The sequence below is a fragment of the Mercenaria mercenaria genome, chromosome 5, assembly GCF_021730395.1.
Source record: "Mercenaria mercenaria strain notata chromosome 5, MADL_Memer_1, whole genome shotgun sequence".
Classification (NCBI taxonomy): Eukaryota; Metazoa; Mollusca; class Bivalvia; order Venerida; family Veneridae; genus Mercenaria; species Mercenaria mercenaria.
In genome coordinates, this window is record NC_069365.1 from 24,148,799 (window position 1) to 24,263,122 (window position 114,324).

General features: G+C 35.0%; 1 protein-coding gene across 4 annotated transcripts; it reads left to right on the forward strand.

Annotated features, from left to right (window-relative positions):
- The first annotated feature begins 235 nt into the window (after positions 1 to 235).
- LOC123556674 (SCO-spondin-like) lies at positions 236 to 104,182 on the forward strand. 4 transcript variants are annotated; one of them, XM_053542934.1, is made up of 22 exons: positions 236 to 412; positions 36,633 to 37,318; positions 43,195 to 43,752; positions 60,259 to 60,441; positions 62,348 to 62,521; positions 63,179 to 63,304; positions 66,108 to 70,838; positions 71,608 to 71,781; positions 73,702 to 76,399; positions 77,065 to 77,233; positions 78,295 to 78,460; positions 79,360 to 79,497; positions 80,701 to 80,862; positions 84,536 to 84,727; positions 86,712 to 86,912; positions 96,166 to 96,189; positions 96,932 to 97,087; positions 98,043 to 98,066; positions 100,602 to 100,987; positions 101,921 to 102,014; positions 102,507 to 102,607; positions 103,760 to 104,182. In XM_053542934.1, the coding sequence occupies exons 2-22, from the start codon at positions 36,640 to 36,642 to the stop codon at positions 103,796 to 103,798; spliced, it is 11,175 nt and encodes a 3,724-aa protein (XP_053398909.1). In that variant the 5' UTR covers positions 236 to 412; positions 36,633 to 36,639; the 3' UTR covers positions 103,799 to 104,182. The 4 variants fall into 4 exon arrangements, with proteins under 4 accessions (XP_053398909.1, XP_053398908.1, XP_053398910.1 ...); XM_053542933.1 differs by lacking the exon at positions 236 to 412 and adding an exon at positions 27,076 to 27,223; XM_053542935.1 differs by lacking the exons at positions 236 to 412; positions 98,043 to 98,066 and adding an exon at positions 27,076 to 27,223.
- The last annotated feature ends 10,142 nt before the right edge of the window (positions 104,183 to 114,324 follow it).

Consider the following 114,324-nt stretch of genomic DNA (forward strand, 5'->3'; position numbering starts at 1 on the left):
GTATATTTTTGGGAAATGAATGAAGAAGTTACATGTACGACAGTTAATGAGTCAAAACTAATGAATCGTTACAAATCGGTTTCTTTTATCTTGTATGGATAATGTGTAATATTCAGTCCAAACAATTCACTGTAATAGATTTTATTGTGCAACTCCTCAGGGCAAATTTTCATTTTCGACAAAGAAGAGTTATTATCATTGTTTAAGTACAATTTTAGTATAACATGTTTCATCTGTCTTACAAGTAAATTGTGCTGTCTTTAACACATAGGTGCGGGCAACATGCGGATTACATAATAAGACATTAATTAATTTAACAGGACCCTTCATTTTTTATATTATTATTATTATAAAACCTTGTGGATATAATTTTCTCGTTTAACTGACGAGGTAGAACGAAGGAATACGCTTGGTATGTACATGTTAACTGTAATTTCTAGTCTCACATAATTTCAAAACAAATTATTTTTTAGACATTTTTAAATGTTTTTTCTTTTTTTAAATGATTTTAACTTTTCCTATTTTCCTAAGGATGTAGGAACGATTTTTTTCTAACATTAAGATTTTTTTCATACCCTGTGAGCTTAGAGAACATTAGTTTCCAAGACAAACAAGAGAAGAAGAAAACACAGGTCATCGAACTCGTTTTAATTTTATAGGGCATTTTCTTCACCTACTGTTTAAGCATTTCTGAAATTTTGTAAAATTGAAAAAATGGTGGTACTTTATAACTTTATATAACATATAATAGCACACTTAATGTTATAGGGATTTCAGGTCTTACAGGCTAATATGAATACGAAGTGATGTCAGTATTATATAAGTATAAATGTCACTAACAAATCTCTTTTATTTTTACATGTTGACATAATTACCCCATCCACTTTATTTTCAAAGGAAAAAACGTATTTAGATCTACGGAACAAATTCTGACGTTAAGATTTTCAAAATATTTTGCAGCTTTAATAACACACAAAAATGCTTCAAAATGGAAAGAAAAAAAAGTTGGGTTCACGGTGCATCTAAGAGATTTATTACGAAACAACTGTAAAAACTGGTGAATTTTGATATATATATTTTTTTAATTTATATTTTCTAGATAATATAACGTGCTATCTTGAAAACTATTATTGCAATTATAGCTTATCATTATATGTATCAGTCAGGAAAACCAACCCTCATCTACTTTAATAGATATTTGAAATTACCTACCACTATCCCTTTGTAAATCTTACGTCAATTTTAGGCAAATGCTAGCCAAAAATAAAGATGAAAAAAAAATCCGCAAAAGTAGAATCTGTTTGGTCAAATGGTACATTACTAGCCATATTTAAATTATTTAGCATTAATTTTTGGCAAAACTTTTGTTAGAAGAAAAAAAATCAAAATGGCGGATATCCTGGGAAAAAAACGCTCGTACATCCTTAAATCCATTAATATCTTTGTGAAGATCAAAAAGATGAATTGGCTCTTGATATGTTTTTATCGTTTTGTCTTGAAAGGTTTTGTCATCTAAACGCAAGGGCTAAAACCCAGTGATAAAGTTTTTAATTCAATTTCTAATGACTTCATTAGTCGGCAAAATCAGTTCTAATTATATGCTGTTCCGTCTCGTAAAGTACGGTCTACGTGGCAAAGATATTTCCATATCGTTATTTTGAATTCTAACACGATCCGATTCATTTTCCTATTAAACAAAGAAGGCAGAAAACAGTGAATTATTATACAACAAATCACTGTTCTGACGTCACAATTATTACGTCATGGCGTCGAACGGCATAGCGGCGCGCTGGAAAAGAAACAGATTGAAAACGGGAAAATGCTTAATGAATGTCGTCAAGGATGCACTTAAAAATCCTTGGTAACGTGTAACGCTGCGCCCTCGTGATATAATTCCTTCGCATCTGAACTCCAAACAATGATTTATTCAACGACAAATCACTGGATGAGATATATTATTTCTTAATTATATAGGTTCTTCTGACGTTAATTGTTAAAGTTGTTTAAGAAAGTATTTAAGAACAATATAAGATTCTTTCATTAGTTGTAGGTGCAGATGGGAATATCTGGCTCGAGGGTAACTGTTTAGACGGTAACGAGGCTCCTCCGGGTTACCGCGTAAACAGTTTCCCGAGAGCCAGATTATAAGATTCTTTCACTAGTTGTAGATGCATATGGGAATTTCCGGTCTCGAGGGTAACTGTTAGGACGGTAACGAGGCTCCTGCCTCTTGCATACCATATTCAAGAAATAATAATAAAAATAAAATCAATCGAATGGCTTTCTTTTTAGATCTATTTCTTATAGCAGCGTATTTAAACAAAACGCGAGAAACCAACGTTCGTAAACAGGAAAGACGTCATGACGTTTCAAAGACAAATAACCGTGTTTAGTTCCAGTTTTGTTTTATCAGCTGCAGCGTAACCTAATGAAATTTTGATAAGATAACGTTTTTTGAATCGAGAAATATATTATCAGGAACAAAGAGGAACTGTCAAGGTATTGGATGTTTATTCCGTTTAATGAAATAAAATGAAATTATTACATAAATCTTCTACATATATGAAGTTCGTAATACATTATTTACAGCACGAGTGTCATCTTACACCCCCGGGATGTAAGATGGATATTTCCAGCACCGGTAAAAACACCGGAAATACCCCTCTGGTATGCAAGAAATTCCCATCTGCACCTACAGCCAGTGATCGAATCTTTTTCTTGCATTCCACATTCAAGAAATTATTGTAAAAGTAGAATCAATCCAGAGACTTTCTTTTTAGAACTATTTCTCATAGTAGCGTATTTAAACAAAGCGCGGGAAACCAACGTCCGTTAACAGGAAAGACGTCATGACGTTTCAAAGACAAATGATAAAGCTTAGTTCCGGTTTTGTTTATCAGCTGCAGAGTAACGTTATGATTTTTGGATAAAATAATGTTGTTGTTTTTTTAATCGAGAAATATACTATCAGGAAGAAAGAGGAACTGTCATGGTATTGGATTTTTATGAAATAAAATATAAATTACTACATAAATCTTCTACAAGTATGTAGTTCGTAATACGCCATTTACAGCTTGAGAGTCATTTACACCCCGAGGTGTAAGATGGATTTTTCCAGCACCGGTAAAATTACCAGAAATCTCCGTCTGTTATGCAAGAAGGTAGTATATAACCCAAATAAAACGATGTGTGCATTTGTAAATGTATGTGAATCTATCCGTGAATACAGGAGAAATATCATAAGTTGCATAGTTTGTCGCTTTTTAGCAAACCTATATCAGACAAAGGCATGGAAGAGGAATCCCCTCCTCCGGGCGGGGTCCAGGGAACCTCCCCTGTGGAATTTTTAGAGCAAACAAATAGAAGGGTGGCGTCTGGTGACTTTTCTAACCTAAATTATGCTTCTTCAGTTTAGAACGAAATATTCACAAACAGATCGGAGTGTTAAGAAAGGTCTATATAAAGTGATGAACGTTACAAATATGGGTCGGGGAGCGTGGTGGGGCTGGCATTTTGGAAGGACTTAGACTAGGCTGTCTATTTATTCAGGACGAAATTTGTTATTCACAAATTAAGCAAAATGAGTTCTTCTTCCAAACTTATTTGTTGTATACAAAATTTGCATTCACTATACATTTTATATGAAAAGACAAAAGCGTTAATTTTCATATAAACAACGTTGCAGTAATAATATTGATTAACGACGACCCTTTCCACGAGATTGCACGCGTAATCTGACGTCCTTCACCAAAAACATCAACAAAATGGAATTTTCAAATTGAAGATCTAGCGCGAATGTATCCATCACTTAAATACATGAACTGTACGTATCAGCCTGGGAAAGTCCATCCAGTACTACGTGTTCCATTGCATCAACGTTTAAAACATCCGGGATGTCTTCTAGGTTGAAACTACTGACAGGAACATATGTCCTTCAAACAAACCGAGCAAGATTTAATCAGAATGTCAACTGTGCTATAATGCTGAAGAAACCGTGGAACATTTTATCTTTCACTGTCAAGCATTGCAACATGTTCGTGGTCCGATTATCGATTCCATCATTAACAATCTACAAGAGAATGGTGTACAAAGCTCTATATCACCAAGTGACTTTTTGAATTTGATTATTGACTATTCGAGTGTACTCCCCTCTTACATGCAGGGGACAGATCTTGGTGATAAAATCGAACTTGACTCTCGAATGCTTATATACAAACTACATAAAACAAGGGAGATTATCTATAAAAGTTCTCTTCCTGGTTAACGGTCTATATACTCAGTAGACAGGTTTTAATTTTATAAACTGTGAATAGTGCTCAGGTGTATGTAAATATTGTGTGGTGAAGGACGTTTTAATATTTGCATTGTATTATTGTGTTCATTCCGGTGGTGGATATCCTTACCTGGGGTCACCAGGGTTGCCCATTGTTGGCGTGAAAGAGAATAATAATAAGAAGAAGAATGGCCTCGTTCCAAAAAGTCTTTCAAAATTGGATGCAAAAACTTTCAGAAAGAACATTTTCCTGACATCAAAGATCACAATTGAATCGACACGACTGTATAAATTTTCACTGGAGTTGAAAATATTTTAAATAAAAACCAGGAACTGTATTTTTATCGGAAGGCGAATTATAGTTGAACGTGGGCAGGTCTTTTTGACTTTTCTCTTGACATTTATTTTGATAAGCAAATCAGTTATTTTTGTAGCAAGCTGTCGCAAAATGTAAATATAAGAATTGGATGTTATTTTTTGTGCGTTTATATGGGTATGAACTACACTGGAAGGCTTTGTAGTCTTCCAAGAATCGCTACCGCGATTCATGAATTTGCAAGAAGTCCCAATGTTGTTTATACCCGTATAAATGCACAAAAATAGCATTGTTACAACGTAATATAATATGCAAATCACCTTGCAGTAAATACTCGAAACTGCCTAGGAATTGATCAGACAGCTGATTTTGTTTGTTTGTTTTGGGTTTAACGCCGTTTTGCAACAGTATTTCAGTCATGTAACGGCGGGCAGTTAATCTAACCGGTGTTCCTGGATTCTGTACCAGTACAAACCTGTTCTCCGCAAGTAACTGTCAACTTCCCCACTGTCAACTTCCCCACATGAATTATCAGAGGTGGAGGACGAATGATTTCAGACACAATGTCTTTTATCAAATCGTCAGGGAGAACATACATCCCGCCCGGGGATCGAACTCACGACCCCGCGATCCTACTGAGCTAAGCGGGCGGGCTGATCAGACTGCTGAGGATAAACTTTGACTTATGCACAATTTCAAAACTGACAAAATGATGAAGCCTTATTTCATTCTTCAAGTACATTTACTGTAAATTCTCTTTATAGGAAAATGTTGTAAGCATTATATTGGTTTCTAGACCAATGTAATTGCTAAATGTTATTGTTTGCCATCTGTTGCATGTTTGGATGTTGCATTTTAACATTACAATCGTTCTTGCCATGAACAATGATTTTCAAAACTTGCAATTTTCGTGAAATGTACCTCTACATCTTGGACATGAAGTAAATAATGATACAGAGACAAAAGTCTTGTGACAGATGTTTAGGCTGAAATATAAATTCTAAAGTCACGAAACGATAATGACGACATTAGTAATTAAATATTTGCTGGTTATGAGTATTTATTACATATGTGTACCCTAGGTTTAAAGAAATTGCTGTATTACACTATTTCAAAGGTATTGAGGTGTAGGATGTATAATTATTTCGTGCGTTAAATAATTTTGACTGATGTATTTTTTCGGCAATAATTTTTTTGGAAATTTGGTTTCTTTATACTACCCCCTCCCACGACGGTGTGAAGTAGGGTTGAGTAGGTGCCTCGCAGCATAATGACCCGGAAAGTATATTCATAACCGTATGTTTTCAATGTAGAAATCAATGAATTGATAGTTTATATGACTGAAGTTGAGTGTTATACTATGGCAATGCGGATAACAAAGCCTAAATGTTAATTTATGAATCTTTTCCTTTTGCTCCCATTGATTCTCTTTGATTATGGGATAGATAGTTTATTTTTGTTTGAGCGTAGCGATTTAGGAAATAATGCTTGGGAATTCATAGTTGTTACAGACACAGTTGTTTATCCTTCTAAATTTTACTAGTGATGGACATTGCCATTAAGAAGACTGTTCTTATGGTCAATAGCAAGCAAATGAAATCATATATGTATCTAGAATTTGAAATGTATATAGATTTAAATATGCATTTTTACAAAAACAAGTGCAAGTGGAGCAAGAAGAAAAACAAAATTTTGATAGAAATGTTGATAAAAGAGCAACAGCAGTACTAGTCTGCCGTCACAAAAATTATAACAAAGTCAGTGACCAAGACAACAGCATACCCATATGCTATGACATTGTCCCTAACTCCATGCCCTCTCCTGAGCAGTTTTTATTGCTTCTGTGGACTTTTTTGCCTTTTTTATTTTTCGTTTTTGGACTTTAAATGTTACTCGGCTGAGTAACCGAGTGAGCCACGCTACGCGCATAATATTTCTGCATGTAATTCCGATCTAAATACGTGAATTGCACTTGCGATTTTTGGTTGATTTGCAAGATCTAATGTGGTTTATGCCTGTCTAAACGCATAAGAATTGCCTTCAATCCTACTTACATTTTGCAGTAGATTGCTATAAAGATAAGTAGTTGACTTTCAATGAGTATCAGAAAATCATGCTAAATATCAATATATCAATCTTTCCAACGTCAAAATAGAGCAGTCAGAAAGATAAAAATAAAGTTCCTGCTTCCTATTTTAAATCCAAGAAAAAAACACATAACCGTCACGATTCGAGTTTTACCTTTAGCATCAGAAAAGTGGGTTTTTGCTATATTTATCTTTTTTTTAATTTTTGTGTCCGATTTTGAAAGACTTTTTTTCGAACGACGGCATTTTTTCATGTTTTTTTCTGTGAATTACGTCAGGCCGCGCGTGTAATCTCGCAGAAATGATTGTCCTTGATGTTATAACACCAATGTTGTTTATATGAAAATAAACGCTTATTTTCTGTACAAAACTAGGAGACGAAATGATATAACCTGTCATATTTCCAAAAACTTCGAAGCAACGGCACCGTCAGGTCCTGTTTAACTCAGTTTAATATATCAAAATCTACTTAAATCGTTCCTCACCGATAGCAAATTAATCATCAGTGATACAGTAGAAAACGTTTTGAATAATTGCTATTTACTGTATATGAAATTATTAGGCATACGATTAATTATTAAAATCAACTAAGAGTTTGCAAAATATAGTTCATTTGATGAAAACAGCAAACATTTACATTCAAGACACATGCTTACACTTTATCTTTTTTACCTTTTTGTAGAATGCAAAAACGAGTTATTGACTGATTGTTTTCACAAGACTCGATTCGTCTTTTGCAACTTTTAAACGACCAAACGTTAAAATGAACAGATATCAAAAACATCATATAATCTATCCAGAAACATACGTCAGCAAATGAAAAAAATACCAAATTTAATTGTTATTCATTCAACATCTTGGTATTTTTATAACAATATGATAGATGATGAGTCAGTGCCGTGTACACACTCATTTTCTGACTGAAATTACAGTTTTAGGTGAACCATTTGAATATATTAAGTTACTCAGAGTGTGGCAATAAGTGTCTTACATTAAGAAATAAGAAACACCCATGTTGAATATTTTAAATGACTATAAAATATTGATTTTGTTTACCATTTCAATAGTCTATCGGCCATTGTCTTGGATAATCATTTTGTAATGTGAATGGTATCAAGCCAAACATCAAACGTCAGTTATTTTTATCTAATAACGATTTTATAGAATATCAGTTTAAGAGGTAATTCCAGAGGATTTCAAACCAAAATATGATTAAACGGGTTTAATACTTAGTATCATTCTTCGTTGTTTAACTTTGATGTCTTTTTTGTGTGAAACGTCAGTTCATATATTACCAAAGGGATAACGCATGTATTTTCTTGTTATATTATATACAGAATCTGTAGATGTTATAGCATGAAATAAGCATGCGCTAACGCTTTTCAAGCATTAAATGTGTAAAAAGATAAAATTGAATATATTGTGACTGTCTATCAACGTTATTAAATGTCCACAAAATGCATGGAGATGTTAGCGTTGTTTGATCACGTTGACATCATTTTCTGTCGAATTCTTTGTTATTTTGGTCGTTATAAAAAATTATGTTTACACTTTACCAAGAAATGCGCATATGTAGAAAGATATGTTAACAGCACGTGAACGCGTTGGCACATGATCGTGTCAGTTGCACTATTCGAACTTGGCTATTGTGGTAGAGATCTTTGTCCTGGCTTTGTTGCTTCATTTATTCATAAAGTGAATAAATTTATGAAATCTTTATCAAGCTCATTTAGAAGCAGAGAATGCAATAACAGAATCTGTTTGATCCAGCCTGTTCATAAGGAGGCTCTAGTTCAAACTGCATATTTTACGAGGTGTTTATTGTGTTTTGTGTTCTATATGATGTCCGTATACACTGAAACACATTACAAACACATACTTGCATAACTCTGAATAACGCCAGTTTGAAGGTTGTATGTTTAGATTGAATTATTTTTGTGGATATAAGATAGTAGTCGGTCTTTAATCGCTTAAATGAGAAAACGCCTAAAACAGAGAACGAAACAGATTTCGTTAAAATGACTTTCGCCTGATACGCTAAACAGCTCAGCAAAAGATGACAGTCGAAAGTCTTTTCTTGTATAAATGTATTCCCAGTTATTTTTTTTTAAAGATTTACACCACCTGTAATCGTGCGTATTAACTTTGAATTTTAGGTGTTAAGCAAAGAGCTTTTCTCCAAGCTTGCTTTTTTTGTTATCCGTCCTTGAGAATAAGGCTTTAATGAAAATTTAAAAATAGAAATTGTTCGAAGTCGACCGTTTTGAATTAAATCTATGACATTTCTCATGATATTGTAAAATTATCTTTCACTTGCATTTGCGATGGGCGATGGTAAGATATGAACAAAAAAGTATTCCGTGGTAGTGTTTGTATAAATATGTTGTACACATTTGTTAATAATCGTATTACATATGTGAAGACAATTCTGTTTGTTCAGTCGAAAAGCACTGGCCTTGTATATATCGGATGTGTCTATTGATACTATTTCCATTTCTTTGTCAGAGAAAGACATGAAAGTATAATACGTCCAGTCCCATTCCAAATAATGACAGAAATGCAAATTATTAATACATGTATCAATATTCAAATTTTATTTTATTACATTCATATATTAATCTGTATGTAACAATACCGCGATTGTTTAAGAAGGAAGACTGAACAGATGAAGTGTTTTATTAATTTAGTTCATGTGCAGTTTCATCATTGCCTTTGAATAATGCTGATTTCGTATTTTCAGTGACAATTCTCTACAATCATCTAATTCATGATGCTTTATCTATGATACTGAATAATAAAGTATTTCATGTATCGTATGATATTATGGTGAAAAGAATATTAAAATAAGGATAGCTTTTCGAGCCATACATAAACATTTATATTATTTGTGAACCAGACGCTTCATCTTTTTAAACATATTTCGTAAATTTGTTTGTCTCCCAGACAAAATAATTCATTTTGTAGACGTACTTTATGCATCCGTGTCAACAACTAATATTCCTGGAGGTCAGCCTGCACTACAGTTTAGCAATCTACCTTTTCATTTATCTTAGCTTCTGTTACAAACTTCGAACTGAATTTGCCCAAAGACCTGGCATTTAACATATAAAATATTTAAAATAAATATACAATGAACATTCAACCTGAGGTGATGTGAAAATCCTGGTGTCAGTTACCTCAGACCCGAACTTGAACATATAAGAATATCTTTGGAGGAAAAGACTGCATGTACCTACATTTTTATATACAATAGTAGAAAAGAGGTTGATTTGTTTAAACGATATTTTATTCAACAAATAGCATGTGATTACAATATATGTTACCAAAGAAAGGGATCGAGTAGTAAGCTAATAAGCTTTTTTAGATACTCTTTCCAGGAAACAGGTACATACTTAATTAGTGACAACAATAAATTGGCTTGCAATCAATTCTCTATAAAACGTCCAAGTTTGAAATATTTTTAAAAGTTGGAGTTGACAGTACACTAGTAAATTATGGACATGAAATAGAAATGTGATATTTAATACGTTTTGGACTCATTACTGATGGAGAGAGGGCGGAGAGTGTAGTGAGTGAGTGGTAGTGTGTGTGTGAAAGTGGTGTGTGGGGGGGGCTTATATTATTGAGGACTTTGCATCGCCAAATAGAGAGTGGTATTTAGGTTGTGATAGGCTGATTTTATCTCTAACTGCGTTCGCTGCCTCCAGTATTGAGGACACTTGAGAAAGTAGTGGTGCGTCGTTTCTATCTCCCCACATAGACAAGGAAGGCAGTTAATAATGTATTTGAATAGAGGTGCTCATTTAATGAGCTTCAGTGTGTTCTTAATTTGGTATGGAGAATTTGGGACTTTCGATCACCAAAGCAATAATGACATGGTACCTTATTGACATCCGTGTTAAGTGTACCTTCAAGGGTATTGAGACTGGGAGCTTGTCTATGCTCATTGGGTAGTTGGTTGCAATCAGATATTGTTTGAGTCAGAAATGAATTAGAATAGAGTTATGTGTTACAATGTATAGGTCTGAGGCCTTGAGCATTTCTTAGGTTGTAAGCAGTAGTGTTCCCAACGAGATTAGGTACTAATGACGATAAATAAGATGAGGCGAGATTGTTCGACATCTTATAGAAAATAGTAAAATAAAATTCACCGAACTGTGTGTTTTAGGTGAGAAATGTGCGATTGAAATGGGTTTGTACATTTTCCCGTTCAAGATTTTTATTGTAAACCTAGGAGTAGCGTGTAACATGTACAGTGATATTTTAATTCTGGTTTCACTAATAAACTGGTTTAAACTCCTCACTGAACGCTCAAAAGCGGTGCCATGTAGTCTTTATGTAACATCCGTCTTTTTTTACCTTTGACCCTTTACTTGTGCATACAGACGATGCCTACGTGTATAAAATTCCATGCGAAGTGCTGCATGGGTTGCTTATCTTTTTTATATGATTTCCCGTTCTTGTTTTTCCCACCCTCTCCTCCACAAAAAAAGTACATTTGAGCCGTGCCATGAGAAAACCAACATAGTGGGTTTGCGACCAGCATGGATCCAGACCAGCCTGCGCATCCGCGCAGTCTGGTCAGGATCCATGCTGTTCGCTAACAGTTTCTCCAATTCCAATAGGCTTTAAAAGCGAACAGCATGGATCCTGACCAGACTGCGCGGATGCGCAGGCTGGTCTGGATCAATGCTGGTCGCAAACCCACTATGTTGGTTTTCTCATGGCACGGCCCATTTCTGGAAAAGGAAAGTAGATTACATATGACAGACGGGCATAACCAGTACAATGTTTTCATTTACTCGCACTACAATAATCCTGCCTGGCATCGTGCGCACGCTTACATCACTGGTTCAAAGCAGTAATGATTTATCTGTGTGGTTGTATAATAAGTGATACGTGTTAAAATCAACGTAATCATTAAACACACAACCGTTTTCTTTTGTGATTTCATTTATCTTATGTGATATTTCGCACTTAACATTTATTCTAAACTGGATATATGCACTTATTTGACTCTGATAAATCAGACAGTATTTATACTTTAATGAGATAAATCAACAATTATAACTCGTCTGCTAATTTTAATTTGTTTGTACTATGTCTGCACCAGTGTCCATCAAGTAAATCACCACATGTCATTGATTAAAATAAACTGCTAAACGCCCACAGTCCATTCACTAAATGTTTTAATATATATCTGAATATATTACATATGAACCGCAAACTATTACGTTTTTTAAACAGATGTCATTGTCAAACACGATGCTAAGAAACACTTGACAATTTCCGTGTCGTAAATTATCTTTTATTTACAGAACACACAACAATAATTTTGTCCAGTATCGCTTTCTCTATACATTTCAGTTGTAATGTTAGCGGTGATATATCAACGTTAACAATGGTGTTATGACACTTTGCATCGCAACTTTTTTTACATGACTAAATACGTCAGTAATTTACATTATCATGTAAATAATTTATAGAACTTCTGAAATTTTAGAAGTAAACATGTGCTAAACGTTCCTGTTTTTTCTTGCATCAACGAGTATTTTAAATTATGATATGTTTCTTACCAGCTGACTGTGATAAATCAAAACCTAATTATACAAAAGTTTGTTTATTTTCAGTTGATGTCAGTTTCAGTGACTATTAGCGCCACGTAGGTGAACATCTTTAAAACAGTGCATGTTTGCAATTATACATACATTATTCCCTATGTGTGGAATACAAATATGTAGTTTATAAAGCCAGAAAAAATGGGGCATTTTATGAATACTCGAGTTAACTGATAAAATTCGATTGTAAAGAAAGTTTGCAGAGTAAAACTTTTAAGCCTTTTTTCTTAGAATATGGGATGAATGTGACGGGTACATTGCCCCTAAAACATTAACCACGATCTACTAGCGGAAACTGGGACTCTAATTATAAATTTTATCCGTTTCTTGTTGGCTTTGATTTTTATATGTTTCATCTATTTCATAAGTGTAATACAAATTTATAGTTAAGTGTTATTTCTTTTTCATTTACCTAAATAAATTTTGGTTGGTCATCTCTGTCAGGGCAGTAACCAAACCTGTCGAATAATATATTTTACCGAAATATGCGCAATATTAATTGCTTGCATAAGATTAATATACGGATTATACACAAGTTTCTCATAAAACAAGGAATACATTATAATATATCATAATTTAATTCACATTTTATGACAACAAGTTTGTCTAAGTTAACAAAGATAATAATAGCTTGATTAATTTGAGTATAACAAGAACAATCCAATGTTTTTGTAAGAATTTCCATTGGTGCACAGCAAACTTGCAACAAGCTGGGTGTCTACGGTATAGACACTGACACATCTGCGGAGACTGTTTTAGTGACAGTCACTGCCATGAATAATAGTTTTATACTTGTACATTTAGAACAAGCCTCTTATTGCTTAGGAGAAATTTGTCATTAAATCTCTCATATATATGAACTGAATTGAATAATTATGCAAACTTGTAAATCAAATATATATTATCTGCTTAAAGTAACTTTCGGATTATCTGTAATGCTCTTATGATGTGGTTTACTGTAATATATCTAGCTGTGCACTCCAAAATACACACTTTCTTGAAGTCATGATTAAGGTTTATATTGGAGAATTAATAACATATTCGCAAAAATAGTTTGACTGTTTTTTTGTTTGTTTGTTTTTTGTTTTTTTTGCGTTGTTTTTTTGTTTGTTTGTTTTTTGTTTTTTTTTTTTTTTGTTTTTTGGTACAGATGTATCACTCATGCACTCCTGAAACATTCGTGTCCATTTTTAGGCGGATAAAGGACCATTTTCTTGTGCAGTTTATGATCAGAAATCTACAAAGTAATGAAAAACCAATCCAGTCTACATATCACATAAGTGTTAAATCAGAAACAAATAAAAGAAATTCAAAAATGTTTTTTGTAAAATTTTGTTAAAAGTACATAGTTTGAATGGTCTTAATTTATCAAATACATCATTTAACTTTGCATTTAGTTTCAGAACTTGTATTAAACAGCCAAACATATTTTCGGTGTATTTGAGTCAAAGTGATCACAACCCTAAATCAACGTTAAATCTTCGGCAACTTTTATTAGTCTGATGTCTTATGTAGGGGTTACATGTCTTTTTAAGTCGCCCAAACAATCTCTAAATGTATACGAATATTATTTTTGACACTAAACATCACCAAAATCTGAAAATTAGCTCCTTTTGCATGTTTTGACGTTTCCTTATCTGTACGGTGTTCTGTTTGAACCATCGTTGTTTGCCCGTCCGCCCTGTAGATTATTAACGGTGACAAAGTCATGCGAAGACACAACAATACTATGCGATACTATGCGATGGATCGCAATAATACGATACGAAAACGCGAAACACGGTGCATAAGGACAATGTTAATATCGCACTTTAGCATCATGACTTTCCATTTTCTCATTTTATTACCACAATACCATCCCTTTGACAAAAGAGCAATATTACGAAAACAATGCAATACGATGTTAAGGATAACATGGTGTAATAGCCATATTTCATATCTTGTAACTGGATGGTTATATTTAAATGGAATTTGGTCACTTTAAAAACATTCAAAATTAAAAACTTTTCACCGAGAGATTTTTCAAATTTTATCATTTTTTTGGGAGATAATCGGTATTGAAGTTAACATTGATGCCTATGGGAAATATATAATTTCTTGGATTATGAGAATCTGAACTTGAGTTTCGAGAAAGGTTTGCGGTAGAAAGCTGCATTATATGATTCTGATACAAATATCAAAAAGAAATCTAAAATTCCCCGTAGGAAAAAGGAGAAATTCATTTTTTTCTAGTTTTCAGGGGACATAACTCATGAAAAACCAAAATTATCAGGGGAGGTAATCTACAGGAACTTTTGGAGAACTTCTGTCACTATATAACTTGTCAATATGGACCTTAGTTCTATCGTTTGACATTTTTAAAGCCTAAATTATCAAGTTGTGTGTACGCTTTTGGTGAAATTGAGGCCTATTACACCATGTTATCCTTAATATCGAACTTTCGAATCGTGTTGGAGCATCGTATTCGTATTATCGCATTATTGTCCCTTCGACCTAAGGGCGAGGTAATGAAGGTATGATAGTTTGATGTTGATTAATATCGTTTTTAGCATCGTAATACACATCGTAATTTTTGCCTTGGAGGTGAAAGGCGATATTGCGGTAATACGATGCAAAACACTATCCGAAAGCGCGATGGCCCTAATAGTATACCGTATATAAAAGTGAATGTCGGTAATTTTTAGTTTTGAATTAATTATCCCCCGCCGATGAAATCGGGAGGGGGTATTGAAATGGCGTTGTCCGTCCGTCAGTCCGTCAGTCCTTCCGTGCGTCCGTTCGTCCGTCCGTCCGCAGCCATTTCTCAGTAACTAGCAGGTAGAATTTCATGAATCTTGAAATAAACATGAACCAACATACTGCGATGATGGCTGTCTAGTTTTTTTTTTTTGTTTTGTTTTGTTTTTTTTTTTATTGGTCAATTTCCCTTAGAGTTATTGCCTTTGATTTAATGAAACATGCCCAAAAATGTCCGTTCGCAGCCATTTCTCAGTAACTATCAGGTAGAATTTCATAAAACTTGACATAAACATGCACCAGCATACTGCGATGATGCCCATCAAATTGTTTATCGGATTGGTCAATTTCCCTTAGAGTTATTGCCCTTGATTTAATGAAAAATCTACATCTGCAGCCATTTCTCTGTAACAAGCTGGTAGAATTTCATGAAACTTGAAATAAATATGAACCAACATACTTCGATGATGCCGGTCATTTTTTTTTCAATAGATCAATTTTCCTTAGAGTTATTGCCCTTTAATTGTTTAAAAATCTACAGATTTGTACATAACAAACCAACCCATTGGTAGAATTTCATTAAACTTCTTTCATTCTTTTCCATGAACATTTAGTATAAACATGTGAAGTTTTGTACCCACACTGGGTCCCCACCTTGCCTTGGTCACACACCCTCCACCTCTCACCCCTCCCCCACACACCAAAAAAAATATATCATTCCTTTTTATTTTTTTTTCAAACCTTCCAAGAATATTTATCAGCATGCAGAGGTGTACCATTCCCCCACCTCACTCTCCACTCGGTCTTGTCCACCACCCCGATCATGCGTCCCCATCCCCAACCCAGTTTTTTTTTCATTTTTAATTTTCCATCAATATTTATAATCAGCAGGTGAAATTTTGTATCCTCACCCGGTCACACCCACTGCCCCACCTCTCCGTTGCCCCCCCCCCCCCCTCCCAACACACCCAAAAAAGCCTTCATTTTCTGTTAAAATGATTTTGACTAATGAAATTATTTGCTTCTTAATAACATCCTTAACTTTTTGCCAGAAATATTTTTTTACCATTCCTCACCTCAAGCCCTTTCGGCGGGGGATACCAATTCATCGAATTTGCTTGTTTCAAATGTATTTGCGACTCTTTTGATATTTTGAGGTGAGAATATCCGTTAAATGTTTGCTCCTAACTACAAGAAATGGCCATAAACTGCGCACATTTTTCTTTCACAAAATGGATATGTTTTTATTTCAAATGAGGTGATAACCGTTCTGTCTTATTATTCAAATGAGTATTTACTTTTTTCGATGTTTTATTTCATAACGAAGGCATTTCACCAGAGGTATGGTTTGTAGTTTGTACACTTTAAAGATAGCTTCTAGGTCCATATACTTACCTATAAATTCAAAATTTTTACTTAGAATGAGCTTGCAATTTAGATTGCTTTGACGTAAATGAATAAATAATTCAGAAAATGTTTTGTTTTATAGCCACGTTTTTTGTAACACTACTTGATATTTCTAACCTTGTTCAGCAATTGTCGTGACAGAGCTTTAAGATATCTGGCTGCCTTCATGAAGTTAATTAATTTATTTATAATTTATTAATATGATGTCAACGCTGTGAAACAATAGCGCTCAATAACAATTTTGATATCACTCAATAACAAGTCGAGGGTTGACAGAAGACTGTTCTTAGTGCTTAGTTATTTATGTACATTTGAACCACTTTTGGCTCTAAACCTTCGAAGTGTGCTTGCATTGGCTTTAACATGACCTGATAAAGTAATAAACGGAGTTGCATCTGTTGATCATGTCTTCTACATCAAGTTATTCGAAAAATTTCTATTTTAATGGTCATGATTTCAAAATTCTACATCAGTAGTTCTGATTTATCAACATAGACAGAAACCTACTACCGTATAGCGAGTTAATTCTGCGGGCAAATAATTCTACGGTTTCGTCCTAAAATGGGCCTAGTTTATTTCTGCGCTTTTTATTTCTGCGACCTTCGAGAAAAGCATGAATTAGTTTTTGCGGTTTGAATAAACCGGAAATAAATTCTGCGCATGGGAAATATTTACCGCATTTACTACGTCATAATTAACGTCTCAAATGCATATCGTTCTCGTCAGTTATGTCTTGGTGGCATTATCTATTTATATAACGTTTGTCAAACTTTTCATAAACCTAGCGTGTTTTGTGATATACACTTGTAAAGATTACACGCCCGAAACGGTAACCATTAATTCGTAGAATAATGTTTTTGTGTTTCTAAACTGCTCAAATATTTTTGCTAAGTTGTTTTTGTACATGTCACCTATAAAATGACATGCAAACACTGCATACAAAAGCATCTTTCTGGCAGAGATTGTAGACCAAAGTAAGCTACCCAGAGTTGTTACAGGGTATTTTTGCCAATTTCGGACCCTAATACGTACCATAATATTACAAAATTACCATTGTCAGTGGCCAAAAATTTTTTAAATGTAGATAATGACTATAGCCTTTAATCAAGGCAAACGTGTTATACCATCTACTCTTTAATATGGAAGAATATGCTTGAAACGGCAGTTTTGCGTTATTGTCCACTTTTCCGGCTTTTTAATGCAGAAATTTCTGATCCATTTCGAGTCAATAATTTTCAAATTTGAATTCATGTTTGAACAATTTATAAATCTTCAGTTACTAGAATATTCAATTTAAAGTACCAGTAATTCAGAAACAAATTTGTCGATCGTTGCTTTACGGTACTAAATAACCATATTCATTCATGCTATTACCATATGTCAAGCATACCACATTCTATAGAAATATGCCTTGTATATGTCTCAACCATTTCAACAATGATACGTTTGAAAGAAAGTTAAATTTTCAATCAAAATACTGTAGTTATCAGAGGATTGTTACCTACGCTCTGACTTTTCAAGTTAAGACCAAAAGAATATGGTCATTCCTTTGATGTCAATGTTACTTGGCACCGTTCTAGTGTCACCATAAACAGAAAGATGTGGTGTTGAGCTTTGCAAAATTTGCTTCAAACATTGGAGCTGAACTAGTTCAATAACCTCGAAATTTCCAAAGCCTCAAATTTTACAGCCATACAAAAGAATAGATTTGAAAATCATCGAAAACAATTTTTTTTTCAAATACATAGTAAGACATAAATCCTGTGACTTTACTTCATAAAACGAACCATTTCTATTAAAAGAACACCTAAGTAGTTTATATACTGAACATGTTTGATACGGATCACAGGCCTTTGGTCTACCTTTACGAAAAAATGTATATTTTCTTTGAGACATTTAGCTGGAGTTTCCATTCACCACAGTATGGTGCATATATATTTATTGATGATTCGAGACCTCTACAAATAATTCACAACAACATTTTCTACAGTTGCATAATTACACGTGACTCCTATCAAATTTACCTTATATGTAAAATAATTATTCAGGTCAAATATGTATACTGAGAATAGCAAAGGTGATATGTTCACTTTGTATAACACCTACATTACTACTGATGACATCAAAAAAGTTTCCATTCGAAAAATACATGACTCAGCACGATGATACATATTTTGGACGGTTTGCAAACATTTGTCATTTGTATTTCTCTTATTAGTTTGTATCATAGGCCATTTCTCAATCTTGGACATTGTGGTTTTAGTCAATACATTCACAAATAATAGTGTTCTTGCTATTGTGAAAAATCTCAGTAAGAGGCGATAGAGCAAACCTGACATCTGTTGTTGTATAACCTTTTCGAAAGCGTGCTTGATATTTAATGATGATATAATAATCAGTTGTGCATTCCTGTAGTCTTTTATTTAGAATTCCAGAATATGTTTAATTTGCTTAAAAGTAACGAGAGTTTACGAGATCACAAGTGTTACCTTTATTTCCATCGATAATTTTCCCAAAAGTTCACATTTCAGAAATTACAACAACAGTCACAAAGTTTGTATAGTTTTTTGGTAATACATTTTTATGTACTCATTTACATTTTCATCAATCACACTAGCTTTAATATTCTTTACGCATTTGCCATTTTAACAGTTTTATCTATTCATTAATATGTCTTAATTATCATGATTTATCGTCACATTTTCAACATCAACTGCAATTTTCATTTATATTTCGAATGTGGTCAATAAGATCTTTTATCGTGGCGTATTGTCTAGTTTTTATTTTCCCGTGCAAAATCTTCCAGAAATTGTTTTGATGTTTTGGTTTGCTCGTCTCATAGATTTGATTGGGTTTTTTTGCAATGTCTGTCTTACAATAATTATCGATAAAAGTTTTATATATAACTGTCTTATACCCTTCTAACCTGTAAGTTTTGTTTTTTGTTTTTTTGTTGTTTTTTTTTTTTTTTGTATTTTTGCACTACACTTAAATGTTTACTTGCTTTCTACAATCATTATTAAACCACTTGTCATTATTAGTCCTATATGCGCATATGTATCTTGTCCCTTGTATTCCTTGTGATATCCAAACGTTTCTTATTACCATTTCATAAATAAGTTTGAAATATCGTTTGCAATTATATAACTAACAGTTTACTGCGATAGTTTATCATTGTTCTAAGCAACACATTATTTTATCTAGATCTAAAGCATATCGTGTCTGAATATCATACTTAATTGGCACGATATTTGCGCAATTACTTAATTAGCATAGTCTAAATAGAATGGATATTTCCCTTGCACAATTCACGTTAACTTAATTATTTGCTGCATTTTAGAGCTTAATATCTGATTTATCATGATAAGATATATAATCATATTTCGAGAACACAATTAAACCGGAATAAATTAAATTCGGTAATGCATACCTTTCATATTACCTAATTAAAAAGATTTGGCATAATAATAACCATAATTAGAATATTTATTTTCATTGAATTCTTATTATAATTGTAGCAAATGTAGTGCCGGAAGCGGATTTCTTGCATACCAGACGGGGATTTCCGGTATTTTTAGCGGTGCTGGAAAAATCGTAAGATAACTCTCGTGCTGTAAATGACGTATTACGAACTACATATATGTAGAAGATTTATGTAGTAAGTTATATTTTATTTAAAAATCGGAATAGAAATTCAATACATTGACAGTTCCTAGTCGTTCCTGATAGTATATTTCTCGATCCAAACCACGTTATTTTATCAAAAATTCATAACGTTCCGCTGCAATTGATAAAACAAAACCGGAACTAAACGTTGTTATTTGTTTTGAAACGTCATGACGTCTTTCCTGTTTACGGACGTTGGTTTCCCGCGCTTTGTTTAAATACACTGCTATAAGAAATAGTTCCAAAAAGAAAGCCGTTCGATTGATCTTATTTTTATTATTATTTCTTGAAATCGGTATGCAAAAAAAAAGATTCAGTCACTGGTTATAGGTGCAGATGGAAATATCCGGCTCTCGGGTAACTGTTTAGGCGGTAACTCGGCAGGGAGCCTCGTTACCGCCTAAACAGTTACCATCGAGGTAGGATATTCCCATCTGCACCTACAACCAGTAAAATTACTTATGATACCAGTAGTATAGCGGGTAAGATAGGGAACAAAAAATGGCAAAGATGTTCCCATTTGTGAAGAAATAACGAAATTTTGCAGAAATTACTTTGAGGTACCCCAAATCCTACAAGAGGAGAAATGCTCTATCTGCCATGGAACATGTTTTTAAAACAATTTAAAAAGGGGGGGGGGTGGCGAGTAAAAATGTCTTGAAAAAAAGTTTTTCCTTTAAATTGAATTTTATCTTTATAGTAATGTTTTTATGATCTAAACATGGATAACATATCACTGACATGGACCAACAACCATTTGATATTGACAAATATACAAATTTACCCAAACATACACCTATTTCTCAAGATACGTACTAAAAGGGACGTAATCAGATATTTACTGTTTATTGAAGTTTAAAACAGAGTGAGAAATAATGTGTGAAAAGATGAAGATAGCATGCAGATTTGTATTTAACTATTATAAACTGATTACTTGTTTATGTTGCTATGGTTATAACTAGGACGGCCTGCAATAGTCATTTTGCCCGTGTTGAATGATCTCCATCGGCTATACAGAGATGCAGAGGTGTGTTTTTTAAACTCTAACCTACACAGGCCGATTTGGAACCTTAGATAAAAACACTTGTTCAAAAGGCTTATGTAGGATAACTGTATCTCAGTTATTTTAAAGGGGCCTCCGTGGCCGAGTGATTAAGGTCGCTGACTTCAAATCACTTGCCCCTCATCGATGTGGGTTCGAGCCTCACTCGGGGCGTTGAATTCTTCATGTGAGAAAGCCATCCAGCTGGCTTACGGAAGGTCGGTGGTTCTACCCAGGTGCCCGCTCGTAATGAAATAATGTGTCGGTGAGACGTTAAATCCAACAACAGTTATTTTAAGGAGACATCAGTTACTTTAAAGAGACATTGTTTATAAATTTACTTTCAAAGATTTACATCTAAATCTATTGGTATGACTTCCTTTTATGTCTGCATTATATATTCCTCTGTAGCAAATTTGTGTATAAATGACTATTTGCATTTTTCGGGTATTTGCAGTAAATCACTGCGCTTTAGAAACGTGTGTGATTATAAACGTAAGCCAGGGCTCTGTGGAGGGGTTCAGAGAGAGAGAGAGGCAGTCAAGTGGTAAAGGTGTTGCCAGAACAATACGAAGGTTGTTGGTTCAAACTTTACAAAGTTCAATCTATCATACGATACTAGTGCTCTTTTCAAGAAAGTGGAATTTATATAATGGCTGTCTAACGATTTACGAGAAAACGGAAACTATGCCAGCTATGACAATTAGCTCAAGAGATGAACAAGTCTGATAACTTTCCTTTGTCTTGTTTCTCATGCCATTATTGGTGTTTCTGTTGGTTTTCTGGTTTGTGCATAGCCAGTGAGAACAAACGTTTCTGGTTCCATAGCGATTGGACTTTTACAGCTTAACATGCTTTTAGTGTCTTAACATACGCCAGTTTTCATGGAATTGCACTCGGTTCAATGTGTATCACCGTATGAATGCAGCTACGGTTGTCTCTAAATTTTATTCTGGTACTTATAACATGTGTAAATTCCGAGTTCTGCTCAACCCCGGGCTAAATAGACGATAGCTTGCATTTTCACCATGGACAAGCTCAAACAAACCGAGCTTTTTTCGTATTTTTTTTCGTTTATGTCGTGTGTGGCGACCTGTGGTTTTCCACTTTTTCTACTTAATAATGTGTTTATGTGATCTCTGTTAGAGGTTTGTTTATTATAATGATCTTACATGCCTGCCTGTGTAAGACGGGGTTTTCCCTACCCGAGGGACAGTGTGGAATGGAAAACCGAGCGTTAGCGAGGTTTTTTATCCATGCTGTCCCGAGGGTTAGGAAAACAGCTGTCTTACACAGGCAGACATGTTAGATCGTTTTTCTTGCCTATCACGTTCAAAATAGATCATGGAGACAAATAGATTTGGGTATTTCCTGACATTATTTATAAAGTTTATGATGTCAGAACAGTACCAGTACTATGTGACGTCACCTTAGTGCACGCTATTTTAGACAAGGTTTTTCCCTCGGGAAAGACAGGAATATCTATCCCCGGCGCGTGCTCGGATAAATGTATACTTTCACCACTAGGTAGGCAAGAATATATTATCTTGTAATTTCGGAATATGTTGGGCGGGTAAAGAAACACTTCAGTGGTGGTTTTGCAGTGGTGGAGTTCCGAGCCAATTTTGTGCTGTTCCTATTTCTATTATGTATGTTGTGTCTGTATTCTATTTCTATGGTCGCAGTCAGGTCAGGATCCATGTTGTTCGCCAAATGTTTCTCTAATTCAAATAGGCTTTGAAAGCGAACAGCATGGATGCGCGGATGTTGGTTTTCTCATGGTGCGTCTCATATAATCTTGCAAATCGAATAAAAGCATGTGTTGATTCAAATCGTGAAGCACGTAATGTCTTGAGGTTTTATAATTTTCATCTCTTAATAACCACTGAAAAAAATATCTGTTTAAGCGTTACTTAGAAAAGTGGACGTTGCAGTTGATGAATATGCATGTCAAGATATTTCCGGTTGCCAACATCATTGTAAAAGCAACCAATCCTATTTAAAAAGTGTCACGTCTATAGTGTGTTTGCTCTTACATTTTGAAGGTCCTTTATCATAAGATATGTTCATTCAGATCGTTGTTAGTAATTGAATGTATGGTAAAATGTCTTAACCTATGTCTGTAATTGTTTTATTATGGTTGATACTCGTCACTGAGTAAATTAATTTTAATTAATTGATTTGTGAGTTATTGCTGTGGTGTCAGTAGGATGACCTAATATCGCTTAATAACAACTAAGTTGTAACATAATTTACGTAGGGTTACAAATGCGGAATTGAATATTGAATATGGTGTTGCACTTCCTTAATGCATCTTCATAGCAAGCCTATCACGTACACTCAGTCTAGATATTCACTTCTCAATGCAACGCTCATTTAAAAAAATGAAATTACTTTTTTCGGTGTTCATGTGAAATGAACAACAGAATATGAACGGTAAATCTATGAATGGTGCTAATGATGAATGGTAAATATCCTGTCGCCCATTTCGCATGAACTCGTAAATATTCCTGTTTGATATTTATATTATATTTCCTTTCTATACTTTATAAATTGCACACATATTGTTGTATTTATCGATTTATTTTACCACCGGTCATTCAGCTCACCAGATAGAACAAATGCAACGTCATTTAAGGAACGTTTTCCCTGAATACACGCGGGCGTCATCAAAACAGCGGCACGTTATCATTGTCAGGATACGTGTTGTATGACCCAGGGAAGTGCCTACGCCTTTAGTATCTTGAACAATGAAATGGGTCCAATCGCTAAGGTGACTATGTCTTAGACTTGCTGACAAACGGAATAGAATGTCCTTTGTTAAAACGTATAGCTGATAAGACCAAATATCTCTTATATAGAATTTTCCTCTGGCTACCTTGCCTAAATGATTTCTTATTAGGAGCTAAATAATTTCAAGGATCAGGCAAATCACTAAATATTTCAAACTAACAATCTTCAATTAATAACCATATGCTCAAACTCCTATAGGCTGGAGACTCTATACTTAACTGGTCTTTTTGTTGAAGTTCCCGTCAGACAATGTCTTTGAATCAACAGCATACGAGTCCTATCGCATAGATGCTCGGCCTCTGTACTCTTAATTAAAGTTACAATTCTATATGAATGCCCTGACTCCTGGAATGCTCAGCGCCTATATGCTATCGTATGTAGCTTTCAAGTACCATATAGGTATATCCCCGATGCCTTGGCTGTACTTCGCCAATAACGCTGAAGCCTTTATAAGCAGAAACTCTCCTACTATTTCAGTAGATTACCAAACTCTGGGTCTCTGTCTCAGCTTTCCGATGCTTAACCTATATTTGCTATCGTCTATAGCATTCAACTACCCTTAACGTAAAACTTCTGTGCACTGGCCCTATAGCTCGAAACCTTCTTGAAATTCTGCAACTCTTCTTTAGTTTATGAACTTCAAACGTCTTCTTTTTAATAATGTATTCGCTCTGACATAGTAGTTGGAATAACTTCCTTATCAAGGTACTGGGATAAATTATTAGCTGAATCCCCGATGTGTCTTCTTCTATCGCTGGATACCGAATGCTCTCTCTCTGTCTGTCTGTCTTATTAAGTTTAATTAGGGTCCATCCGCCCTTTCAGGCACAGTATAGCATTAAGCTATGTAAGAGTACGGACCCCCGGCATGTCACCAGGCATGCCGTTAAAGATGGTTTTTGATGCCAAAGTGGTGAAAATTTACCTCTACACAATTTCCGTAGAGTATATGCCAAAGATAAATAATTTTGATGCCAAAAGTGAATCACTGTCACGGCCATTGAGACCTTAACGACACAGACCCGTAAATAGACGTGGTTGCTCGAAGGCGCCCTTAAAAGGGCGGTAAGTGCTGCAAGCTGCTGTTGTCGTCGCTGGTATCCGCCGCCGCTCCTCCGCTGCGGGTGTTGTGCCCCTCCCCGCTCCCCCCCCCCCCCCCCTCGCACGTTGAGCGTGGATTTTGAGCTCGGGGGCTTCTCTGCATGCCGTCTGTATTCTGCAGGCCGTCTGAACAGCAAGCCGTCAGCCTACATAGCTCCTTGTCACAAATAGTCCCTTTTAGGGCCACTCCCGCCAGCTTCAGTCAGGACATTGAGAGAAAAATGCCAATGACCTAGTTCTGTCAATGCCCTGTGCTTTCTCGAGACGTGCACTCACTGGCGGGTTAGAGAAGAAAATACTCTCTCTGTAATCCATCACCAGAATGCTCTCTCTGTCATCCATCTACTTATTTATACCTCAACAGACGTGCTATTTATAGAACTTGTCTCTGATTGGTCCAAATTTATACATAGTATTTTACAACGAGTAGCTCTAACAAATATCTGGTTCCATTTAACTGTTGTATATGACATAGTGTGTGCTGGGATCCAGCTATCAACATAATGACCCCAAATTAGCCAGAAATGACTCAAACCCTATTATAAACAGCAATTCAACAATAATTATAGCAATGACACCATGAAAAGGGGGTCAAATACTATCCGTGCTTATATGTTACGTTATCAATATATCAGATATACAAATTATTCCGACAGTCACATATGTAATATGGTTGATACAGTTTTCAATGGAACGAATATGGAGAATGTAAATATGTCATAATGATTTTCTTTCACATGAAGTCTCTTTGAGAAATGCGCAAGTTTGAGATGTTGGTGGAACAGTGTTTGAGGACAGAAACAAATTCTGTAATCAATGATATTCAATCGAACATTTGATAAACGCTTATAATGCGTGATGCCTGGACGATAAAAATGACCGCATTTTACTGAACACATAAAACAGTAAGCTCAACGAACATGAAATACATACAGAATACTATTCAACACCTTCAAACATTAGTTTATTGATACCTTAACACCTAAAAATATAATAAGTACGAAATATGTATTTTGCGTTTAAAGTTTTGAAACGTTAGGACTTTTCTATGTGAGTGAATGTATAGTATATCTGACATTTCATGCTTGTTTAACACAAAGGTGTCTCTTTTAAGATGCATAACAAAAATATCGAATATGTATTATAATATTTCACTTTTTTATTAACACGTCTTTTGCTCTCAGTTTTGCTTTAATTGTTAATTCTGTCTTTTATACAATGTTAAACTAAAGCTACCCGCACACAGATTGAAGAAAGTTTTCAACATATTCATTTCCACCAAGTCCAAAAAACGTATATATAACACTGAAAAATGATGAAGTATGTGAAAATAACTCTTAGATATTTGTAAAAGAAAACGAGAAGAAATTTGATGTTTTCAATTATGTCAAAAGCGTTGCAACGGTTAACTCACTTCTGTGCAATATTCTTGGTTGTTTATAAGAATAGCTTGCACAATTCAAACGACAATACGTTAGTACCACTGATCACTTCTTTCAATATTTAATAGCTTTTAAGTGAAAGACTATTTTTGTCTAAAAATGTATGAACGAGACGCTTTAAGCATTTGAAATTGTCGGTTGCTTTCACTTGAGCATTCTGTATCCACCAATCCTACCAGTTTCATGAGCAGCGTTTGGTTTTCGTGACTAATTGATCGTCACGATTCATCACACATTTTTTGCCTTAAATTACACATTTATTTTATTCATTTGCCAAAGGTAAATGTTAATTAATACGCCGATTACAAAAAGACATAAACGATGTGACGTGATATTTGAATTATGTAAAATGCGACCTTGCAGTAAACGCAAGTTGTTGTCCGGAACAATATCTTTATACAGTGATGTCAAAAATAACATTGACCTTTAACAACAATTATTGATACTTTGCAAAACAACTCAGTTCTATTTTTACAAGATGAGATGCAAGTATTTCTTTTATATAAAATTAAGATGACGGACGACCTGTGAGGCTTGGTTTTGATAAAGAACAACCTTCGCTCACCAGACCGGACGAAAATGATCCATCATTTGAATAATTACGTTACATCTATATGATTATTATAAATTTAAAAGGCAGTTACAATTGTTGAGAAGCCGTGAGTGGTTAATTGTGTAACATTCAATTCCATGGAGTGATTTAGTTGGTGAATTTTGATAAACTGAAATAAAGTTACACTAGGTACGTAAACTGTATAAAGTTCATCTGTAATTCTGTAGAGCTTTCATTTCTTGCTTTTAATATTTTTTTTTTCCAAAATCTGTATCTTTCGTTTTTTTTTTTCTAAAATTAAAAAAATCTAATTCACAGTTAGTTTAATTGTATAATTAACATAAAAGGAATGTGTAAAAACTACACAGAGATAATTTTGCAGAGCTAAAAAATAAGAGAGAAAACTCACGCTCTGAGAAAAAAAAAACAGAATATAAAGAAAGAGCTGAATTTGATTTTACCAACAAGTTATGTTAATATTTTGTATGTTACTCTCAGCTTCCTTATATAACTTCCTGTGACTTCGGAACACGATCGAGGATTAGGGATTAGGAGGGGCGGGTATTTGGGTTAAGAGTGAGGTTTGATGCGCACCATAAACCGTTTTAACCCACATGTAGTCCTTCTATGTGTTGATTTATTTGTCTTTTTCCTTATTGATTAATTCTTTTACCTGGTCTTGTTTGTTTATTTTTAATTGTAAATCATGTGCACATCAGTACATATATATCTGCACGATTTCTCTCCTGGTAGGCTGCGTTTGTCCTGCTGTTGGATTCATGCCCTTGCTTTCAAAAGTATTTGCACTCAGTTTTGCATACATTATTCTATGCATTCAATAAATCTTCAACTTTTGCAACAGCTGGGGCTATAATGTCATCAAATGATATCGCACAGACAGTGCGATGCTGAAACGACACAATCGCTGTTTCTTTAAATGGCACTACTTGCACATAAAATTGATTTATTGTTATAGATACTAAATATAGAATTTTAACAAGTGAACTTAAATAGTAGAAGTATGTTTCAATTTCAATTCTGAAAATGCTGCGTATGCATACATTATTTTGTGACATAATTGTTTGACGCAATACAGTCGCTCTCTATTTAAATATAATATTTCCAACATTCAGGCTATGAAATGAAATACAAAAATAAAAACAAGCTTTAGAAATCGTGAGTGAAAGTGAGAACGACTACTAGGAAACTATAATGCATATCACTTACCTATTGTATGGTGAATAGAATAAGTCAGCTGTCTTTTTCTCTGTGATATGGCAAGTTTTGTCGTACTTCAGTTCTATAAAATACATAGCCTTTAAAAGGTGTATCTGTCATAAAATTTAAAAAATAAAAATAAACGAGCGGGAGAATATATACAGCAACATTTTTATTGCATGACTTTGTTGGTACAGTAATAATGATCAATTATTACATGTAACTGTTCATCATTTTTCAACAAATGCACTCATAATTTATGAAAGGTAACGACAGTTGAGCACTATAATTTTGTATTGAAAATGTCAAATATTACCACTGAACTATAACATATCAATTATGACACATCGTTCACTCTGGCATGAAGCTTTCCAACTTAAAAACTTGATCGAAACCTATGTTTATTTTAGTGTATATACTTTTTTGTATCTAAACGTTTTTATCGGTCTCGAGCAAATTTGTGGGAAAAAATAGAATTTTAGCCAACAACAGCTGACAGGGATAAATTTGCGAGTTATTTTTATTTTTAATTTTTGAAAGTCAACCATTTGAACTTCAAGCAGTGGGGTTGGGTTTGGATGGGGGACTTTTCTTGTCCTTTCTTTGAAAGTCGGGGCACTTTTTAGACCTTGAAGGCCAAAGTGCGTTTTTTTTTTTTCCAGAGTAAACAAAAGGTAATTTCTTTTATTATCCAAAATATTTTTGCTATACTTTCGTTATTCAAAAACTAATAATCACAATAAATATTCGGTAATTTGCTTATATGCGTGAAACAGCTAAATATAAGTCTCAAGTATGGGATTAAAAGTAAAAGTCAGTTTTCATAATTGTCACCACAATCGTATATTTCTGTTAGCAAATGGTTCAATTTTTCTACCAGCCAGAAACATACTTGTATGATTTATCTATTAAACTTATACGTTTGTTTGGCTTTATTACTTTTTTTAATTAGACTTGGAGCCAGATTTTTTCAGTGATTTTGAAGCCAGACTTTGCTTTCAAGCAAATCCAAAAATAAAAAACAGACAAAAAAATCTCAACCCGACTCTCCCACTCGCAAGAATATCAAATGATTGGCCCCTTAATATCTAAATTCTTTTGTTTATCTGTATTGTTTCTATTACTTGCAGATTTTAGCATTTTAATGTCTGTTGCAAAACAATTACTAATTGATTGCTCACTACATGGAGGAATTTATAGATGAATAATAGCAAAAGTATGCAAGTTTTTTGCTGCGAGTTAGCCAGAGAATGCAAGTTGTCCAGCACGAAATTAGCCACAATAACGCAGAATGTCATTGTCACTGTTCATCATTTTTCAACAAATGGTTCAATTTTTCTACCAGCCAGAAACATACTTGTATGATTTATCTATTAAACTTATACGTTTGTTTGTCTTTATTACTTTTTTTAATTAGACTTGGAGCCAGATTTTTTTCAGTGGTTTTGAAGCCAGACTTTGCTTTCAAGCAAATCCAAAAAAATCAGACAAAAACTCCCAACCCGACTCTCCCACTCACAAGAATATCAAATGATTGGCCCCTTAATATCTAAATTCTTTTGTTTATCTGTATTGTTTCTATTACTTGCAGATTTTAGCATTTTAATGTCTGTTGCAAAGCAATTACTAATTGATTGCTCACTACATGGAGGAATTTATAGATGAATAATAACAAAAGTATGCAAGTTCTTCTTGCTGCGAGTTAGCCAGAGAATGCAAGTTGTCCAGCACGAAATTAGCCACAATAACGCAGAATGTCATGCTCAGATTTAGCCACATCATTTATGAATGTTTTCTTTCAAAGTGCAAGTCTTCACAAAACAGGTAATTTATGCACGTTTTATTTACATTAATAATGGACGATATTATGTCTTGCCGGTACAATACATTTATGGATCTAGAATTTGTAAATTGTCAGTAGGTGACATAACAAAGCACACATCTGCTTACACATAAGTGGTAAATTAATCAACTTAAATATAAAGCCGTGCCATGAGAAAACCAACATAGCGGGTTTGCGACCAGCATGGATCCAGACCAGCCTGCGCATTCGCGCAGTCTGGTCAGGATCCATGCTGGTCGCTTTCAAAGCCTATGGCAATAATACCGTGTTCAGACTACGTTTTTAATCCTACATTAACTTGGGTTTATTTTTTAAACTCGTTTGCATCCACACTATATGTGGTGTAAAACATGAATTTTTTAAAGGTCAAGTGATTTCTGTAATGTAGCATTAAAACTACCTCGCGAGGTGGTTTTAATACTACATTAAAAAGTAATGCTACATTATTTTACAAATGTGAACGCAAATGCGGGTTATAACTGGTTTTACAATCCCAAATCCACAGATCTTACCTCTTGGAGGAAGAATACCATGTGTTTCTCTTTTGTATCAAACACTTGATGCTGTGGCTGGCAAAAGTAATTGGACTGTTGTTGAAATAAAAACATTAAATTGCGATATGGCTGACGCTCAAAATGGACAATCAATGGAATGAACAGAAATTCTTAGATGAACACAGATGTTTAAATATTGATGACCCCTTCTTGTTTCTGTTAGCCTCAATTCTTTGTAACCTTTTTGCTTATTGCGATATATTTGTTAACTTCCAACATTACATGTATATATTTAAACCACATTTCTTTGCCAAGTGTGGACGCAAACTAGATTATATTTTGATGGGTTTTGAATGTCAAATACCAATTAGAGCCAATTAGTGCCTAATAAAATTAAAACCGTTCTGCTAGTGTGAACACGGTATTATAGAAACTGTTAGCGACAGCATGGATCCTGACCAGACTGCGCGGATGCGTAGGCTGGTCTGGATCCATGCTGGTCGCAAAGGCACTATGCTGGATTTCTCATGGCGTGGCTCATATTAGCTTTTGCTTTCGTGGCTAGATTTAATGTATTTTCCTAAAATAGGAGTCATTAATGCACTTGGTACCGTGACATTTACAGTTATAAATTCATTGAAAAATATCATTCTAAAGTTGATAAATGACAAACCTTTAATATTTCGTAGGACGTTCAAGGAATTTTAATGCACAATTTTATTTATTCAAGAAGGAACAATCATTCCAGTGTATCCTGCAATACCGCTCATATCAAACTGGACGTTTTAATTTGCTTCATTAATTCTAAAAATGTTTAAACAACATAACATTTCAATTATGAAGTCCAGATATAAAAATAAATGCAAATGGTGTTGTGAAAAAGTAGTATAAATGTTAAACATAGGTCTAAATACTAGCAGTACTGACTGTTGATACATGTAAGTGTAATTATCCTGTCACTAATATAATAAAGTTAGCACATATGCATTTATTAACATTAACATGATTTTTATTTCACCTTTGCACTGAACGCTTTGTACTGATTTGGGGAAAGAAGCACAAGATTTTTGGGTGCATGTGATTCATAGGAGAACCCACCATTTTACTCCTGATATTTGTTTTACCGATTCGATAGTGAGCGTTAACATTTTAGGTCTATACAATAGTTAGCAAACGTTAAAGAAAACTCAGTCTTCTTGAAGTGGAGATTCACATGGCTTTTTAAGTGTTTTTCCCTCTTAACGTTAATCATGACAAGAATGTTAACAAATTATTGTGCAGTTTATGCTTGATTCGGAATCTTGTATGTAATTCGTATACGCTGCATCCAGACGTATGTACTTCCTTCTCTAACACACCAGCACTATTATCTCAAAACCGTTCCTCACTGACCACAGTAACTGTTATATAAGGATTTAGTACGTTCATACTCATAGTGGGTTTCTTTATTGCAAACGCCTTCTTCTTCATTCAAACTGAAATACAAAGGAATAATCGCAACAGTATATTTTAACGTACAGCGGCCTACACAGTCGAGCCTCATAACGTTTTGATGTAATCTTAAACACATAGAATAGCTTGGCACAGAATAATTAAAGAACAACAAGCTTATCATCTTATTAACATTACTATAGCAAAAACATTTGGTTTGATTATTGAATGTCACAGCTTCCAATTCAAACATACTGATAAAGTATATGGTTAAAGCAATAGCCGACGGTCCTTAACATATGAACACATCTTATACACTCGTAAGATACGGTCCACTGACTCCGTAGACTGTTAAAGATTTGATACTCGTAAAACTCTGATTCCTCAGTGCAAGGATTTGTCCTTTCTTTTCTGATAGTTTTTATTTCAATCATCATTCATAGCATTGTTATTTGATATATAAATAGTTATGGTTTGTAATTATATTACTTTGTGCAGGTTTTACTCGCATTTAATGTTTTATACGTAACACCTGATTCACGAAAATATTTCCTTTATGCGTGAATAAGGCAATTCAAACAAACAAAAACTAGAAGACCTTTATTTGTAATTGATGGATTTTTCAACGATGACAAAAAAAGGATGGGAAAAATCGACCTGCAATATTGACCTTTTTATGGGTTTGTGTAAAACGTATAGCTCTTTTTGCTTTTGGTGTTTGTTTTAGATGAATGTTGCAAGACCGAGGAAATCTTTTCTCTAAATTCGCCGTGCTTATATTCCTTGAGTATTATTCCTTTTTATGGAACTTCGCCGTGTTAAAAGAAGGGATCAAAACCAATATTTATTTCATATAAGCAGTTACGTTCATGCATCACCATGACTGTCGAGCGCTCTCTCGTCAGTTACTGAATTAATTTTATTGGGAGCACATTCCTTGATCTTCTGTAACTGTTACGCCTATTTGTTTACATCGCGTTTGTATAAAAAGGTACACATATAAATCATTCACTTTTACGATCAGTCCTATTTTCTCTTTTCTTGAGCGATTAACATGGTATTCTTGCAAATGTAAAAACGCTACGAACATAACATACCAAAATGACTAAAGTCTGAACATGTCTACATATCTGTTGAAAACGTTTGTATTCTCCTACATGCGGACACATTATCAGGAGCACTGTGACAAATGAAAGCTTAATTTAGATATTTCGAAAATCTAAAGTAAAGTTTAATCTTTCACCATGGAGCATTTAGAAGAAGTAATAGAATTCAGATATTTACATGTCTTACTCATTTGTAAATCTAAGCAGCGTCTTGACCCAAAGCACAAAGAACGTCATTTTTGTTTACCGCGTAAAGCATAAAATGTATGAAGCTATAAAACCAATATTTATGTACGGTGCTGAAGTTTAGGGGTTTAGGGTTTAGTAAATTCGATGTTCTTGCAAGACATCAACTAAACAATGTAAAATACGTACTACAGATTACAAGGTTTATTCTTAATTTCATGGTGTATGGAGAAACGATTTATCCCGCTTTGGGTAGATATACAAACTAGAACTGTATCTTTTGTACAACTATATGCACTCTTTAAAGCAATAGTGTTGAACAACCTGAAGTGAACATTTCGTGGCTATATGTTTACTGAGTGAGTTTTACAGGTATCTCGGATATTCCGAAACAATAAATAGAAAACAAAGATCTGTAAAACCCGAACTGAATGATTAGTTTTCAACTGTTTAGAATTCCAGTACAGAATATTTTGAATCAATTCGGCTTTGAAAATTATCTTGCAAACACGAACATAATTCTCTTGAATGTTGCATAAGAAATCGTCATATCCTTAGAAGTATGATACTGGACAAAATACCGCTGTATTTTTAAAACACCCTTTCATTGATGTAGCGAAGAAATTTGAGGTAAGTATCACTGTCTATTAGTGTGCACACATTTTAAAACATACCAAAAGAAATTTCTTGTCGTACTAAAAAAAAAACATAGATAAAATAGATAAAAATAAAATAAAGTGACTTGTTTTAAAAAGTTTTTGTAGTTTTGAGTACTTTTAATACTTATATGTCGTACTATAACAGATTCCTGCTTCAAATATTTACATTCTCACAATTCGTTCTGTTGACAATTATTATGACGTTCATTCTGTACGAACTGCAAAAGGAAAGGCGCCAAAGTTACGATAACGCTGCTTAATGATAATATGACGCTGTTTTGACGACGTCAATGTGCAGGAGTGTGATCCATGGATTTGTCGATTCTATTCTGCCTTTTCATTTTGCATGAGAACAAAAGAAACAACATTTCTTGATTACTACCAGACATTTCAGCATTGTTTACATTATAAAGAGTATGCTTTAGTCTATAATATAGGTTAAATGTGATAAAACTACCAAAGATAATAGGTAAGGGTAGATTTCTCGGAAGCACAGAGCACCTAAAACACAGCCTCAGAGCCACGCATTTGCAAAGTAGGCCCACAACAAAAAGAAGCTGTAATGGAAAAAATATTACAGACGGGTTGCTTCAAACATCTAACAAGTACATATTAATGTATATGAAATATAGATAGAGGGACAGGAAGTGGTAAAATGGTTGGGGGAGAAATTTGAAGGGGAAAAAGATGAACAAGGATGAATATACAAAGGGAATGCTACGTTACTTAATAACAGTCACACTACAACGTAAACCACAAAAGCGCAGACACTCATGTACCAAAATCAAACACACAACCACATACAACTAAATAACATAGAAAACAGTAGGGCACCGTCTTAGACACACAGTCACACAAACGCACCCATATAAGCAGGAAAAAAACAATTGTGTACCGCCTTAGGATTCCGTCAGCCTGAATAAAGGGGAGCCACGAAAACTAACTCAAAGTAAAGGGGGAGGGATGCATAAAGTAGCGCAAATGCAGGGGGAAAGGAGGGGGGGGGGCAATAGGGGGAGTAAGGAGGAGGGAAAAAAACGCATACAACAAACAAGAAAACATACGCAACATACAATACAAGACAGACAGAAAACCAGTTGAAAATAGGGGCACCGCCTTGGAACGGTCCGTAACCTATATAAAGGAAACTGGGGGTTTAGACGCGTTTAGGGCATGCCAACCTCGCACTTACCCTATTTTCAACAAGTTAGACAACACAATGTAAATAAAATCCCCGCTGAGAAAGGCCCTAACATCAGCGCAAAACTAACAGATTAATAAAGTAAAACATGAAATTAAGGTAAATCTAAGGTATAATTACACCAATGTACTAAACAACTTGTCTGAAGTCAGAGTACCAAGAGCCTAACTTTTAAGGGCACGACTAAGAAAACTTCAAGACAAAAATCAACTCCCTCCGTCCATTGGTTCTTCCTATGTCATACAACACTACATCTCAAGGACCACAATAGAAATAAGAGTTTATTTTAACTTTTTTTTGTGTTATCCTTGACATATAATGTGGATTGACATGGCTATATTTATTCATACATTGTTTATTGTTTGCTGTATGTATTGATGTCAAACTTCCCATGTAATTGGACATTTTATGTTGAAACCTACCTACCTATAAACAAGGGGGTATAGAAAACTGTAAATTTCTTAATTGTGTTTACGTCTTCATGTTATGTACAAAACAAGTGAAATAAAATGATTCCGATTTCTTGCATTTAAGCATCATACTGGAAATATCTGATATAGACACTAAAGTTATCAGATATTTCCAGTATGATGAATATGATTGTCTCAACACTCACTTTCCGAAAGCTTGGTACTCTGACACAGATGCAGTACATTCTGTTATTTACTTAATATAAAAACTATTAACCTATTAACTATGATTAAGGAAATGCAGGATATATATTATTCTCATCATACAAACCGCTAACATTTTTATGACATTTTCAGCCAATGAAGCCTCATTTAAACAATATTCTCTTTATCAGGTTAATTAGGTTATCACTTCCGTTTATGAGATATACCATTTGATTAATTCATAAAAAACAATTTCGTGGTAAAAAAAAATATTTTATTATCAAATAAAAACGTCGATTTGTAGAATAGTTAAGTAATAAAAAATGCATTGATTATTGCGATGAAAAGTGTCCAATGAAATATATTCAAAGCAATACATAGGTTTTAATATAGTTAAGAAGTAAGTACTAGTACTCCACCCTTTGCTTATGAAAGACATTACAAATGGGAAAAATATTGAGATGACCTTTTCGAATCTCACTATACTCAAACAGGTCATGATCGAGTAATGCCATATTTTAAGTGTCTATTTTGTTTGTGAAACAAACTTTAAAATACATTTTATTTGTTTCTATATTACATTTTAAGCAAATTCTGGCATTAACTAATCTGTGATGCACTACAACAAAGAATTTTTAAACAAGATATTTTATCAAGATCAAAGTACACGGCTACTAAACCCTAGTGCCATTGACAAGGGTTTAGTAGCCGCGAAGTAGAATAATAAAAATCAAGATTGCCACAAACAATTTAATTCTGAAGAAAACTTTGTGCAGAGAATCATTTGATAGATAACAAATCATGAAAACTTATATTTAAGTCGTAATGTATTTCTGTTTATTTCAGCTAAATCATGACGTGGTACCAGACATGGTGTCATCTTCTGACATTGGTACTGTCTGTTGTGCAAGTCCACTCTGACGCAATGCTTTCTAACCTTAACCTAGCCGCTCTAGTTGACACCGTTAACGACGTCCCGTTACCCGGGCTGCACGGCACAGTGCCAAACATGCAAGAGACACAGATGCCAACATTTTTTAAACAAAAAATGACAAAAATACAAGGAAATATTCCAAAATTAAATGGTCCTAATGGACCACTTGATATTATGATTTCTAGTGAAAGAACTAATATGTCACCACCGGTTGCTCCAAGCAAATTTTTAACTTTACCCCAGTTTCCGGTTGGGTTTGTTGATTTTCAAGTGAATCAGTCCAAGCATAGATTTGTCTCTTCGAAGCAACAGACGAATTATATTTCTGTACCACCAGGAGCGCCTGTGGACTTCTTGAAAGTGCCAAGTTGGAAAACATATGTACAGGCGCACGCCGGTTCTCAATCGGGCGGCAAAAACACAGCAAGTCCTCATCAGCACGCACTTGGCTTAGTTGTACAAGGGCCGGTAATAGAAGGCAAGCCACCAGCAGTACAGGTTGACCCTGTGCACCATTTACCTATGAACCATCTGTTTGTGCCTGTACCAGTTACCCATTTAAGCTCTGAATTTGCACAGACTGGCAAAATACAACCAGGTAGGATATTGTTTTGGAATTTTGAAAACTTGTAATAGAAGCTCCAAAAAGGAGAGACAAATGTCAGAAGGCAAACACACAAAAAATCAGACACAGGCTCATGACATTTGTTATGTTATGTTCAGCAAGCTTAAACTCTTGTTTAAAGTATAGTCTAAAACATTTTGTAGTGATACTTACCACAGGCTCTTTATTCTAAATATTTTGTTGTCGTTTGTTTGAGTCGTTTTAAAGTTATATTATACAGTTTTATCACAAGTTTATTCCATTGCCCATTGACTTTTCCGCTTTCTGTCATTTTGTTTAATTCGATGACAATTATATTTTAAGAAAAGTTCTCTATTTGCATATATTTCTTATTTTGTTCAAATGATTGTCATTGTTAAGCCATTATAGCACTTTAAGAGCAAACAGCATGATAACATTAATGACAATTTTCCGTTTCTTCATTTCCTCCACCATTCTGAAACAGAATGCAGTCTGTTGCAACATGTGGCTGGTTATAACACGGGTTTTATAGCTTAACAAATGCAGAGGTTACTTGTTTTGGCTGAACAAGAACAAACAAAATAGGAACCACTCTTGTCACATTGGAAAATATTCAAGTCTTACAAACCTTTTATTATCAAAAATAAAACAGACAGAAGAATCAGTTATAGACGAATTATAGGACATTGATGCTGTAGATACAGACATATGAGGGTTGTCTCAAAACATCGTAGACAAAATGATTTTAACTGACGTCCGATTACAATTATTTGACACCATATATTTAGTCTATTTACAAGAAACTATCAATGATATAATGACAATAACTTGATAAAACAATGTTAATGAGAGATCCGATACGTGCGAGTGGCGCAAGCCATAAGGCACAACAAAACACATATTGTCATTACTTCTGCTAAATGTTCATATCTGCGTCAGCCTAAAGCATTCTGACGTCACACTGTCAAATGTAAAAAAAGTGACATCATTAGTTGCTGAACAGTATTCGTTTCAAGTATGCAAGTAATCAAACGCATGCATCATGTTAAATGGCGGCGTCGGACGATTCCGCGGCTCAACGTATAGTCATCATATTCTGAATGTTTCGCGGACACTAGTTTATAATAGACATCGCAGACTTTCTATCGGACACTCAGAAGTCGCACCCTGAGGACGACCAAAAAGCTGCGAGGGTAGCAATATGCGACAGATACAAGACGTTGTAAATGCCGACAAAAAGTATCTGAAATTACTGGGTGCTACAACTGTACAAATATGTCTTAGTGTCGCGCGCTTTGTCTGATGCGTTCATATGCCATTGAAAGTGTATTGAAGAAGATGGGGAGTATTTTTGGAAAAGATGACTATTGCGCTACATGTGGTCTATGATAATGACGTGAAGACGTGCGCCGTTCCACTTAAGATCTATAATTTTAAAACACATTTCATTGTTATTTTCAGAGTGTATTCCTAAATGCCGCATTAAACGACTGTGAAAAATTTCTTTTTTCACAATGTCTACAGTTTAATGGAACAGCCCTCATAGAACGGAAAAATATATAAACTGTTAAAAAGCCTTCAATCATATTGAAAGGGCAACAGTATAGAAACGTTTTTACTTTTTCGGAGAGGACTTTTAACATTGAAACTGTTTCATGGTTTTGACTAAATAATTAGAAATATTGTTCCTCGTTGGATGCACACATTGTGAAAGCGTCATAGTTTTATAACCGTAACTACAGTTGATAACTAGATGCCCACGGGCAACATGTCGAGCCCGCTCTAACTGTGACCTTGACCTATGCGATAAGAACCTGGGGTTGGCACGTGACACTGCGTCTCATTTAGTTAAACATTCATGCCGAATATAAATAAGATTCCTCAATGCATGTAAAAGTTATGGGCCGGATAAATCTGGCATGACCCTTGACCTCCAATTGGGACCTTGACCTTTTAGATTTGAACCTGGAATTTACGCATGACATTCCGTCTTACTGAGGTTAACAATTGGTGGACGGATAGCTCAGTGGTTTGCACACTGGCCTTCCAATCCTGAGGTCGGGGATTCGATCCCCGGCAGCTGCTCGGGAATTTTCAGAAACGCTTTTCAGTGTTTCCCACCCAACTAGAGGTGTACTGGTCAGGAACCCAGGCAATCCTTGCGTGTATCAGTGGTATACACTGGGCACGTTAAAGAACCAGGCTGTCTATTCGCAACGAGCTAGGCTAAGTTAGCCGGACAAGCCTGTATCTGATTTCTGATCTCTCTGTCGTGGGGGCTTTGTCTCACTCTGTCCCTCTGGTCAGATCGCTCTGTGTCTGTACTAGTAGAGGATGAATTTATGCGCCCTGTGTGGCTGCATTTGAACTATGTAAAGCGCCTTTAAGTGAAATTGATCATGAAAAGGGCGCTATATAAATCTGGTATTTATTAATAATAATAATACCATTCATGCCAAATATAAATAAGATTGCTCCATGCATCACAAAGTTATGGTCCGGACTAACAAATCCGTACGGACGGACGCACGTACGTACATACACCGAACAGCCATTTGGACGACTATGTTTTCGCTTCCGTAAGCGCGTTCGACATGATGATGTAAAAGAAACCAGTAAGATCGAAAGGTTCGCTGAAGAAGCAAGGTTGGCATTACCTCATACATCAACCGTGATAAATCCACTGGATCAGCATCGACCGAATTTCCACGATTATCACGAAACACATCTACATATAAAAATAAACACTTTAGTGAACGAACATTTCCGCTAAGATCTAAGGAAACAGTAAGGAAAATTAAAAACTTTTTGATTGATGGTATATTGTACACAGTGTACAAAACTTGGCATTTTGTTTAAATTGTGGGCTCATATATTTACGTTTAATGGTACTTTTAACAAGCGTTTTGTCACATAATTTGACAATGCAAAGACACATGTTTTGCTAATGTGAATATTTGTATATTGTGTGTTTAAGCATTTATCTGGTCGATATGAATTGACGTTCTACTGCGTGATTAAAATGTAAATAGTGTTAAGGTCTAATATGAATAGTAAAATAGCATTTATATTGCTGACATACAATATAAAGCTGTCAATATTGACTAGAGTGAACAATGTTTTATTAGAGGTGCCAATTATTTCATATTTTATGCTTTGTTTTGTTCAGTTTTTTATTATTTGCAACGTTTGAACTTTAATGTGCTATTAGAGATTGCCATTTTATTCATACTTTATAGCTTGTTTTGTTCATTTATTTTTTAATTTATATGTTCAAATTTTATTAATAAATGCGGAAAAAAAGACTTTCATAGATATAAGGTAAAGAGGGGGAAATTGACTGTATAAATCATTAGGAAACCTCCCATGTTCCAAATAAAAATCTATTTAATGCACCATACAAACAAAAACAAATTCTTCTGTCAATAATGTAAAAGTTAACTCAGGAAAACGACATAGTTGATCAGAATTTTTTTTAAGAAATTCACCACTCCTCTGGTAAATGTTAATTTCTTCGTCAAAAACATACAATAGCACACGAATATTAATGCATTTGAATTTCCTTACTAACACTGACGGACAGAATTTAAAAAATAAATAAATAAAAGGGCCGAACAGATTGTTTCTAGACGTTTTCACGTTTTGCTGTTTTCGGTTGTTGAAACAATGTTGCATACAAATAAAATGAATGTGCAGAAAGACCATGAAATGATCATCAAGTACTTTTACAAAACAGAAGAAGAATTTATACTATATGAGCCGTGCCATGGGAAAACCAACATAGTGGGTGTGCGACGAGCATGGATCCAGACCAGCCTGCGCATCCGCGCAGTCTGGTCAGGATCCATGCTGTTTGCTAACAGTTTCTCCAATTCCAATAGGCTTTAAAAGCGAACAGCATGGAGCCTGACCAGACTGCGCGGATGCGCAGGCTGGTCTGGATCCATGTTGGTCGCACACCCACTATGTTGGTTTTCCCATGGCACGGCTCATATATTTATCTGTGGTTTTGTTATTGACTGCATAATATACACTTACCAATTCTTTTTATGCGGCAATCAGTATTTGCAAAAATTCTTCGTAATTATTTAAAGTACGTTTTGCAAATTTAGCACACTTCAGATATATATATATATATTACTTCTGTTTCTGTACATATTGTATATTCGCATAGGGCTATTGTATCAGAAAACAGAATTTTCTTCTTCATATCTATTCCAAGTAAATTTCAACAAAATCAGTTTACACGTATGTTCATTCACGTTGGAAAAGAAAAGATAAAATAAAACTTATACAATTTCACACATCACAACTATCATAAGAAACAGAATGATGTCGTTGTCAGGTCACACTTTTCGGGGAAAGTGTTATTTTCCTTTATCTATTCTTATTTTAGTAAACGGTCAATTTATCTTGTCCGATCACATGTTAGAAGTTATTTGACCATATTTTATCAAAACGTTTGAGTCCTTAAAAACGAGTATGCATCAAAATATTTATGTCTCTTTGTATTTTTAATAGGATTAGTGGGGTGTTTTATTTTATAAACTACATCATCAATATTAAAAAAAACTATTTTCTAGGACATTGAGCTGTTTTTTAATAGCTGAGGTGCAAGTGGATTCAATATTGTTATTTAATAAATCACACTTTTCCATAAAGTTTTTACATAATGGGGAATGGGCCCGGAGTATTCTTTATATTTAGAGCTTGATCTGCACAAATAACAGAAAGAAAGAAACAACCAGGCTCTCCTCATAGAACAGAAGCATTGAACGAACCCGTAAAACAGAATCTGATGATTTTTTGTCGATGTCCTGGTAATTTTATATTCCCATAGTTCTGAATCATATAAAATTATTTTACTTATACAAGAAAGTCAACCAAGGACATTTTAGTTTTAATGTCAACCTTAATTCGGCTAAATACAGAAAACAGGTTATTACATACTTTGAGGGCCTGGGGCCGTATTCATAAAGCATCTTAAGTATAAGTTTTGACTTAAGTTTAAGATTTTACTTAAATTTGTGGTGATTTCAACTTAAATCTAAGTAAAAACTTAAGATCTAGTCGTAAAACAGCTAAAACTTAAGATACGTAAGAAATGACTTAAGTCAGAAAATAAAATAGCGTGGTGAGTACGATTAAAGTGTTGTTTTCAGATAAAAGCACTTTAAACATAATTGTGCATGTTGTATCTGTCTGAAATTAATGGGTTTTTTTTTTAATGTTTTCTTCAAAAAAAAGCAAGAATTAATCATTAAGTTGTTTTATGAATAACCAATATACTTAAGGAAAATAAATTTCTAACCTAAGTAATACTTAAGTAAATAATCAATTTCTTATACTTATACTTAAGATGCTTTATGAATACGGCCCCTGGTCATTTACACTTTCCACAGCATTTATCATAGTAACTTTGGAAGTAAATGTCACAATAAGATAGCAAATACTGTCTACAATTTCAACATTTCCCCGTAACTGTGCATAACTCTGTCTAGAATTTCTCTTTTCAAAATATCCAAAATGTTCGTTTAATTTGCATTTATTTTCAATCCCCCTTTATGTAAATATTAAAAAATAACGTTATTGATTTGGAGTTGAAGACTATCAATAATGCAATTTCATCAGCATATCCAAAGAAACAACACATATTATAATACTTATCACGGAGTAAACAATTTAACTGTAGAAAACCTTGGCGTAATCATAACGAGTTGTACTAGGTAAACATTGGTACTTGGTGTTTCATTCCGGTTTGTGGCGTGAAAAACTAAAATTACACTTACCTCATCTTCAGAAATTCTTCATTGCATTGCTATCAATCAGTCTAACCGCAGCATATTATGCCAGTCTCTGAAATTATATCATTGATTTTATGTTTTCAGCTCCTCCTCCGCCAACAGTTGCGGACATTCTTATTGTTATCGACGCTTCAGATAGAATGGGTCACATTGATGCAAATGGCGGAGTTGTCTGGAATCCAAATATTGTTGATTTCCTCAACAAATTTACGAACTTTACTCCGATTGGACCGGATGCAAATCGAATTGGAGTCGTTGTTGTTAGCGTAGGCATTGACGACATGATTCCTCTCACGGATGATAGGCAATTTCTGATAGATTCATTGAACCTTCTTCGCCCCTCATTTCGTGGCGGTTGCACAGAGAAAGGAATAAACACAGCAAGCAGTCTTTTCTATCAATACGGCCGTCAAACTGCAGTCAAACGTATAGTTCTGCTAACAGAAGGGTCTGGTAAATGTTCCTACCGGAATATGGCTGAAATTATCTATGCTAGAAAATGTGGTATAGATATTATACATGTGGGATTCGGGTCAATGACTAATCCAGCGACAGAACAAGGGCTCCAGTCGAGCTGGATAGTGCCCGGCCCAGATATGCTCATTTCCGTTGCAGAACCAGTCGCAAAGAGGGCTTATATTAGTAAGTACCTTTAAGTTAAAGTATTCTTGAATTTCGAAATTATGTGAAACAAAACCATTTTCAATTAAATTTCATTACACAGCTAGAGACTTGCATCGCATGGTGGGTTCGTCCCAAGTAGAAACTGTAGTGGAAATATATAGCAGATGAGTTGCTTCGCAGCAGTAGAGGCACACAAAATCCAAGACCCCAAACCCCACCCAACACACACGCATGCACACGCACGCTCAAAGCAAGTGAAAAAAATGGGGCACCACCTGGGAACAGTTAACTATTATTAAGTAAATCTGGGGTTTAAAAAATAATACTTAAAAGGTGATTATTTTAGACGTCCATCATGGTATAAGTTTATGCAATTTATAAATTCAAATAACATAAGTTAACTTATTCAATTATCTAGATATAAAGAAAAAACTTTTACTATTTTGAATGTAATGATAATATTTTATGTTCATTCTCTACATATGTAATCATATTCAACTTTGTAATACTAATTTTACCATATTCCTTATTTCATGTTTATTGTCACGTTGACGATTCATGTATTGTAGACGATGTGCAAAGTACAAGTCTTGCGATGGTGGCATGGCATAAACTCCTTAAAATAGTAAAAAGTACAGAACATATGAGCCGCGCCATGAGAAAACCAACATAGTGGCTTTGCGACCAGCATGGATCCAGACCAGCCTGCGCATCCGCAGCCTACTGCAATTAGAGAAACCTTTAGTGAACAGCATGGATCCTGACCAGACTGCGCGGATGCGCAGGCTGGTCTGGATCCATGCTGGTCACAAAGTCACTATGTTGGTTTTCTCATGGCGCGGCTCATATGTTCTGTACTTTTTACTATTTTAAGGAGTTTATGCCATGCCACCATCGCACTTTTCCCAATTTTAACAATAAAGTGTAAATAAAAAAAAAATCCGCGTTGAGAAAGGATGTAATATGAGTGACAAAATTCCGAAATTACTTGAAAGTAATCATCATCGAACTATTAATGCCTTTGGTGACAATACAATTGTATTGTACAGTATACATCTATCCTGTAACGACATACGATCGCTAAAACGTTTAGGTCATTACCTACCGACATATATTTTAAGTATATTGCATATTTAGGTATTGTATTTTCGAAAGACTGATCAAATCAATTTTGAATTATAGTAGTGAAGTATGGGGCTTTGTGCAGAGTTATGCTATAGAAAGAGTTCATTTGCAATTTTGCAAACGTATTTTAGAACTTTAAACTACTCTCAAATCGGCTATATATCTGATGAACTTGTTAGAGTTTCTGATCAACCACAGTGTCATTACAATATTTTGAAATATTGGATACAAGTTATGCACGCAAATAGCAACAGATACGTCAATAAAGTTTAAACTCGACAGTAACATGATTTCGAAAACCGACCAAATAAAACATATTGGCGTTCTTTAGTTATATCTTTATTGTGCTCGTTAGACTTCATGATGCCCGACTTATGCAAAATACATGTATAGGAAAAATTGATGTTGTTTTATGTGTTGAAATGGCATGTTGTACAATCTGGTCAAATAGGATGTCGAAACTGGTAGATGAACTAAACCAAGCAGTACACCTAGAAATGAAAGAAAATTTATGCATTTTATCTTAGCGTGCAATTTATGCTGATTTAAGAAAATGCTTCATTCGAGACGACCAAATATGCCAAAGTTTATACAATTGTCAAATGCATATAACGAAAAATGAACACGCAATCTTGCAAACTTTTATATTGTGCATTTCAGCTTGAGAAAGGCAGCGTGTACATAATTCATTCTAAGATTCTAAGTACACATTAAAAGGAATATATATACATATGTAACAAGGTAGAATACATTGCAGTTGCAAGTGCAATTTAACGTTTGAAGGTTAAAAAAAATTACAGTTTTTCATTTCTGACATCCGTCTATTGACCTTGTGTTTCTTTCATTTTCGAGATCAGCATAGCATGAACATCAAAACAACGGTAAATATTCACCATTGCACTATAGGTTTATTAATTATTCTGCCTCACAATCTTCTTGTTGTATTTGTGTTTCAATACGTTTAAAACAAAACTTGCACCTGTAAAATAATATGAAAATATGCAGAAATAATTTGTCATATGTTTATATTATTATTGTTGTTGTTCATGCTGTTGTTATTTTATGTATAGATATTAGCAATAGCAAATTTGCAATTCTAATTTTGTTATGTTAGAATATACTCCTGTTTTTAAACACATCTGTTTAGATGTTTGTTAATCTTATAGGCCAATTGCACAGAGGGAAAATTTGAAGAAAACTTATCAAACTAAATTTTGCCTTTAATTTGAATAAAATATGTAGAACGTGTAGCCGTTTCCTTTGAAGCTTATTCAGATTATTAAAAATAACTGGCAAAATAATTTGAACTTCATCATTATTTATAAAAAACATAAATTCTTGGTTCATGTCATTAAAAACCACATCTATAAATCTTCTACTTAAACTATAAATCCTCTACTTAAACGTATATTTGTGCTATTCAGAAAGTGTATGTAGCTGTTTTCTTTTAATAAAACGTGTATATTCATGAATCATGTAATGAATTAAAGTCAAATGAAGACAAATGTTTCTTTCACGGAAGCCATATATTTATTTGATATGACTTGCATTTTTCTTTCATACCATGACGACATTTGTGCACAGATTTTTATTGTAGTAACAGATTACACTTTCTTACTGCAGATATAACATAACATAACATAACTTTATTGGCATTAAATAACATAATACATTTATAGCCTCATACATTTGTATAATACAATAAACCTGTAGTGAAGACATGAATTTACATAGAAGAACAAAACTTCACATTATAAAGAAACATTGTGAAACGAGATTATTGTCACAGTGGCTTTGATGTCAGTGTGATACATACACTGGTTTTCGTCTTCGAGAATGATTGTATTACATATACTGAAACAAAAAAATCAGCTAGCCCGTTATTTGTTATTTTGCCAATATCTTGAAAATACAGGAAGTATTTTTCTTGAACCATACTTACAGAACAATATGTTTTTGTTGAAATTTAAAGAAAAATCCACATAGTCCAAAAATTACATATAAATTTATTCATGTCGCGACTCCAATACGTACACAAACAGTCTGTAATTTACAAACTAGTGATAAACGTCATGCGGGAAGATAATTACAGAAAAAACCATGAAATAACGTCGTTATCGTACCCTGTTGAAGAAGATCATTTTATCTTTTTCTTTTTCATTTGTATGATATTTAACCATTTTATGGGGGGAAAAAACACACCTTGTAAATTGCAGTCATTCGTTCCTAAAGCACAGCTTTATGTGCATTTTTGTGACTAAAACAGTGACGTGTTAGAAGAATTATTAAAATCATATCCATGCGTGATTCCATATACTTTTTTTGTTTTTGATTTTGATATGTACATGTTGTCTAATTGTATACTTCTTTTAAAAAAGACTGCTTTAAGTATTTTGGTGTTGACTAAACAGAAAAAGACGGGTTTATGTTTTATTCGGTATATATAACTTTATTGTCAGTGCTCGCCCAGAACTGTGAAGTTGTTTTTCCAATACCGAAATTGACACACTCGGGACAGGAAATCGCATTTAAAATGATATATGTAATGTACAGAACCTAAATGATTAAGTAAAAGCAGAGCCGCGGGTATAAGATTGAACCTCCGTGCAAATCTAAATACACTTACTTGACCCTTAATTTTGGAAAGACAGCAAATGAATTACATTAATTTTTAAAAAGTATATTGTAAAAGCTAGTGAATTATTAAAAGTGATTGTGACGGGACCGTCACCTGTATAGTCTCACTTTTCATATTGATCTTCAAATAAAACCCTTTTCCGTTTCTCTCTGTTAAGCCTGTGATTAATTCTGAGCGCTGCGTAATCATACTAGTGAAAAGAACGTCAATATTGATTAAATAAAATGCCGATAAAATGTCACTTACCTTAAGGAAATTATGAGCTTGTGGTGTACAAACATATAAACATGTTTGTCATTTATTATCTCACTAGGTATGTGATCTATACATACAATGATTTTAAAAAATATTTTATTTCCACGTAGAAGGAAATGAACTTTGTGAAATTTAAAATATCCATGTTTTTTTTCTTTATGACATTTGGTTCAATTCAATGTGTCAAAAATCTTACATTTTTACATATGGTATTTGTAGACAGGTTTCTGTTGACGTACTTGGCATGTTTTTGAAAGCAATGGCTTATTTTCGAACTTATAATTTATGATACGATTTTTTTAAATTGATGTGCCATTTTCTTCTAATTCTGTTTTGAATATTATGTTAATTAGCAAGGGGTTCTGTCATTTGTGGCTTTAAATTTTAATATCATGAAATATGCCATTTATGCCATCTGTTACATTAATTTCAAGCCGGGTATTACTGCAAGCATGTGTGTGCCAATATCTTGGGAAAATGTGATTCCTGATGGCATTTTTTGTTAATGCTCGGATATTAGTATAAAAGTGTTCCTTAGGATCCGAACATGAAATTTAAAAGGGGCTGTCGCCTTCTAGGGTTCCTCATTACAGTACAATGGGGTCAAAGGTCAAATAAGTGCATTTATAAATAAAATATGTCGCTGTGCACTGTTCTATTTTCATATACTATCTAAATAGGTTTAAATATTGTGTCTCAACGCCCTTTAGTATTTTGAAAATAAAACTAATGATAATATATAAAATATATATAACATATATAATGTTATATAGAATAATATATATCTGGGGAAAGTGGCATACGATGGCAAAGTGTGTTTTACTTGACATCTTTGCTAATCTTTATATGTGGATGAACTAGATAATCTTTTTTGGAACTGTCGAATCAAAGGGTTATTTTAATGTAATTTCAAGGTCACAGACATGTCAGGGTCAAATCTGATTTTATAAAAATGACTTAAGGTAGCAAAATGGTGCGTATATCAATAATATACTCAACAACGTTTCTAACTCCACACCTGTTTTTTTCCCCTTTATCGCCAAATTTTGACAGATTTGAATGAATGTTTTGCACAATGTTAAATGATTATTATATTGTAATACGTATAACAAAAAAAACGGTCAAAGCCTGATGCAAATTTATTCAACTGTAAGGGTAACAATAAGGTAATCCTTAAATTAAAAGTCACATAATTAGTATTCCAAATCACAGTAGTATTCCAAATCACAGTAGTACACTTTGATCCTATTAATTCAATGAATTTCAAATTATTATATTCTGAATGTTCAACTCTGTTAAGTTGTAATGGAACATCAATGTTTCAATATGAACATGGTAATTTTTATCAGGTTTGTGACGTCATTAATGACACCACATTAATGACCAAATTGATTAATCCCGCAGATGGCAGTACTTGCCGCATACAGACCAGCACCAAGTTGCATTCATTCTGTGACATTTTTGGGGGGAGTGGGTACAACGAATGTACACACAATTGATATCGCGTTTTTAACCGAACTGGTCATTAAACAATGTGTCAAATTTCCATTCAAATCTGTCAAAATTTGGCAGAGATAAAAACAAAAGTCAGGTGTAAAGTTAGAAAAAATGTTGAGCAAATGATTATAAAATGACACTGCAAATGCATTTCTTATATTTCAGGCAGCAATGAAATTTGACTTTAAGCTTTGAACTGAATATAAAAAGAATATTTATATATTGTACACTTTTTGAGAAATGTGTGCGAAAGAGAAAATATGATAGGTTTTGAGGAAGAAGACTACAGCTGAAAATGAATTACATATAAATGTATAAAACTCTCACGTAAATAGTTAAAATCACTTTACTGTCATGTATACAAACAAGTATTTTAGCTCAATCAATAGAGCGCAGATCTAAGGATCGCGGGGTCGTGAGTTCGGTCCCTGGGAGAGGTGAATGTTCTCCATGACGATTTGTCAGGAGTAATTTCGTCCTCCGCTTCTGAATCATTTATAGAAGTTGGCAGTTACTTGCGGGGAAAAGGCTACTACTTGTAGCGACTCCAGAACACCGATTAGATTAATTGACCGCCGATAAATGACTGAAATACTGTTGAAAGTAACAGATATAATATTATATTGAATCCTTCTCCAGCCCCTCAAGAAATGATTATAAATCTGGTGATGATTCATTATATGATATACTCGTATATTTATGTTAATTTGTCGATATCTCTTGATTTTTATACATAGGTATTTCTAAACGCCCACACATTCATGAAATTGCTACATCACATGGGTAAACCACTGGAATAGAGTTTTGATTGACAGCATAGACCATTTTAGATAATGGTTGAGAGACTTTGCACATTTCATACTATCACACAAACATACCTAATCAAACCGAGTTTGCTTTTTTTTTACGCGCTTGAGTTCTATGCTTCCGAAGGAATCTTTAGATCTGTCAACAGTTAGTACTGTCAAACTATGTTCGCAAGGCTGTCAAGGCTCTATAAAGGCCACGAGTGTGATCGGGGTTCGAAGGGAAGGTTGTCCCTCGTGGGAGGTCTGGAGGGCGATGATCTCTTGAAGCCAGAGACGCCCTTACATGGAAAATCCAGTATTTTAACACAAAATAAACATGGTTTTGAATAGTCTCCCTCCATGTTTACTTTTTGTAACATTTATTCATGCGGTAGAAATTACACGTTGCACCCGTGAATGTAAAAGCTGTATTATACAGTATGAAAACATCATGTCAGCGTCGCCGGGCATGTTCGATTCATTCATTTTCTGCTCAAAAACAATTGATAAGTTTTATCTTTTAAAATGCGTGTGACTTGGAACAGTAGGCGTGTGAGCGTGATCTAGGGCCAAAATGCGTGTGACACACGCGCAATGTGTGTGTTGACAGGTATGACTGTTCGCTAGAGCTCGACGAGACAAGCAAAATGTGTCCGAGATATCAGTAGTACAAGCCAACTTGAAGTATACATTATACAGACCTGGCGCTTAGTTCGAGCCAAAAGTAGTAATTGGATAATCCGAATTCGAGCAAACGAATTTGACTGTACTAGTCTTTATGAAATACGCGCCATAGATTTTTCTACCTTTACTGTTCATACAGACAATTATACAGGTAACCAACCATCCCTTATGGAAATTGTTAGCCTGAAAACGGAAATTTTAGAAACATGAGAAAGATAACTTCCATAATGAACAAAATATCAGATCGTACGAAAAGTTAAGCTTATTCTTTAGAAATAACTTTAGTCGTTTTGAATTTTGCCAGTCTCAAATGCAATAAATCTATTTGAAGTAATTTATTTTACTTCTCAGATTAATAATTATCACCGAAACGTTACAAGTTTGTATTAGAATGTAGCAAAAATGGCGAAAATCTGAAGTTTATAACAAAAAATGCACTTATTGACCTTTGACCTTGTGCTGTGACCTTACTATGACACATAGAAGGCGGCAGCCCCCTAAAAAGTTTCGAATTTTTATAAAGTTAACGATGAATATGGCTGTCGGGCATTAACAAAAAATGCCATCAAAGGCAATTTCTAGGCCTCTTTTCGGGATATATAGGCAGAGTAGTGCGCTTGGGGGCGCGGTTATGTTGATAGATTACGCCAGGGTGGTTTAAAATGTTCATTTCTATCTGTATAAGGTCTATAGAGGTGTATTGTGATATGATAATTCAGTTTTCAATATACATTTTAATTGGAAGAAGGATTGATCAATCCCGACCGGAAGCATTTATTTATTTATTTGGGTTTTACGGCGCACCAACACAGTATAGGTTATAGGGCGCCAAACAGGACTACTAATTTTGGTTTCACATCTCATTTACATCGAAATAAAAACATGAGGTATGGAACCGACCGGAAGCAGACAGAAAAGCGTGTTAATATATATTTGATATGTTTTGCGCTTTTTATTTTGCTTGGTTTCTTTCTACACTTTCAAGAATTCGTCTTAATCATTTTATACGTATCAAACATAGCGCAGTTTCAGCTAACTTTAGATGTGGCGTTATTCAGGGTCGTCTTCTGAATCAAAAAGACCTAGTTGCAGGTACAAGAAATTCATGGTCGGAGTAGGAAAGCAATTCAGAATTGTGAATAATTTTTGATATCATACTGGTACTGCAATGGTATTACTCGTATATTGAAATCAAACATTCAAATCACTTGTCCCTCACCGCTATAGGTTCAAAGCTTAACTTGGTATGAGGATATGTTTCGTGAGAGGATCAATCTAACTGGCTTACGGGTGCTTGGTCGTTGCTGGTATAATGGCAGGAGAGGAACCTTAGGGTCTTGCTCGAAAATTGCCATATGTAAGACCTATTATAATGTCGGTGTGATGTTAAGCCCAACAAACACACTGAAAATGATACATTTAATAAAAATGATTTGATATAATTTTTGAAATATAGTTGTACTGGCGAGTCTCTAAGAAAACGTAGGTAAATTGTTATGTATGTTTAAGTAAGGGTTAACTTCTTTTCTACTCATTTCTCTTTCGGACATAGGTGATGTTCCAACCTTCGAGATTATGCTAAAGGTACATATATCGCACTGTTTTCGCCTCATGTTTTATGTAAATGACATTTAAAGCATTTGTAGCGGCGAAGACTACATAGTTAATATTCCAAGCTGAATACGTTTAGGACCTAAGTGTTATAAATCAGCTTTGAGTGACAATGTACTTTTAATGTGCATGCATATTGTAATTGCACATCGAGAGAAAATTTAGCAAAAAACCCTTATTTTACGTTGAATATAGTTTCTTTTTCTCATGTATGTGTTGTTTTTTTAAAAAAACCTTAGTTTATTGTTGCTATTGTTTTCATGTGATATAGGTATTTACGTAATCCTACATAACATAATAATTTCTAAAACTAGTGATTCATTTTAAAATTAATGTCTCGTTTGTCAGACTATTACAATTAAAAGTAGGAAAATAACATAAACATATATTTTTTTATATATTACATCACCTTAAAATGCGAATCAGTCATTGATGTGGACAATAAACATTTCATACCTACACTTAAATCAATTTAAAAACAATAATTTTATGTACTGCAGTTCATCAAATCGTTTGATAACTGTTTGGCTTATTAGAGTTTAACTGTACATTATTTAACTACAAAGCGATAATACAATAAAACAGGTGTTACGTGAGCATGTATATTAAATTGTTTTCGAGATATTTAAGAAATAGTTTATAGCAAAAGAGTGCTTTAACACTATTTATGCACGATGGGCGGTTATACGTCAGGCGTAATAATTTCACGAGGGCGCAGCCCGGGTGAAATTATTTGTACGACGTATTACCGCCCGAGTGTATAAATAGTGTTAAAACACGGTTTTGCTATACATTATTTCGATTCTAATATGCCTTTAATCTAAAACAGTAGATAAAATATAGTATCGCTCTTTCTTGGTCGCACGTTAACGTGACGTCATTCTATCGTAAGAGTGTTTTTACAGAGACAAGCATATTAGAATAAAGGATATGACAATTTGGGTTAAAACCTGAATATCTTATTTACATTGTTTCAGCTGGCGTATAACACTTTATCAATTTTTAGTCAATAAAATGTTCAAAGTTTAAAATTCTATTATTATGGCACTGTTTACAAAGAATATACAGTTGAAACTCGGTATCTCTAATTCCAAGGAATCGAGCGTTTTGTTTCGAGATAACCGAAATCCGACTTAAAATGATTTTTTGTGCACGTCTTTTTGTGACGGAACTTGTAAATGTCTTCAAGATAGCTTGAATTTTGAGATAAGCGAATTTAATATATCGAGTTTCAACTGTATATATTTTCTATATGTCTGTGTTTGGGGATGCTCTGTGCTTCCGGGAAATCTACCATTACCTTTTGTCTTTTTATACTCACAACAGCGACATTTAATACCGTGTGGTAGCTGTAAAAGGTTACCCCGTATTTGTAACAGTGTTGTTATAGATTTACTGATGAGCATTTAACCCTTAGCCTGCTGCAGGCGAATTTAACAGTCTTTGCAAACAGCTTGGAACCAGATCAGACGCCGATTAAATCGGCGTCTGATCAGGTTCCAAGCTGTTTGCTACTCTGACAATATTTCTTCCAATTTTGGAGCAAATTGAATGAACTTTACAATTTTAGCAGACGACATTTCCAGCAGACGACAATTTATCTAGCATGCTAAAGCTTAATATATGCGTGGCTGGTGATCCATGGTACATATTGCCAAAGGCAGATAAATGCAGATTTGCAAATAAACTTGACTTTGACTGGTTCTACTTTTTGATCCTTTGTGGGTCTACTTTGCGATGCATGGCTCTATGGCTGTGTTTGTGGTGCTCTGTGCTTCCGGGAAATCTACCCTTACCTTCTATCTTCTAAATCTGCAAACAGTTAAAACAAAACTGTTCGTAGAGCTTATAATTACAAAGTAGACGTACATATAGGAGTTTCCTATACCGAAATATTTTACTACTTGGGGGAACTGTGTAGCAGATTATTCAAGAAATGATTTATTTCAGTTGCATGCTTGAAGAGATAAAACCCTTCACTGCATATTTTAGGCCTTGCTTAAACGACAGAATCGTCATAAAACGTATGTGTTCTTGTGGCGTCATACAACTTAAAGAGCGGATAATATTAGAGTCATTTCAAATGTAACAATGAAATGGACAATGAAATATGATTTTGCAAGTCTCCGTGACCTAAGCACACACCATCAGCCCCTCCCTCACGTTCGGTTCATCATTCATTCATCATCATTCACCATTCATTACTCGCTTTTTTATCGGAACGCTACACATGCGTGAATGTAATATATATCCATATAAATTAAGAGGAGTGTTTCACAGGTCTGCAAATGAGTTTTGGAAATTGTGATTACCAGTTACACAGTTATATTTATTTTTCATCTTTTATCCAATATTTATAGATATTTTGGAACAACAAGCCTACATTGACCTGATGCTATAAGTAGGACAAACACTACAAGTACTATGATTACTTGATACAACTCAAGTTAATAACACTAATATAACACTGAAACACTCAAACAGTATTAAATACATTAATAGAACCTTATTTCATGGTACGACAAGGCTGTTGATCAATACTGAAAAACAATTTTACATCGATACTGATGACAAAGTAGAGCAACGTCTGACGTACGGCAGGTGTCGTTTATTCAGTATGTTATGTACAACAGTGTGCAAAATATATAATGGAAAAAGCTCGTTATTTCAACTTAAGGCGACGTTACGACACAACGTCAATTCGTGCTAAGTTTGGATGCACAATACAGTTATAAACTTTAAGAAAATCTTGTGGAGATATAGAAAGCACCAAAGCAGAATGATAGCAGACTTGACTGGGTCTGTTTCTTAGAGGTAATGAAATGTGCAACACCCATCCCGCCCTCTAGCATAGGCCAAAGCGAAATTCTATTATAGTACAATGCTACCCAAAATGACCAGGAAATAGTTTTATGGAATTCACTTAATCAGAGTACTTATACTGAATGACGCTGTATTTTATAGAAAATAAAACCGCACCAGTTCAGAAATAATGCACTGATACAGAGATATAGGAAACATAATAACAGCCATTAAGCACTAGACCAACAGGTCCAGTCAGTGAATCATATTTTACAGTTTTTATCTTCGTACATTTTTACACAGTTTATCAGTATACTTTGCTAAAATCATATGTCAAGAAGTCTGTACCACTGGTCACTTTTACAGCATTTTATGAATTTTTTAGGGACAATAAGTCGCCTTAATTGTGTAAACGAGTAGCTTTAAATTGGTATTGATTTTAAACAATGATTGATTAAAGTAAATTTTCTCTCCGGTTTATGCATCTGGTTACTATTTATTGTAGACACCATTATTCAAGAGAGTGTCCAAGCTACTTTTCAAACAGCTGTGTTGACTGTGAAGCTCATATATTTGTTCAGTTACTTATTTAAGTGTCCAAGCTACTTTTCAAACAGGGGCCTCCGTGGCCGAGTTGTTTAGGTCGCTGACTTCAAATCACTTAGTATCCCTCATCGATGTGGGTTCGAGCCTCACTCGGGGCGTTGAATTCTTCATGTGAGGAAGCCATCCAGCTGGCTTACGGAAGGTCGATGGTTCTACCCAGGTGCCCGCTCGTGATGAAATAATGCACGATGGGGCACCTGGGGTCTTCCTCCACCATCAAAGCTGGAAAGTCGCCATATGACCTATAATTGTGTCGGTTCGACGTTAAATCCAACAAAACAAAACAAAAAACTTTTCAAACAGCTGTGCAGACTGCGAAGCTCATATATTTGTTTACTTACTTATTTTAGTGTCCAAGCTACTTTTGACTGTGAAGCTCATTTATTTGTCCACTTACTTATTTTCACCCAATACAGAAATGGGAATGCAACCAAATCAGATAATTTAAAACCAGTCCTTGTAATTTGTATTGTGGAGCTAGGATTTCCAGATTTAGTCAAAGATAAACTTAAAGCAGTATTATATACAAAGTTCTGAGCAACTTGTATATCAATTAAACATTCGCTATTGTTATGAATTGAAAGATTTGTCATTGTTTTGGTTAATGGTAATATGAAGTGAATATTAATGAAACAAGTTAAACATTTTTATCTAAAAAATATCTTTATGAAAAGGGCAGTATGTTAATAAGTTCATTGCTTATATAATAATTATGACATATAAATGTGCCATTTGTCAACAGACATGTATCAAAACGTGCATACATTGCAGGCATTGATGGCGGTAAGGTGTCATATTAGAATATTAAAGCCCGTCTGCTGACTTGATAAACAATTTTTTTTTAAATTATAAAAATGTTTAATGAAGGAAATATAAAATTTGACATTGTCAAATTTAAAGCGAAAAAATACGACGTTTCGTCGACTACAAAGAGAAAATTGTTTTTTGTTATGGGCGTGGCGAGTTACTGAAAGGTTAGCACTGAAGTCTGAAAACAGTATATATTTTCTGAAAAACTTGCCGGTTAATAGTCAGAACTATTTGTCCGAGGTATGAAGAACGAACTATCTATTGACTGGCAAACTAACTTAGTTATTAACAATAGACTTACGTATACTGTCACTGTAAAATAGTTTTATGGACAGTTTGTTTTGGACATAAACGTTTCTTTACCCATGAATATCTTAATTTATCACATGTTTGACGTCGCGGGAGTGTAATAAAGCCATTACATAAAAATGATTATACACTAATCATATATATATACTAGTGTAATAAAGCTTTGGCGTCGACGTCGTTCATAGTAAAGAAGACGTTGGTCAAATTGACTTATTTATAATAGTTAAAGAAAGTAGAAATTTTGATGTTTCGACAGGAAAAGCTAACATGTGCTAAAAAGAATATTACATTTGTGACTTTCCACATTGAATTTATTAAACTCGTTGAATAAAACTGATAAAATGCTCGGCAGAGCTAACAGGTTTTCCTATTATCAGAAAATAAGATGTCAAAACTGTCTGAAAAAAAAATAGATATAAGGTATAGTAAATCCGTGTCAGCATAAAAAGAAAGTTCTTTTACCCGCATTTTGGCAACGGCGTCGGGCGTCGAACGCAATTATTGGATCTGCAAAAAAAGAATTATTAGTTGCTGTATCACACTTATAATATGCTTTTAGATTTTGATATGGAGGTGCGTATACTGTTATGATCTTGAAAGAAACTACGTACATCTTCGTCCTTTGAAAAAAATCGACTCTTCCGCGCTGTACCAGTAAAATTAGTTTGATAGAAAATACAACGTTAAAATCAAACGATCCACTGAAAACAGATAAAAGAAACGTCACGTTGCGATTTTTACATATATACATATGTGTAAATATTATTAATGACGAACTAATCCTTGATACCATTTCTGCTATAATCGTAGTTCGGGACATTTTTGTCATGAATCGATATAACTACTCAGTACATCTTTTGTATATTTTTTGCAACCATATCGTCATACTGTGTAGTTATTTTGTCTTTGTTTTTCCGCCGAAGTCGAAGAAAAGGAAGCGGGATGTACAGAACAGAAGTCGAATAAAAAATAATGTTTGATTAAGATAACGTAATACATTATGGACAAATGAAAAAGTAACAATCAACATCAATAAAATATGCAAATAAACGGCAGTTACAAATGACAGAAACATTATCATAAAATGAACTATTAAACACGTATGTTGTCAACACTGATTGTCAACAAATTGAATAATGTGTTTTTATATACCTATATGATTGATAATTTTCGAAATGAAAGCATTGCCGTATGCCAGTATTCCATATAATTAATACAGTGTGCCTATAAGATGCTCAATTTGAATGTTTAAAAATTTGGAACATGCATAAGAAAAATTACGAAACATTATCTGTTGAACGCCATCCATCCCCGTGATCTCACTTGGAGAAGGGAGAGACTCTTTAAGCGGATCCATTCGGTCACCTTGGTATCTAGGTATCCACTACAGTTTCTTTTTTATTGCTGACCTAATCTAACGACGCATGGCTCTCTGGCTGTGTTTGGTATCTCTGTACTTACGGGAAATCTACCCTCACTTTCTTTTTAGTATAAAGCTTCTACAGATATTTGCAAAAAAGGTTCTGTTGCCGCTAAAGGCAGTTGCTAGTGACCGTAATACCTTCTGTACCAAGGTTTTAAACATATGCCTCAATCTAACACTTAAAATTGATTAGTGTTATGTGAGAAATTGGTTTCAAGTCTTTGTGAAGCATTGTTAGAATTTTATTGAAGTTCAATATACTGTAGCAGAAATGAGAGAAGTGTGCTTATATTTGCTTGTATATCACATTTGTTTGTATGTCATGCTTATATATCAATCACATTCACAAAAATAAGGAGACTCTAACTTTTAGGTTGATTTTTAAATATCTGTGTGAGTCCGTGAATAACACTCCCAGTCTCTTATATCCTGTAGAGCGTTATGAGTACCTCATATCCCCAGGGGCTTCATACGTACTTTTCTGCATGGAATTTTGCGGACGACATGTACGTACTATTTTGAGATAGTCAACAATCATTACGCTCAAATCCGACCGTGATGAATTATTTTAATAACTCATGCAAATTATCATCATCATCGTCATCGACGTCGTCATCGGTTTTCAACGTTATAATTTACTGGAGTAAAATCTTAACTCGTGTCTGTTTCCCCCGTAGAGGTTGCTTTTCTCGTCGATGTCGTCCCCGTTTCCGCATCTTACCGCTGCAACAAGAATCTTTACGGAATCATGTCATCGTGATGACCCGACGCCTGTCTTGACTATAGGATTCGTTGTAACACACCGTAGTTAGTTGCACCTTCTCTCATCTCTCGTATTTTTATTGAGTTACATACCATACAAGTTTAACATTAGCCTGCATGGAATTAGGTTTAAGCTAGTACAATGTATATGCCCCTTCCATATTATGCTAGTGGGAAGCGTTATGCAGAGGGAGCGTTGTGCGGTCCCACCTACCAGTAACGAACATGTTAAGGCATGAAGCATAAAGGAATGTTGTATGTATTATCAAAGAGCTATAAAATACTTCTTTGGTATTATCAATGAACGATAAATCTTCATTTATAATATGAGACAGATCTAGATGTGTCACGACAGCATTCATCAGTATATATATAATGTTAGTGCGTCGATAGAAGCCATATGGACTCGCCGAACTAAATCTACAAGCATAAACTGTCACTGGGTTTACGGAAATGAAATTTGAGTTCATATTTGCATATAATTCACAAATGTTGGCCGTTTTATCTCTCAACAATCGAATATCTTCATTTTCTCATAAATTTATTAGTTTCCTCTATACAGCACATTGTATCCAAAGAAAACCCGTTGAAAACCAAAGAGTGAAACATAATTCAAAAGTAGTGTTGGGAAAAAAACCTCGTTAGATTGTTGCACATGTGATACTTGTCTCGTTGCCGCACGCTATGGGAGAAATATTTCACATAATAACCGATTTTCTTGCCTGTTAATTCATTTCAAACGCCATCAATTACTTATAACTGACATGCTTTACATGTGCATCAATTATTATTTTTACGAATATCTAAATCAAGCCTCAGCTATTACAAGTTTGTCGATATCTAGTTAATATAATAATTTCCTGTTAAAAAAATCTTCTTCATTCGTGATGAAAGTGTACATTTTTGAAAGTTCTCCGTGATATACAGCTATTGTGACTTTTAATAGTATGTACTTTTGACTCTTGACCGGTAAGCCGTTCAGTAAGTGATTTATTACATGACATCAGAAATATATGTTCATATGCTTTTTCTTCAAGTTTTGAATTTAGCCCAGTAAAATTTTGTGCTGATCCATGGACTGGTCAATAGCACTTGTAAACGATCTACCGGCGAATTATACAAGAAGTTATGTAAAAATTGAATATACTGTCAACATTACAATTCAAACGGTAAGAGATGATTCAAAACTATTTTGTTTTTGTTTAAACTGTCAGATCCTATCCACGGTGGATGGTCTCAGTGGTCAGACTGGAACTTGTGTTCAGCTTCCGGTACATGCAGCCTTGGTTACCAGATGCGCTTCCGATTGTGCGACAATCCTAAGCCCGCATATGGTGGACAGAACTGCCGCGGCTTTCCAGCAGTAACCCGCATGTGTCATATGCGGCCATGTATTGGTAAGTATACTGGGTATTCTGGATGTTATGACACCCTAATTTTTTTAAAATGTATTTAATAATGTAAATAATCACATTAAAAGTGAATAAAAAATCAGGAACATCTTGCGTTAATTACGGTTATATCCAAAGACATCTTGCAGTATTTTAGAAGTTATTGAAATTATAAGATATCAACAACTAAGATAGCTTTTTTGTGTATAAAAGAAATGCAGTAGTCATTTTCCGAATATCGACGTACGCATACAATGTATAGTTTAGTTATATGTTTGTCTAACTGCCGCTTATGGTTCATTAGGCGTAAAAAAATTGTTTGTTTCCGGTATTCCGACCTACCCTAAATTTTTGGCCCGACCCTAAATGTTTTTATGGCCTTGGAGAATATTTTTTCAGCTTTTTAACAAGAAAATGCAAAACTGCACTTTTTATGCTTTAAACATGCTCAGTGATGTTAAAAATCGACTTACTGATGCTCTAAAGGCATAACCCCCTTGTTTGTATTCATTTTTTTTACACAAAAATATTTTCAGAAAAGTCTCCCTTAATAAAAAAAAAAAATTCCAAAAAAAAAAATTTTCAACCTACCTACGCTAATTTTTTTGAGCATGTTACCGGAAACAAAGATTTTTTTAGGCCTTATGTTGCAACTAAACGTTTTTTGTAAAGTTTATCGAACGGATTCAAATGAATTTCTGGTAAAAAGCAGTCTTCCCAAAACTAACTTCTAAATTAGCTGTTGTTTAAATAAAATGTTTAAAAAAGATAGCGTCACGACTTGTCATATGCGTTCATTATTTATTTTCGTGACACGAATTCCTGGAATTCAGAATTTGTGAACAAAACAGTTCTAATTTAGGACCATTAATAAAGTCAAATTATATATAAGAAAATAAATTAACTTAATTTTCCATTTATGATAAATATATAATCCAATTTAAATTCATTAATCTTACTTAAACCACCAGTTCGCGCCATAAACACGAAGACACAAAATTTCTTATCTCAAACACATTGATCCATTTTCAATATTATTCTCATTTGAGTGAAAAAAATAAAATACAATAATTAATGTTCTATAAGTCTTTTTTCCTATATGCATTCTTCTTTTGTTCCTTCGTAGCCTTGACTTGTCAGAATGTATTTCATTCCCTATGTATTTCACTTAATTAAGGTAGATACAGGGAGTAATGGCGTAACGTCATATATCCAAATAACGTTGAATAAAGGTCTGGATTCGGCATACGGAAGTAAGAATTAATTGCGGTCCATGAGTAAATTTATTAAAACGACAACGTCACTATATCTATAATGTTTTATTTGTCGTATTTTCTTAAGTATATTCTGAAATTTTAAAAAATCAGGGTTTAACAAAATTCTACATTGTTGAACTGTCTTGATCCGAACGTGCAAACGACATTAGTAAGTTAGAAATTTTTGATTTGCATAAACAAAGGTGCTTTCTTTTTCCCCCTAAAATCACAGATTTTTGTCATTGTGCTATAATTTATGACGCTTTTACCAATCTGCTGTGACACAGTGACATTTTAGATATGTCAAATAAAAAAACGTTATTTCATCTAAATATATATAGTGTAGAACGTGTTTTGATTGATGACGCTAAATCGTCTTATTGTCATTAGTTATTTTATAAACAGAAAGTAATGTTCAACATGAAAAGACTAACACCACAAAAACATGCCAGGTTGACCTTTGTCGGTTATATCACTTTATCATTTGTTACACGTTAATTGTCTTGACGATAGTTGCAATTCTTGGCGAAATGTTGAAAGAAATGTTTTTATAATCTTTTCTAAACGAACAATTATATTTCCTAAGGTCTTTATTTAAGAAGCAAAATCACTAAAATATACATACACTATATTATATTATGATGTATTTGTTTTAGATAACACTATGGGTCACTGGACACGATGGACAGAGTTCACACCATGTTCTTCACCTTGCGGTATAGGGTCTAGAACTCGATCCCGTACTTGCTTGACGTTGAGTGGTGAGCCGAGTGCTGCCTGCCGCGGGAAATACGTGGAGGTCGTAGAGTGCATTGTGAAAGCATGCCCGGGTAACTGTTTGTATAGTTTGTTGGTAAACAGCTACATATTTACATGATTTGTCAGTAAACAACACCATATTTTATGTTGACAATTCGCTGAGGTAAAAGCTTAATATATTTCATAGTTTACTTTGCAACACGTATTTATATTTCATACTTTGTGAAAATTATTAATAGCATACAAATGTGAAAGGATAAGGTAAGTCCACGAATTTTCAAAATCTTGTATCAAAAAACAGACAAGTAAGGAACCACAAGTTATGCAGTTTGAGAAATAAGATCTTCCATTCGCAACTTTTACAACGTTTAGATAATGCACTTTATTCAATGCAACAAAAACAAAATTAAATATAAGAGTGACTGGAACTCTCAGAAGTACTATAAATAACGATTTTGCTTTTTGTAAAAATGATTTACATAAATGAGCCGCGCCATGAGAAAACCAAAAAAGTGCGTTTGCGACCAGCATGAATCCAGACCAGCCTGCGCATCCATGCTGTTCGCTTTCAAATCCTATTGGAATTAGAGAAACTGTTAGCGAACAGCATGGATCCTGACCAGACTGCGCGGATGCGCAGGCTGTTCTGGATCCCTGCTGGTCGCAAAGCCACAATGTTGGTTTTCTCATGGTATGGGTCAAATTAGCATAGGTTATGTTTCTTCTAGTTGACGGAGGCTGGTCTTTCTGGTCGGAATGGGGGCTGTGTTCCAAGACTTGCGGCATGGGAATAAAAATGCGAGCCCGGCAATGTGATAATCCATTACCCAAACATGGTGGGAAGACTTGCCCTGGTAACTACATTATTTAAAACGTAGTTCATTCCTTCTAACTGATATTCTTGATACCATTGATGAGGTATTTATTCCCCGTTAGAAACTGAGGGATACAGTTGTCGCGGACATTGTCCGTGTTCATTTCTCTGTCGTTCTATAGCTGTATATACAAACGATAACAAAATTTGTAACTCAATATGAATTTTGAATACGCAGCTATGGTTGCTATAAAATGTTCAACACCCTTAAATATATGTCATACGTTGGCATTGTTTTTATTTATCCTACAAACAATAACAAATTTTGTAACTCAATATAAATTTTGAAAACACAGCTATGGATTCAGAACGGCAGACGAACGGATACGGACAATGACAAAACAAAATTCCTTCGATTTGAATCGGGGAATAAATATCTCGAAACATGCCATTTTAATTGTTTTTATTACTTTTCGAATATGTGGTATAATAGCTTTTTGCTGTAAAATTTAGTGATGTTGTTTCATATTTTTTATTAAAACAAGACATGTTACAAGTTCATCAGTAAAACTTTCACTAAAATGTTGTGCAGTGAAAAATCGTTAAAAATCAGTAAGCAAAAAAAAGGTAATTTTTTAATATAGAAGGATAAATTATTCAATAGGTTTGTGTTGCTAAAAATTTAAATAACGAAAATTCTTTTTATGTTTTCATGACACTTGTCAAAACTTTATTGTTGGCTCAACTTTGACACATTTATGCACTTTAATCATCGATAGTCCAGAATGTGCTAAAAGGCTTCTAAATCTATTAGTGATATGGTCATTGTGACTGACTTGATAATTTAAATGTTAAGACTTCCTGACTGATAAGGTGTTGATAGCTGTCAAAACTTCTTAATATTTCAAATACTTGTAATTTTATTACCCTGTATGCTTTTTTGAATTTGATTGGTTTATACTGTTAATTGCACTTACAATAAGGATCATTTCAATTGGTCAGTTATGATTTGCTGAGAAAAAATATACAGCAAGTTTGGAAGAAGATATTTGGATTTCCAAGTAAAAACATCGTGGTTTTCCACTAGAACGCTAGAATTGTTAATACTTAAATCTTTTTTCTAATTGTTATATTTTACGGATATCCACGTGAAAACTGTTAATTGTTACTTTAAACTGTGTGGTTTTCCACTGAAGAATAATAAAGAAGAAAATCTGGAACTGTATTTTAGTATTTGGACATAATAAGTAATGCCATAGTGCAATAATACCTATAGTATTTATAACATTCCATCATAAATTTTCGGCATTACAAAAACCTTAAAGTTTAAAAGCATGATTAAAAACACAGCAAAGCAAAAACTGAAAATAAAAGTGAAATTCCGAGAAAAGACAAAATTTGTAATCATATCGATTGCCAAAATGTTTTCACTATTCAATTAAATTCTAAAGTTCGTTGTTTATGAAAACTGTTGTCATATTGGAAAGCCCCCTTACATTGCAACTATCAAATGTATACAACTAATGACGGTATGTTCCGAGTTCCATTACATATGTAACAAAAGAGACAAGATATATATCTAAATGCAATTGAAGAAAAGCAGATCGTTTGCTGATAACATAAAAGTGCTGAACACCCTGATATTAAATGTGCATTTGCTCCCACTCTGGTTCTTTAGAAGCGCCTTCTCCGAGTCGCTGGCTCCTCATCTTGGCCAAAAATACACATTGACGGTAGTAATCCGCCAACAAATCACGTAGATTATACAGTAATAAGACATTCTTTTCAACAACATCCGAACGGTGACTTTGAAATATCTGACTTGTAGGCGAAATACATAGACATATGTCTACTTTCGGTTTAATTTAGTCCTATTTCACAACTTTCAAAAGTTCACACGTCAAGAAATGCCTTCGCTCTGCAAATCGACCTGCATATATAACAAGTTTAACCAACTTTGAGTGGAATAGCATTGCCCCTCTTTTGAGATAAGGACTTAAATTTGTTACAGAAAGTAAAACTTAAACTCACCCTCTGTCTTTGTTTACATTTCTCGTGTAGTTCCGGTCATTAGAGCCGTCTTGGAAGTTTCACTGGCTCTTTTTTCAACTCACCTCCACAAAGAGTGGGAGCCAGTGTTTACAACCCGTTCGATAGTGTGTTATATCTTTGTATTTTGATACCTGAAACAGCTAAAATACCTAAATAACAAATACCTCACCTAAACTTTCATAAGTAATTTAAATCTATATTATGCAGTGGTATGTGACATCAAATCACTTTCTTACTTAGCTCTATGCATCATATACATGTATGTTGTTCGGACAAGCTCATTCATAAAGACAAGACAAGACAAGCGAATCTTTGGCTAGCAAAAAAAGTATTCCATAGCATATAATCATAGTCCAGAGGCACCGTTTACCTGAAGTATTTGTGCTGTGTTGCTACGCATATGTAGGTATAGAAGCTCGCCGACAGAGTAGGTGTAAATATTGGATTCGTAGGAAAAAGAAAGATGACTGGCTCATTCATTACAGATTTGAAAGTTATCAGATTTTTCTAGTGTGTAATTTCAACAAATTAGATTAAGCTTGCCCGCTCCTGTATAAGGCTGCTGACCTTCTGTACGAAATTGAGCATGCTTGGCAGATGTTTTACATGAAGGAAAGACACAATATGATATGCCACTCTAAGCAATTAATTTTTTTTTATCCTGAAAATTATGATAAAATGTGACAATTTTATTTAATAAGTGTGAACAATAATTGGTTTCTAAGAAATATATTTTGTTATTTCTTGGTGTTATATTTTCCAACAGTTTTTATTTTTAAAAATGCTTACAGGTTCAGCATTAGAAGAAACTGTTTGTGACATGGGTAAACACTGTCCTATCCATGGTGGGTTTGGACCATGGACTCAATCTGGTAAGTGTGACGCTGTTTGTGGTTTTGGTATGCAGAAGCGAACACGGGAATGCGACAGCCCTTTTCCGCAGTATGGTGGAAATCCCTGCGTTGGAGAATCAGTTATTTTTGAACCGTGTGACTCGGGAATCCCATGTTCGATCAATGGTGAATGGGGACAATGGACCAAGTTTACTGAATGTTCAGCAAAATGCGGTACGGGAGTTCGTAAACGAAAAAGATTTTGCGACAGTCCACCGCCAAAATATGGAGGTGCTATGTGTGAAGGTCCAAAAGCAGAAAAACAAAACTGTGATACAGGCATTGCATGTCCTATTGATGGACAATGGTCTGCTTGGACAGATTTTGCACCGTGCTCAGCAAAATGCGGAACTGGGAAAACTAGACGATTTAGACTATGTAACAATCCAGTTCCAATGCATGGAGGCAAGGACTGTATTGGTTCTCCGGTAGATGAACAGCATTGCGATACCTATAAAATATGTCCAATTGACGGAGGTTGGAGTAAGTGGACAAAATATTCTACATGTAACGCTGACTGTGGACGTGGACTCCAGGGCAGGACTAGAGCCTGCATCGACCCTGCTCCACAGTATGGTGGTGCTTACTGTGTTGGGTTAGACCGTGAGGAAAGAGAATGTGATACAGGAATAAGCTGTCCAGTTCACGGTTTTTGGTCACATTGGCTTCCTTGGGGTCATTGTTCTGCTTCATGTGGCATTGGATTTCGCCAGCGACATCGTTTATGCAATAATCCTTCACCAAAGTTTGGAGGTCTTGAATGTGAAGGCAGTCTTATAGAAGAGGATGTGTGCGATACAAAAACAATGTGTCCAATTCATGGGGGATGGTCCAAGTGGTCGAAACCATTACCATGTCCTGTTGATTGCGGTGTAGGAACGACAAAGAGAGTGCGAGAATGTAACTCCCCGGTTCCTATGTACGGAGGGAATGATTGTTCAGGACCGAATACTGAGTTTATAAAATGTGACTCGGGTTTAAAATGTCCAATTCATGGTAAGTGGTCTTTATGGAGCAAATGGAGCATTTGCGAAGCTGAGTGCGGAACCGCGATGCAAAGTAGAATAAGAACATGTGATAACCCTGCCCCTAAATTCGGAGGACTAGCTTGTAAAGGTCCTGGTATGGAAAAGCGACCATGCGATACAGGAAAACAATGTCCGGTTCATGGTGGCTGGGGACTTTGGACAATGTGGACAAAATGTTCTGTTTATTGCGGCACAGGCATGATCTCGCGCAAGAGAGTTTGCGATAGTCCAATGCCGCAGTATGGTGGTAAAAATTGTTTAGGTCTCGAGTATGAAGAGATGCCGTGTGAAACAGGAGTTATGTGTCCAATTGACGGAGGTTGGTCAGCATGGAGTGATCTCTCTTCTTGTTCCGAGACTTGTGGGGTAGGATTTATGCAAAGGTCAAGAATATGTAACAGTCCCCTTCCACAATATAATGGCGCACCTTGTCCTGGTCCAGACTTTGAAAAACTGCCATGTGACACAGGAACTAAATGTCCTGTCCATGGAAATTGGGGCCCATGGACAGACTACGCCATATGTGAAGCAAAATGCGGAAAAGGTGTGCAGACACGTACAAGAATATGCAACTCCCCAGCTCCAATGTTTGGAGGAGATTCATGTGTGGGCGCAGATTTTGAAAAAATACCGTGTGATTCTGGAGTGTTTTGTCCTGTAAACGGCGAATGGGGTCCTTGGACAGAGTTTACACATTGTAATAAGAAATGTGGCGTTGGTATTATAAGGCGTTTTCGACAGTGCAATAATCCTGCACCTTCATATGGCGGTCATCTATGCGTAGGTTTGGAAAAAGAAGAACAAATGTGTGATACCGGAATTTATTGTCCCATTGATGGTAACTGGGGACTTTGGTCAGCATTTACAAAATGCTCAGTGACATGTGGATTTGGAACGCAACAACGAAACAGGGAATGCAATAACCCACATCCTTCATATGGGGGTGGTGACTGTGCCGGTCATCCACTGGAAACACGCAATTGTGATACTGGCACATCATGTGCAGTTAACGGCGGATGGAGTGCTTGGACAGGTTTCGGTCCTTGCGATGTTAAATGTGGCGCTGGAATGCAGAAACGAAAACGATATTGCTCAAATCCAGTTCCAATGTACGGCGGCGATGACTGTCATGGAAAAGGGTACGACGAACGGCCTTGCGAGACTGGAATCAAATGCCCTGTACATGGGTCGTGGACTCTGTGGTCTGGTTGGACTGCCTGTTCTAAGGATTGTGGATCTGGTAGCTCAGTTAGGACACGTCAGTGCTCCAATCCACCACCAATGTATGGTGGAAACCCTTGCAAAGGTCACGATACGGAAGAAACTATATGCGATACCGGAATTAAATGTCCAATACACGGTGGTTGGAGCATGTGGTCAGACTACTCTCCCTGTTCTGTATCATGTGGGACAGGAATGATGCAAAGAATTCGAGTTTGTGATTCTCCAATGCCACAGTATGGAGGAAAGGTGTGCATAGGGGACAGTACTGAAGGGGCCGTCTGCGATACTAAGATTAAGTGTCCAATACATGGCGGATTCTCTTTATGGTCTAAATGGAGCAGATGCTCTGTTGATTGTGGGGAAGGCTTACAGTACAGAACAAGGCTTTGTAATTCACCAGTACCTGAATATGGCGGTGTCCCATGTAAAGGAATATTTAAGGAAGAACGAATCTGTGATACTGGAATATTCTGTCCTATCAACGGAAATTGGGGAGCATGGTCACCGTTTACACAATGTTCGGTTGATTGTGGCAGTGGTATTAAAGAACGGACAAGATTTTGTGACAACCCAATACCAATGTATGGAGGAAAACCATGCCCTGGATCAGATTCTGACCAAGCAGTTTGTGACACTGGTATTCATTGCCCCGTTCACGGGGACTGGGAAATATGGACTGCTTGGACCTCATGTTCCGTGACATGTGACGTTGGGGTAGTAACAAGAAAAAGGTCTTGTACTAATCCTAAACCAATGTATGGCGGCAGATTATGTAAAGGTGATTCTCTACAAGAAAAAGTATGTAACACGGGCGTTTCTTGTCCTATAAATGGAATGTGGAGTTTTTGGTCAGATTGGTTGCCGTGTGATGTTACGTGTGAGGCTGGAACACAGTCTCGTCTGCGTATTTGTAACAATCCACCTGCTCAGTATGGTGGCGATCCATGCTTTGGATCGGCGATAGATAGTACTGTATGCGATACTGGAGTCCCTTGTCCGGTCATAGGAAACTGGAGCCCATGGTCAGTATGGAGTGACTGCACTGCTACCTGTGCAGACGGACTGCAACAAAGGATCCGCACATGTACAGATCCACCACCAAAGTATGGCGGAGATATTTGTCCAGGAAATGCAGAAGAAGTACGGAAATGTAATACAGACATCTTCTGCCCAGTAGATGGACACTGGGCGCCTTGGACAAAGTGGACTCATTGTTCCAGATCATGTGGTATAGGAGTACATGCTAGAACAAGGACATGTACAAATCCTCCCCCAGAATATGGTGGAAAATTCTGCGTAGGTCCTCAAGACGACACCGGTGATTGTGTTACGGGTGTACATTGCCCTATAGATGGTGACTGGGGTCCATGGACTTCCTATGGCAAGTGCAGTGTGAATTGTGGTATCGGTACGAAAACTAGAACAAGATTGTGTGATAACCCTCGGCCGCAGTATGGAGGTAGCATATGCTACGGTGGAAACACAGAAGACATAACATGTAATACGGGAAAACTGTGCCCTATCAATGGCGCTTGGACACAGTGGTCACAATTTAGGCCCTGTAATGTCGACTGTGGCATCGGCGTACAAAATCGTACAAGGAGTTGCACGAACCCTGCTCCAAAATTTGGAGGATTAGACTGCGAAGGCCCTGCCTTGGATGTACTCCACTGCGACACTGGTAAATATTGTCCTATAGACGGAAGATGGTCATTATGGTATGAATGGGCTCCGTGTTTCGGTAATTGCGGAATTGGCAAAAGAGAAAGAAAAAGAGAATGTAATAATCCGAAACCCAATTTTGGTGGCCAAATATGCAAAGGTCCTAATGTAATGTCAGAGGATTGTGACACTGGTATACATTGTCCTGTCCCAGGCGGATGGTCAAATTGGTCTCCACCAGGTCCATGTAGTGTATCGTGTGGTGTAGGTACTCAAACCCGAGTCAGAAACTGCAATAATCCAATGCCACAATATGGTGGTCCTGACTGTGTTGGACTTCAAGAGGAAATACTGAAATGTGATACTTTAATTGCATGCCCTATTGATGGACTTTGGGGTTCTTGGAGTGAATACGGACCGTGTAATGTAAAATGTGGCATAGGGCTTCATGCGAGAACTCGAGAGTGTAATTCGCCTCCACCGCAGTATGGAGGAAATAAATGTGTAGGCTCTAATATGGAGGAAACGAAGTGTGATACTAATAAGAAATGTGTGATACATGGCGGGTGGTCATTCTGGTCTCCCTGGAGTACCTGTCAATCAACCTGTGGAGCTGGAGAAAAGATACGGGTCAGAGTATGCAATAACCCAAGTCCTCTGTATGGAGGTCTAATGTGTAAAGGGCCAGACACAGACGTAATGCCGTGCAAAACAGGTAACATGACTTTCTGAATTTAAGTGCTATCTAACAAGACAAAATGTGTAAAATACATACATATACGTCTAGTACATATTCTTTCATATAAAAAAGTGATTTTTTAATATGTTTTAAAAGAAGTTGCAATAGTTTTATTTAATACTGTGTATTATCAGTGAGATATAATCCATATCACTCACTGCATATCACCCACTGTAAATGCCGATCTACTTGTACAGTATAGATTTTAAATTATTTGCTTAAAACAGGATGAAAATTGTAGTACGTATACTTTGTTCTTTATAGTACATTTCTCGATTCAGATTATTTAATTTAATGAGAATTTCATAACATTATGCAGCAAAAAATAAAATAAAACAACTTTATGTTGTGTGCGTCTTTCTAACGTCACAACACGTCTGACGTCATGTCCGTTTACGCGCGTCTGTTTCCCGCACTGAGATTAAAATTTGTTGAAAAATGCACATCTCAACGTAATTAAGCATAAAATAAAAAGACGCGCTCGTAAAAATATTTGAAATTTTCTCACCTCTCAGTGAGATATTTTCCATACTCACTCATAACAAACAAATACCCTCTATTCATTCACCGACACCAGATCAGAAGGAAAATGCAATTGTAATACTAATATACAGTGTATCATACTATATATAGGGATCGTAAATACTTTCTTTATGGTGTGGTGTCAGAGGCTCTAGATAAGAAACAATTCTATGTACATTGAGCAAATACATGATTGTTGCTTTTATTTTGATTGTGTATTTAGATGTATCTTGTCCAATTGACGGTGGCTGGACACTATGGACAGACTGGGATATGTGTAGTGTCACATGCGGTACCGGTAAACACAGTAGGTACAGGAAATGTACCGCACCTATACCACAGTACGGTGGTCTACAATGCAAGGGACCGGCCAGGGAAACACAGGACTGTGTTACAGGTACGAATGGTTTTTAAAATGTGTTTATATAGGTATCATGGAAACTAAATGTGTATCGTGTTAATGTACGAGGGGTGCTCGAAAAGGAATTGCTTATTTTGATCTGGAACTTTCAAAATGTAAGTAATCACAAACGTTTTTATTTCGTGCGCTCAAAGTACTTCCAATGGCTGGAAATGCACACACAAAATCAGTCGTTGAATCCACTTCCGGAATGTGTCACGGTACGCTGATTTAGGTATACTAGTAAGGTACTGGTATACCGCAGATCCAAGCGCCTGTCTGGACCGGCATCTCCGTCCAGTGAGGAAGGTTTACAATTTCGAAAAAAGGAAGAAGTCACAAGGAAACAGGGTCTGGTGAATATTTAGGGTGTAGTAAAACTGTTACCTTCTATTTTTGCAAAAACAAAATTGTAACAATGGCAGACGCATGGGCTGGGGCATTATCATGTAGAAGTCGGACATGTTTGAAACTCGCGACTAGGCACCGTTTCTGGTTGTATTTTTTTCAACTTCTTCAATACCAAATGTTTGTAGTATTTTCCAGTAACGCTTTTGCCTGGCACCTGTAATGCAACATAACACCTTCACCAAAGAAGAAGATTGCATACAAAACATTCTTTACATTTTACGCGCGTTTAGCAATTACTGGTCTTATGCTGTTTTGGTGGCCAAGATTTTATTGCTAACCTTCCTAACAGGTTCAAAATAATAAACCCAAAGGTCATCGCTAGTGACTGAATTTCAAATTTCTTTTCATCATATTTTTTAAATATTTTGAGCAATTATTTAGCTATTTAAACTCTTTGTTTTTCTTTTGACCATCATTAAACAAATGAGGCACCCACCTGGCAGAAATCTTCCTAATTTTCCATTTTCGTCACCAGATTCAGACTTTGACCTTCCTGATTTGGGTGCATTGTCGATCGACTCTCGCACATAATCAAAATTCTTTTTCCATCTTAGCAAGCAGTTGTACTACAGTAGTCAACGACTGCGTGTAATTCAAATTGAAAATTATTTATCATTCAATTAGATTTATGGGCACATAAATACATCATTGTGTAGGTATTGGATAGCGCTATACAGGTATATATTGATTAGTTTCAAGTTCTACGGGGATATCAAGCAACGACACAATTAGAAATTCTTTTCGAATACCCTAGTATACGCTGGTCATTTGGTATAATTCTAAACGTACCCCCAACGTAGTGTTGATGCACAAAAAATGTTTATATTGCTTTTTTAAAAATATTAAAGATATTCAAGTTATTCACCAATGTCAGCATAGGGTATACCAATATCAAACGTTCCTATCAATGCATGCAATGATGTCTGACTAAGTTTGATATAAATAAAGCAAAGCAGGGCAAAATGTATGATCCACTATCACGTGCCACCCGTATCAAATAATGTTTTCAGTGATGTCTGTATATTGTTCATAAATATTCCTTCTTTGAATCTAGTTGGCTTACGGATGGTCGGTGGTTCTACCAAGGTGCCCGCTCGTGATGAAATTATGCACGGAGGGGCACCTGCGGTCTTCCTCCACCATCAAAGGTGGAAAGTCGCCCTAATTGTGACCTATACTGCGGCGGTGCGACGTTAAACCCCTACCCCCCCCCCCCCTCAAAAAAAAAATCTTCCTTCTTTAAACCAAGTTGAGCAAGTCACACTATAAGAAGCTAGTGTGTTTCTATTCCTTCTTATTCTCATTGGTTTAAGAAGAAAATTTTCCCTTTGTAAGACATGCAAATATAAGTTGATTTTTTAAAAAGAAGTTACAGTAGATGATGCTCCTAAATCACACCAAACATTAAGGTTGATAAAAATTTGGACTTCTTATGATTGTTTTAAATGATTATGATTGAATGTGCATAAAACGCACGGGTGCCTAAATGAAATAGTTATTTTGCAGGTATACCGTGTGCGATTGACGGTCATTGGACCTTGTGGACACTGTGGAGTGGATGTTCTGAAACTTGTGGCGTTGGTGTAAGGAAAAGGGAAAGATTTTGTGACAATCCACCAGCACAGTTCGGTGGGGCACCTTGTATGGGAATTCATGAAGAGACTGAAAAATGTGTTACTGGAGTGTCTTGTCCTGTACATGGTTCATGGTCATTTTGGTCACCATGGTCGGTATGTATGGCGGATTGTGGTATAGGAAAGAAAATAAGAAATAGAATATGTAACAATCCCGCTCCACTTTATGGTGGATTAGATTGTATCGGACTATCGGAGGAGATGCGCGATTGTGATACTAAAAAACATTGCCCTATAAACGGTAACTGGGGTCTGTGGATGGCATGGTCAAGCTGCTCGGCGTACTGTGGTTCGGGTGAACGAAGAAGAATCCGGAAATGCGACAATCCACCTGCACAGTATGGCGGCACACCATGTAAAGGTTTTGCGGAAGAAATAGAAATATGTAATGCACCAAAACCATGCGCTATTGATGGACAATGGTCACTGTGGGGAACGTTTTCAGCATGTTCAGCAACGTGCAACATGGGGACACAAATACGTTCACGTGTATGCAATGACCCGCCGCCACAGTATGGTGGTGTAGATTGTAAAGGGCCGGCGGAGGAGACTATCAGTTGTAAAACTGGTGTGCCATGCGCAGTAAATGGAAATTGGGGAGGCTGGTATCCATGGTCCAAATGCAGCGTAACATGCGGTAGTGGAGAAGTGGAAAGGCATAGAGATTGTAACAATCCTATACCACAATATGGAGGACTACCATGTGTCGGACCAGCTTATGAAATTGGAACTTGCGATACCAAAATATCATGTCCAATACATGGTGGGTGGTCATCGTGGTCACACTATACTCCGTGTACTGGCAAGTGTGGAATAGGTTTTCAGGAAAGATACAGAGAGTGTAATAACCCTCCACCAAAATTTGGAGGGGATTTATGCTATGGACTTGAAAGTGAGCTTATAGACTGTGATACGCATAAACCATGTGCAATTGATGGACAATGGGGCATGTGGATGAAGTGGACAGCGTGTAATGTCAAGTGTGGTGTCGGTGTCCATTCAAGAAAAAGAGAATGCAATTCACCCCCTCCTCAGTACGGAGGACGCGATTGTAGTGGTATTAACATAGAAGAAAAAAAATGTGACACCCTGAGAAATTGTGCTGTTCACGGGGGATGGAGTTTTTGGTCAAAGTGGACGGCATGCTCGGCAAGCTGTGCAATGGGAACTAAAACACGATATAGAGAGTGTACAAATCCTGCTCCATTGTATGGCGGGTTGGTCTGTAAAGGTCCTGACCAAGAAATGGTTAAATGTGACAGTGGTGTCCCATGCCCAGTTGATGGACAGTGGTCAGCGTGGTACAAATGGAGTGTATGTTCAGTGCAATGCGGTATTGGTGTAAAAGAAAGAATTAGAGAATGCAATGCACCACCTCCTCAGTATGGCGGTATGCCGTGTAAAGGTCCAAAAACAGAAATCGCAGATTGTAACAGTGGTATACATTGTCCAGTAGATGGCCAGTGGACACTGTGGTCACCTTGGGGGGGATGTTCAAGAACCTGTGGTACAGGAATGCAACGGAGGACACGACAATGTGCTAATCCTGTACCTGCTTATGGTGGTGCAAAGTGCAAAGGGTTTGCAGAAGAACTTCGTCAGTGCGATACAGGTTATGCATGTGCTGTAAATGGCAACTGGGGAATGTGGAGTGAGTTTTCGATGTGTTCTGCAAGCTGCGGTGTGGGTGTTCAAGAACGAGTTCGCTTGTGTGACAATCCTCCACCGATGTTTGGAGGAATGGAATGTCCAGGATCATCAGTTGAAATGTTAAAGTGTAAAGCTGAAGTACCATGTGCTGTAGATGGATCTTGGACGAGTTGGTCAATGTGGACAAACTGTGATGCTACTTGTGGTGTTGGAATTAGAGAACGTTGGAGACAGTGTACAAATCCAAGGCCTAGCTCTGGCGGTAAACCATGTAGTGGACCACAGTTAGAAATTGTTGATTGCGAAAACAAAGTTCCTTGTGCTGTCGACGGTAACTGGTCGCCATGGTCTAAATGGGACATGTGTTCTGTTAGTTGTGGAACCGGATTTCATTATAGATTCAGAACATGTAGCAACCCGCGCCCATCACTTGGTGGAAAGCTCTGTGTTGGAGTGCCTGAAGAGGTGAAGACTTGCAATGAAGGGCCCAAATGCCCTGTGGATGGCAACTGGGCGCATTGGTCGGCTTGGAAGGCTTGTGATGCAAAATGCGGAAAAGGTTATCAGCTTCGAGTTCGAACATGTTCTGATCCACCACCACTTTTTGGTGGCAAACTATGTTTTGGGATTGCAAAAGAGAAAAGGCAGTGTGACTCTGGAATACCTTGTCATATTGACGGCAACTGGAGTCCATGGTCTAACTGGGATATTTGTGACGCTAAATGTGGATATGGTTACCAAAGAAGGGTACGTACATGCACTAATCCAAAACCACAGTTTGGAGGAATGGATTGTCTCGGTATTCCACAAGAACGTCGTCAATGTCAAAATGATGTTGCATGTCCTGTAGACGGCAACTGGGGCGCTTGGGCAAATTGGGAGGCATGTGATGCTGACTGTGGAATCGGTAAACGCAAAAGGTAAATTACATTTTATTTTAGCTAAATGTGGCACATAGGTTCAATCATCTAAATATTTTGGAATTTCATTTCTCTTTTTCAATCTCTTTCATTTATACGTTCAAATATTTAATATTAATTATGAATTTCATTGGATTATTGAAATATTTATGGGAGTGAAATATATCTGGTATATTCACAGAACTATATCATTAAAAATCTTATTAAGTCCATCAAAAGCAATGATGTGCGTAATACACACGAAAATAACACAATGCAGGTAACATTAACATATATGAATCCCGTAAAATTGTTAACTTTCTCTTACATATACATTATAATATCATGCTGTCGCGCGTTACATTACGCAGACGAAACTAGTACAGTTTTGTGTAAATTATTAAAAAAATAAAATTCTTTGTTTTAAATTCAAGATGAATCTATTTTTCACTCGTGTATACCAGATTTATATGTCAAATCAACTTATCTTTCACTCTTGAACACCAGACTTTATATTTCACGTTTTCACGAGTGGCGTACTGTTCAGAACGTACACTGAAACAAACATACATCTCTATAAGGTAGTCTATAATGAATGCAATACTTTTAAAAGTCATCTTCTTTGTTTTACATGTAATTACATGTATCTATATTGATAAAACGACATACTGTACGCCATCCTTTAGACTACGTTACTGCAACAGTCCGGCTCCACAGTATGGTGGAATGTATTGTGCTGGCGGGGAAGTGGAAACGGAAGAATGTGATACAGGTAGATCCTGCTACCAGAAAGGTGCCTGGTCCTTGTGGGGCCGCTGGTCTGGTTGCTCTTCTTCTTGTGGAGTTGGATATCAGGTAAGAATGGTTTTCCTTCTATTGAAGATTTAGTGTCATTTTTTAAATACTTGTTTTTCTCAAATAATTACTGTCAAGTTCAGTGTTGTTTGCAATGATAAGCTGGTGCTGAAAATTAAAAATAACATGAATTAGGTTCCGTCACTAGGTTCCGTCACCTACTTGTCTATATACATGGGCGTAGGAGCGAGTTTAACTTTGGGGGGGGGGGGGGGCAGACCTTTTCGACCGAGGGGTGGGGGGGTGGGTAGGTGCAGCAAGGTATCCCCGGTGCATTATACATGACAAAGCCTCAAAGCCTTGTACAGGGGCCCCCTCAAGCCTCTATGTTTTAGCAATCATTGAGTTATTCTGATAATACACATATGACTAGGCACTGAACTCAGTCATAATATGTATTGTTCTAATTAAGTGTGCCATTTTTTTTTTTTACATTCCTCTGTTGAAGCCCTGGACATACAATCAATTAGCGCTGCATTTGTCTAATTGTGATATAAAGTTGTGGAGATATCATTTCCCTTTAATGGACAATGAAAAACAAAAAAATACATAACGTTTACATGCGTAAACAGGCTTAATAGTTACATAGATTTTGCAGATGCTCAAACTGGAACTGTAGTGATTGCGCTCAATGATATATTATTTTTATAAAATGTAATCAAACAATCCTTGGCGTGGCGCGTACAGATTTCAGTGCTGACACTACGGAAAGAGCAAGTCAGAATACAAGGGAAGACCAAATGCAAATCAGAAATCAGGTTGAAAAGAATTATATGATGCTAAGTAAATGTTATATTAGACTGCAAGTTATATCTCTTTTCCAAAATATTGGGAGGGTCAATCTATAGTTTGGCCCCCACCCCTCTCCTAGCTTTGGGGGGGCCTGGCCCCCGCTGGTCCCCCCTGCTCCTACGCCTATGATATATAATTATAATCCTTTTCATGGGAGTGTTTTGCTGTTGCTAGCCCCTTGTGTTTCAATACATTTAAATATTTATGTGTTTGAAAATGTAACCATGACAGCTGTAAAATACTAAGTTATGAATCTGTCTGATATATAGTTCCGGGTCCGGTACTGTAATAACCCGCCGCCACAAGGTCCTGGTATGGGTTGCCAGGGGTACAATGAGGAGAGAGTGCAGTGTAACACGAACATTGTTTGTCCAGTCAATGGCGGTTGGACGGAATGGACCTTGTTTGGCAAATGTTTGGCCGACTGCTCAAGAGGTAAATTGAACATGTTCAATCCGGTATTGTCTTGAAAATTTTGAGTGAAAGCAAATTTGAAATTATATTTCCCCTAACTAACTGAATATTTGAATATAATCTAAAATAATTCAATACTTTTGGTATGAGTGGTGTTTGGTAATATCTGTCGACTGAGAGTTCAGTGAAATTGTAAGTTAAATATGCCGTTCAAACGGCCAATAGTTTCTATAACATTCATGTTCGTAGACCTGTGCGATGATGTTGAGTTTTATTTTCTGATGTTTGGCAAACTGAACAGTGTGCAATAAGTTTGGTAACAATATTCATGTATGTTCACAAAGGTAGTTCTGCACGTTTGATATAAATATTGTTCAACAATTAAGAATTTCTTTAAGTTACAATTCTTGGTGCATCATTGCATCGGAAGAAAATTCATTTAGTAAAAAAGGTAGGGCCGTGTACTTGATTTGTTCTGTTAGACCGGTTTTAAATTATTGATCCTTCAGACAATTTTCATAATGTGCTCCTGAGGAAATATTGCCCTTTTGATGGCATGTTCGCGTATAGAAAAAGTTCCACAATACAGAGTTTAATGACACTTTTCGTAGTTACAGATTTTCCTATTTTCAATTTAAAATATACATTGGTCGGTCTCCTTAATTTTTCACAAATCCCCAAAAACGATTGGATTCCATACACTATTGTTTATTTTGTTACTATTTCGGATCACTTTACATCAAACCCCATTTCTTCTAATACGAAAAACAGTAGTGGGGACTGTTTAACATTTAATGTACAGGATATATACATTTGCTAACTTCCCGGAATGTTTTTCTGGTAACTGACATCATGCTGGCACTTAAGGTTAATAAACGTGCTGAACTACCTTAACACCAGTTAATTTCCTGTGTTTTAAGGTGCAGCTTATGCCTATGGTTACAAGATTCGACAGAGATTCTGTGAGAATCCACCACCTTCAAACGGCGGATTACCATGTCGTGGAGACGCTGTTGAAAGGGTAGAGTGTTTCGATTTCCCGCCTTGTTTTGAGCCCGGTAAGTATTTTACCTAACGACCCACTGCTCTCCGTTTCATATTCTTAAAGTAAAAATCTTCGACCACTTAATCCATAAATCTTTGTTTGTTAAGCAATAATGTCTTAAATTTAATACAAATATGCTCATGAATATGTTGAAGGGATTAACGAAGTTAAACTCAACCATCTTATAGTTATTCCATTTACTGGACACAGTACCAGTAAAGTACGTACGAAGAAAACCTGAAAACATAAAACAGTTCATCCAAAAAGATGAAACAATACTAAGTGTAATACAACAATAGCAACAGCGGTTCATAAAACAATACATCTGCCGTGGTTATTACGAAATGAACAATCACAAAAATAATACCTTACCAGATGCGACTATGACTAATACACATAAATAAATATAGGTTAGTTGTCCAAAGGTTATGACAGTTAAAAAAAGAAAAGAAAAGTTTACTGTTAGGTCTATAAAATATCTAGGAGGAACATGTGTGTATGAACCGATTCTCAAAAATGATGCATAGAGGATCGTGCAAGTTTTAGTTCGCGCCAAAAAGTTATAAGTAGAGAAAGCATAGCTGACCAATAAAAGATGTATCCACTTTTACAGCACGGCTAGACATAGGACGACACGATAATATCAACATGGAGTACAAAACTTTAAAACGGATATAGTAGTCGCAACTTGACCGCGATGGTTGACCTTAGGCTGATTATTCATATCGATTATTTCATTTTAGAAATCAAGGGTGCTTAGGGTAGCCGTATACATTTATATGGTATTAGTTTATATACAGTGCAGTATCAAAGTATATACTTACATTTGATCAGTTAAAGCTTTCCAATACACTAATTTATATTTACATAAATTTATATTTCCTTTTTCTCGTGCAGCTCGTGTTTTACGTACACTCCTTTTCAATAATAGGTTGTGCCTCATTATGTATTATAATACAAAGGTCAACCATCGGGGTCAAGTTGCGTCCACTATAACAGAGTATCGATGCGATACAACGTACTACGGAGTATTGATACGACGACTGTAAGGACATGTACATACAAATATAATACAGAACTATTTTACAAATTGAAGCTAAACAAGGCTACAAATAGCATATTCGTAATATTGTTAATTACAAGTTAACTTTTTACATTTTCGACTACATTGAAATCTATTGATGTAAAGATATAACCAGTGTATTATTATAAATAGAATGGTCAATGTGGACGAAATGGACGAAATGCTCAGAAGAATGTGGTCCTGGTCAGCAGGAGAGAACCCGAACTTGCCAGGAGAATGCACTCGGAAGACCAGCCAATAATTGTAAAGGTCAAGGAAAAGATGTCATAGTATGCAAAGTCCTCGACTGTCCTAGTATGTATTTTATCATCAGCTTTGTTTGACAAATATATGAGCCGTGCCATGAGAAAACCAACACAGTGCGTTTGCGACAAGCATGGATCCAGACCAGACTGCGCATCCGCGCAGTCTGGTCAGGATCCATGCTTTTCGCTTTCAATGCCTATTGCAATTAGAGAAACCGTTAGCGAACAGCATGGATCCTGACCAGACTGCGTGGATGCGCAGGCTGATCTGGATCCATGCTGGTCAAAATACACTATGTTGGTTTTCTCATGGTGCGGCTCATATCTCTTTTTTAGTTTTTTGTTGTTTTTTTTTTTTGTCGTCAGTCTTCAGATTATTAGAAATGGTTATGCTGATAATATACAGTTATCTCGAACCTCAATACATGTATATCAAATCTTGTATGCATTAGTTTGTACGATCGTATTCATAAATTTGTGACGTTTCAATATTGTATTAAAGTAATTGTATCACTAAAATCAATACTAATTTCAAATATATTAAGGAGATAAGATGTTATTTCTAGCTTTCTGAAACAGCGTTGAACAATACATTAGACATACAGAGCTCATTTGGTCCCTCAAGCGCTATTTATTCGATGGCAGTATCGGCCAAATTCAAGTTTCAGACAAAGAAACCACGTCTGTTTAGATACCACTTGCATTAACAGGCCACCTTTTCAGTTCTTTTTTTGTTTTGTTAAGGAACGCCCTCATGCAATATATGTTAAGTCGGTCGCGCTAATAACCACATCAGCTACGTTTTAGTTTCAGACAAACACGTCTGTTAAGACTTAGAGACCACTTGCATTAACAGTTCTTTTTTGTGTAGGTTAATTCGCGCTAATAACCACTTCAGGCCCGCCAAGTGTAAATCATTGGACCTTACTTCCTAGCATATATTAGTATGTCGTTAGGTGCATTATATGATATATATGTACACTCCAGGAAATACCTAATATCTTGTTCAACTAGTAAAAAAAGTGTAAATTAAGACAAATTAGAAATTAAGCGTCAATTAACCATCAAATATCATTTAATATAATTATATTGTATGGCATAACCTGGTAAGGTTAATAGGGTCAGAAAGATTTTGTAAATTTGTGACAGCCAATTCATTATCATAGTAAATGTGTAACAATGCTTTATGGCAATATGTAAATCAAACCAGACATATGACACTATTTTAACCGTTTGTTTTAAGTTTGGCAGTAGCACATGTATCCGTTCAAATAATTAGTGCAACAAAAATAGCACATGCTGAACATCACATGAGCATGCCAATGTAGTGGTTAAGAGATATAAGTAGAAGGTCTGGCCCTGAACTTGCACTATTTTGACGTGCCAAATCACTGAAGTCGTCATAAATACTGACTGACTGACTTTTTATCATTGATACTGGTTGCTCATTTGACCAACGTGCAACAGGAACATGCCGATTTCGATAGAATGCAAAGTGATAATACTGAAACGCGGTAAAGTAAAAGTAAACACGTTGCTGTTGAGGAAAGGCACTAGGGAAGGAAAAAAGATTAGCACTATTTATATTTGGACTACTTGTGTTACACCAGCGCAGGCTTACATTTGATTTAGTTGTGATCAGGCATAAGCAAATTAGCAATTAGCAATAAGCAAATCAGCAATTAGCAATTGGCAATAAGCAAATTAGCAATTGGCAAATAGCAAATCAGCAGTTAGCAATAAGCAATAAGCAAATAAGCAATTGGCAATAACCAAATTAGCAATAAGCAAATTAGCAATTGACAAATAGCAAATCATCAATTAGCAAATAGCATGCAATTTTGCATGTCCCAATCGGCATTCCATAAAGAGGAGATGCGCATATTATCTCCGTGTTTCGGTCGGATAATTTTTATGCCCCCGAAGGGAGGCATGTTAGTTTTAAACTGTCCGTTAGTTCGTTCGTTCGTTCGTCACAACGTTAACTTTTTGCATGAAGGCACTTTACTCGCGAACCACTGCACCCAGGACATTCAAATTTCACCTGCTGGTAGTACTTATTGAGTACACGACCCCTACTGATTTGGGGTCACCAGGTCAAAGGTCAAGGCGCTGCGGGCGCATTTGTCACCATTAGTGACAGCTCTTGTTCACTGACTTATTGCCCTTTGATTATTCAACAGTAGTATACTGTAGTACCATCACTGGCTAAAATTCATTGAATATTTCTCAGCATTCAGCAAAAAACACACCGGATGTTTCACTCTCAAGAGGAGGTGGGCATATATTCTTCTTTATCCGTTGGAATTATTTTTTGATTGAGTCGGCTAAAGGCTGAAAGCCTTTTGACGAGTCCTTGCTATCCAACGATTCTCTAAATGGACCAAATAACACAGTGAAGGGATGTAGTTCCATTAGATTTCTCAAACTTAAAACAGTTCACTGCATGAATGAAGTTAAGTTGTGTCAATTCCCTTTGCTATGACCAATATACGATGTAATCTGTCATATTTATGACTTGTAATTGTGCAATACTCGAATGTAACTCATTAAGCATAAATGTGCATTTTAAGAATTGCGCAGGCTTACAAAGCTTGGGTAACATCCAGCGAAAGACAAAAAATAGTTCCACAGGGCTCCAGATAAGATGCGTATTAGCGTAAATTACGTATAGAAATAATGCAAATACTCATGTCTAATAATTTCTAAGCGTATAAAACGTATATAAAATTACAGAAACGCACACAATGCTTTTTTAAAAACAAAATCTGAATCGTCTGGATGCGTTAGGTAGCATAGCCGATCAGCCTTAATTCTCCCACATTGAACGTAAACACGCATCGTATGATTTCTATAAACTTTGCGTGGGTTGAATTTTGCAGTCAGTAAACGGATAAATTATCGGAAGAAGAAGCTCTTACTGGTTTGTTTAGTTACTGCTGATATTAAAAATGATTTTAATTCTTATTTTTCGAGAAATAAACAAATCGGCGAAACATTAAATTGTATTTTCTTGTAGTTTTTGAAATCGAAAGTAGGTCGTCTATGTTTGGCTGCTTTCACGGAACGAAACAACTTTTTTATGAAAAGATTTAAATAAGAGGTAATTTAACCGTAAACTTCAATGTCAGATACTGCCAATTGCTGCTAAATGTCTTCGTACCATCACAATTTGTAAAATATATTGTTCAAACTGGAGAAAAGTGTAATCGTATCCGGATATAATAATTTGGGTAAATATCGAGCTGTGTTATGAAATTTTAAGAAAAAAACTAAAAACAAACTGAAACTGGTAGACTATACTGTCAGTACATCAATCATTAGCCGACTCAGGCCATTCAGGCCTTTGATTTGATTATTCAACAGAAAATTATATCTGCCCAGTCAGTAAATTCCACTTTTGTTCTTTTAATATGCAAATTTCGGGGAGCATTCATAGGTTTTACCGGTCTTTTCTATTTTCTTGTTCTATTTTAAAACGATTTAGTAATATTGTCAAGATCTAAGATATGAACTAAAGTTTGGCAATCGTTCATTAATTTTCCATCAGTCACCAAAACCGGGAAAAAGGTCGGAGCTTTTAATATATATATAAACAGTAGAAATATTAGAGCGGACCATGTATACCTACTTGCCAGTTGATTGTGGAACTATATACTAATGGATTGTGAATCAATGTGCGTGCGGATTGTATATTTCACGTTTCAGTCATTTTCTTTCAGCAACCCCTCTGAACTGCTCTACGGAATGTAAATGGGATAATGGTATAGGTTATGCGATGTATCCAGGAGACTGCACGATGTTTGTCCAGTGTGACAGTATAGACGGTATTCCTGTAGTGCAGGACTGTGCATATGGTCTTCTGTGGAGCTTGAACATACTACAATGTGTGTTCCCAGCCCAGTCTGAATGTGGTACGTAATTTATCCACTGCAAAGCCAGTCACAACAGACTGAGCTGTATTAAGACTTTTCCTATTCAGTATTATTATCAAACTATTTAGTTGACACAATGCATGTCAGTCGTATAAGCTATTTTCATCTTATCATTTATTGTCAAAAAAATCGTATTCGGAGTATACTCAATCAAACGGGAGTTGTCGATTGTTGTTATGTGTGTAAACTATTCTGTTATAGCATACTGGTTTCCCAAAAGTTTCCGGACCTAAATCGCTATGTTTTGCCAGCAACTTTCAAACAAAACATAGTAGAAACATGAAATGTTCACAGAATAAAGCTAGGTTCTTCTTAAACACCATGCAGAAGTCGTATTACACTTGCGTTCATTAACACAAATGTAGACGAGGCCTCAAATTGGGCAATCAATTCTATTAATATCCCAGTTATTCCGAGTACTTTTCCGGACCTTTCATTGTAACAGTTGTAACCTTTCTGTAAAAGCAAACATTTCCGATTTCATTATAAATATTCAAAATTAAAACATAATTCTACGGCGTGATGATGATTTGAAAAGTATATTTTAAGAATTAAACAAATACTAGATTTGTCATACGCTCATTACAATTACGTTTAATTACGTTTGAATGACGTTTGCAACGCCACGCTAAAATTGACGGAAAATATTGAGCGGACTGGTAATATTACAAAAAAAAAAAAAAAGAAATTAAGAACTTTTGATATAGTTAACAGCTTAAAAAAAGAACAAGAACGGTCTCAAAATTGGTAGTCTAACGTCCTGACCACTCGGGCACTGCTGCTAAACATCTGATTGAGCTACGGTATCGTAAGTAAATACCCGTCTGTTTTGGTTCCTGTTTTAATCGATGATTTAATGCCGTAGTATAGTGAATAAGCCTATTTTTCTGACTTTCTTTGTTTCATTTTAATAATATCTGAATGTTTTTACTGTATCGCCTGCAAATGGGAACATCAATTGACTGATGTTCACCTTCAAGGAGCCTCAATTTCTGCGCATGCGCACTGTAACTGGAATTCCCCTGCAGTTGACAATCGCTTGTGTAAACAATTACATCGAAGTAAGTTTAAACAACCGCGATATTCAAATGATAAATAAGTTGGTAATGCTAGGTTTCGCTGCTATGTAAAGGCAACAACGGTCCAGATGAAATAATATTGTTACCCAGATGCTTTACGACGGAATAAAGTCTATACAGCACGAAATGTAAAAGGTCCGGAAAACTACTTGGGTCCGAAAACTACTGGGAAACCAGTATCGATTCTTTTATTTTAAATAGTACATCAAATTTGAGAATAATCATAACTTTAACAGGTAAAATCAAAGAAGTATAAAATACACAGAATGGCAACTGGCTGTAATCTCGCGTGAGCTCGTGTCAGAGCGTGATTCGGCGTTATCTTACTAAAAACAAACATCGGCGAGCGTGGAGTTGCAATTTGTACCTTTAAAACTACATTTAAAATACATGTTAGCTTCTAAAACAAAATTAGTTTAATGTGAAATGGTCTTAAGACACGAAGTACACGGAGTTTTTTTTGCCATCGAAAGAAGCATGGTCATACGGTGATAATTATTTTACCGATGAATAATTGCTTTCGCATACAAAATGGCGCGTGGAGAAAGCGCCACTTCCGGTAAACGAGATCTCGTTTTTTTTTGTCACGGGAGGTTGGCGAGATTTGCTCTATATGCCTTTCAAGTTGCCAATCTATTTATTTTTATAGCTCTTTGGTAAAATATACGTACCTTAATTGTGAAACATCTTCAAATCCCAACAATGTTCGTTTTAATCGTTCCTGGTGATCAAGTTTGTTCAAAACCATTATTCAGATACTTAAATGCAATAAAAACATTTAATTAATACATGTAAAAATTAAGCATTTAAGCTCAAAGTCCCATGTCTTGCTGAACAAGTGTTAAAACCGCCGGTACTAATGAGATTGTGTGCCTTTTCTACAGATGTCTGTGAATTTGATAGAGGCCGGTACAGACCGTACCACATATCCTGCCGCGCCTACTGGGACTGCACCTTGCCTTCACCAGTACCAAAATGTTGTGCTAAGAACGAACGGTTCAATCCCTTTACACATCAGTGCGAGATAGATCACAAAGGGCTGTGTAACGAAGAATGTCCACCTGTGGAAGTGTTACCACCTGAAGGTAGAATGATTAACTTATTTGAAAGCAGTTACGACGACCTCAATTTTGCGATAATAATTACAATTTTTCAGGAAATCTGCTGGGTAACATTACACATCAAGGATGAAAGCGAAAGAGGTCTAAGTGCATATGAATAAGGAAACACTTAGGTTTCTTTTGTATTCACCCCTCGAGGTCGTCTGCATACTAAAATTCTACAAAACAAGCTTAGATGCTCGATGTGTGATGTAAAAATATACATCTGCATATCCATAATTCTGCATATATTCCTCCTTTATTGTAAATTTCTTTTCCAACATTGTAGTAAGAGTGCATAGACATATCTCAAATGTGCGTAATTGTATGTATGTTTTCACTGTTTGTTTTATATGTGTGTATGCTTGTTATGCCATGGTGGGATGATAGCCTTATGGAATGAATTAATAAAGTCTCTAAACTCTTTCAAAAATCATTCCAAAATAAAGGAAAAGGTTTGAAAACTGGGAATCGCCAAAACTGCATATCGAGAGTTCAACGGAATAAGGGCGTATCTACATATAATAATCATATGTAGATACGCCCTTATTACGTTGAACCCTCGATATGTGCGTTTGTACAAAATTACGCAAACGTACATATAAAGTGCTGTTTATCTATGTTCTGTATGGGAATAAACTTTTGTCCACACCCGAGCTAAATTCATTCAATCTGCTTTTTGTCTGAATTATTCCTAAATTTCATCTTTAGTTGAAATGCAAAACTTAGAGATATTCGACACAAATAAATTAATAACGAACTTCTTCCTTTGTTAAAATTATGAAATTTGATAAATGATACAATTGCTTTTATACTGAGACAAGATAAATGATACAATTGTTTTAATACTGAGACAAGATAAATCATAAAATTGCTTTTATACTGTATATACGATAAGTCATAAAGTTGCTTTTATACAGTACAGTACATACGATAGGTCGTAAAATTGCTTTTATACAGTACATACAATAAGTCATAAAATTGCTTTTATTCAGTACATACGATAAGTCATACGATAAAACGTACGATTGCTTTTATACAGTACATACAATAAGTCATACAATTGCTTTTATACAGTACATGGAATAAATGATACAGTTGCTTTTATACAGTACGTGGAATAAATGATACAGTTGCTTTTATACAGTACATACGATAAATCATACAATTGCTTTTATACAGTACATACGATAAATCAAATAATTGTTTTTATGCAATACATACGGTAAATCATACAATTCTTTTTATACAGTACATAGAATAAATGATACAATTGCTTTTATACATTACATATGATAAGTCATACAATTGCTTTTATACTGTATATATGATTAATCATACATTTTTATACAGTACATACGATAAATCATACAACTGCTTTTAAACAGCACATAGAATAAATCATAAAGTTGCATTTATACAATACACATGATTAATCATATAATTGCTTTTATACAGCACGTATGATAATTCATAAAATTGCTTTTATACAGTCCATATGATAAATCACACAATTGTTTTTATACAGTACATAGTTTAAATGATATAATTGTTTTTCGGCGACGCCGTCTAAATTCGTTTTCGTTACCTATGCCACGTGACTTCAGTTTGCAAATCAAACTGCTTGATAACGCATTATAGATAATTTATCGAAATGGAAGATTTATGCAACACTCTGCCTGATTGGACGAGAGTGTCAATTTCTTTCACTCTGTTGATTGTGCTACGCTGAGTGAAATGTAGACAAAGCGTTTATCCTAAACGACGCTGTTCACACTTTTAAAGCTAACTTTGGCTCAGTATATTTAGCAAGAATATTGATCTATCTCAAAATGATAAGTAAGTTTAATAAATATGATAAAAACCTGTTCAAATACCAACATATATCAAATTAAAGAAAGAGCTGAATACGGTCTGCGTATCACATGAATAAGGGTGTGATAAGAGTCTTTTATGTAGAGAAGTGCTTTTTAAAAGATTTTCCTTGTTACAATTGTCGTCTGTATATAAAAAGGTTTCTTGCTTTTGTGACGTATTCAGATTGCATATTAAAATGAGTACTTGTTTGCTTTGATATATTTGTTATAAATTATTTAACTGATTTATTATACATGAATATTTTTCTTTAGTATGGTATGCAAATATTGAACTCAGTTGAAATCTGTTTTATTATATATATGCTATATAATGACTGAATATCATTACACTGAAATGAAGGTACGCTGCATACAGTTTATCTATGTGATATGACTACGGTCAAACTAATATTGAAATAATTACAATTGTATGTTTTGCTTGACCTTCACGTTTTTATAGGTGTGACGTCATTGTCCAAAGATTCATGAATAGCGAATATGCTATTTGTTAAAGCGGGATCAGTTGGCCTATTTTAGAAATAAATAAAAATAATAAATAAAAAAATCCTTGAATTGATTTTTTCTCATGTATTCTAATAAAACTTGATTTGTAGTATCTTTATTAGGCCCGCAGCCAACTTTGTTCAGCTGGGACATTTGACCCCTTTTAGGGGCTGCTAGAGCTAAAACTAGAAATGCCTTTATACATCGTCTCATGAACAGCTTGGTGGATCTTTGTCATACTTGGTCTGGAGCATCATTATAAGGTCCTCTTCCAAATTTATTTATATAGGAATTTGGGCCCTATTAGGGACCATTATAGCTAAAACTAGATATGCCTTTCTTCGCATTAACCACTAAAATGTAAACTCGATGTGTAACAATATCGTAAGGTCTCCTGCTATTTTGTTACAAATGGGGATAGGGAACAATTTAGCTAAAAATATAAACACGTTTAATGACCTCTTCTCATGAACCGCTTCATGAATTTTCATCAAACTACTGCTGTAATTATTCGTCTAAGGATAAACGAAACAAAATTGCAACCCTACGAAACCTTCGCGAAAAATTAAAAGAGAACCATTTAAATTGTTAAAGTGCGGTGTTTAGTTTTGCCATTTGAAAAATGTCAGATGAAAGATGAATGTTAGATGAAAAATTCATAAACTTCTTTCCTTATTACAATTCGCCGACCATCATTTTTAAAGATATTTCTTGTTATACAGTACATATGATAAATCATACAATTGCTTTTATACTGTACATAGGATAAATCATACAATTTTGTTTTTATACAGTTCATACGATCGATCATGCAATTGCTTTTATACAGTACAAATGATAAATCATACAATTGCTTTTATACAGTACATCTGATAAATGATACAATGGCTTTTATACAGTACATACGATAAATCATACAATTATTTATACAGTACATAAAATAAATCATAAAGTTGCTTTTATACAGTACAAATGATAAATCATACAGTTGCTTTTATACAGTACATATGATAAATCTTACAATTGCTTTTATACTGTACATATGATAAATCATACAATTTTGTTTTTATACAGTACATACGATCAATCATGCAATTGCTTTTATACAGTACAAATGATAAATCATACAATTGCTTTTATACAGTACATATGATACATCTTACAATTGCCTTTATACAGTACATATGATAAATCTTACAATTGCTTTTATACTATACATATGATAAATCATATAATTGCTTTTATACAGTACATAGAATAAATGATACAATTGTTTTTATACAGTACATAGAATAAATGATACAATTGCTTTTATACAGTACATAGAATAAATGATACAAATGTTTTGATCAGTACATAGAATAAATGATACAATTGCTTTATACTGTACATATGATAGATCATACAGTTGCTTTTATACTGTACATATGAAAAATCATACAGTTGCTTATATACAGTACATAGAATAAATAATACAATTGTTCTTATACAGTACATGGAATAAATGATACAATTGTTTTTATACAGTACATAAAATAAATGATACAAATGTTTTGATCAGTACATAAAATAAATGATACAGTTGCTTTTATACAGTACATATGATAAATCATACAAGTGCTTTTATACAGTACATACGATAAATCATAAATTGCTTTTAAACAGTACATAGAATAAATCATAAAGTTGCTTTTATATAGTACAAATGATAAATCATACAATTGCTTTTATACAGTACATATGATAAATCATAAAATTTCATTTATACTGTACATATGATAAAACTTGGTTTTATACAATATATAAGATAAATCATACATTTGGTTTTACAAAGAGTATACTATATATACATTTGGTTTTAATACAGTACATAAGATTAATCATACAATTGCTTTTACACAGTAGAAAAGATAAAACTTGGTTTTATACACGGGTGAAACACAATATAGGGAACAGTAGTGTTGCACTTGGAGGTGAAAAAATAAGTTCTTAATTTTGGCAAAAAAAGTATTTTTCTACATAGTAGAGTGCTTGAAGTATAAGCAACTTAAGTGGTTTGCTGGTACTTGTATCGGAAATGTAATTTTTAAAGGCTGATAAAATGCATATTTTTGCTGGTTACGGACACTACAAGTGGTACATTTTGTAAAATAAAGCTTCAAATTTATGATAAACTTGAACTATTTTTACTGTTTTGTAGGACAAACACATGGAAATACATAATGCAAGGTAAAAATAGGACTGGGAAAGGTACAGATACTGAAAAAAGAAACATATTGTTGGATATTACTTTGTTGCTAAAAAACATGTGTATTTCAAATCATCTGACATCTTCAATTTCAGTTTTAATGATGAAAACTTAATGAAAAATCAACACAAATTCTGTCTTTGTTGAAACAAAATGACTTAGATTAAAAGGGAAAGTGAATAATTTTCAAAAAATCCAAAATATTGATGGATACCAGTAATTGGTTACGGACACTACAAAAAAGCCTCAATAATGGTTTTGCATTAGATTATGTTAAAAACATTAAATCCACTCAGGATTATTTGGTATAATGTTAAAATGATATCTGAATGGAAAGTGTATTTAAATTTGATATTCTTCAAACAAAAATATACAACTTGCCAAATTAAAACCAATGAAAAAGAAAACAGAACAACAAAATCTGAAAACTGTTTTCATGAAATCTTGTAACTTAACAAGCAATATTAAGTTCTCTAAGTGATACATTATTATCAATACTTTGTATTCATATCACACAACTAACACTTACACTTTTTTACTCAAGAATGTCACTAACCAGAAAAAGGAAATTAAGTTTATGGTTATGGACACTACAATATGAATTATCTAACGAAAGTACACATATCTATAATCTTTTTGTAACTTTTTTTTCAAATTTTCAGATGTCTTGGTGTTGAAAATGTAGCCCTATTATCAGTCATAGTAGATTCATCTATAAATGCAACAACATTGTCTCTTATCTCCTAATACAGATCCTGTTTGTGCGGACACATAGATTTCTTTCCACTCTTTTTCCTTCATCATGTGATTTTGATATTAGTTCTGCTTTCTTAACTAATCTAGTTTTGAGTTACTCTTCTCTACTTCTTGTTGCTGTCTCATTCTACAATCCTTCTTTCTTTCTCTCTCATTTTTCTTTTAATTTTCACATTGGCCTGGATTGAGTTTCTGCCTTTCTTGCCATTTAACCTCTTCTAACCTATTCAGCATTTTTGTGCCTTTTAAGTTTCAGCACTGCAGGTGCCTAATCAGATCAAAACTCTATATCTGAATCACAAATGCACAATGAAATCAGACATACTTCTACTTTATTATAAAGCAATTAGATTGCAATATAAAACTAGATATTATAACCATACGACACAGATGTGCACACATACACATGCCATTGCCCATTCTCTAGAAAGCAAAAATCATCATAACTGCCGCCAGTAAAAATATACTCAGAGAAGATTCCTTCCCTTTATCTGCACATAAAGCTTGTTCATCTGTTAAAGTTTGAAGCAAATCAGGCTAAAAGTTTGGGAATCGTTGACAGGATTTTCCCCTATCATACTATATTCCATATAGCAAAAATTATCAAAGGGCCATAACTAAAGTAAAAACAGTCACAGAAAGAATTTCTCCCTTTACGGTCATCTGAACATCAAGCTTGTTCATCTGTGAAAGTCTGAAACAAATCAGGCTACTAGTGTTGGAGGAATTGGACACATAAAAATGTTTCTCTATATTCCTTATGATTAAACAGAAATTATCAAAGGGCCATAACTGTAGTAAAATAGTCACAGAAAAAAATTGTCGCTTTATTGTAATATACACATCTTGAGCTTGTTCATCTGTGAAAAGTTTGAATCAAATCAGGCTAATAGTGTGGGAGGAGTTGGACACACAAGATTTTTCTAAATATATTCTATATTTCTATATAAAAAATATCATAGTATCATAACTGTGGTTAAAATAGTCACTGAGAAATTCCTTCTTTTATGGTTATCTACACATCAAGGTTGTTCATCTATGAAAGTTTGAAGCAGAGCAATCTAATTGCGGGAGGAGCTGGACACACAAGACTTTGAACGCACTGACGGACGTACATACATAGAGCAGCAACACTATATGCCCATCAAATAAATATAAAATCTCATCTAAATGAATATACATGTACAGGTCATCACATGGTTTGTACTTAGTACTTCTTGAAGAGATTTTGCTTTCATTTGCAAGTTTTTAGATATTATTTTTAATCATAAATACTTGTAAAGATTTATTCACTTGAACTGTAAGATGTATAATAATTTAAACAGAAATTTCAGTAATACTGGATGTTTTTTTACATTGTTTTAATTTCTGTAGTGTCCGTAACCAGATAACACTGCCCCTCTGAAACATTTTGAAAAGACACATTATTGTAAGCTACATGAACTTGAATTATCTTAACAATGATGCTCTTGAAGAAATTTGTCTAAGTTAATAACTGTTAATTATCATTATCACGTCTTTACATTTTTAATATAAATCTGTGCAATTTAGATGATAAACATGATTTTTAGCACTTTTGAACTGTATCTATATTTTTATATCTGAAAATATATGTCAACAAATACATATATTTGTTTTTTTCTCAATATTAATAAACTTTGAAATAATAATTTTTCATTTTTCTGTAAAAAGATGCAAGTTTTAATTTTTTCAGCTCTGGTTACGGACACTACAGTTTCAAGTAGCATTATTAAATAGACAAAATTTACCTTTTGTAGTGAAATTATTAATAGACTTTATTAAATTTGTCATCAGTGAACCTTCCAAATTGAAAAAAAAGTAGTGATCCTTTATCTCTCATCGCTTCAATGTTTGCTATTACATCTTTCAATTTCATGTTGCAGCAACAGAAAATGATGCTGTATATAAAGATGCCGCAATAAGGGTTTTCTAATGTGGTTGCAACATCAACGAGTTGATGAAAAATAAAGTTGATTAATTAACTTGTGAAATCAGTTATTACTTTCATAAGAATAGCTATAAACAAAATTTTAAAAAACGTTTATTTACACCATTGAAAGACAGGTTACGGACACTACAGTGTTTTTGTAGTGTCCGTAACCATATTAGTGGTGCTACAGCAAAAATGTAGTTAACAATAGAGGAAATAGCATAAAAATTTAATGTCAACAGTTAAATTTGATAAGAAAAAATCAATAAAGACTCTCATAATATCTTACAAATCTATAAAATACAATTGGTTACGGACTCTACATATTTTCATAAAAACCTAATTTTCAATTTTAAAAATTCATACAAATAAATTTCAGAAATACATGATTTTGATTTTTTTTTCTTTAAGTACTATTACAACAGAGAAATGATTCTGGACCAAAATATTAAAGAAAAAATAATGTTAACATTGCAATTAATCATTATAACAAAAGGAAGGAATTTCCGTGAAAAACTGCATAACATCATACCCATTTCACATTTTTCTCGACAGCTTCAACAATTTTCATCCGATCATGCTAAATCAAACACCAAAATAATCCTTAAAAAATTGTCTTTATGCTGATAACACACATTTACATAGAAATATATAATATCATACCATTATTTTATTTGAAAAATATGGAAAATTCTAAGTGCAACAACATAACGCTTCAAAAATGACTTTTTCTAGATGCGTTTTTTGCCACTGCTTGAAAACTATTTGAGCTAGATCAATAAAATTTGGCACAGAACTTCTTCATATTTAGTGTTATGAAGTGTAAATGTTAAATTGCACTTAAGGGTTAGGAAATTTTTGAAAACCATGTATAACAATGCGATATTCTAAACGCTCCCTATATTGTGTTTCACCCGACAGGGTATAAGATAAATTTTCATGCAGTATAAATGATTAATCACACCTTTGTATGTAATGTATACAAAGTTATAATAAAGTCCTTACGCTTTTAAATATAAGATTTTAATTGTGTTCTTTGTAAATTCAGTAAAACTTTGTCTGCAAGGTTACACTATTTTCTTTACATGTTCAGCAGTGTTATTTGTATCTGTTGTCATGGTCGTTTGCTTTTCGTTATATCCATACCGCCCTTGTTTGCTTTTATATGATAAAATTGGTCGTTTTGTAAATTGTCTGTGTGTTTGTGTTAGCATTATGCGTTATAAAGTATATGTTTGTTTATTACGAAGTTTATTACTATCAGTACGTATATATGCAATTATGAAAGTAAATGGCTTCTTATAGACATTTGTATTTTGAAATATGTAATTAGTAAGTCCCGACTAATTTTATCTTCAGATGCCATCGAAAATGTCGAAGAAACTCCAAGTAAAATGTTCACTAAGGAAATAATATATAAAAGTTTGCGACGACATATGCATTTAGCTGAATGGCTTCTTTTTATACATCTCAGCAATTTCTAGTACAATCTCCGCTTCGATATTCCAGCCTTTTTTTATGAATGCTAGCGAAATATGCATTTTTAGTATGTTCACAAAATCATTTTTTTTGTGTGTGAAATGCATGTGTAGGAATATTTGTCAGTTAATTACAAACTGCATTCGTTTTAACTACAACTTTCTTCAGATACTTTGATATGACACAGGCTTTTATTGATACATTATATTCATCCAAAGCGTTTGCTTTGACGAGTATTTCACCAAACAGGGTAGCTGTCCAAGCATGGACGTTTTTAGCATGGTTTTAGTATTCTGCATAATTATATCGGCATAGTGCTGTAGTTTATTTTTATGATAGCATAAAAATTGCATGGCCCTTCCTTGCACCTAGTTTGACAAGCATACCGTTTAGTACCACTCGTATTAATGTAAACGAATTATGTCATTACATGAATTTTTCAAGGAAATGGAACATCAAATATCCCAGGTATGTATTCCTGTGCAGCTTCAATGTGACAAACGTGTCCTTTTTTCTGTTGGACAGAGCGTTTTCAGCTTATCATTGTTAATGCATTAACACACAATCACATGCCGGTAGAATGTTTTCCTGAACACCAGAGATAACTTGCAGAAAAAGATTGCTAACAATGTCTTTTTAACACTTAGTTGTAAAATATTTTTATGAGAATTGTCAGTTGATTTCGAAAGTAAGTATTTATGTTGCTAACAATGCTTCGTTACAAACTGATCAGCACTTCGGATATTCCAAGATTTGGATGCCACTGATTCAGGTTCTGACATAAGATTAAATGTGTCGCAACGGTTCTGGTTTCATTGCTTATTTGAGCGCTTTGTAGTTTGACATGTTTGCTTTGTTGAAAGATAAAACAGAGAAAATTTATACGATACATTAGTGTGCTAGCTATTTCATCAATAATTTACACTTTTATGTATCGATTATTGAATATTGATCTTTAAACATTAAAAAGCATAATAGATTAATAAATGGGATGGAACGACAATGTCCTTGGAAATTTCATTTAAAAACTATCTTGATTCTATTCTGTTTTTGTCTGAACTTTATTTGCCTTAAGTCTTAGTTTTCTAATGTTTAACGCAATAATTTCATGTGGAAGATAGTATCTAGTGTATTTTCAGGGCATTTAGCAAACATATGCTGCATGTTAAGAATTATTACTACAATGTACAACTATTACCGTATTTTTCAGTGTGTAAGTTCAAACCATCTATTCGTGGGGATGGTTGGTATGAAGAAGAATTATTCGGCGTTTGGCAACCACGCCCTTGCAGCGGCGGAACTATTTTTTCGGAAAAAGAATGTCAATGTATTTACTACACAGACGGTTTTATGGGACCAAAGAAAGGTAGCTTTTTTGTATAATATAAAATTATTTTATGTAGGAGAAAGAGATTTTCATAAAGCATATTATTTTCAGTCTAAAAGTGCACATTTCAGCTTATTATACGAAGTTATTTGCTCCATAAGATTTGACAAAAGAATGTTCTTGCTAAAATATGAATACCTTTGCCAAATTTAAAGAATAAATAAATTAACATATTAGACATAAATAAAACATAATGAACCAGTGTTTCTCAAATCATACTCTAGATTATGCGGTCTTTATCAAACTTTGTATTTATTGTTTAATGTTTTGTTTATTTACTTGCATTCTGTTACTTCCAGAATTGCATATTTTAAAAGTGGAAGTTTTAACAATAATGTTATTGTGTATATTGTACAGCATGCAGGATTTGGTGTAAATGAAATAGTTCAGTAATCGAATTTAGAAATAATCATACCAGCCCTTTTATGTCTACTTTCAAAAGTATTTACTTATGCTAGGTTCAATTCAGTATGAACACTAGACTGTTATACTTCCTGAATAAACTGGCCTGGCGTAACAGGTTCCCTGCCGAGAACGGGTTGGATAGCTAATAGAAATGAAGACGGAAAAAATTGAAATTATGTTAATTCAAGCTGTCCATGTCGTTAACACTGCCACAGTTGCATATTTGCGTTTGCGTTTATGCATATTCACCGCTTTGAGTATTGAGATTTTTGTGGTATATGACCTATGAATCAGTTTAATTGCGGTTCCAGACCGCTTAATTTGTTTATTAGTCCTTTTTTTAATCTTTCAGTGTGCTTTATATTTCATGTACATCTTGCTTTGCTTTCCTGTTCTGTTTACAGTTTTTTCTTCTGGATTCATATTAACAGATTTTTAACATTTCGCATTGTTGTTTGATAAAATTACTATTTTGGAAATATATTTAATCAACTCATTGCATGGCAAGAATTATCATTTATATTAAAAGGAATACCAGGACAGAATACGACAGGTATACCAATTCAGATAAGGAATAAAGCTTGTTTTTCTCTTCTACTAATGTAAATGTTTTATATGATTTTGGTGCAGAACAGAATGATCAACTAATAATGCTTTTGTGTATTCCAGACTATAAAAGGATTATAACTTGCGTGTTTTAGTCCTCAGCTAAAAACTGAGGGTAGCATTTTTTATTGTAGCTTCTCTACTTTGTCCACTTGCACAGTCTTTTAGAATGTTATACTTTAAGAGTTGTTGCGTAAAATGTCCAAAAGTCCATGAGAATCATATTTCCAGTTTGAAAACAACGAGAGCTTCATCCAGCATCTGATTTTTATTGCATGATGTGTTTGCTGTTTTACTGATTTGCTTGGTTATTATCTGATTAACCTTTAGCCTGCTGCTAGCAAGTGATGCTGCCTTTGCGACCAGTGCACATCAACATCAGCCTGCACATCCGTGCAGTCTGATCATGGTCTGCACTGTTCTCTAATCAGTCAGTACATTTTCAGTGAACACCCCTTTGAATAATAAATGGTTTTGCCCTAATCGAATGATAGACCAGTCCATTTTAGAAATTTAGCAGGCTAAAGGTTATCAAAACAGAATTTGACATTTTCACTTTTGCTTCGGAAATTGACATTGTTACATATTTTTCCCTGATTTTATGCATGTAATACTAGAATTAAGGCATCGCTCTCACTGGTAACTCGTATAAGATATGCAATCCACTTCATAAGATGGATAGATAAATATACTTACCATAGACTTACCAAACGAAATACTATTTGCTGCTCGCTATTCGTATAAGAAATAAAAAGGCAAGGGTAGACTGCTTGGAAGCAATGGGTACGGCAAACACAGCCCGAGCCGCACATCACAAAATAGACGAAATACAAACAGAAACTTGTGGCAAGATATAGTAGGCGAGTTGTTTCAATACCCATCAATACGTATATTTTAATTCTGTTATATATAAAAAAAATTAGGCTATTGTAAAAGTGGGAAAGCGGGTAACTAGAACAGGACGGAGCATAAACTCGTCCGAGTGGTTGGGGTCTCATAAAAATGGGAGTGAAGGGAAAACACCACTAACATAAAAGACAATATGCATAACATATTAAACGACACGGACAAAAGCAAGTTGAAAATACATGTAGGTTCACCGCCATGTTTAGATTATGAACTACTTTTAATCGTAAAGTTCGAATCAGGTTACACAAAAAACTGTCTGCGAGAATAATTTTGACAGATCTACACCATCAAGGCGTTCTTGCATCAACGCTGTATACAGAGAAATTTCAACACATTATTTTATGATCGTCAAGAATAATTCAAAAACACACCGTTGTTAATCAACACATAGAAACGTGAGGAAAATAAAAGGTTCTCTGTAGTCAAGTTGTTAAAGTCGCAAACTTTGAATCCCTTACCCTTGCCCTTCGAAACCTCCCTTGGGGTGTAGAATTATTTCATGTAAGGAAGCTTTCAATATGGTTTACGGAAGGTCGGTGGTTCTACGCAGGTGTCCGCCTTTGATGAAAAAATGCCCAGAGAGAGAGGCACCTTGGGTCCGAGTTTGCTCCATTGCCAAAACACTGGCAGTCGCCGTATGACCTACAATCATGTCATAGTAACGTCAAATCAAACACAAAAAAACAACCAGACTTTTTGAGATCATATGGAAAAAGAATTCCTGAGATGCTCATAGTATATAAAAATTAAACCGTTCAGTTTGAAAGTGATACAGTAAGTTATGAGCAGGTAAAACTTTTATTGTCAGTTTTCTAAAGCGATATCTTTTTTTGTGATAACTCCAAAAGAAATAGTTTTGCTGTAAAATTGTCCATAATCAGACTCCCTATATCTGACGTATAGTGCTCTAAAGCTATTGTGATAATGCTTATAGGTATTGAAAGAGTTCTAGGATATAAACGCGTGTTGGCCTTTTGAACCGAATGATAAAAATATCATTTTCAGACATGCTTAGGCTTATGTATTCTCTTCAACATTTATAGGAACGTGGCTGACATGCATGCCTCTTTTTGTCACAACGAAGCGACTTTAAGTTTCTGTCTGTTGCACGTTTGCGCTCCTTAAACCTACACAGAATGTTTTTGCCCTTCCTATTATAAGAATGGCATGTCAAACACCTTGTCCACGCAAAGTAGCGATTGAAGACAATCAGAAAACATCATGTATGGACAATTGAATAAGTGCGTTAAGCTTTGGCATTTAATACGAGGGCTTATATGAGCAAGTGCTTTTTTATCAGATTTATGTTATACAATTTGAGACGAATCTATACTAATTCTTAGCGTAATATATTCAAAATATAAGAGCTGGTTCATTGCGTGTTTTCGTAGGATAGTCTCTTATTATGATGTTGCCATGTGACCTAGTTTTTTTTACTACAGATGACAATGTTTAAACAAAATATTGTTCGCCAATTAAAAAAGCTAAGAAGGTTAACGTATATATATAGTATATTATACTACATAAATTTTTAGATGATTTTTTTATTTAAGAATTATTGTCTTTTTTACAGAATGTGTACCTGAACTTCACCTGGCATTCGAAACACTGGAACAAGATCTCGCGAGAAATGTAGGTCTTCACGTGGAGAATGTTACGTACCTAGGTGATGGAACCGCATATTTTGACGGAAATGCTGCCATTAATGATAACATATTCTCCAATATCGAATGGGGTCAAAATGTTTTTGTATACATCCGGTTCAAGCCAGAGGGCCAAGGGCATAATCAAGGTCTTGTTCATAATTCTGGTTGTGGACCCTCGGATATTGGACCATCTGTATTCATCGGTATAGACCGCCAGCCGCAATTATATGGACCGGATATGATCAACATGAAGTTCGCAGCAGTACCGAAAAAGAAAAATTTGGAATACGATTTCGTAAACATCACAACTCCGGTAAATGTTCATTACCAGATCAAAATTATAATCACGTTATTTCATGACCAAATCAAGTCAAAATTAGAATACATGTCATTTCGTGGCCAAACCAAGTCAGAATTATAAACCAGGCAGTTATTGTTATTTGATGTTGTTTTTTTTCTATAACAATGTTTTTATAGCTAAATTATATTACGGGCAGTATTTGTTTCAGTCACGCAAATATGATATTTCTATTTAAGCACAATATACAATCTGACTAAAGTACATCTCCTATTACGCTACGTATAGGATCTGAGAACGACCTATTCATAGCCTCGTTCTGACGACCCTTTCGCTAGCCAATCAGAGCTTAACTTACAAAATTTAGCAAATTACCTGTAGCCTTGTCTTTTGATATTTACAATTCTTATGTCAGAATATGTCAGATAGCCGGTTAGCTCAGTCGGTTGGCCACTTGCTTAGTATTCGAGGGGTCCCGAGTTCGAGCCCTGGAATAACTGCACATTTTTCTTACTCTTTTTGACATTCTAACAAGTCGTCTCATTGGTTAAAATAAAAATAGCAATGCTGGAAATCCAAAATATACAGAAGACGTATGTGAATGGGTCGTTCTCAGATCTTCGTTTAGAAGATCAAGTACTTCAGTCAGATTGGCACAATATATGGACTTAAGTAGCCTATTTTCTTCAGCATATTTCTCATTTCTCTACTACGTTTCCAGTAAAATTCAAAATTGTTGTGTTTTGATCTATAAAATAATATTATACGGCTCTGATAAAGATGAAAAAGTCAACACCGAAGACGCATAAAGCGCAAAAACAAGAATTTGAAATATCAGACTTAGCTAAGCAATTACTTCGTGAATGTGGTCTTTTTTTGTCATCTAACATTTAAAACGTAAAATTTGTTTTGCTATAACCCTGACTTTTATCTTAATTCAAATTTCAGGCAGACCAAATGATTGATGCATGGTTTAAATTTGGAAAAGGCAATTTTAAAGCAGAAGTTAATGGATTAACTGCAATGTTAGACATACCTGGGGGTGAGTCAGATGATTTTCTGTGTTATTTCGTACGAAGTTGTGCTTAATAATGGTAGATGAGTCACTGTTCTGTTACTCTGTAGCTCTGTATTATACAATTTCTTAATGGCTTGCTGATCAGTTTTTAATGTTTTGACTTCAGTCCAGCAAATATGTGCAGAATCATGTATTAATAATGATTACTCCGCTCACAAACAATGTTTAAAGTGAAACTAAAGCAGGTTGCAATGAGAATAAAAAGGGATTTTACACAAGTTTTACTTTTACCTTGTTCTACATCTAATTAATTATATAGCCAAGATGGGTTTATGTTTCTTTTGCCGCAAGGCTGTTGTGTATATCTTATTGTAATTGTTTTAGGCTGCAAAACCAGCTCCTTGCACTTATAAAACTCTCTTAATTACAGTATTATAAGTGTAATTCCTCAGTTACTTTCGAGAATATATTTGGCTTGAACAAAATTGTGTTTACAGCCTGATTTCTCATTTTCAGCATCTGCGATAGACAGACGTCACGGTTCCGTCAACATTGGTGGCAATTTATGTAAAATAGGCAACGAATCCTTCGGTGGCTTCGTTGGAACCCTAGACGAGGTAAACCCGCTTACATTTAACCAGAATTCCAATTTTCCCTATACGAGGCTTAATGAATTAGTGGTTTTCAGTGACATTTTCCATTAAGACAGGAAAGGACACGCAAAAAATGTATACATTGCAGAAACACGCAGTTATTGGTTGCCGGCTATTAAATAGGCCTGTGAAATATTTGCAAAGTACCTGTTGACGTGGTTGTGACCTACTCTTCTTGTTTCAAGATGAGTATGTCATTTATGAACCATTTTATGTGTTTTATAAAACAGATATCTAATCACTTTTCAAAATGTCACATTGAGATTTTAAACGGACTATGAATTACAATTCATGTCGAATAAAAATCATACATCAAAGAAGAACCCACTTACATTATCGATCAAGTTACATTCAAATGAAAACTGTTTGGAGGAAGGTCATTGGTTTTGTTAAACTTTGTTGTTAGATCGTGACTTTGTACATAACACCATTGTTACTTTTTTACATTTTTGTTTGGTTTTAAATCACAAAAATTCAATGAAATCACGTTTAGTTTATATTGGGGTAACTAAAGAAAATGATAGTTTAGCTCAAAAGATTGAACGCTGATCTGCGGATCGCGAAGTCGTGAATACCTGTACTACTCTGTGACGATTTGAAAGTTATGGAATGTCTAAATCACAGTTACTGCCCGCCGTTCTGTTAAAAACCGGCGTTTAAATTAGTCCAAAACTATCAAACAAAATTATGGGGTTTATTTTACATAAGAGGGATAAAGTAAATATTAATATATACGAAATCTTACATATACATGGTGGCTGGTGCCATTTCGTTCACTCTTGTTGGCGCATTTGAAGAACATTAACACGCCAACATGCCAAAACAACAAACTTGCGCGCGCTAATTCGGCATGTTGGTGTGTTTGAGGGGCGCCAACTTGCCAGAACGAAATAGCAGAAATTAGCCACCACTGAAATATCTGATGACAGCACTCTTTTAAAAGTGTTGCGGTTTACTATGTTAATTTGGGTGCAAGGCTATTTCAGGATGTTTTCAAATCGCTTTCTCTTCTCAACCTTTCGGGTTTTCTGCAGCATTCTCATGCGCAGACATATATAGGTAGATAAAGATGTTTTCTTTTTAAGAGAATCTAAAATATTTCTTGTATTGTTTCAGGTTCGAATATACAAATGCAAACCGCCAGGGATTTTCTAGCGCTAGGTACTACCTTCAGGGAAAACCAAAGAGTATTCTACAGTGTTTTAACCACAGTGGCATGACCGTTACAGGACTTTAAAAGAAACTACATTTGAACAACATTTAGAACTTGATGGCGGCCGCTTTCTACAGTTTTGTTTTCTCTGTGATTTATTCTATTCTAAATGAAGTCGAGAGACAAATCACAAGAAAAATAATTGTTTACTTTTTAATTTATGCTTATTACATGAAAGAACGTGACATATCAACATATTATCAGATGTCATTTACCTTGTTTTAGATAGGGGTGAACATTTAATGTACAAGCGTAAAAGTTAAACAGCAAACATTTCACAAAAGGGGAAACAATCTTATAAAGTCTTAATAATTTAACAATGTACTACAGCGGTCAAAGTTTAATTTTCTGCCATCATCATTTTGCCAGTCATTTTATAGAATACAGCTACTATTTTCCTTGCTGAATGTGCCATTGTCTCACAGCATGAGTTCTAGTTTGATACTTTTGCTGTCTGAAAGTAATCAAGTACTTTGCAATCTGTACCCCTGTATGAGCTAATGGAACATTTTCTTTTAATCATCTTACCTAGTCGAGAGTACACAATCATTTGGAAAGATCTGAGTGCAATCTTCAGCTAAAAAATGGCATATACGCTAATTGTTCATTTGCTTAAATTGTTGTAGAGATTAGAACTGTATTTTTGTCCATCACTGTCTTTACTCTACTCTGCTTCAAAAAATACGTCATGCTAGTATTAGGAAATCGCAGCTCTGGTCTGTAGTCTGGTTTGATATGAATGCGCATCAACATGCCCAAAACGGGCTTACACTTAATGAAAGCATTTTGATATAGAATAGGAGTTGGGTTTTCACAAACTTAAGGAACATGTGTTATGTTCTGGAGTATTAAATAAGTTTTTCTTATACAGATTTTGTTACGAATGTAGAAAAACAATGCCGTCAAAAAATCATGAAAATAAAGCCATGTGGTCCCTGTTAACTTGATATAGTAGTTCTAAACAGACGATCTGGCGGTTGCTCAAATGTCTAAAAAGTGCAAAACCATACCATATGTATTAAATGCTAAAAACATATCCTTGTCGCCTAATAAAGACCTTATAAATGAGTTGTCAAATATGCCGGCATCTGATTTATAAAAGCTGTTGCCTTTATCGACATATTACATAAATCGGAGTTAAAAGATGTATATATATGACAATGCCAGGTTATTTATAATCATGGCTGATTCACGCGCTACAACCGATTACATAAAAAGATGGAAGGACTCGATGGTGCAAAACTAAGTGGCATTTTATAAATATAGCATTTTTCCTTGATTGGCAGTTATTTTCCTACTGAAATCACTTGGCTTATATATGTTTCATGAAACGGCACGGAAACTAAGGTCAAAAACCACAGCTGCTACAAATTGGAGTCTCATTATGTCTTACACAACCATTAAAGTCCTGGTTTACGCTGAAGCCCTTTAAAGTTTGTCATATATACAGAATAAAGACGGCTAGCTGTTAAGCGACTTTGTCTATTTAAATCATTTGTTATTTTGTACTTTTACACATTTACATATTTGAAGTTTACCGGACGTTATCTGTCTAAATTATCAATAAGATTATGTACTACTGATCGATCAATGCTGAGAAAGCAGAATACATTACAAAATAAAATTGATGCAGTTTCACTCCAAGAAGCATATATCATCGTATGATGTGAGTGATCCGTCTTTATTTTTCAATTTTATACGATCTGTGACGCCCTTGAACGTATAAGGATTTTAAAACGTGTCAGAAAAAAACATTTAACTAGTTATAAAAAAAAAACTTTAAAAGCACTTGTTATAAAGATTTACTGACCAGAATTAGCTCTCAAAAACTTTTCTTTTTTAAGGACGTTGACAAGGGTCATCACAGGTTGCAGAAATGTTGACATGTATTTTGAAGCTGATAAATTCAGAAAAAAATCAATGTAATATTACTTTTTTTGCTCAATTTTAAAGCTGTGTGTTATGATAAAATTTGATAGTATAGCTTAGTCAAATCATTTTAAACTTGAATGTCACATTTAAAAAGTTCATACAATGTCATCTGGCTAAAATAATTATGTTAGAGAAACATTATATGAGTTAATTTGGATATATGGAGGTATTGCAGGTATTGACTGGCCGGATGCGACTAAATAGTAGATTCTGGTGATCTGTAAATGGTTTATATACATCTGGTTCTGGCGATCCGTAAATGGTTTATATACATCTGGTTCTGGCAACCGTATATGGTTCATAAACGTCCAGTTCTGGCAACTGTATATGGTTTATAAACGTCCGGTTCTGGCAACTGTAAATGGTTTATAAACATCAGGTTCTGGAGAACTGTATATAGTTTATAAACATCAGGTTCTGGCGATTTGTTCCTGTGAAGTAGTTATTGAGTTTTTAACTATTTTTCCTGTCTCCAGTTGTTATGTTCAAACACCAGTACGTTGAAGTACATACACATTTATGTTATCCATTTGTACCATATTCATCAAGTCATTTGTCAATGTTATGTCATTTATATAAAATAAAAGTAAAAATTCAATCTGTTGTCCTGTGATGTTTTGATAAAGCATTTTAACTCATTTAGTTTTTATCTTTTATATGGTTCAAAGCGAACTATCGTGAAATATTAAAATTACATTTTAAAAAAATATATATACATATACAGCATGAGCATTACATTATTTTGCAAGTTGATACATACAGATACACATTTTTCACAGAAGCATCGCACAGAACGTGACCGTGTACGTTTTCGTAATTTTTCTTGTAGGAACATGAAGTAGGGTCTCCGTAACAGCAGTTACGGTCGTGGACTTCAGATTACTTGCCCTCACCGCCCGCCTTGAGGAAGCCATTCGGTCCACATATAACCTGGCTCTCACACAAATGCTTGCTGTCACACAGCAACCAACATGAAAATTTTACTTTTAAACAATATCAAAAGACTGTGTACAAGCCAAAAACGTATTTTCATGTATATGAAAAATTTAGTACACGAAACTGACACAAAGTGCATGGGCGCGCACAATCTGCCAAGTATAGCAGAGGAACTGGCAGGAACTGCAAATGCATACAAAAGCTGAAAAGTTCCGCACACGAAAGTGATTAACACCGCATAGGCGTACAAAGGCACAAGAACCTGATACACACTGTATGCGCGTAGAAATGCTATCATGAGCGTACAACAAAAGAAACTGAAAATCACTGCATGGGCGTTCAAATGCTGCAAAGTACAACACAAGAAACTGAAAATCACTGCATGGGCGTTCAAAGGCTGCAAAGTACAACACAAGAAACGTATACACACTGTATGTCCGTACAAAAGCTGCAACGTCGACACAAGAATCTGACGAGAAAATGCAGTGCACGGGCGTTCAAAGGCTGCAAAGTACAACAAAAGAAACTTACACATACTGCATGTCCGTACAAAAGTTGCAAAGTACAACAAAGAATCTGAAGCACACTGCAGTACACGGGCGTTCAAAGGCTGCAAAGTACAACAAAAGAAACTTATACATACTGCATGTCCGTACAAAAGTTGCAAAGTACAACACAAGAATCTGACGCATACTGCAGTGCATGGGCGTTCAAAGGCTGCAAAGTACAACACAAGAAACTGAAAATCACTGCATTGGCGTTCAAAGGCTGCAAAGTACAACACAAAAAAACTTATACACACTGCATTTAAGAAACTTATACACACTGCATGTGCGTACAGGAGTTGCAAAGTACAAAGAACTGATAGAAACTGCGTATGCTTACGAAAGTTGCTAGTACAAGAAGTTGACACAAACTGCATGCGTGTACAAGGGTTGCAAAGTACAAGGTACTAATGCACACTGCATGCCCATACAAATGATGCAGAATACAGCACAAGAAACTGACACACACTGCATGCGCGTACGAAGGCTGCAGAATTTGATACACGACACCGCCTTAGACTTGATGACGGATGTTTATTTAATAACATACCTGTAAAATAGCGATTTAATCCAACTGACCAAGTTGTCCATTATCGAATTATACACATTCGCAGAGACTGTATTTTAATGCAACGGTGAAACGTGAACATGTAGAAATCAGGTCTACATTAAAGTCCGAGTTTCTTCGCGAGTATCTCCAAATAGTGATATTTTCTGAATTATGTCGTATCCGTAGTTCTGTAATGACGTTCAAAACAGTTTTAAATTGGTTAAGTTTCAAGGTCAAAAATCGTCTTCCAGACAATGGCTGTCTAGGCAGGACAAACAAACAAGGAAAGACATGCTGCCGTTAGGGGTGTCGATATACTATTTTCCAAACAGGTATCACTATCAGCATTTCAGAAGGGACCGACCATCATCTTCTGACTGACTGTTTGAAATTAAGTGTGTGCCTGGATCCCCGTTTGTTGACACCAAAACAAAAGATTGCCACCAGAAAAATACACTGCTGAAAAACATACCAAAGTATCCCTGTAAACATGAAGTCATTGGGCCAACGACGGAAAACCGTCAAAGGATAATCGTTGTTGGGCCACTGTTGGCCCAACAATGACTAATAAGTATTGTAAATACAGCTGTTGGGCCAACGTTGAAACAACTTTAAATTTCAGTCACAGATATCTCTGCATTGGCCCGATATTGATTTTCAGAGGAAGACTTACACAGAGAAAACATCGTTGGCCCAACGTTGGCCCAACGTCGGTCCATTAGAAAAAATAATATAATAATTGTATATTTTACAGGTCACTGTTTTATCACAAGCCCCCACAGGTAAACACAGGTTGTGTAGGTGTAACATGCAATATTTAATTAATTATTAAACACTTTTCTGCACCAATTCGTAATCAGTTAAATCTGGGCTAATTAAACTAAAAACTTATCTGCAGCCGTAATGATATTTTGAACTATTTCAAATCTACTACCTTGAAAAAATTGTGAAAAAAAGTATTGAAAAAACCCCTTACTAACTCTATAACAAATATCTAATTTTATACAATCATAAAATGTTTACAATAAATCTGTTGAATATTCCAGAACATGAACTCTCGTTAACCCGAGTTATGTAAGAAATCCCAGAAAATGTGGTTAATATTACTCTCTAGGCCAGATTTCTAGCTTTATAGACATGTGAAGTAAAGGAAACTATCATACATGTGATAAGTCTAGATTTAACAAAAACCCGGTCTTCCAGCTATAAACTGTAAGTAGAAGTTTATCTATTTTTTTAAAATATTTTTTGATAAAGTCGTGGAATCTTATACAGAATTTCTTTTTATATCCTGTATGCATGTTATATCCATATGACTTGAACATATGTTAAATACTTATATCTAAAGCTGACGGATGGCACTTGTGTTGAGTATTAAATTCTGTAAATAAAATAACTCAATTTCTTGTTAATTCTAGCATATTTTTGTCTGTTAAATACAGACAAAAATTAATTTCATACATTTTACTAAAGTTTATGTCCAGAGGTTTATGTGCATTTCTTTAGTTATTGTTATCAATTTGACGTAGATGGTTTAATCAACATTATGATTTTTGTTTTTTACAGGGTGCTGTTCAAGGGAGTAATAATGGAGTGCCTAGCACTGTGGAACACAGGAAAAAATAAAAATATAAAAAGCTGCAACTTCAGTGAGAAAAGAAAACAATCAAACAGAACTTGGATATATAATGAGTTAATATACAGACAGTAATTCACTTTAGTAGGATTTAATTAGTGACTGAAATAAGAAAAATATTTAAATTTATAAAGGCTGGAATCAGTATTTTACATGTTGTAGTGATGAAATATTCTGTGATATTTTTTCAGGAAAATTGCAAACAAACTTTAAATAAACGTTAGATTTCTTTTTGTTAAATGTTAACAAAATCACAACTTATTGAAAATAAAACATGTATTAAACAATGCTAGTTTTAGTCTTTTTTCAATTTCGTTATCGTTGGGATAGCGTGGGCATCCATCTTTGGTCAACAAAGAAACAGAGTTTGCCCAACGTTGGACCAACCATGATAGACGAAAAAATGCTGTTGGCCCAGTGGAGGGCCAACGATGAGTGTAGGATATCAGTTGTTGGCCCAATGGAGGGCCAACGATGAGTTTCGGATACCAGTCGTTGGACCAACGGTGTACCAACCGTTGGGCCAACGTTGCGCCAATTAGCAAAATGGCGTTGGGCCAACGATGATAGACGAAAGAATGCTGTTGGCCCAATGGAGGGCCAACGATGAGTGTAGGATATCAGTTGTTGGCCCAATGGAGGGCCAACGATGAGTGTAGGATATCAGTCGTTGGGCCAACGGTGTACCAACCGTTGGGCCAACGTTGCGCCAATTAGCAAAATGGCGTTGGGCCAACGTCGGAAATCTTCGTTGGGCCAACGAAGAGTCTGCCGTTGGCCCAACGTTGGGCCAACGCATGTCTGCTATCTGGGATAATCACAAGAAAACTGGATATATTATTTTGACCCCCATAGACGCGCAAATAACAAACAATGACAAGGTCGGTCATTGCAGAAGGACAAAAAGTGCCAAAAACATTTTATATGCCATTTTTTTCTTTAATTCCAGTGGCCCTATTGCACATATTTCTTGCAAAGATGGTAAAACCACCACAGACAAGTTCTACAAAAATAAAGTAGTTACAGCTGACAAAAAGAATCTTATCAAAATAAACGCCCAAGTCTAACTTTGAAAAGTATACAACCTACCCTGTAAACATGAAGTCATTGGGCCAACGACGGAAAACCGTCAAAGGATAATCGTTGTTGGGCCACTGTTGGCCCAACAATGATTAATAAGTATTGTAAATACAGCTGTTGGGCCAACGTTGAACCAACTTCAAATTTCAGTCACAGATATCTCTGCATTGGCCCGATATTGATTTTCAGGGAAAGACTTATACAGAGAAAACATCGTTGGCCCAACGTTGGGCCAACGTTGGTCCATTAGAAGTAATAATATAATAATTGTATATTTAACAGGTCACTGTAACAGTGTTTTATCACAAGCCCCCACAGGTATACACAGGTTGTGTAGCCGTAACATGCAATATTTAATTAATTATTAAAGACTGTTCTGCACCAATTCGTAATCAGTTAAATTTGGGCTAATTAAACTAAAAACTTATCTGCAGCCGAATGATATTTGAACTATTTCAAATCTACTACCTTGAAAAAATTGCGAAAAAAGTATTGAAAAAAAAAACCTTACTAACTCTATAACAAATATCTAATTTTATACAATCATAAAATGTTTACAATAAATCTGTTGAATATTCCAGAACATGAACTCTCGTTAACCCGAGTTATGTAAGAAATCCCAGAAAGTGGTTAATTTTACTCTCTAGGCCAGATTTATAGCTTTATAGACATGTGAAGTAAAGGAAACTATTATACATGTGATAGGTCTAGATTTAACTAAAACCCGGTCTTCTAGCTATAAACTGTAAGTAGAAGTTTTTTTAAATATTTTTGATAAAGTTATGGAATCTTATACAGAATTTCTTTATGTCCTGTATGCATGTTATATCCATATGACTTGAACATATGTTAAATACTAATATCTAAAGCTGGCGGATGGCACTTGTGTTGAGTATTAAATTCTGTAAATAAAATAATCTTGTTAATTCTAACATATTTTTCTCGGTTAAATACAAAAAATTAATTTCATACATTAGTTATTGTTATCAATTTGACGTAGATGGTTTAATCAACATTATGATTTTTGTTTTTTACAGGATGCTGTTCAAGGGAGTAATAATGGAGTGCCTAGCACTGTGGTGCACAGGAAAAATAAAAATATAAAAAGCTGCAACTTCAGTGAGAAAAGAAAACAAACAAACAAACAGAACTTGGATATATAATGAGTTGATATACAGACAGTAATTCACTTTAGTAGGATTTAATTAGTGACTGAAATAAGAAAAATATTTAGATTTATAAAAGACTGGAATCAATATTTTACATGTTGTAGTGATAAAATATTCTGTTATATTTCTTCAGGAAAATTGCAAACAAACTTTAAATAAATGTTAGATTTCTTTTTGTTAAATGTTAACAAAATCACAACTATTCGAAAATAAAACATGTATTAAACAATGCTAGTTTTAGTTTTTTTTCAATTTCGTAATCGTTGGGATAGCGTTGGCATCCATCTTTGGCCAACAAAGAAACAGAGTTGGCCCAACGTTGGACCAACCGTGATAGACGAAAAAATGCTGTTGGCCCAATGGAGGGCCAACGATGAGTGTAGGATATCAGTTGTTGGCCCAATGGAGGGCCAACGATAAGTGTAGGATATCAGTTGTTGGCCCAATGGAGGGCCAACGATGAGTGTAGGATACCAGACGTTGGGCCAACGGTGTACCAACCGTTGGGCCAACGTTGCGCCAATTAGCAAAATGGCGTTGGGCCAACGTCGGAAATCTTCGTTGGGCCAACGAAGAGTCTGCCGTTGGCCCAACGTTGGGCCAACGCATGTCTGCTATCTGGGTATTCATGACAATGTGTCTGCCAACAACAGTCTCTCTTAGCAGGCTGAGCATCAAGATTTACTCCTGACGTAAGTTTTTATAACTTCTTCCTTTTTTCCTTCCTTAAGAAAATACTCGCAGGTAAATGCCATGCCACTAGAATCCCTTGGCTCTGTAATATTCCAGTGCTTAAACAGTAGACCAAGGGAGACTACTCTGTAGCATTTAGATCATGGATAGCAAGTGTGTTTCTACTTTAAAGGGATAACTTGGAAACTGTCTTGATCTGATTGATATTTTTGGCATACCAATGCCAATGATAAGAGTTTATTTAATCACACTCGTATTGACAGACATCCCGAGTTGCATCTTCCTCTAAGAGACCTAGTGATTTTTAAAATATGTATGCAATTATGGTTTAAACACGCTGCAGTTTCTTGACAAAAGGTAGTATCCAAGAAATGAGTTATTATTCTTGAATTTCTACTCATCTACTGATGACAAAAATATATAAAATTTCAAAGCTACGGTATGCAAGAAAAGCGGACCAAAACGAAACAAGGAATTGGTAAAACCTAATGATGCTCCCCAATGCATGTGCTTGTCCCAATATGGGGAATACAGTATTAGAAACAAAACAAGAGCTGTCGGAGGACAGCAGTGCTCGACTATTGAACAGCCTTGTCAATTGAATGAATACAAAAGTCGAACAAGAAGGCCATGATGGCCCTACATCGCTCACCTGAGTAGAGTTGCTTGCTTGAACAAATTTCTTAGCTAAAGCTTTAAGATCTAGGCCTTCTGGTTTATTTTTAGCAAATTTATGAAGATTTCCCTATGCACAATCAAGTAACCCTGGGGCTGGGTCAATTTGACTCTGGGGGTCAAGATTTGAACAAATTTTGTAAAGGTCCTCTAGGCAATGCTACATGTCAAATATTTAAGCTCTAGGCCTTCTGTTTTGTTTTTTTTTTAGAAAATTTTGAAGATTTTTCTATGTACAATTAAGTAACCCCATGGGGCGGAGCCAATTTGATCCCGGGGGTCATGATTTGAACAAATTTTGTAGAAGTCTATTAGGCAATACTACATGTCAAATATCTAAGATCTAGGCCTTCTGGTTTATTTTTAGAAAAATTTTGAAGATTTTTATATGTAAAATTAAGTGACCCCTGGGGCGGGGTCAATTTTGACCCCAAGGTCATGATTTGAACAATTTTAGTAGAGGGCCATTAGGCAATGCTACATGTCAAATATCTAAGCTCCAGGGCTTATGCTTTTTGAGAAGAAGATTTTTTAAGATTTTCCTATGTGAAATCAAGTAACCCCTGGGGCGGGGTCAATTTTGACCCCGGGGTCATGATTTGAACAAACTTGGTAGAGGCAATGCTTCACACCACATATCTAAGCTCTAGGGCTTCTGATTTTTGAGAAGAAGATTTTTTAAGATTTTCCTATGTAAAATCAAGTGACCCCTGGGGCGGGGTCAATTTTGACCATGGGGGTCATGATTTAAACAATTTTGTAGTGGTCCACTAGGCAATGCTACATGTCAAATATCTAAGCTCTAGGCCTTCTGGTTTATTTTTAGAAATGTTTTGAAAATTTTCATATGTAAAATCAAGTGACCCCTGGGGCGGGGTCAATTTTGACCCGGAGGTCATGATTTGAACAACTTTAGTAGAGGTCCACTAGGCAATGCTACAGGTCAAATATCTAACCTCTAGGTCTTCTGGTTTTTGAGAAGAAGATTTTTTAAGATTTTCCTATGTAAAATCAAGTGACCCCTGAGGCGGGGTCAATTTTGACTCCGGGGTCATGATTTGAAAAAATTTGGTAGAGGTCCACTAGGCAATGCTTCACACCAAATATCTAAGCTCTAGGGCTTCTGGTTTTTGTGAAGAAGATTTTTAAAGTTTTTCCTTTCCGTTGCCATGGCAACCAGTTCTCCATGGAATTCAATTCTTTGAACAATTTTGAAAGGGGGCCACCCAAGGATCATTCCAGTGAAGATTGG

Bases quoted from the DNA above. Each gene is read 5' to 3' on its own strand.
- LOC123556674 (XM_053542934.1), top strand. From the start codon at position 36,640: ATGACGTGGTACCAGACATGGTGTCATCTTCTGACATTGGTACTGTCT. The intron at 80,863-84,535 runs GTATGTATTTTA...ATTTTCTTTCAG, and splicing joins CAAAGTCCTCGACTGTCCTA to CAACCCCTCTGAACTGCTCT. The intron at 102,015-102,506 runs GTGAGTCAGATG...TCTCATTTTCAG, and splicing joins AATGTTAGACATACCTGGGG to CATCTGCGATAGACAGACGT.